The sequence below is a fragment of the Papaver somniferum genome, unplaced genomic scaffold (genome assembly GCF_003573695.1).
Source record: "Papaver somniferum cultivar HN1 unplaced genomic scaffold, ASM357369v1 unplaced-scaffold_117, whole genome shotgun sequence".
Lineage (NCBI taxonomy): Eukaryota > Viridiplantae > Streptophyta > Magnoliopsida > Ranunculales > Papaveraceae > Papaver > Papaver somniferum.
The window spans coordinates 10,669,077-10,802,901 of record NW_020620714.1 but is presented as its reverse complement, the minus strand read 5'-3'; the positions used below and the strand labels follow the sequence as shown (position 1 = coordinate 10,802,901).

The window sequence follows — 133,825 nt, the reverse complement described above, 5'->3', positions numbered from 1 at the left end:
TCAATCAACAACCAAAGGTTGGATCTACCAATTGATCGATTCAACGCACAACCTGTGATACTTCAGTTATATAACAAAATATAATGTGGAAAATAAATAACACAGACACCAAAAGTTTTGTTAACGAGGAAACCGCAAATGCAGAAAAACCCCGGGACCTAGTCCAGATTGAACACAGACTGTATTAGGACGCTACAGACACTATCCTACTACAAACTAACTTTGGTCTGGACTGTAGTTGAACCCCAATCAATCATACACTGATCTAAGGTACAGTTTCGCTCCTTTCTTCTCTGATCCCAGCATGATACTATGCACTTGATCCCTTAGCTGATCTCACCCACAACTAAGAGTTGCTAAGACCCAAAGTCGAAGACTTTATAAACAAATCTGTATCACATAGAAAAGTCTACAAGAATAGATAAATCTGTCTCCCACAGAAATACATACGAGTTTTGTTCCGTCTTTTGATAAATCAAGGTGAACATGAACCAATTGATAACACGAACTTATATTCCCGAAGAACAGACTAGAATTATCAATCACCTCACAATAATCTTAATCGACTAGCGAAACAAGATATTATGGAATCACAAACGATGATACGAAGGTGTTTGTGACTACTTTTCTATCTTGCCTATCGGAGAAATTAATCTCAAGCCAATCTTACGATTGTACTCAAATACGATAGAAACAACAAGATCAGATCACGCAACTATATAGAAGATAGTTGGGTCTGGCTTCACAATCCCAATGAAGTCTTCAAGTTGTTAACCTACAGGGTCTCGATAGAAACGTAAGGTTAAAGGAGAATCAACTCTAGCTTATACAACTAGTATCACACAAGAGGTGTGAGGATTAGGTTTCCCAGTTGCCAGAGTTTTCCTTTATATAGTCTTCCAAATCAGGGTTTGTAATCTAAGTTACCTTGGTAACAAAGCATTCAATATTCACCGTTAGATGAAAACCTGATTAGATGCAAGCTAATATCTTTCAACCGTTAGATCGAACTTAGCATGTTATACACAAATGAAATGCACGTTCATTTAGGTTTGTGTAACTGTATCTAAACGTGTACACCTAGTCGGTTCAAGAGTAGTTAACCAAATGGTTAGCCATATGCGCACTTTCATATCAACCATATTCACCTTCACTATAACTAGCTCAAACGACTCAAAAGAACTAGTTAGAGCGTTGTTCAATTGCTTAGATCTCATAGAAGTATACAAGACACAATCGAAACAAAAACAATTTTGATTCACTCGGATCGATTCATGAACTTTATAGCCACGGTTTGCAAATATGCCTTCCTTAGTTTATATAAGTTTAAGTTCACGAATAAAACGTTTTTACAAAATAACCCACTCAAGTATGCATACCGGTACGCATACTTAAGTACCAGGATTAAGTTTGTTTTCAGTTCACAAACTCCAAGAGAAATTCACGGGACGTGAACTTCCGATAGTATGCGTACAGGTATCGGGACTTTAATTCTGGTTATCCTGAGCAGCAAAGTACGCATACTTTGTTCAAGGATTTTGGACTTACACAAGTCACCACGATAAAACAAGGTTTTCTCAGTGAAAAATAATGTCATAAGTATTTGATTTTGCGTCGCAAATATATTTTTGTGACATTTATTATCTGTCGGTCAATGCGTTACAAAAATACCTGGATAAATTGGGGCCTATGCCACTTAATTGGGGCCTATGGATTTTTTCATCCACCCCATAAAGAATGATAAGGGGTGTCTAAGTTTGATGAAACTACAATTTTACCCTCTATCAAATATTAATACTACTAATTTGTTCCCATCAAATCCTAATCATAAAATTAAAAACTAAAATCAAAATCATAAAACTAAAATCATAAAATTTAAAAACTAAAATCAAAATCAAAATCATAAAACTAAATCATGAAATTAAAAACTAAAATTAAATTCATTTCATCTCCACTTCAACTGATTCTTCTTATTTTCTTCTCAACTCAATCCTATAAACTAGGTTTTAGTAACATAAAATTGCTCAAAAATTGAAAATTTTGAAATCAAATATTTCCTGGTTTATTAGAATCGATTAACGTTAATGTATACGTGATCCAATTGCAAATAGAAACGGTTTATGTTCATGCCCACAAAGACCGATTGTCCTTGATATGTTTTCTGGTTCGAGAAATTTGAACCGGAATCGGATTACATTAGCACTTATAAAAACCGATTGTTGATGTATAATGTTAGAATCGTATTTTATATGTGTGTTGAGTAAAACGATAGTTGTTTTCAATTTTTTTGTATCTTTTTTTTGTTAGAATAGGATTACATGAGCATTCTTATAAACCGGTTCCTGTTGTGCAATGTCAGGAATCGGTTTTTACATATGTATCGTGTAAACCGATTCTGGTTAACCCATTTTTTTTTCCAGTTAATACTCGATCATAAAATAAGTATGAAATCATACTCGATTTCATTTCGATTAAAAATGAAAATGAAAATAGTTCTATATGCTTTTACCCAATTTGAAAAGTATAACTTTATACTCGAATTGAAAACGAGTGTAACTTTATACTCGAATTGAAAACGAGTACAACTTCTTAACCGATTTGAAACTGAGTATGAAGTTATACTCATTCTTAACTCGGGTATAAAATGAATTTTAATTTTATTTGATGTTTAAAAACACATAATTCACAGATAAAAAAGAAAAAAAATTACCCACAATCGGTTTATGTTCATGCTCATATAAACCGATTCTGGATAATCGGTTGATTTTCATGTCCATATAAACCGATTTTGGGTAGAAGCAAGTTTCAGAAAATCTCTATATGTTTTTGAGGTTACAATCGGTTGATACCAGTGGCAACATATACCGATTCTGAATTGGTGTTCTTCAAAAAATTTCAATATTTCAAATTTTTTCATGTTCAGATGATTCATTACACAACTTAATTTCACATCTAACACGATATTTTACCACTAATCACCCGAATTAACACTAATTAATCAGGGGTAAATTAGTCATTAAAAATAGTTGGTTAAGGGGCTTTTCATTTTACTTCAAAATGTCTCTTTTTTGTCACGTAATGATTGGCCCAAATTAATCTTTATAGGCCCCAATTTAGCCGGGCAAAAATAGATGTTGCGAATAATCCGAGCAATGCTAAAAACGTCACTTATATGGAGGAGCTTTTGTAGCATAATTTTATATCATAACTATTATTTTTTTCCGTCACAAATAATTTACGTCTTAAAAAAGTTTTTTTTTCAATTTAATAATAAATTATTCATTTATTTTTCGAATTATTAAGTAATTATATGATTCTGAATAAAAAAAATTTATTAATTTGCTGCTCTTGCGAAAATAATCAAAAAATTTGCAATACTGATTTTTATGAAAAAAAAAGTTACTTCAATAATTATAAAGGTCATGACACTATATGTTAATCAATAAAAGAGATCATTTAATTTCCAGTAAAAGAAATATAATTTAAACATTACAACAAAGCAATAGACTTTGTATAATCATCAGGAAAACAAAAATTGTACAACGAATACCCAATACATCAATATGTTCTTGAACTAAACATTCATACATTGGATCCAATGATTTCTTAATAATTAAAGAGTATTGTTAGCTTTGGCCAAGCAAATTTTTGAATTCAATCCTCATACTAGTTGTTATTGCTGCGAATCTGGAATTGGTTCTTCAGGTTTAAATTGTGTCCAATGAGACTCAAAATAAATTCTTGTTTCTCTTGAAAGAAGATTAGTACCCTTGCTCACCGGTAAAAGAAATTGTACCTACATACAGTAAACGAAAATAAAATTCCAAATAAGTAATGATTTTCATAATTTTAAAAAGAACACCTATTTGAAAATCAATTAGATCTTGAAATTCTTACCCACGAGGGTACTTTTATGTTTAATCTCCTTGTTTATTTCTTAGATAAAAAAAAACAAAAAACAAAAAAAAACAAAAAAAAAAGACTAAAAAAATCCCAAAATCTAAAGACTCAGGTAAGAGCAGGTCTTATGGTGGAATCCATCATATTCCAAGTGTGGAAAAATCATGGAATGTCATGTTTAGTGGCTTCCAAATTGGTGTTTTCCATGAAAAATCCAAGCAGTGTTCCATGGTTTCGTGTAATGGTCCGTGGAATCCATGGTAGTGCTAATCAAATTAGCGTAAAACGCTATTCTGAATAGCGCACTAGAAGACGAAAAACGCTAATCAGAATAGCACAAAACGCTATTCTAAAATAGCACAAAGATCTATTCAGAATAGCTTTTATTTTATCCATAGATTTAAAACGAGCTATTGGAAATCCAATGGCTGATAAAAAGGCGCTAATCTTAATAGCGCTTTGTGCTATTCTGAATAGTGTCTTTTTAGCGCTATTCTGATTAGCGGTCAACGTTATTAAGATTAGCGTTTTTGTTGGCCCACCACTACACTTGCGCTTCCATCCAAATTTCAAATGCTGAGGTGGCGTGGAAGATGGAATATGAAACTCTTCCACCAAAAGACTTTCTCTAACAGAGAAACTGATATCAAAAAAAAAAAACATAATATCTCTAACTTACCGTGTTAGATAAGTGATTTTTCTAGTTTCTCCATCGAAATATTTTTCTTTTACAACAAGAATAAGAAAATCTATACAATCCGTGGTATTAAACACTGTTTGGTGGAGCTTATAGTGGCGACCTATGAGGTTTAAAAGAAGGAAAAACAGAAGGAAGGTAAAAAAGAAGAAGACGATGAGCCAGTTTTAGGGTTATTCTGCATATACGAAAATCTAAAATCTTTTCTTAAACAAAAATATATGAAAACAACTTTTGGGGGATGGATTTTCGTTGACCAAAAATTAAATACGGGACTCTGAAAAGAAAAGTACGTGTAACTTATCAATTCACCAAGTTCCATCGGTTACACGTTGTTGTTTTTTTTTTGGTTAATCAACAAATTTCAGTTCATTCAAATCAAAACAGTGATTACATGTTCGCTTACAAGATTAACAAAAGCATCAAAATACATAAATAATATCAAGATAATCAAAAGCCCAATACAAATAAGGATATCAACTACAAGTAGATCGCGAAGAAAAAGAGCAATAAACCGCAGAGATACCCAATTTTTGATTATGTATAGGGGAGAGATGATGGGATATTCCGGAAATAATTCGGACCATTTGATTTGATTGTATTCTTCCATGAAAAGAGATGCTCCTGAAAGGAACGAGTATTTTGCCCATAAACTTATAGATCGAATAGTTGATGTTTTTGAATCAAGAGTAGAAAGCCACGAACCAGCCATCAAAGATCGAAGAACTCGTCCCACAACGACGAAGAAAAATCGCTCCAAAACGGCGAAGAAATATGTCAAAAGACACAAAAAATGATGTAGAAACATCTAATTCAACAAACTATTACCTAAAACTAGAAAAGAAAAATAAATCCTTGCTCAGATCTGGTCCAAAAGGACCAAATCAGAGCAAGAAAGATAAAAAGACTTAAGAGTTTTTTAGAAGGGAAGAGGAAAAAAAAAGTCTCCATCGGTTACACGTTGGTGAGTAGTTAGCGGATTTTAAGAAAATATATCTTACTCGGGGAATTAAAAGGTTACACGTTAACCTTGTGGTTAGATGAGACGGTTATAATAAACAATAATAATTCAGTTATAGCTTAATATTGTTTAACATTATTTTTTCGAAAGATAAAACCGTTGCAAAAAAAAAAACTATTGATTTTTAAAAATCCTCAATTTTTAATTATGAGCTAACACAAGTATCGCAAATTGATATGTTAACATTGTTGGTGTACCCAACTGACACTACATATGTGTGACGCATAAAATGTCACAAATGCATAGTATTAACAACAGATTTTTAAGTGTTAAAAATATAATGTCACGAATGATGCTCTTTGTTTTAGTGAGTATGAGTTCACGTACAATGTTTATATCCATTCAAGGTTATATATTCTAAACTCTCATTTCAATCATTGAAACATTCTTAGAGGATGTTCAATAGAGGTTACTCACACATTGTTCTTCATCAAAGAGATTTTCAAGATATTGAAATAACCAACATGACTTTTGTCACTTGTAAAGATGAACTTGGCCAAAGCGAAAGCTTACCAACACATATTTCGATAAATAGATAAGCGAGATAAACTCGGCTCGAAATAGCAAGTGTGTATAATCGAAGTCTATATAGCAATACGAATTTTTTCTCAAGATAGGAGATAGAGTAGATAGACTTTTGAGTGATAGATAAGTTCAAGTCTCCACATACCTTTTAGTCGATGAAGTTCCACCAGTTCCTTGAGTAGTTCTTCGTCTTTGCATGATGAACGTCGTGGAGTCTAAATCTCAATTACACTTTCTATCTTAGTCCGAGACTTAGCTATAAGTATATTAGAAATCGACTTATAGTTTTGGAAACTAAACTTGACAAACAAGCTTGAGATAGCTACGCTTGCGAGTTCGACCGAGCAGTGCTCTAACAATCTCCCGCTTTGTCAATTTTAGTGACAAAAATATCAATACATATGGAATACAAAATAAATAAACTTTGCAGCTTCTCTTCCACATGCATGATCTCCTTGGTTCTTCAACATTACTCGAAATCTTCATCACTTCCAATTACTCCAATGATTCCAAAGGTTGTAAGTTCAGCATCATCGTTGTTGAAAATCCGTAGCCATAACAATGAGAAACCAAAATATCTCAATCATTGTTACACAGAGTCATAGTATTATTACACAATATCAAAGTTCAATTGTATCACAACTTCTACAACAATACTATGGTGATATGTATCACTACACCTTAGTCAATACTCCATCTCACATGGAAACCACTCCCCCTTACATAATGATCCGTAAACCATATGTATTTGTAGTGTGAACTACACATTAATTCTCCCCCTTTTTGTCAATAAAATTAGCAAAGGTACGAACTAGTGGAATCCTAATGAAATTTCCATAGAGACACTCCATCACCAAAAGAAAGCACATATCAAATTTTTTAGATGCAATCATATATTCGAAACTAAATGCATTCATCAAGGAGTTTATAAAGATACAAGATAGCCCCTATAATATTCCACAACCGCACTCCCCAGAAAGATTTGGAAATTAAGCACAAGTTCAATTAAGAACTCTCCCTCATAAAATGTCATTCCCGAAAGAACAACAAGAGCGACCTTACTTTCACAAGAAAAGAAGGATTTCTTTGGACAATAAAAATCACATAAGAATATGAATTTGTATCCAAAATACTCAATTAAATTAACCACAAGAGAACCCATGATTAATTTAATAGGAAATGCTCAACATAAGAAAACTTACGGAGCCGCACAGTATATACATAAAAAAAATATGGATCAGGGAAGATCAATACTGCGGAATAGACAAAGATCCATTCTATTTCTCGTCACCATTTGCATAATGACATAGACATAATCTTTTTAAACAAAAGTTTTATCCTTTCTTCCATCAAATAATAACATAAAAGGCTTTAACTTTTGTGAGTCAAAAGTTCATTCTATCTATTTTCAATACTTTCACACCGACATAATAGAGATAGATTTTGACCATGTATAAGACAATCATAGTTCACAGATGCAAACACACATATCACATAACAAATTGCAATATATAAAACCATAAAGATTAATACTGCAAAATCATCTTCCAAACAACTTTTAGAATTTAAGTAAATAAATCTAAAAACAATGAAGATGAAAACGTTGGACATAGCTATGTGTAATCACAATAATGGCTATTCCAAACTCTAGTTATTCTTCCTAAAAACACAAGAATAAAATTCTCATAAGAATATTTCCTAGACATAATCAAAACAACTCTTAGAGAATATGATCCGAAAAAAGAAACATTAAACATACCCAGCAACCAGAGATTGAACATGGACGAGCTCATCAGTTGCTTTTGTCAGTTCGTTTTTCAGAAATTCAAGATTCCTTGTTGCAATTCTAAGTTGTTCACATACGACCTCAAAATCTCTAAGAAGAATTCCTACCAGTTGTGATGACATCTGAACTGGTAGTTTGTTTTCGTGATTAACAACATGATAGCATGTTATGAAAACAGGGTTTTCGTGAAACTCGATAGTCTTTTCCTTCTCAACATTGTCTTCCTTGTTGCATCCATCCATTGTGCGCACACAGAAATCAGGTCAACCTTTTGACATTACGGAATTTGTATGTACCAAAACGGAGCATGATACATACATATATATATATATATATATATATATATATATATATATATATATGAGTGTTTTATAGGAAACCCTAGAGATACTCGTATACATTCCGTGTGGGTCAGGTGTACGTACACTTATGGTTACAACCTTGGTACGAGACCAAGAGAATAATGGAGCTAAATTTAGAAAAAGTCTTGAAAAACTCAATAATCATTCTAAACAAAGGATGACATCCTTAGTTCAAAGGAACATAAGATAATTGTTGGGAATCAAGGTAATCACCAAAGAATTATTCTCAAGAGTAAAAAAAAACATTACATCATGTAAGGTACTGGAGCAAGGCTCAACAGTTTTATGATCATCGTTTCGTAGAGAAAAAATGAAATATAACAACAACTACTTTCTCAAGACACGAAGGATTCTTGAGAATTATGAGCATTCTTCCACATTACAAGAAGGATGCTACATTGAGTAGTCATGTTGTATTTTGATGATATTTTTGCTCATCAAAAATATTGACTTCTTCTCTGTTTCCTTCTTGAAGATTTTCAGAAGAATCACTAGGATTAGTTGAAAGAGATTTAACCAGAGGGGAACAAGGAATACCTGAACCTGCTTCTTTCCTTGCCTTTTTGATGCTCCGTTTGAGTCTGTTTATGCTGATCTTGAGATCCGAGACTCGATTATTGATATGAATGAAATCTGGAGCAGACACCTCGGGTTCACTGCCTTCTTTAGAAGGAGATAAGGAATTTGGCTTTTCTTTCTTTCTCATATGCCTTTTTCTCTTCTCATAATAGTTTAACGGGTCAGTTGTCCACCTGACATTCTTCCTTCTACAATTGTAGACATTTTTTTGTCTCAAAATCATCTAGAAATGACTCATCACAACATTTCTCTTGATTGCATACACTGCCTTTTACTCCAGCAATATGAGAAACAGGTTTAATTACTTCTTTAGACATCCATGCAAGAATGTTGTAAAGTTTCTCATTCCTCAGTCGAAAACGACATCTTTGTTCAAGATGTCCTTTATTTCCGCAATAATTTGAGTTCAAGGATTTGTTCTTGACTGTTCTCATGCAAGTTAAATTTGAAGGAATACAATCCTTGTTCCTAAGACCGTCGGCTGCTGGAAAAGTTTTTTTACATGAAGAGTTGTCATTAACTTGAAAAAAAAATCAGTACTTGGAACGTCTATTCCCTTATAGCCCACTCCACATGTATCACGATGTTCTTTACATGATCCAAGCATAGAAGATAATTTTGTAGAGCTATAATTGAATCTTTTCAGATTCTCCTCCAGTGATTTTACCTTATTAAGGGAAACAGCGAGATCGGTCTCCAAAGATTTTTCTCTAGCGAGGAGACTGAGTTCTCTGTCATTAAAATATTTTTGTTGAGAGTCATATCTTGCTTCAGATTCTGCAAGTCTTTCTTTCAACACAAAGAGATTTCGAAGGAGATTATCACAGTCAGACCTTTTTGAGCGTAAATCTTCTTCTCGATCTTTAACGGTAGATTATAAAAGTTTATATCTACAATCATAACCTTTAAAGAGTTTTCTCATATTTCTGTTTTCTTGACAGAAAGGTGCCAAATATTTTTTCAAGCAATTTGTTGGCTTCTTTTCTAAGGCATGGTCAAAGATCTTGATATATTGAGAGACTTCCTCATCAATAGTTTGTCCTTCTTCTGAATCACTCTCATCTGAAAGATCATCCAACAATTCATCAAGACACTTTTTCCAGTTGAAGGAGGATTCAGACACATAGGCAGGTACAAAAGGCTTCTTAGATGTCTCAGAATTTTGAAACATCTTAGAGGAACTCTGATCTGGTGTTGCGTTATCATAGATATTACTATCGTCCATATAGTAAGATCGCTACAAACACAGACTTATGAGGTCCTTAAATGTGTTTGAGTGCTCTGATACCAATTGAAATGGCGGGGGTCTAACAACCACACCCAATATTTCGCTTAGCAATTTGTATGGACAAAATCCAATATACTTTTAATAGAATCAACTAGACAATCAGACTCAATCTTAATAAAAAGTGTATCAAGGATTTATATCTCAATTTCTCAATTCAATAATTACTCAAGCAAATAGAAATCTGCGAGTCTAATTGAATACAAGAGAAATTAATTTGAACGGTACCAAAGACCAATGTTCAAGTATCAATCAATTTCAATCAATAACCAAAGGTTGGGTTTACCAATTGATCGATTCAACGCACAACCTGTGATATTTAAATTATATAGCAAAATATAACACAGACACCAGAAGTTTTGTTAACGAGGAAACCGCAAATACAGAAAAACCTCGTGACCTAGTCCAGATTGAACACACACTATATTAATCCGCTACAGACACTAGCCTACTACAAACTAACTTCGGTCTATACTGTAGTTGAACCCCAATTAATCTCACACCGATCCAAAGTACATTTGCGCTCCTTACGTCTCTGATCCCAGTAGGATACTACGCACTTGATTCCCTTAGCTGATCTCACCCACAACTAAGAGTTGCTACGACCCAAAGTCGAAGACTTTAATAAACAAATTTGTATCATATGTACAGAAAACTCTACAGGAACAGATAAATCTGTCTCCCACAAAAATACCTACGGGTTTTGTTCCTTCTTTTGATAAATCAAAGTGAACAGGAACCCATTGATAACCCGGACTTATATTCCCGAAGAACAACCTAGAATTATCAATCACCTCACAATAATCTTACTCGACTAGCGAAACAAGATATTGTGGAATAACAAACGATGAGACGAAGGTGTTTGTGACTACTTTTCTATCTTGCCTATCAGAGAAATTAATCTCAAGACAATATTACGATTATACTCAAATACGATGGAAACGGCAAGATCAGATCACGCAACTATATAGAAGATAGTTGGGTATGGCTTCACAATCTCAATGAAGTCTTCAAGTCGTTAACCTACAGGGTCTCGGTAGAAACCTAAGGATAAAGGAGAGTCGACTCTAGCTTATACAACTAGTATCACACAGGAGGTGTGGAAATTAGGTTTTCCAGTTGCTAGAGTTCTCCTTTATATATTCTTCCAAATCAGGGTTTGCAATCTAAGTTACCTTGGTAATAAAGCATTCAATATTCACCGTTAGATAAAAACCTGATTAGATTCAATATAATATCTTTTAACTGTTAGATCGAACTTAGCTTGTTATACACAAATGAAATGCACGTTCATTTAGGTTTGTGTAACCGTACCTAAACGTGTACACCTAGTTGGTTCAACAGTAGTTAACCAAATGGTTAGCCATATGCGCACTTTCATATCAACCATATTAATCTTCACCATAACTAGTTCAAATGACTCAAAAGAACTAGTTAGAGAGTTGTTCAATTGCTTAGATCTCATAGAAGTATACAAGACATAATCGAAGAAAAAATGATTTTGATTCACTTAAATCGTTTCATGAACTTTATAGCCACGGTTTGCAAATATGCATTCCTTAGTTTATATAAGTTTAAGTTCACGAATAAACCGTTTTTAGAAAATAACCCACTCAAGTATGCATACCGGTACGCATACTTAAGTACCCGGATTAAGTTTGTTTTCAGTTCACAAACTCCAGCGGGACGTGAACTTCCAACAGTACGCGTACTTTAGTTCCGGTTATCATGAGCAGCAAAGTACGCATACTTTGGTTCAAGGATTTTGGACTTACACAAGTATGAGTTCACATACAATGTTTATATCCATTCAAGATTATATATTCTAAACTCTCATTTCAATCACTGAAACATTCTTAGAGGATGTTCAATAGAGGTTACTCACACATTTTTCTTCATCAAAGAGATTTTCAAGATATTGAAATAACCAACATGACTTTCGTCACTTGTAAAGATGAACTTGGCCAAAGCGAAAGCTTACCAACACATATTTCTAGAAATAGATAAGCGAGATAAACTCGGCTCGAAATACCAAGTGTGTATAATCGAAGTCTATGTAGCAATACGACTTTTGTCTCAAGATAGGAGATAAAGTAGATAGAGTTTTGAGTGATAGATAAGTTCAAGTCTCCACATACCTTTTAGTCGATGAAGTTCCACCAGTTCCTTGAGTAGTTCTTCTTCTTTATATGATGAACGTCGTGGAGTCTAGAGCTCAACTACACTTTCTATCCTAGTCCGAGACGTAGCTATAAGTATACTAGAAATCGACTTATAGTTTTGGCAACTAAACTTGACAAACAAGCTTGAGGTAGCAACGCTTGCGAGTTCGACCGAGCAGCGCTCTAACACAATTCCACTAGCAATACTATACTATCACACATGGAAAAGGATATACTATCCATACCATCTCCATAGTTGTGTGTCTTATTCCTTTAGTATTGAAAGGCGCATTGTTGATCGACTTGGAAGTTCATTACTGCCTAAGAAAATAGATGCGTTGATTTAAACACAAAGCTGGTTACTAACGTTGATTGATCTTGATCATTCAACATTTGTTAGTAGAATCTGTTCACAATTGTAACATTCTAAATTGTTATTTACTTTACTGATTGTTCGTCACTTAATGATTTATTCTTACAAGCTTTTTAGATTCATTTGTTAAGTCTCTGTTCACCCATGTTGACTAGATTGAGATAGTTTTGCGTGAGGTAAATTAGTCCACCTTACTTTCTCTATTTCTACCACTGTTTAGCAAATTCCTACAAGAAGTACCCTGAAGTTTAAATACTTTTAATGAAGCTGATACTAGTATGTTTATCTTTAATTAGTTGGAGTTACTTACCTTTGGTGTGTATGATCAGACATAAATTGATAGTCCAGATCCTGATGCTTCGTGACGTTTTCAAACTGCGATAACTTGTGCCTGGTGGTGGTATGATTTACAATTCTATGACTTAGCCAAAGGAACACTCAATTAAACGTTCAGAACCAGCATCTTCAAATCTCGATATGTACCTCAGAACCAGGATTTGGTAAATATCCTTGATAAAATTCAGAGATTTGAATAAAGTGGTTCTTATCAATAACCCAGTGGTGGATAAGGAACTTGTTCATGAGCGTGTCCATAAGGATACATCATATTGATTAAGAGAATAAAATAGCGTTATTGCACCACCACCAAATACCATACATCCACCAAACCTTCAAAGGTGAAATCCAAGGCATTTCATCACCATCATCCTTGATTAACACTAGCGTTAGGATATGTGATTCAATAAATCACCTCTTCCCTCAATAAGGTGGTAGATCCACAAAACAAATATTGACACCTACCATCTTCGAGATATAATCAAAATAAGAAAGAAAATAAACATCATCACCATAAGTTATACAAATCTGATTTTGATCTTCTTTCTGATTTAATTGGATCGATCATTTTTTATTTGGATCGTTTCACAGAGTTTCTTCTTTGTTATTTGTCGGAATCTTGAATCTTGTATCGTCATAATAAGAGTCATGCTGTCACGCGCGCGTTCGCGTGACAGCTGAAATGAACTCGCACTTCCCTGCCATACGATCTGCATCTTTCTTCATCGATATATGCATTAAAAATTCTTTATTATTTTTATAGATTTCATTATTCAAACGCCCCCAGAGTTAACGATTTTCCTAAAATTAGTCTTATTAGTGGTCAACAAATTTAATATTGATAAATTTAAGGATCACTAAAAAAACTGCAGTGCTATACTCCTCCCTCATGACGTGTCCCCTTACGTGGCAGTAAATCTCACCAAAACCTTAAACCACGTCATTTACACTTTCAAGATTTGTTCTTCCCTGTTTTTCATTCTCATCTCTTTAACCTTTTCATTTATTCACAGACTAGTGGCACGGGGCTGTTGTAAATGCACGTATTTATCCCTAAACTTCAGACTCTCATGGGTCATTATAGAAGTGGTCATTGTTGTAAGCAATCCAACTCCCATCAAATCTAGCCGTGAGTGTCTCACACAGATTGGTTTAGTGATTGTTGTACGCAGTTTGGTTTAGTTAGTGTTCGATTTGTGGGAGAACAGAACGGAGGTTTTAAAAAATATTAAGATATGTGTGAATTGGTTTGAGAAAATCAATCACTACAAACTGACATGACTCGGTTCTAACATTCTGTTCTCTTTCCCCAGGTCGTAGTAAGTCACAACACACAGCAAGGGCAATTTCATAAGACAAAACCTTAGACAGATAGTGGATAACCCAGTCATTTGACGGGTGTGGTGGAGGTAGTGGCGGGGCTATGTGCTTCCGCCTGAAAAATTCGAGAAAAAAATATGCGCCACATTAATTTCCCATATGATTCAAAAGCTATGCTATAGTCTACTTTCTACGGTCACGGAGACAATTTAGTTCCCCAGACACGTGTGTATGTTTGGGACACGTGGTCATTGGTAGTTCATTTTGTAAACTGTAATTTCAGAAGTAAAAGAAAACCCAAGTCCTCCATTTTTCGTAGAGCAGCCGCACATTACCATCATCTATCTATCTCTATTCCACCACGGTCCACGACCACCGTTAACTCATTACTCATCTCCCACTATCACCTGCATTTTGTTCCGTGCAATTTCTGTTTTTCTCAGAACCCTGCACGACCCCCTTATCACCACCACCACCATCACAGAGTGTATTAGCGATTGACCTTAATTCATTTTAATTTGGTATAGGCATAAGCCGCATAACCATCTATTAGTAGCGTAGAAGGAAGAGAATGAAGTTGAATCTGAAGATGAAATTGAAATCGGAAGATTAGTTTCGGTTGAAATCGAGATTTGTAATTGAAATCTATGAAAATTAGATGATGAAATCAACATTACGGTAGTGGTGGTGACAGTGATGAAATCGAATGAAGGATTTGAGTGTGTTAAAAAACTGGGGGAAGCGGTGATGGTGGTGGTGGTGGTTTGTGTAGGAGAAGATGAAACTGAATGAGGGGTGGTCTGTAACGGTGGCTGTGTACACATATATCTCACTATCAGACACGTGTATATAAAGAGGTACGTGGAAAGCATGCAGGCCAAAAACATCAAAACATGATGGGTCACGAAACACCAAATAAAGTTCGAGGAGTTACTTTATCTCATCCCCAAAAGAGAAGCCAAGATCAACGGTGGAGAGAAAGTTAGCTGACACGGACTGACAGGAGCAGAAGACACTTGTCTGACACGAGCAGACCCCTCAACTACCCACATTAAACACTCCGAGCAGTGTACGTGTCGACCAACCTGTGGAACGAGCGAGGATGCCTCTGCGGGATCAAGGGGGAAACGCAGACCTCCGCGCGATGGACGCAAGGACACAAGAAGATAAGGTTCCAACGGTCTTCAGAGATGGGTCCCACGTTCTAACCTTATAAATACCCAATCTCCACCAAGAGGAAAGGGGATCGAAAACATCAGGAAGGGAAGGAGAGAGAGAGAGAGAAATAGCAAAGGTAAGTTAATCCCTGAGAGGAGAGAAACATGTAAACCCCAAAAATCATTCAACTATTCGTGTAACCGTGAAGAACATAGTAGAACAACAAATCCCGTGGATGTAGGCCTTAGTGCTGAACCATGGTCTTATTTACATTTCAGCACTTTACATTCATTTAGCTCCGCACGTGATTGCTTATATGTTTTGTTTTCCTTAATACTTATATCCCATGCACAAACGCCACGCCTGGAGTGGTTGGATGAGGCCATGATAAACCCGAAGGTTTTGAGCCAATGAATCAACACCAGGGTACCATCATCATAATCTCCCTAGATGTTAAAGATTGATTGTGAGCGTTCGGACACGCGCGTGGTTCGTGTGCCCACAATTTGGCGCTAGAAACAGGGACTTCGTCCCGGTAAAAGATTTATCTTGTCCTGTGATTTCATTTTAATTTGGCATATGATTGCTCTGATTTTATCAGCTCGGACCGTATAGATCATTCGTCAACTGTATTATGTTCAAAAACCCACCTTTGGTCTTCGATAAGAGTTATTGTTCTAAGCGGGTTATTGTTCTAATCCATCGGATTTACAATTTTCGTAGTTTTTATACTAAGGATCGCTTTTAATAAAACTCTAACCCGTAGTTTATAGCCTGCGGGTATTAATTCCCTCTTGAAAAATTGTATTTCGCCAACTAACCCGCTTCACGCGGATATTCCCGTTTCTGTTGTTTGAAATAACTTATGCAGAGAGAACGTGTTGTGAGTAAAGAAGGCAAGTTTACGCGAGATTTCAGTATCAACAAAAGGGCACGTGATGGAAAAGACGCAGGAAGCAGGAAAATCCAAAGCTTTGTCAAAAGAAACCCCAGGACAACCCCGATCATCACCCGAAGCAAGCAGAAAGGAGATAAAGCTAAATGACCAATCGAAGGCAAGATACTGCAGAAATCACTTCACCCATGAACGCTAATTCAGTTGCAGCGGCGGCTCTCAGAGCAGCAACGATAAAGTACGGGGAGGCTGCGGTAGTCCGAAGGCTGCGGAGGCTAGCAATACCTTCGCCATGAGTCAACTTAATCAACCAAGAGAAAGGGTGGATGAATCCAGAACATTCCAACCCGCGCACCTGCTAACCTTTGGAATGCCACTAACAAATAATCAGAATCAAACCATACCGGCGGCTCTGGCACCGCAGAGGGGGCTCACTCCAATTTGGAAACACCAGCAACCGAAGCTGAACCCCTGCCACCTTTAGTACAGACCATGGAGGAGGGCGGCACCACGGCTGTAGCGGCACGCGCTGGGACTCCCAATCAGGGGTCCAACCAATCACACCGACTAATGGCTGAGCTGAGGAACTGAGGAGGAACCAGCAGGTTTACGCAGAAGCTGTAGCTCTGTTGGCCAGAGAAAATCAAGATTTAAAGGAGCGGATTGCTCTAAGCACGAAGACCAGCCAACAACTTGATGAAGCAAGCTCCAAAGCACCAGAGCCAAACCAAGACTGTAGAGTCGTCCTAGCGGCTAATGAAGACGCGACAAGGAGACGTAGCGTATCCGACCCGGATTATGACGATGGAGAGTCAGACGGTGATGAGCTGAAGAATTTAGAGCACCAACGCGCAATGGAGGAACTACGAGATGAGATGATGGCAGAGATCAGGCAATTAAAAAATAAACAAGGTGGGGGAAGGTTAGAGAGGTCATGAGAGAAGCTAACTCCACGCCCCTAACGCATCGCTTGGCCAACACCCCTATTCCACTGAAATGCCCTGTCCCGACGTTCGAATGCTATGATGGATCCAGCGACCCTGCTGCACATGTTCGGTACTACAACCGTGTCTTAGCTAGATGGGGTCAGAACGACGCCGTACTCTGTAGATACTTCCCGTCAAGCTTGAAGGGATCGGCGTTATCATGGTTTGATAATCTGCCACCAAACTCCATCCACTCATACGACCAACTCGCAGAGAAATTCTTAAGAACATACATGTACAACAAGACTGTAAACACCGGGATGGATAAGCTCTTTTCACTAGCAATTGGCTACAAGGAAACCACGGGGAGATGGCAAGATCTGCCAAGCCATAGGGAGCGTGGACCCAGTGGTAAGCATCAACTGCTATAAATGGGGCTTAGACCGAATGAGTCCCCTATTTGTTGAAATTCACGGGAGCGTGCCCAAGACAGAAGGAGATCTCCGAATAATTATCGAGAAAGCACGCTCGACTTGAAGAAATTCAACGGGAAAACCCGAGGGCATATCCGCAGAGGTCTCACCGCACCAATTCAGCGGAACAAACCAATGGGGCCAAAAGGGGTTGCTCAGAGAGACCTCACGAAGATAGGAAGGAACGGAGGGATGAACGAAGAACAGGCGACCGAAAATTCGAAGATCAAGTTTACACGAAACTCAACGCTAGCTATGCTCGTATCCTACGAGAGATCAAAGGGAGGGAAAACTTAGAGTGGCCATGGTCTAAGGGAAAGCAGCCCCCGAGATCCGAGAAGTCTAAAGATTACTGTGAGTATCACTGTTTCAACGGACACCAGACCGAAAAATGCAAGAACCTTAAAATAATGATCCAAAAATTAATTGATGCGGGAGAGCTCAAACATTACATACGAAAGGAGGTTACCGAGGACAGATCCAACGAACCAAACAGTCCAACTTCCGGAAGAAAACCGAACAATCAACACCATCTCGTGTTCCGAAGCCACAGGACCCTCACTCACAGCGCAGATTGGAAAAAGGTTACGGAAGCAATTCGAAGACCGCTGCGAGTTATATAAGGTCGATGGGATAGCGGTGGACGAACACGAAGAATGGATGGAATCTCCTATCATCTTCGATGCCGAGGATATCGAAGAAGATATGGAAGACCATAACGATCCCTTGGTCCTAACATTACCAGTAGCTGGATGTAACCTCAAAAAGATCCTCATAGACGGGGGAAGCTCTGTAAATGTCCTATTCTATGATGCATTCAAACGGATGAAGCTCCATGATGAACAGTTGATGACCTCTTATCACACCATCTACGGATTCAATGGAGCAGCCACGAAGCCCTTGGGAGACATCGTGTTACAGGTTAACGCAGGGCCCATGAAACTGGATACCCGATTCAGTGTGGTGGACACCCCTTCCCCCTACAACGCCATTATTGGACGACAATGGGTACAAGCTCAAAGGAGTTGCGGCAACATACCACCAATATCTCAGATTTCCAACACCTGAGGGAGTAATGGAATCAAGGGAGATCGGATCTACGCGAGAGTGCCAGGCCACTCAGGATCATATCAACAACGAGCAAGAAGAGCAGCGAAAAATCCGAAGAGTAAAAATCAAGAAACCGCGAAAGAGAAGGCCATAGACCTGTTCCTTAAGGAAACTACAGGAAGGCTTGACGAAAGATGTAATGTCCTAAGCACAGAAACAAGTACTCAACAACCAGCGAAGAACAGAAACACGCTAAATAGCAATTAAAGACGTCCCAGTCCTCGGAAACCCGAAGCCTGTGTTCACACCAGTGGAGCCCGTAAAGGAAATCAACATAGGAACGGAAGAAAACCCGAAGATGATCAAAATCGGGACCATAATGGACGAAGGAAGGAACATTCCTTAACCAAATTACTTAAGGAATATGCGGATGTGTTCGCCTGGAAGTTAGGAGATATGCCGGGGATTGACCCAAAAGTAATCCAACATGAACTACGCATCAAACCGGGCCCCCCGTTCAGGCAGAAAATACGAAAAGTGGCTCCAGAATATCATGAGGCGGTAGAAACAGAACTTCGGAAGCTACTAGATGCAGGATTTATCAAGGAAGTCAAGTACCCTACCTGGATCTCCAACATGGTCATTGTTCCTAAGAAAAATGGAGGGGTTAGAATATGCATCGACTTTACTAATCTCAACAAGGCATGTCCAAAGGACAGCTATCCCCTGCCGAGCATAGATCAACTGGTTGAAGCAGTTGAAGGGTACGAAGAGCTGTCATTCATGGACGGATATTCTGGTTACAACCAAGTAGCCCTGGCAGAAGAAGATCAGCCACACACAGCGTTCTATACCCCACATGGCCTTTATTGCTATACCAGAATGCCTTTCGGGCTCGAAACGCAGGGGCAACATACCAAAGGATGGTCGATGCTATCTTCAAGCCATGGATTGGAGGAACCCTAGAAGTCTACGTGGACGACATGCTCGTCAAAAGCAAGCTGCGTAAAATCACCACCAGGACCTGAGGAATATCTTCGAAGCAATGAGACAGCATCACATGAAAGTGAATCCGGAAAAATTACTTTCGGTGTCACCTCGGGAAGTTCCTGGGTATTGGTGACGAAAAAGGGGCATCGAGGTAGACCAAGCTAAGATCAAGCCATAGTAGATATGCCTGTCCCCAAAGAATATGCTGAAGTGCAGAAGCTCAATGGTCCATAGCCGTTGGGAAGATTTATTGCCGGTCTCGGACAAATGCAAACATTCTTCAATATTCTTTAAAAAAGGGAGCAGGTTTCGAATGGACCGATGAATGCGAGGAAGCCTTCAAAAAATCAAAGAACATCTAGCTTCAATCCCGATCCTGCAGAACCAGACCCTGATGAAGTTTTGGCACTGTACATAGCAGCAACAGAGGACGCAGTCAGCGCGGTATTAGTCAAAACCAATACAAAGGTAGAACACCTATCTATTACGTCAGCAAGACACTCAATTCCGCGGAAAGAAATTATACTAAGATTGAACAACTCATCCTCGCACTGGTATGGGCTACCCAAAAACTGAGAACCTACTTCCTAACTCACCTCGTCAGGGTACCATGCAAAGCACCATTGGAAGCAGTCCTCAAAAGCACGGGAAAAGTGGGCCGAATAGCCAAATGGAACACCCATCTGGACCAATTCAACATCATTCATGAAATTCAACATTCTCAGAAGTCCCAAGTGCTGGCAGATTTCTTAGCAGACCTCCCCCTGACAACGACGAAGAGATTAAGGGAATACCAGAAGCCGAGGAAGAAATCAAGGATCCAATGGATATCCTCGAACCTGCGAGTCATAGACAATGGGAAGTCTTGTCGACGGATCTAAAAATAAGGAAGGAGCAGGAATAGGTATTGTCATTATCACCCCAACTGGAGAAAGGATTATACAGGCACTTAGATTGGAATTCAAAGAGCATACCAATAACATTGTTGAATACGAAGCTGTCGTACATGCCCTACGTATAATAATAGAGATGGGGGTAACCGATGTAAGGCTGACAAGTGATTCGCAGCTTGTCATACGGCAAATGGGCTCGAGTATAATGTGTACGATGACACTCTTTCAGCTTACATGGCCTTGGTCCAAACATTGGCATCACAAATCCCGAACATTAAGTTCCGGCACTTATGCAGAAGGGACCTCAGGCACGCGGATGCCCTAGCATATATCATCCATGCTGAGGGATAAAAATGCCGAAGTATTAAAATAGCAAGGGTATACGAGCCTTCGATTGCATCTCAATTCTCCTTCGCTACCAATCAAGATGTGATGGAAGAAAATATCGAAGACCAGGTAGGAGAAGACATCCATAATGACTTTGATGAGAAGACATCCTGTCAAGAGCAAATCAAGACGAAGACTTCAGCAACGAAGATGACTGGAGGGTGACAATACATGCCTTTCTCGAAAAAGGAAGCTTACCTGCGGATCGGAAAAAGCTAGGAAGATGCTCTCCAAAGTGGGAAGATATGATCTTCGGGAGGGGGTCCTGTATAGAAATCCTTCCTTGGACCATTACTACGCTGCTTGTCCCGGAAAGAGGGGCATCGAATTCTAAATGATATCCATTATGGTGACGCGGGGAATCATAGCGGCATGAGATCACTAGCTGACAAGCAAAAACGCAAGGATATTACTGGCCGACATGATACAAGATGCGCGAGGATGTCCCGACGATGTGAAGAATGTCAGCGCTTCGCGAAAAAAATCCACGCGCCGGCAACAATGTTAAACTCTGTCGATAGCCCGTGGCCATTTGCAAAATGGGGCGTAGACATCGTCGGGCCTTTCATCGAAGGATCAGGGAAGAGACGATTTTTGATAGTAGCCACGGACTACTTCAGTAAATGGGTGGAGGCTAAGGCCTTGGCCAGGATCAGAGACGCGGATGTGTTCACTTTCATATTCCAGAACATCATTTGCAGATTTGGTATACCTGCTGAAATTGTATCTGATAACGGCAAGCAATTACAGGGAAAAAATATAGACATGCTCTTCGACACTTTCAAAATAAGAAAGAACAAGTCCACCCCCTTATACCCTCAAAGCAACGGACAAGCGGAAGCTACCAACAAGACCCTCGCCCTTATACTCAAAAAACAATTAGACGAGCATAAGGGAAGATGGTGCGAACAACTGCACAATGTCTTATGGGCATACAGGACAACACGAAGATCCGCACCGGGGAATCCCCGTTTCTTCTAACTTATGGAGCTGAAGCAGTCATACCTACGGAAATCCTCATGCCAACCACGAAGACCGAAGCTTGGGAGAAAAACCTCACAACAGATATGATGTTAGAAAGGTTGGACGACTTGGAAGGAAGAAGGGAAGTAGCATTGCAAAAGATGGAAAATTATCAACGAAGACTAGCAAGGGAGTACAACAAAAAGGTAAAGCTACGGAATTTTGTAGAGGGACAGTATGTGTTGAGAACAATCCCACGGTATCAGCAAGAAAAGAAATGGGGAAAGTTAGCACCTACATGGGGAGGACCTTTTATGATCCACGACATTGCGGGTAACGGTTCCTACTACCTTCGTAATCTAAAAGGCGAGGTCCTCCGGCATCCTTGGAATGCTAAATGGCTCAAACCATACTTCCCATAGAAGCAACGCAGATTTGAATCTGCTTGGAGTGTACCAGAAGAAGAAGGGAGCCTGACCGCTCCACATGTTTCTATCTCTGGAAGAGGAATTGCAGACCTCAACTTATCAATCAAACAAGCTTTCAAATTATCAAGTCAGTGGAATCTACCTACAATATTGGGGAAAGTAGTTAATCTACAATCTCTCAGGGCCCCCATCAGTGTCCATAAGTGTAGGACCAGGGGGAAGGCACCCAGCAGAAAGAGATACCCAACCAATCTTAAGGCAACGGGTCGACGGAATGGGTGCGTAAATATTTTAATCCCATATCCTAGAACGTTCCCCGGCCCCCACCGTCTGGGAATCCTCTGGCCCAGGATTCGCCAGCGGGGTGACAGGTCTCAAGACGATCACGAAGGTACCTTCCTTCAGTATCGCACTCAAAAACACTTAAAAACTTTTGTTTTGATTTTTCACAAACTTAAAATAAAAACAAAACAACATTGTAGGTATATCAAGAAGAGGATTCATTTCATAAAGGGTGATTACAAGAAGTGAAAGGCCAAAGTCAAGGATACACAATCAAAAAATATTCCTTTTACAGGATCATCAGCAAAAAATATCCTTGTTACATGATTACAAAAAGTATAATGATGCCGCGGATCCTACAAAACGCTGCGATCTCTACCTAAGTGGCGGCCCCATCGGCAGGATTATTCCGAAGACTTGATGGGACGCTCCCACCAGAAGAGGGCCCGAGGAGCTGGGCAAGGCAGAAGGAACGGGACGACGAGGATAGTTCTTCACGAGACCATGTTCATTCCTTAGGCCAAGTTCTATCCTCTCCAGCATCTTGTTCGTCTCCTCAGCCAATTGACAACGAGCCTTGTGTTTAATAACTGTTGTCCGCTGTTGGGCTTGGGATAATAACGAAGATAGCCGATTCACTTCTCTAGAAGCAGCACCAACGGCCTCCTCGCGGGTTGCTGCTAAATTCTTGAAGTGATTGGTCTGTTCTTCCTGCTGCGCTAAGGAAGATTGAGCCTTTTCAAGTTTTTCATTTGTGACGCGAAGGCGTCCCTCGAGCTCTGAAAAAGACAACACCACGGAGTTAGCGTAGAAAAAAACAAGGTCACACTCGATGAAATGGGATTATACCTTCGACACAAGCCGAAGCCTCTTCATACTCATTAACAACCGCATCTCGCGCTTCATCAAGATGATCATATTCCGCGGATAATTTCTTATAGTCTAGTTGAAGGTTGGTGAGAGTAAATTGACAGGCATCTAATTCTACCTGCTTCATCGAGTCCATATGACGAAGGTGGTCGACCTCTTTATTTATCTCTGAGACCCCTTTGCTGAGTCTGTACATGCACACTTCGAGATTCCTCTCAGACTCAGCATGACGAGCTACGTCGGCACGAGACGCGGAAAGAGCATTGCTGAGAGCGTAGACTTCAGCACGAGCATCATCTCTTTCTTGGCAAACAGAGCATATTATCCTGGACCCCTGAAAGAGGAATGGATCGAGCCGTCTGTAATTCTTCTTCCAACGCTGAATCCTAGATTCCAACAAGGAAGTACGCTCACGGGCTTCCCGCAGATTATCACGGGTCCACAGCAGTGTGCCATTAAATAAAGCACGATCATGGTTGTACAGATTTTGCATGTCGACCATCTGAACATGCCGCGCGCGCCATACCTCAGCCCGAGCATCCCATTTCTTAGCTTCACTCTTAATTTTCTCAACCAAATCTCTAATACGAGATTTTTGCCGAACTCTTTCGTTTCGAAGCCATATCAGCTCGGGGACGCCACCCACTGGAGATAGGGTGGGGAGACTCAGACAGAACAACTAGAGATAAAAGAATGACGACATACGGCGAGGGAAAAGAACCAAACCTGTGAAAGTGGAAACTTGGCTACGAGTTTGCTCTAACTCAGCGCGCACTGCAACAAGTTCTGAACGAAGATCAGCCTCTGCTTCACCCAGCTTTTCTTTCCTTAAGGCTTTTCTTCAGCTCTTCATTTCCACCTCAGCCGCAGATAATTCCTTTTCTCGATGTGACGAAGCTTAGCCTCGAGCTTCAGAGATTTCGCTTTGAAGAACTGATACAGCACGTGGTTACAATGCTCGCTCCTCATCATCTACACATCAAGATGACAAAACATTATTTCACCGAAGCGTCTGATCGTCACGTAGAAGTATGTACGAAAATTTACCTCCAAGCACACGCTGCTGCGGAAAGCCATATTGATACCCGTCGGCGATGCCATCATATCGGCAACGGAAGTAGGAGGCTCCGGCACGAGGGTAGCTTCGGGAACAGTCAACCTTTTTCCCCAGGCTTCAGACACCTGCGCCTTGAAGACATCTCCATCATGCGACGGGTATACGCGGTTGATTCCTTTTCCCCAGCAACCACAGGAGCGGGATGAGAGACAAACAGAAGATTCTTTTCCTTAAACCAATCCATGATGGCGTCCTCACCCTCAGACGTCGGCGACTGGGGAAGACTATCGGCGGGCGCGTCAACGACAGATTTTCCTTCTCTGACTCGACCCCCTCAGCATGCTCCTCCGCGCCCATGCACAGCAGGCTCCTCCGCACCAACATCTTCTACAGTAGCATCCCCATTACCATCACCACCAAGAACATCCCAATCATCATTGGGGGAAAGTAAAGAGAAGTCCTCGGGAAAATCGAGGGCTTCGTCAAAGAACTCCCCCGTGGAATACATCCGATCAAAAGAAAATTCTTGAGAAGTGGGAAGGGTATCCGCGACATCACCAGCAGGGACGGAAACATCCCCGATGACAACGTCATCAGCCACACACACTTTGTTCCTTCCTTCATCACCAGCGTGACCAGCGAAGACCTCTTCTTCGACATTGATAGGGGAGGTACCAGTACGTTCCTCCCCATCTGTAATCTCGTCCTCAGCAAACTCTTCGTTCACTGGACTAGTAACTTCTTCTTGGGCCTCAACCTCGCCCATCACCGTAGTAGAAGACTGCTTCGGCCTAATCTTTTTCTTCTTCAATACCTGAAACCAACACCACAAAAAGAATTATTTTTCCCGTCTGATGGAAGTTCTAAAAAAGAAGCGCAGCTAGAATCTGCGTACCTGAGCAGCTGAGATATTCTTCGGTGGGAGTATAGCACCGGAACCATCCTCCTCGTCTCCCTCTACGACGTCCAGGGCATAAGGAAAATTCATGCCCGCAAAGTTCAGACGCCAGGGGCAGAAATCTCCATAGCGAACAGGAGGAGATTCGCGCGGCTTACTATTCTCGGTAGGCCGCCAACCGCGGGGACCAGGAATCCAACCGTAAGCCCACGGACCAACTATCTCGATAACGGTGGCGTGCCACTCGTAGTCATGATCGCGCTTGATCCTCTCTCGCGCGGGGAAGAGTTTCCGACGACTGGACGCCTCCGTGCCAGGAACATACTTCAGCTTGGCATCGCTGACCTCATTTAACAGACGAATCTCGCCTCGAGGAGCAGGGAGATTCCGAAGGCTGACACTCCACGGCTTGCGATTCCTACTATTGACGTAATCCCGAAGGAGTTATTGAAATTCTCAGGTATACCATTCCTTCTCCATGGGATTGGGACGTAACAAGTCATCGACGTTTCCCCCTTACTCCGCAGATAGCATTCCTTCAGGGCGCGGAGATAATTCCCCGATAGTTGGGATACGGAACGGCTATGAGTATTGGTGGAAGAACCCTCACGACTAGCGAGCACGTCGTAGTAGAAGGAATCACCGATTTGTACAACGAGCATCAGACCAGCCTCGAATGCCCCAACCGTCGTTAACAAATGAAACATCGAATTCGTACTTGGAGATAAGCTCATACGTAATATCATCCTCAGGGGCATAGAAACGAACCCCGAAGGCTTGAAGCTCATGCTTTTCCTTGAATATTTCAAGATCGATATGCTTGAAGGTTACTTTTTTCCTGCTAACAGAGACACTGCGTATCAAGGGAGCAGCCTCATCCTCCTCGGCGGGGCCGGATGAACTAACGAACGCTTCCGAAGCTTTTCTCTTCACGGGGGGATTCTTTGAAGATTCAACCCTAGGAGCTACGCCCTTCGTATTCTTCCCTTTAAAAGTTGGAGAAGACCGTAGATGATGCTCGGGCACTAACGAACGTAGAGGAGGAATGTCAAAAGCAACAGCGCGGGGCGGAGCCTGCGTACTCCTAGTATCATCACGAGGACGAGCCACTGAGCGATCAAAGACTCTTCGAACCAGACGGAATTATCGGGGAATATCTTCCCTAGAGGACGAGGCTTTCGCTCCAGAAGAAACTCGACTCCGACGAACATCATCTTGAGACTCTCGACGCGGAGGATCTCGATAACCCAGAATCAGGAGTCTGATAAGTAGGCCGCGGACGGTCAGACATGGCTGCGGAAAGAATAAAATCAAGAACAAGTTACACACAAAATCAAAAACACATCCATAGCAATACAACCACGATAACGTAGCAACCCTAAAATTAGTATACATGCTCAATATTTCACCCTCGAAGTAATGGCTTCCTTAATTTAAGATGAAGAACAGGGGCAAACTAGTATGCAAGCATCAGAAGAAGTTCTTCATCACAAACAAGGAACAACAGTAGCAGAAAATTCACAAATCAACACAGCATAAAACGGTGGAAATAAAGAAAAGAAAACTTACCGGCAAAAACAGCAGTAGAAGAAACAAACAGGAGAAGCGGGCGTGGTTAATGCTAAGGTGGAGAGAATTTAAGATCACAGGTGCAATGAAGACTGACAGAAAATTTAAGATCACAGTGCAATGAAGACTGACAGAGAATTTAAGGTCACAGGTTCAATGAAGACAGACAGAAAATTTAAAGGAAGAATGAAAACTGAGAGAGTGTTTAGGAAGAATGAAATTAAATTTTCTTTCTATCCTTAAAATACCCGAAAGAAAGAGAAGGAAATTAAGGGAGGAATGGGAAACGTGCCCGTTACATAAGCAGTTAATGCACGAATAAAAGACGTGCCCAAGTATCTAGGAGAAGTTATTAGGAGTGAGAAGAATATGCGACGATAGTTTTTCTTCAAGGCACCCATTAGTCATTCAAGCCCGAAGAAAAGGGGCAAATTGTGTACACATATATCTCACTATCAGACACGTGTATATAAAGAGGTACGTGGAAAGCATGCAGGCCAAAAACATCAAAACATGATGGGTCACGAAACACCAAATAAAGTCCGAGGAGTTACTTTATCTCATCCCCAAAAGAGAAGTCAAGATCAACGGTGGAGAGAAAGTTAGCTGACACGGACTGACAGGGGCAGAAGACACTTGTCTGACACGAGCAGACCCCTCAACTACCCACATTAAACACTCCGAGCAGTGTACGTGTCGACCAAACTGTGGAACGAGCGAGGATGCCTCTGCGGGATCAAGGGGGAAACGCAGACCTCCGCGCGATGGACGCAAGGACACAAGAAGATAAGGTTCCAACGGTCTTCAGAGATGGGTCCCACGTTCTAACCTTATAAATACCCAATCTCCACCAAGAGGAAAGGGGATCGAAAACATCAGGAAGGGAAGGAGAGAGAGAGAGAGAAATAGCAAAGGTAAGTTAATCCCTGAGAGGAGAGAAACATGTAAACCCCAAAAATCATTCAACTATTCGTGTAACCGTGAAGAACATAGTAGAACAACAAATCCCGTGGATGTAGGCCTTAGTGCTGAACCATGGTCTTATTTACATTTCAGCACTTTACATTCATTTAGCTCCGCACGTGATTGCTTATATGTTTTGTTTTCCTTAATACTTATATCCCATGCACAAACGCCACGCCTGGAGTGGTTGGATGAGGCCATGATAAACCCGAAGGTTTTGAGCCAATGAATCAACACCAGGGTACCATCATCATAATCTCCCTAGATGTTAAAGATTGATTGTGAGCGTTCGGACACGCGCGTGGTTCGTGTGCCCACAGTGGCTTCGCTGGTTATTTACGGTAGTCGAGGATTCTGTTTTGAGAAATTTGGAGAAAACGGGGAATAGCTATTTGCCCTTCGAGTTCAAAAAATATACCAAAATCTTATGGATAGGCAGGCAGAAGAGAGAAAACACGGAGGGGCAATCTTGCCCAGTTAAAAAGTAACCAAAAATTCACGGGGTTTTCCTTTATATTATAGATTAAGAGCAAGTTTTATGGTGGAATCCATCCATCTTTCATCTTCCACGCCACCTCAGCATTTGGAATAGTGTAATGGTGGAATAGTAGAAACGTTATTCTTCATGGAGCTAAAAAAACGCAATTATGAATGAAGCCAAAAAAACGCAATTAAGAATGGAGCTTTTTTTCGGCCGTTAGATTTCAACAACTCATTTTAAATCTACGGATAAAAAAAACGCAATTAAGAATGGAGCTAAAAAAACGCAATTAAGAATTGAGCTTTTTTTTCAGCCGTTAGATTTCAACAACTCATTTTAAATATACGGATAAAAAAAAGCAATTAAGAATGGAGCTAAAAAAACACAATTAAGAATTGAGGTTTTTTTTCAACCGTTAGATTTCAACAACTCATTTTAAATATACGGATAAAAAAAAAACGCAATTCTTAATTGCGTTTTTTTAGCTTCATTCTTAATTGCGTTTGACGCTATTCTTATTGGCGTTTAGATGGATTTCACGGACCCTTCCACCAAACCATGGAACCTTGCTTGGATTTTCTGTGGAAACCCCAACTTGGAAGCCACTAGACTTGACATTCCATGAATTTTCCACACTTGAAATAGGTTGGATTCCACCATAAAACTTGCTCTAACAATGGATAAATTAACAAATTGGTGTTGCTATCATACCTTAAGTTTTCAGGCTAGATGAAATTAATTGTACGTGGAATTAAATGATTCAAAAAATAAAAAATAATTAGGGAAATCAGTAATCATGCCATTTATGATTCTCTACATAAGATGATGTTACCTAATATTTCTCCATTAATGATTCTGTTTCCATACAGGGTGAATGAAATGTGATATCAATTGAAAAATCATCACAGATGACAAATCAATTGAAAGTGTGAATGAATTTCAAGCTAATTCTCATTTCGATAATCATCTACACTAAGGAGATCGAGAACATCCCTGCTGCCCATCAAAGGATTCAAACCACCACCAATACTATTTTTGTTTTTAATTCCAAATAAATAAAATTTCTTACATGATAATATGTATTATCGATTCAAAGATTGCTCCTTAATTTTTACTTCAAAATAATTTATTGACAATAAACAACCAAGTATTAGAACCATCTCCAACAAAACCGTAAACACCATCAGTATTCAAACCTAATCGTTTTCTGAAAAATGGGTTGCAAAAAATGTTCGTCAATTTTAATTTTTTCCTTCTATATTGCTTGGGGAAGAACCCTAGGATGCAGAGAGAGTATAGAGGAAAAGAAAGATAGAGATGCAAGACTTCGATGAAATGATGATGAGGTGGATTTAAAGTTTTCGTACAACTCGTCTGCCACATCAGACAGGGAGGAGAGTAGGGAAGTGAAGGTGGAGGAGAATAGCATTTCCAAAAAAATATTTATAACTTTTCACTGAACCCATGATCATTCTCTCGAACTCTATCAATTTCTTCCGCTGATCAATTGATCATCACATTATCATGGTAGATCACCATGAACAGATTTTCTCGTTCTTTAAATAAGTACCTTACTTTTCATTGTTTTCAAAGTAAACCCATCCTTGATCTTGCCCTTTTCCCTATCAATCAAATCAAAATCCATGATTTTATTGGTTTCACCATTAATCTTTATCGATTTCACTATTAAAATCTTATAGATCTTTTGTTCTTTTAAGTATCATCTAAAAAAGATGATGATTTTTTATTCAGTAGAATTTCTTGCCTTTCTAAACATATGAATAATAAATAATATTTTCCATTTTTGTTTGACCTTTGTAACTTGGGTTCACTCTGGATCAGATAATGAATCAAACATTAAAGATATTTTATTCTTCTTTAATTGCATCATAACTTTGTATATCAACAATGAAAAAGTACAATCTATTTTTTTAAAGCAAATTAGGTTCGTAAACTAGTTCCAGATCTATTATAATGAACAAGTTATTATCTTTTTTTCAGTGCTTATAAACATCTATACGGCCTATTCATATGCGCATGCCAAAACATGAAATTTGGTATATATGCACCCATTATGGGTATGCCAAAATACCAAACTCGTATGGTTGTATGCCACTGGCATACAACCATACACGACAGAGATTCCATCGCTCGATGGTCTTCCCGTCTCTCGTTGGTCAGTCAATCGCCAGTAGTGTTAGTCAATCTGTCGCTCGTTTCTATGATTATCGCTGATTAATTCATCATCCAACGGCTGCAGTTTTTCACGATTATAATATATGATAATATTATGATAATTCATCATCCAACGCTCGAACCCGAGTTCAATTCACAATTTAAGAAAATATTTTTGTAATTCGATGTTGGGTTTCAGTTGCAAGGGATATAGATTTGAGATAGATATAGATTTGAGATATTATGGTGAAATGTAAAACTAGTTTTTAATTAAAAGGTAGTTTTCATTAATTAAAATAAAAAGATTACATTTGAAATATTTAAACTAAATTATGCAAATAAACTACTGATTTCCTTGACTGTTTCCTTGACCGTTTCTTCCTTGACCAAAGACCCAATTACCCACATTTTCTGGATTAAGGGTACTGTTCAACATTTCAGTTATCGATCCTTGTTCGGTTTGAGACTGACTTGGTGGTTGAGTCTCATCAGAATCAACAAAACCTTGGAAATTAATAGGATGCAAGGGAACACGATACAAATCTTGAAATGGGTGTTCTTGATATGGTGGAGGAGTTTGATGATATAACTGAAATGCTGAAGAGCTTGAGGCAATTGGGGGGTTGAGGCAATTGGGTTAAACAAATTAGATTGCCTAATAAATTCTAAGTTCACACCACCTCCCGGAGTCATTATGTCCATCTGTCCAAGCGGACGTGCCGGAGTTGTATTCATGCCAACGTTTTCATCAGCTCCACGTTCTACTTGAGTATCTAACACTATGTTTGGAGTAGAACTTTCTGGTACCTCCTGCATATGACGTCTCAATCTTATTTCACTTCCACGACTTTGGAGACTTCCAGTTGGACTCATTCCTCCACCACTGGGACTCAAATGAGTCATTCCCCTACCACCTCTACCACTGGGACTCATTCCTCTACCACTGGGAATCATTCCCCTACTACTACCTGAACCATCATAACCCTCAAATTATTTTGACTCATGTCAAACATCATGCTGTCCCTTTGTTTTTGCAACTCCTCCAAGTGGAATCTCTGAAATCCCTGAAGTAGAGCTTCATAATTGTTACACATAGTCTGAAAATCCACCGGTGTGGCATTAACCCCCCAGTATAGATAACTTCGATAGGGTGCACTGGAAGTAATTGGATAAGTAACAACCTCTCCATATGTGGCGGATATAGTCTGTACCTCCCAAGAAAATGGTGGCATAACTGACGATGAACTTTGAGAAGGATATGCAAATGCGTCGTCCTTCTCTGGTGGAGGTTGGGAAGGAAGATAGTCATCAACAAGTGGCATCCTACCTATAGATGGGAAATCAACTCGACCCAAACTTTGCGGTTGCATAGCAATATTGGGCTTGAAAATAGTGTCAAACCAAAACAGGTAATTATTTCTATCTGTTGGCTCCCGGATCAATTGATCATCTTCTTGCCAATGATGACCTTCCCTTAACAATTTGAAGTAGTCATCTTCAGAAACCTCAGAACTTTGATAGGGGTTGACGGATATAACCGATCTTCTTTGCAACTGAAGAAGTTGTCTTTCACCATAATACTAAACACCCTTTTGAGAAATAGGGTTGTATAACACGATCCTTGTAAGGATTATCTATAACATTCTCTGATGTTGTTGTTCTTCGAACTCGGGTATACCTTCATACGGCTGGGAGATAAAGTTATGGCTTGTTCTACTCAACTGCTTAATCTTATGAACAATAGCAGTATGTTGACCATCTTCAATTTGTAGAGGTTGCCAATTCTCGGAATCGTACTTCCTTATGATCGGAAAAATATTGGTATGATTTTTAAGAGAAGGTTCCGCAACACGGAACCATGTATACCACTAATACTGCAAATAATAACATTATTGGTTATTAAATTTTCCATGTGAAAATAAAAAACAAATACTTGGAAAAATATTGGTTCTTACCTCCAGAATGCCCCAAAAAGCATTTAAAACTATGTTTCACACATGTCGAGTTATCACCAAGTGCCATGGAAATCTCTGATAAAATAGCAGACCCCCAATCATATTTTGGTGCTTCCTCTAAATCTTCTAATGCTTCGAGAAAACCAATTAAGACCATTGATCTAGCATTTGGAAATAGACATTGGCCTAGTGTCCACAAGATAAACACCCTTTCGAGCTCCGCATAATGGTTAGGGAACAAATATTGATTACAAACATTCATGTTCTCCTCCATATTCCTAGCATAACGTTGTAAAAAAAATTTCAACAGAGACACTTTTAACCCATTCGCTTTAATTCGTCTATGTGATGGATTTCCTTTTAATTCACTAGAGTATAAAGGAAGTCTTTGTTTCTATTTGTCTTCTGCCAACCAATTTAGTGTGTTAAATGGAAGTAAGGTTCCCTCACATGGAATTCCAGTTAACATGTACAAATGTAGCGGGGAAACTCCTATTAAAAATAATTATTCATAATTAGCGTTTGTTGATTTTTATAAAACAAAATACATAATTTAAAAAAGAAATTACTGGAAAAAACTAACTTACCCCATTCAAAGTCCTTGAAAAAGAATGTGTTTGTAGTCTTCCACCATCTTCTAACTCTCTCTTGAACAACTGGGGGAAGTAACTCATAAATCGTTTTTAACCCAGTCCATCCACCTCTTAGATTTACTGAATTAACTCGCTCCTCATGGTCAGATAGTGATTAGAGAAGATACCTTTACCGACTACTTGTCTAACATTATTCAACTCATAATTTGTATCCACAACAAAACTTATTCCACTGGCTGGGGCACTAGTACATCCTTTGGCTTTTCTGTTTCTTTTTTTTCTCTCCATTTTTGTTTAAGAAGTGATTGTGTTTGAGAAGGGAAAAGAAGAGTTGAGAAGGAATTGTGAAGATAGGAACGGTGTAGGTGCGATATTTATAGGCGTTAGAATATGAACCGCTGGCGATATTGATTATAACGCCAGCGACCTAATTAACATCGAGCGATATTAACTATATCGCTGGCGTTATAGTTAATATCGCTTTTTAGAAACTCTAACGCTAATCGGTTTTCCCATAGTGGCGCAATTGGTTTTTCATGCCACCTGGTATGCCAAACACCATTTTTTTGGCATGTGCATAGGAGTAGTCCTAATCAGAGAAGAAGAAACTTCAGAGAATAAACATATTACATGAGATGAACACTCTCCAGTCTTACCGACCCTCTCAATATATTACATGGAGGGTTCATTTAGAAAATAAATTCAATGTGTTGGGGTGCTTAACGAAAGAATAATAAATGCTATCTTTAATACATATATCGATGAAGAAAGATGTGGATCCTACCGTAGGGAAGTGCGAGTTCATTTCAGCTATCATGTGAACGCTCGTTTGACAGCATGACTCTCATAAGAATGTTACTTTAGTTTTATTTTGATTCTTAATGTACTTGACATCCATGTAATTCTAATTTTATATTAATGAATGTATCTAAGGTTGCACATGGGCCGATACGGTTCGGGTTTCCTAGGAACCCGGTACCTGTACCTTATGTTGATTGGTTTTCTATTATGAGTACATGTACCGATCCCTGTACCTGTCCCGGTAACACAAATCCGGTTCTATTCCGGTACCGGGTTTTACTCACGAACTCAAGAACAACAAAAAAAAAAGACCATATAACTTCAGCAAACCCGATCTATTCTATTTCTTCTCCCAACTGTAGGTTATGTTGATCTTATTCCCTATTCATACACATCACAATATCCCTGTAAATCCATTATTAATTCCAACCCATTGTTTCCATATAAGATAACAACTCAAAACCATCTTTTATTTAATCATTCATCAATAGCAAGCCAGAAACGTCATCAAATCCGTCTTCTCATAATAATCAAGATCATCTCGAATTCCATTTTCCAAGTTTAATTCCTTGTTGTACAGAACCAAATTCATCATAACCAATCTTCGATTCAACAACAGTATCTTAAATTTTCTTCACTTAATTCTTCTCGGAGATCCTCACAGCAAAAACTTATCAGATTTAATCTTTTTCTTCTTATCTCATTACAACATCCTCATCTCATCTTCTTCTCAAAGTTCTTAGCACACCCGTATCTCGGCCATTTCCATTAAACTCTTATTAATTTTGTCATCAATTTCCGCTTCTCAGATCTAATTTTTGTTGCAGCGGCACTCAGGTGAAAGAGGGGAGGAATAAGAAAATTTATTCTCTGATTTCGACCTAATTAAATCTATTTAGATCAAATTCAAATATTCCTATGTCTTCTATCCCCTCCTAGTCCTCTCCTCCTTCGCCGATGGTGGTGGTGGTGGCTCACTGAGATGGTGAAGAAGAAGTATGAAGAAGAAGAAAAAGAAGGATTAGAGATTTGATCAAGAGTAAAACTGAAGTAAATCCCTAACCTCAGCAACAATGACAAGGATTCACAGGAAATCAAAGGTTAATATTAAACAGGTACTTTGATCTGGTACATTCCGGGAATCTCAGTAGAACTGGTACATGTACTCCTATGCAACCGGTTCTAAAATCCATTCACGTTCCCTGTACCTCTTTTTCCGGTTCCGGTTTGGTTCTTGTGCAGCCTTAAATGTATCGGCATAAGCATTTATACAGAAAGCTTCTTAAGTTTCGATGGGTTAGATCTGGAAGTTCCAGTGTGATAACAATTGGGCCATTCTGACCGGAATAGTTTGAATAGGGGCACGGGTCTAGCTCTCATAAATACATCTTTATTTTACTGTCAAACCTTGTCAGCGACACTGGCATAAGACGAAAACTCGTTATCTACTAACATATGTTCCAAAAACTAGAAAGTGTTCACCTCATATTCTATATATGTCATGCATTGTATCAGTTTACAACGGGTTTTGTTATCTTGTGCACCAATGCACAAGATAAGAACCGATTATTGACATGAAAAATTGAAAAAATAAATAAAATATAAGAGAAATAATGTTTCTTTGCATTGGAGAATGTATTTACCGAAAAAAGTTTAAAAATTCATGGATATTTGTAGCGCAAACCTATTTATTCACTAAACAGGGCCGTATGAATCATAATCTATAACTTCGTATCCGAAAACTTTATGCAGTGAATCTTTGATTAATGAAATCATAAATTGTGTAGCTTCAAACCTTTGTGGCTTGTGGGAACCACATGGCAATAAGTACACTGTATTAATATTCTCGTATGTTCAATCCACATAAAGACAACTCAAGTACACCTGCTACCTACTTCTGCTTTTTCTTTCCAGATTTTTTCTCCATAACGTGTCCCACATCTAAATCCCGGATTCAGAAAGAGTGATGTTAGATTGACCGGATTTTATCCCGTGGGATGTACTGAGAGGGTTCCCATGGTGAATTTTGTTGAGATTTTAGCATTGAGAAGGGTGAGTGTTGGAGTGAATCCCACTCTCTCTCCCACAGAACACCACTCGTGATAAATACCCTAGACTTTGTTCCATAGAATTCTTGAGACAAAATAATGACAAGCAGGGAATTGTAAGTTTGTATTGTAGAATACTAGCACTCGTAACAGCAGCTTGTGCTGACATAGGCAAGGAACCCAAACTTATTCTTGGGCCTGTAACTTTGATTAGGCCCTCGGACGCAGCGGGCCTAACAGAGGCCCAGAGAACGGTGACGTGTGCCAGTAACCAAACTGCAAAATGCTCTTAATTGTTGTTCCCTCGGCTATACTGGGATGGGGAAATTAGGGGGAGATCCAAAAAAAATAATATTATCATTGTCAGACCCGCAATTAATTTTGGGTTCCGTGACACCCATAATTATTTCTTTGACACTCATAATTATATGAAATTATTAAGAATCAATACATAACTCGTTATGCATACTATTTTTTCAGGCATAACTCGTTATGCAGCCTAATTTTTCAGGGGTATAATTGGAAGCGCAACTTGGACATAACATATCTAAAAATCCGCGCCTTGGAATTTTAAAATTTTTATATCGTTGGAAATCTTTTTAAGAGAGCTACAGAACGAGTACAAACAACAATATCAAATTTTTGTTTTCACGAAAAAAATCGGAATTGATCATCATTTTAGGCAAAATTTTCGAAAACTTGATACATAACCATTATGCAGCCACCAAAAAAGATGCATAACACATTATGCAGACGCATAACGAATTATGCAACCATTTTCTCGACTGCCTAACAAAGTTATGCATTTATAACAAGTTATGTTGCCATTGTTTTGGTTGATTTTAGTGCGTACATAAAAATTGATGCATAATGCATTACGCAGCCATATTTTCTAATGCATAACAGGTTATGCATCAATTTTCTCGATGTATAATGCATTATGCAGCCATATTTTCAAATGCATAACAGGTTATGCATCGATTTTCACAACTGCATAACATGTTATGCAGATATTATTATTGGTGCATGACAAGTTATGCGGTCTTTGTTTTTGTTGGTTCCGATAGTGACAAAAAAGTTGTTGCATAACATGCTATGCAACCGTTTTCTGGACTGCATAACAAGTTATTCAAAAAGAAAACAAAAGAAAAAAACTGCAGATAGTGTTATGCAACCAATTTCGAGAACGCATAACAAGTTATGCAACAAATTTGTAGATGCATAACCTGTCATGCATCACTATTCACACCTCCATTTTCTTTTAAATTCACGTCACACGCATGCCAAACCCATCATCCGTTTCCACCACATTACCGAAACCAGTACATCGTCGCCTACGCTTGACCAAAAGTTTGGTCGGAAAGGCATCAAATTCACAGAGACTGGCAGCATTCCGACTGTTGAGCTTACCACTAGAAATGGCATCTCACTGTCCCTACTAAAATAAATAGAACAATTTTTTTTTGAGTGTAAACGACATAAAAAAACTAGTGCATAAGCACTCATTTACAGCCAAAACATATCCACTAGATGTTCATTCATCCACCAACATCTCTGTAATTCAAGTTCATTATCATCCACTATACTAACACAAGAGTATTTCAACCCACATCATTCCAGTTGCAACAACCCATTTCTATTATGTAACGCCCAATCAGTTCATGCCTTTACACAACCAAAATCATCACTCACTCACATAATAACAAGCATGAACAGGCTCAAACTTCCTTCCTATGTAATTAAAAAACCACCAATCATCTATTTCAAATCTAACTAAAACCCATCCAAATTCTATAATCACAAAACAATTTCGCAATACAATCTTAAAATCAATCAAGAGAAAACTCTCAAATTGAAATCCATATTACCTTTATGTTCTGAATTTGTATCACCTCCTGAAGCGACAACATCACCATGATTTTCCTACCAACCCTTGTTTTCTAAAATCCCCTTCAATTTCAGATCCACCACCAACCCTTGTTTTCTCCTCTACATCAGTTCTAATCATTGAACTCAAGAACAAACCCTTCTTCATCGTAACGGCCAAAGCCCATCTCTAATTCGAATCAATACCATCTTCATCTTCTCAATCTTCTCCATACCCTAACTGTAGTTTCAGAACACCACTCTCCACATCTCAACCCCCATCTTCTAAATCTTGATACATCCACAATATCTTCTGGATTGCAACACAGATTCAGATTAGAATCGAAATTCCTTGCTGCTGTAATTTTTTTTCCTGTTCATCTGCAACCCTAAACATCACAAAAAACCATCAATTCATCATATCAATCTTCATAGCAGCAACAGACTCAAAACCCCCATCGATCTCATAACATATTCATTACCAGCAACAACAAAATATTCTCTTCAATCATCACCATATTCGACAGCATCTTCAACTATCTTTCTGCAACAACACAACCGTAGCTCCATCGACCTCAAATAATCGCTCTTCTCGATCTGATTCAAGTGTTGATGAAGATCTGCAGTTGGGAGGAAGAAGAAAAACGAATTGAAGAAGTAGTTTCCTTTTCAAAAGAGTAAAACAGAATTTTATAAATTATGGGTTTTAGAATAATTTTTTTCCCAAAAATGGGGGCGCGCCTGAAGTTTTCTGTCCATGGGTTTCTCAGTGGAAAAATCTGAGAGAATGGGTCTCACTGTAGTTTTCACTACTGGGATTAATATGGTAGCTCAATGTTTCATCTGCATGTTCCAAAACCAGAACGTGGTGCCCATCTATTACTAGTTATTCCATGTATATTTTCAGCACTAAGAATTTGAGATGGGTAGCTCATGTGCATGTTCCAAAACCAGAAAGTGCCCAACTATTACTCCCTATGCTAGGACAAATCTGGCACTATGATGGTAACACAGCTGCATCTTCCAAAACCAGAAGGCACCCAATTACCCCCGTGTTAAATCAAATTCAGATCCCTTTTCTTGGTGATATTTTTTTTTCTTTTTCTTTTTCTTTTGAAGCATGCATTTTATTAAGTTAAATTGACATTACACATGTGAATGTTATGCCCATAGAATCTGTTACTATAATAGAGCTTATAGGTGGGGGAATTACATTGTCCCACACTGTTGTTGAGAGTTTTACTATAGAGCAATCATCTATCATTCGATTTACCTGACCGTATGTGTGAGATTCTGGATGGAATCTCGAAATGAATTTCCAAGTAATTTTTCCAATATGCATTCATATCTCGGCGAGTTGGACCGAGTCAGACCTTCTTGTTAAAATATTGCCGAAATTGTGTGGATCGTCTCGTTTAGATTCTAAGACCGAGAATTCCAGCAAGATCACGGTCGAGACTGCTGAAATTCACTATATTGACCGGCGCTCAATAGAGATCTCTTTAATAAAGCGACAACATTCCTGGTCAATCATTATTTTGACTTAAATCAACCAAAAAATCAACAGAAGCTCATCAGTTTATATTCCTACTAGCCGGATCAACAATAAAAAAAGAAAGTAATTGTGATACCAACATAGTGAATCTCGGGTTGTGGTCTTGTCTCAGTGGGCACCGAGACACAGAGACAAGTCTTTAGTTATAAACTTTACGCACATAATATTTATGCCAAGCATTTTGCACACATTACATAAAAAACAATATAGTGAAATATGAGAGAGAGTGTTTTTTGCATTGGAGAAGGTAAAGTTTGCACTTATATAGAGAAAGATTCAAAACATCCATGAACATCTACCTTCTCCAATGCGAAAAACACTCTCTCTCATATTTGTTTATTGTTTTTTATCATTTCCAATGCACAAGATAACAAAACCCTACACATATTAAGTTTATATAAATACAAACAAATAGTACTAATGTTTCTAAACTTTTTTTTTTCAGATTATGAAAAAAAAATATTTTAAGAATGGGATTTTAGGGTTGAATTTTTATTACTGAATTTCATGTCTCGGTCACATCTCAATGAAATCTCGATTATGTCCGTGCGTTTTTCTGCTAAGTCTCGTCTCGCCGAAAGTTAGAAACTTATATATGCCCCAAAGGCCCAAACAAAAACTGAAAATCTCGACCGCGATCAACCACATTGATCGAGACTCGAAATTGAGAATAGATAGCGTTGTTCCTATTTAAGGTCACAATATTACATTATCTTTCCTTTTTTCTTTCTTTTTCTTTTTGATTACCTCAATCCCTTCCTAGTTAGCAATTCGGGGCAAATGTACGGAACGACAAACTTACAAGTATTTTTCGGATTTATAAAATTCCAGTTCGGTCAAAAATCCGATCAACGATTCGTGATTCGCCAGTAATTCGGAACGACATACATACACATATAATTCAATTTACTTAATTATGTCAGGTCGGCACTGTAAATTTCGGTGCATATTAACTTATGAAAATATATTTATTAAACATAATTCTGACTTTGGGTGCCATGATTTCATGTTTTAAAATGTACTATTAAAGAAATATGCACCAAATAACAGCAAATGGCTCATGGTTCGGTGGTTGCTTCATTTGCCAAGAACCATGTGGTCTCATGTTCGATCCCTACCATATCGACTGGTACGGGTAAAGTATGGATATAGAACTATTCGTATAATATACAAAATCAACTTTACTAGGCTCCCCTTGTAGAAATTGTTTTGAAAGTTTCTAACTAGGCTCCTCTGAATTCCCCATCAGTGCCTAAAGTCGAAAATCAGGTAACCCTAATAACTTCTGAACTATTGCTGCTTTGTTCTTAATTTCTGCTCCCTTGATTTTTTGATACATTATTGATGTTTTAATACTGCAATATATTACATGCTTTCTTTTATTTTGACACAAGTATAAATTTTTTTCTCTAATTTCTTCCATAGCATATTAGGTAGATTACACAAATCTTAGAGTCACCTAGTGTAAAACTCCCGACTTTCTAGAATTTAATTCTTTTCCCTGTCTGCATTATTAAAATCATTGCTTGGAATGTTCAAGGGTGTGGTAATGTCTGAAACAAAATCTAAAAGACACCTAGTCAAAAGAATTCTTAATGAATTCCCTAACACCCATATAGTTGATCCGGTTGGGTTAGCCGGAGGTTTAGCAATAGTATGGGTAGATGGCTTCTCTTTTGAAATAGTCAAATGGAACCTTAATATGATAAACATTCTAGTTCAAACTAATTCTGATTCTTCCCCTTGGCTTCTGACTTGCTTTTATGGTAGTCCTTATCCCTCTAATAGAAATGTTGTTTGGGACTTCCTCTCAAACATAGCCATCCAAGTTAATAGAACCTCAATGCCTTGGGTTTTGCTTGGAGACCTTAATATGATTTTTAGTCAGGATGATAAATTAGGAGGTTTACCTTTAAAGAAGACCAATAGTGATTACTATCAAAATATTCTAGACAAGGAAGGCCTCAGTGACATAGGTTTCAAAGGTTATGACTTTACCTGGAATAACCATAGAGAGCTGACAGATAACATTCAAGAGAGGCTTGATAGAGCTGTAGCCAATATAGAATGGAGTGTTAAATTTTATAATATTGAATTATCACATCTTGTGGTTGTAGGTTCTGATCATTTCCCTGTAGCTTTGAACCTAGATACTACCTTTACCAAAACAACCTCTACTTTTAAATTTTATGATACCTGGCAAAAGGATAGTACTTGTGTTCAAACTATCAGAGAATCATGGATCCATATCATAAATGAGAATCCTACAAACTCTATGATCTTGAATCTCAAGACTGTTCAAATTAACTTAGATTACTGGAGAAAGCATATCTTTGGCCTTCCTTCAAAGCAAATAAAACAGTTGCTAGTACAAATAGCCAATTTAAACAAGTCTAATTTTGTCTACCAATAGGAAACCAAAATCAAAGAAAAACTTTCTACATCTTCCATTGTTGTTTTACTCAATGGAAGTCCAGGAGATTATTTCAAACCTTCTAGGGGACTCAGGCAAGGTGACCCTTTATCTCCATATTTATTCATCATTTGTATGGAGATCTTCTCCAAAATGCTTTTAGCAGGAGAGGAAGAAAAGTTAATAAATGGTGTAAAAATTACCCCTAAGAATAGTCCTATTTCATATCTATTTTTTGCTGATGACTGCTTGTTATTCATTAGAGAAGACTCAAAGGAATGTCACAACATTCTGACTCTAATTGACTCCTTTGGCGAAGCATCATGGCAACTAATAAATTTTGAGAAATCTGGGATATTCTTTAGTGAAAAAATACAACCTAAACACCAAAGAATGATAAGTAAACTCCTAAAAATAAAAAAGATTAACCCCCTAGACCCATACTTAGGAACCCCTCTTTTCATTACTAAGGCAAAAACAAAACTGTTTGAGGATTTAGTTTCTAAGATGGAAAATAAAATAAAAATTTGGATGGGAAAAATGCTTGCTCAAACAAGCAAACTTGTCCTAAACAAAGCAACCTTAGCTAGTATGGCTAGCTATCAAATGAGCTGCTTTATACTACCTAAGAAAATTACAAATAAAATAGATGCATTACAGGGAGATTTTTGGTGGGGCAAAGAAACATACTATAAGGGATACTACCCTAGATCTTACTCTTGTCTCTGTAAACCAAAACACAAGGGAGGGTTAGGTCTAAGGAATTCCCATAAATTTAACCTAGCTATGATAGCTAAACTAGCTTGGAGACTCTTAACAGAACCAAAAGCACTTTGGGTTTCTCACTTAAAACCTAGATATTTTAGAAACACTTTACCTTTCAAGGAAAAAAAGCCAACAACTAGCTCTTGGATTTGGAAATGCATTTATAAAGGTATACAATTAGTAGAACAGAATAGCATTTGGGAAATAGGGGATGGTAACAATACTAGTATTTGGGATGACAACTGGATCCATGACTTAGAAAATAACCTTAGTAATTGGAAAACAATCATTAACAATCATTTAACACTTGTGAAAGATCTTACTGATCCAATCACAGAGAAGTGGAATTCTACTTTAATTCTGGAAATGTTCCCTAGTCATATAGCTGAAAAAATTATTAATACTAGGATAGCAAAAGGCAAATCTGATACTTTAAGATGGCTTCTTACTAAGTATGGAATTTTTTTCTGTTAAATCCATGTACAATAAACTGAATGAGAAAACTGTGAATCATTATAACCTAGGACAACCTGATTCTTTCTGGAAAAAACTTTGGAGTCTAGATATTTCTGATAGAATAAAGATCTTCGCATGGAAATGCTTACAAAATGCCCTGTCAACAAATTTGAAATTATCCAAATTTATGGAAGATGTTCATCCTTACTGTTCTTTTGGATGCTCTGAAGAGGAATCCATAGAGCATATTCTGATTTTCTGTCCTTATGCTAAAGTTGTTTGGGCTTCTGAGCCAAATCCTGTAGCACAATGCTTTCATAGTTCTATAACCCTCATAGACATCTGTAAACAATGGATGGGAAAATTAAACCCAACTATCTCTATAGAGCTCATTTTAACAAAAGCTTGGTTTATATGGAAGGAGAGATGCAATAGGGTCTTTGAAAAAACTAAACAATCTAGTGGTCAGTTAAGTTTAGAAATCCAAAGATACTTAGACTTTTGGAGTAATCATTCTAATACTCAGGTGAAAAATAAGGATTTGATTTCTAGTACTTGGTCACCTCCAAGGAAAAATCAATTGAAGATCAATGTTGATGCAACCTCGAATTCTAAGAGTTTGCCTGCAGGTTTTTCTTTAATTCTCCGTAATGATGGAGGTGAATTTGAGCAAAGCAGAGCAGGACCAACCTCAGCTTCTACCGATGAAGAAGCGGAAGCAATAGGTATGAGACAAGGAGCGAAATGGGAAGTTGAACATGGACTGGCCAACTTTTTGGTGGAAGGAGACTGCAAAAATCTCATTGACTATCTGAATGGAAAAGAATCAGGAATTGAATGGCAGAATCAAGCCATAATGGAGGAAGTCAAGAGGGAATTTAATCTTTGTCAAAAAAAATTAGGTTTTTTTTATGTCCCTAGAGCTGCAAATAATGCAGCAAATATCTTAGCCAAGGAGGCTAAGTACTTTAGACAGAATTTGAATTGGAGTAAATCTCCTCCCTCTTGTATTAAAAATGCTCTTGAAGTAGATAAATCTAATATTAAGATGGATATCTCTAATCCTATATTGGATGGCTCTACTTACCATGATGTAAGGATTACTAACTCCCTAAGTTAGTTCTTTTGAATGCACTTAATTTACAAAAAAAAAAAAAAAAAGCTCCCCTTATAGTATACAAAATCAACTTTACTTTAGTTTCACATAATAATCCGGTGAACCGTGAATTAGACCACTTATTTAACCACCAAACCTTGCCACCGACAGTGACCCCATATGGTAATTCACTGTCTACACTACAAATACGTTCCAAAACCAAGAGTGCACACCTCATCCCAATAAATGCTAATAACGCACTAGGATACCAGAAACACTTCTCCGAATATAGAAATCAAGATTAATTTTCCACTTCTAGAAATTATTTTGAAATTTTATGCTTCTACCTTTTTGATGTCTAAAAATCACTGTAATGCCCGTCCAAACGCGCTTTCAAGTCTTTGTACTAGTCTACAATCAATCAATGAATTATATTCAATTTTGTCATGTGCCACTTAATACTCATGGTCTAAGATGGCAACTCGTGTAACCAAAACAGAAAGTGCACAACCACTCTTCCCTTAACAGAATAAGGTCATATGAATCATAATATCATATTTTATTGCAGTGAAAATCTTCAATGAATGAAATCATCAATTTCTTGTGGCGTGTGGCAACCACATGGCCTTAAGACAGTGTATCTCAAAAGTTGATGCTGGAGTCGGATATTGACACCCAAGTAAAAACAACTTCAAGTACCCCCCGCCCAAGGGTACTTGTGTCAGTCTGTCACCATCTGTCAGGTCTACATATACACCCAAAAAAACCCTACTGCAATCCCACTCAGAACTCAGAACAACTCCTGTGGAAGTTTGTTAGTGTCTGCATCTCTATCCATCGTTACAATCCAAATTCCTTTCTCTGCAACACATGTGATTTGGTTGTAATCACACATAAGTGAATCAGTGATCAATCCCCTGGAAAGGGTTTTCTTAGATTTTATCCAAAAGGGTTTTGCTAGCATCATTATCTTCTTTAGATCGTATTTAAATTCCTATCAATGGCGGAAACAACTAAAGAGAAGTTATTGGATAACCATACCGAGAAACATTTTACTGCGGGTGCAATTGTGAGAGATGTGATCATTGGGGTTTCTGATGGTCTCACCGTTCCGTTTGCTCTTGCTGCTGGTCTTTCCGGTGCTAATGTTGGTTCTTCTATTATTGTCACCGCTGGTCTGGCTGAAGTTGCTGCTGGTGCCATATCCATGGGTCTTGGAGGGTAAAAATAATCTTGATTCCCTTAACAATTGTATATTTTTCATTATTTCTCTGTAAATCTGGTTTTTACTTTCTGCGGTTTGTGGAATTATCAAAATCTTCTGATTTTACCGCCATTGATATGTTTTGGAGATTTGATGAATTTTATCCAATTTGCAATCAATGGGTGTGGGATTTTAATGGGTATTGTGTTATTTATGCACACAGCTATCTTGCGGCAAAAAGCGAAGAGGATCATTACCATAGGGAGCTGAAGAGAGAACAGGAGGAGATCATCAATGTCCCTGATACAGGTCCTTGAACTCAATTCTCTGTTTTTTTTTGTTTATTTTAATTGTAATTTCAATTATGGAATTTGGAATTTAAATTGGACAATTGTGGTACGAAACCCAGCTTTGGTCACAAATCTGGGGACCAAAAGCACATGACTCAAGAAGTAATGTTGCAAACTGTCGCTTGGTTACATTTTTAACGCATTACGCAAACAGTCTAGAGTGAGACCCGTGAGAGGAAACCAAATGAAATGTTTTTGTCCGTTTTGCATTTTGAAGTATAATACAGTTGGTTTGTAGCCCTCGATGCCCTTTCGAGCCTCAGTTTGGCTCTAGCTGCACCTCATTTCAAAGATGAAATCTGTGGTGAATTACCCAACCAACATAATGGTCCAAACTTTTCATAGTTGAGTCATTTCGGTTTTTATTGTTTGGCGAACTTGTTCAATTACAAGGGTAAATGCAGCTCTTAAGTTGATCTTTCTGCTTCTTATGGTGTTAATGTCCTATATGCTTTTGTCTGTGGCAACTGGGTGAATACTCTGCTAATGTCATCTATCTTTAGCTTCATAAATGTTTTGCTAGTAAATTCTTTCGAGCAACATTATTTCAGAAATCTTGTGTTTTGAATTCCAGAGGCTGCTGAGATTGAGGAGATTCTAGCAGAGTACGACCTACAGCCACATGAATATGCACCCCTGGTTAATGCTCTCCGGAAGAAACCCCAGGCATGGCTGGATTTTATGATGAAGTAAGTTTATATTATCTTTCAGCATTGTATGGCATGTGATAGTATGAATTTCATGGTTTTTATGAACCAATTTGAACAGACTACAGACAGTAGTCTTAAAGTGACTTTTACTGCTCACAAGTGCCCTAGAGTAGTAAACAATTGCAAGATATATCACTCTTCTAGAGAAACCGGTGGAATATAGTATACATTTACCAGAGGGCAGAACCTTACTAAACATTAAACTCATTTGAATTTTGAATTTTGAAATTATTAATAAAAATTTATTTTGTAGCACTATCTGTGAGCTATATCAATATTTTTGATGAAACATAGTACATCTCTTCGTAATTGGTTGTAAATTAGAATTGCCAACTTTCCCTGACAGGTTTGAACTGGGATTAGAGAAGCCTGATCCAAGAAGAGCATTAGAGAGTGCATTTACGATTGCGTTTGCTTACGTTTTAGGTGGATTGGTACCCCTCCTTCCTTACATGTTCATCCCGGACGCTGTTAAAGCCATGCTAACCTCAGTGGCCGTTACTTTGATAGCACTGCTTTTCTTTGGCTTTGTTAAGGGTCACTTCACCGGAAACCGACCTTTCAGAAGTGCTTTTGAGACAGCTCTAATTGGGACAATCGCCTCTGCTGCAGCTTATGGAATAGCTAAGCTTGTACAAGCAAAATGAGCTAAAGAGAGGATCCAAACCGCCAAATTCCATATGATCTTATCTATCTATATATATATATATATAGTGAAGCCAGCTTAGTTGATGTATCTCTAGTAGATGGGCATGCAAGATATGCCTGCAAAGACCATCAGATGGATGGATTTCTGGTTTTCTTAATTACTAAATGGATCTGATCTGAAACCATCTATTTTATTACCGCCAGTCTTTTTCACCGATGGACTAAGATGGCAACACCATGTGCAATTTTTGATTCCAAAACAAAAAGTGTCACACCTAATATTCCGTATGTTGTTGTACATAGTCAATACGAACCATCATTACAATGTAATAAATAATGACTCTTAGTAATAATTAATGAGAATCATGTATTTTCATTATGGTGGTGGTCTAAGATGGCAACTCGTGGCCCTAAAGACAAAAAAAATTCACAACCACTAATCCGCATATGTCCATATATTTTTAACCTCTCCTTCTGCATATTCCTAAACCAGAAAGTGCCCAACTAATATTCCCTGTTCCAAACCAAATTCGGCATTTCCTTCCATGGCCGGTACTGTAAAAAAGCTATATTGGGATTTGCTATCATTCCTAATTAGATCCCTGTCTATCTGTAATAAACCATATTCTAATACTATAATTATCAGATCTGATCTATAATCATCATATTTATTTAATCACCAATCTTTTTCACCCATGGACTAAGATGGCAACATCATTTACATATGTTCCAAAAAATCCACGCCTAATATTCCATATTTTTTGTACCTCGTGGCTTCCACACTTGGTCAATTTATGCAATAATGATCTATAATAATTAATGAGATCATCTATTTTGTTGCGGCAGTCTGGACGGTGGTCTTAACACCGCAACGCATGGCCCCAAAAACAAAAACTTCACAACTACTGCTCATTGATGGGGCCATACGTTTATAAATTTTTCATATATTGTGGCCATGGACAAGAAGATGAACTACTTGCCAACACCAAGATTTTCGAATATCTGACCTCAATTATGCCAATCAATCAATTTGGCTAACCCATTCCTAATATGTTATTGACGTGAACCACACAAAATGAATTACGTGCATGTACGCAAAAAAAAATTGAATTTCTGACCTCAAATATGAGAATCATTTAATTTGGTTAACCCATATTTGGTTAGTGTAACTGTGCATATGAATCTTTTCTACATAAGGCAACCTTATGAAAAGGGGCTGGAGCCAGCGCCAAAGATCGAATGACATCCTCTTTTTTTTTTTTTTGTTACCTAATTCAAAGTTGCGCCATAAAAACTGTGGGACCATTATGGTCAAGATCAGGATGATGAAGGATTTTGGTTACGCCACTGCTTATGATTAACATTTGATCATGGGTCGACATATCATACAGTATATTTAATCACAAAATCAATCAATTTGGCTAACTCATTGCTACAGTATTGTTGGCATGGAACCATGAGAGTCAATTTGGCTAACCCATTCATGTACTAAGATTTGAATCTCCGACATCAACTACGAGAATATGTACAGCTAGTCACAATTTAGTTAGGGAAACCATACGTCAGAATCTTTTCTCCTTTATGATCAACATTTAATCATGTGTCCCACCCAATGACGGTATCGCCTTACACATCCTCGAGTAACAAAAAGTGCAGTACAGTTAATATTCCATGCCTTCATAAGGTCACATATTGGCACCCACGTACAAACAATTCCGATGAGGACATTATGTTACCATCAGTGTATGTTATTTAAAATTATTTTACAGATTTTAAGATAGGTTTTTATAAAGAGGGGATTCATGGACACTCTTAGATAGACAAAATTAGATAAGATTTGTGCCATTTTTTTCGTAAAACCCAAACGACAAATATAAGTATAATATTTTGATGATATGTTCTTGTTATAAGAATTTGAGTGCGATTATGTTGACATTCCCACGTACAAACAATTTGAGTGCCCCAGAGCTTCAAAGGGTATTGGTGTCACGTCAAACACAAACACCCAAAAGCAGAAAAACAAAAACCCTACTGCTCTCCCACTCACAATTACTCAGAACAGAGACGAAGACAACGAAACGACTGCGAGAGCTTGTTACTCCATTTTCATCATCAATACTCTGCAATCACATGTGATTGGGTTATAAATTGATTGACAGACAGTGATCAGTCCATCAAAAGTGTGTTCGGATTGAGTGATATATATATTATATACAGAAAGAGTTTAGCATTCATATCTCAATTCCTTCCAATCAATGGCGGAAACAACTAAAGAGAAGTTACTAAATAACCATACAGAGAAACATTTTACTGCAGGAGCAATTGTGAGAGATGTGATTATTGGTGTTTCAGATGGTCTTACTGTTCCATTTGCTCTTGCTGCTGGTCTCTCCGGTGCTAATGTCGGTTCTTCCATTATTGTTACTGCTGGTCTTGCTGAAGTTGCTGCAGGGGCTATATCCATGGGTCTTGGAGGGTAATCATGATTTTGATTCTATTTATATCAAAATTGAAATTTTCAAATTTTTACCATTTGAGTGACATCTGCATTTTCTTTATGTAATTACCCCATGAATGTTATCCAATTTCCAATCAATAGCTGCTGAATTCTAATGGGTATCATATTATTTATGAACACAGGTATCTTGCAGCGAAAAGCGAAGAGGATCATTACTATAGGGAGCTAAAGAGAGAACAAGAGGAGATCATCAATGTCCCTGATACAGGTCCTTGAACTTTTGTTAAATTGACTCATTGTTGTTTGGATCACTTCGGATTTGCATGGAAAGCATCGAATTTGTATTTTTTTTGAAACTTGTTTGGGATTCAAATCGGACAAAATGGGGTTCAACACCCAACTTTGTAATGTTGCAAGATGCCACTTACTTACATTTTTAACGCATTAGGCGTTGGTTTGGGAAGAATTCAAAAATAAACTAGATAGAAATGATGTCTGTTTTTTTGCATTTCAAGATTTGTGGTGGTCATAGGCCCTGGATGCAGCCTGGAGCCTCATTACGGTTCTAGCTGCACCTCATTCATCCAACTTAATGGTTGAATCTTTTCGTGGTCTTGGTCTTTTCAGTTTATATGGTTTAGCAAACACGTTCAATTAGAAGAGTAAATTTGCAGCTTTTAAGTTGTTTTTTCTACTTCCGGTGTTACTTCAGTCCAGATGGTTATACGGACAGTAGAAATTCACTGCTATGTTATTGATTCATCATGTCACATTTCAGTGGAAACTATGTTGAAATAACACTCATTGATTTCACTACGTAAAACAATCATTTGTTCCGAATTTCAGAGGCTGCTGAGTGTGAAGAAATTCTAGCAGAGTACGACCTACAGCCACATGAATATGCACCCCTGATTAGTGCTCTTCGGCAGAAACCCCAGGCATGGCTGGAATTTATGATGAAGTAAGTTTGTTATCTCTCAGCATGGTATGATATGTGATAGTCTTTAAGGTGACTTTTTTACTGCTGATTTACCTGACAGTAATTTTTGACGGGACAAAATACTTGTGTTTACTAGCATTACTTACCCTTTGGGCTATGTTTATACACTTCCCGCGGTTTAAGTTTTTTGACTTATTTTGACAGGTTTGAACTCGGGCTAGAGAAGCCAGATCCAAGAAGAGCATTAGAGAGTGCATTTACGATTGCATTCGCTTACATCCTAGGTGGATTAGTACCCCTCTCTCCATACATGTTCATCCCAGACGCTATGAAAGCTATGCTAACCTCAGTGGGCGTCACATTAATAGCATTACTGTTTTTTGGCTATGTTAAGGGTCGCTTCACCGGAAATCGACCTATCAGAAGTGCTTTGGAGACGGCTCTGATTGGAACTATTGCCTCAGCTGCAGCTTATGGAATAGCTAAGCTTGTACAAGCAAAATAAGCTAAAAAGAAGATCCAAACCGCCAAACCAGAATGGCACTAATCGTTTTTCTTTTTCTCTCTATCGGACAGAGTTTATCAGTTTCATTCTCATAATTTCGTTATCTGCTATCAATTGTCTAATGTAATCCCATATTCCACTTTAAATGGAATCGTCTTGTGTCCTCTGCTTGATATAAATCAGCTCGAGCACTTTAGTCTGTAAGAGTATTATCATCCCCCAGAAAAGCAGTGGTGCAGGGAGAATATCCGCGCACCAAGTGCAAAGTTATGTTGCCATAAAACAGGTGAGAAAATCAAACAACTTGGTTTTCAGAACAGCATCTTTAGCTGAGATGGGCACGCCCACGCGTGATATCTTCTTTATGCAATATTTTTTGTTCTCATGTTCTTGTTTTGACATCAAAAAGTTGTTCTTTTGCTACATTTTTACTATAGAAATGTACTCTTCTTCAAAAGGAAACCATAAACGTCATCCTCACCTTGTATGTGGTGGTGGGCAGACCTGCTCTGTACGCCCTAGACAGTAAAAGCTGGTCCAGTCTCTCAACCGCTGGGTCACTGAATTCAAGATTAGATGCTTAAAATTCCCTTGGTGGTGGAGTTTGTTAAAAAAGTGGCAATAAAGTTTGCCAAAAGTGTTTGAAAATTGGTCCATAACTTTGTTCATTGATTATATCGGTCCTATAAACAAGCAAAAATTCATGAGTTCCGAGTAAACAGTAAATAGGTCTGGGATGCTGATGTTATTGGAATTTGGACCTTCTATTGGCGGGATCCCTCTACGATTATAAAGACAGAAATAGCTTTGGCAATCTAAAAATCGGAAATATCATTCGTTAAGCACAAAGTCAAAGTCGTTAATGGCAGATAAGCTCAAAACTGACACTTTGTGTGTACATTTCGGTACTCCAGTGTGACCCACAAAAAACGAATACACTAACTAGTTGGTCTGGATTCCCGAGTGCCGCAAGTGTATTTGAGGTTCATAGTTGTTTGGGCAAGATCTATGTAGTTCCTAAAAATCTAACAACTACACCCGTTTTGAATCCAACACTTAAGATGAAGATCTACTAACAGGTAAATGAAGAAGTGCCTCAAAGTAAATATTAACATAAAGTTTTTTACGTGGTTCGGTTATTAATGAAGCCTACATTCAGGGGGTTTCACCATGCTCGGAGTGTTACATGAAGATCCATTAATGGAGGTCCTCAAGGGACTTGAAACTCCATTAATAGAAGAAGTGTTACATACAAACTCATGAGCTCTCGGGTTGTTGGCCGAAGAAGAAGGATCCCTACAAACATCTCTCTCTTTCTCTTATAAAGAGTAGGGATACACATCAAGTTACAATACCGCCCTTAGAACTGACTAGATAGAATAAGATCTAGCAAAGAGGTATCAGTTCCTATACATGGATGTATCCAACTAAGTTACTCGCGCTCTAATCTTTGGACACATGTTCCTTAGCTATTTTGCTCCTAAAATCTAAAAGGACTGATTCAGGTAGGCTGAAAAAAATATTCAAGCATGGGCTAGAGGCTTTGATCAAGTCCAATAACTAGGAAACTTTCTTTTAGAACGATTTTTTGAGGACCACTCCCCAAATTTTTACCAGGTTCATGAAGTTAAAATGAAAACCCGTTATTTATAAATTTATGGTAATGGTTGAAATGCCCTTATTTTTATTTTTATTTTTTCATTTTCATTTTATTTATTATTCACCTTTTTTCATTATTTATGTATTTTTTTAAAAAAGGATTTTATTAATCCATTAGGGGTTCGTACAAAGTTTTGGTCGGTAGCCTAACAACAAGCTGCGACCAACACCCTTAGGATTTTTGTTGGGCTGCGAGCTGTCTGAATATTATGGGCTTACAAGTAGCATCCCCCCCCCCCCGACTAGGCGTTTCACTGTTTTCGGTCCCGATCTTGTTGTACTTCTCGATTAGTTCGTAAGTTTTAACTGCACTGGATGTCGTGTTCTTATTTCCTCTTTACTCGGCTCTGGATTTTCTCGATATTGTAGACGAGTTCAAATCGTGATGTTATAGATGATCAACTCGGAGTCAAGTGTATCTTCTTGTAAGAATTATCCACTTTGGGTTGATTTGAAATTCTTGGGTTAAGCTTGCATATCATCTTGCAGCAGTTCTCTTCGGGACAGCTGCTTTAACACTTGTTCAAGATGGTGTATGGAATGTCTCTATGAATTGAATTCGATACAACTGAATACAGAGGGTCCATGATTCAAAGAGAATATACAATTATGTCTAACTTTGGTGATAAACTCTTTTGGTGTTGCTGACTATCGCTTCAATGTTGCATTCTTGTTGGGAAATTCTGATGTTAGGTCGCTCTTCTCGGTTTTAATTGGCTTCCTTTTCTGATACAAATCTGGTGGTCTGTTGTGGGTCCTTTGTTTGGGCAAGTTGATAACTTCGAGTCTTCGACTTAGTGATGCATCGGATGAACGTTGTCGTGGGATTCATGGCTTTACATTGTTGTTGAAGGAACTGAGCAGAAGAATACAAACTGCGTGTAGAGTATGCATACTTTCCCCTATTCTTATGAGAAGTTTCAAATCTATTCTCGAAAGGTTGGTGATTGTTGTCGTCCTGTCGTGGCATTCCTTGTGACTTTGCTTCTATCGGGTTGTACAGGCTAGTATTGGCCAATAGTTTTGAACTGGACCGTGACCTCTGCCCCGAACTATCAGTCTCCCTTGGTAATCGTTGCTCGCTTCGAGTTGGATTGCTAGTCTTTTGCGTGAAGTATATGTGAAGCATTCCCGAACTGACTAGGCTCTTGACAATCTGGTCATGCAATCGTCGTGTTCGAAGTTGTTGCGATCACGCCTGGTGGTCGATGCTCAAACTTTGCCTGGTTCAGTTGGCCTCATTTCTCGATGAATCGCCGTTGAATCTCTCTAGACGAATATGGGTACCTGCTGCTCATGGAGAGAAGTGGTAGTTGCAGGGGTTCTCACAAATATTTCAGATTCAAATACAAGAATCTACCATGTCTTGTGAGCTTAAACATTTCAGAGATTACATGGTGCCCATGTAAGGATGTTAAAAATAGCCTTAGGTCCGTCACTTAATCTGAGTATCGCCCGAATAATTTAGCATGCTTCCACAAAGACAAAGCAAGAGAATAATATACTTAATGTTCACAGTATTGAAAAGAGATGTAATTTTAGCGCCATATTAGGAGCTTGCTGGTTTCTATTATTTTGTATGGAATTTATGTCATGCCCCAAGAGGTTTACTATACGACTCTAATAATGTAAAAAGTTGTTCCCGTACTCGCGATGTTGTTCGCTAAGCATGCTCATGGTATAAATTAGCAAAACATTTTTCGTCTATAGTGAAAAGACACATATAAAAGCTACTCAAGTTAACTACATGGCATGTCAAGTTTCCAAATATCCGAGTTCTCCTTAGTCATTGTGATTACGCAAGTGAATAACCACTAAAATACACACAATAAATAGTTTCTCGAGATAGATTATACTTAGATATCTTGTGAACCAGCTGACTATCTTGGTGTCCTCGATTTACTTCAACTGATGAGGGTTTTCTCGCGTCGCTCCTCCAAATCATTTTTCTTGCAGTGTTGTGACTTTCCAATCGTTGTTGAAGGGACTGCGCAAAGGAATATCATATGCACCTTCCTAGTACGTGTACTTGCCCCTATTCGTTTGTGGAGTCTCGAGACAACGATTGTGCCCCAGACTAGCTCTTTTCCTTAGCTCCCACGGCTTTATTCTCACCTGAAGATATGCGTCCATATCTGTACACAAAATACTTAAGCTCCGACAAAGTCATAGGGCTTGTTACAATTGTATCCAATAGCAAAATATCATCATGTTTGTACAAACGATATCTAATGTGTTTTCAAAGTTGTTGTAATGATAAGATTCGTTCAAGACTTGTGAAAGCAGATTTTAGACTTAATTTTAAATAAAAAATATAGGAAACTTAAATAAAAGTGATATGAAAAATATGGAGAAGACTGGGGCTATGGATTCCACTAATTACCAATATCAAAGTGATTTATATTCTCTAATTATAATTATGCAAATACTTCATTCAAATTGATTCTTGATATTGCAAAAGTTGATTTTTTAGAAATAACAATTGTAAATCGAAAGTATGGGACATCAAAACCCTAGGCTAGCATGATCCATCAATTGAAATGACAATTGTTTAACAAAAACAATTTTATCTATTTATTTATCAAGGCAAATAGTCATATAATAATAGCATAAATTAAATAAAATAGAGATTACCACATTTCATTGGCGAAATAAAATAGCTTCCTCCGTCGCCCAAGAGGATGGGTTTAGCTCATCATTGTGTAAACTTGCTCAAAATATTGATTCATGCTCTAAATTTGTTTACAAAGATGAAATGGAGAGAAAATAATGAAAACAGGGTGTTTGCAACGTTTATAATTGTTGCAAAACACTGTTATAAAGAACGATAGAAAAGAACTGTTGTTGTTGTATCTCTGCGACCCTCGTGTGGCTGTCGTTGTCACTGTTGATAAACGACTGCCTCTGGTGGTCTTTTGTTCTTCGTGTTCTTGGTGCAGCAGCAGAAACAGAGTTCTGAAAACTCTTGATTCACGCCTCCTGAGCTCTCCTCTCGACCCCAAGCTATCCGTTCCCATTCTATGTGATCCTAGGAACCTATTTATACCCAATAGCACCAAGAAATCTCACTATAACTCAAGATAATTCTCTCTTAACTCGGCCTTGATGAAAAATATTATGGGAATATTTTCTTCCCCGATTTAGCTTCTCACACTGTTTCCCCACGCCAAATTACTCTCAACGCATCCAGTCATTGTCTAGAAGTGTTCCAACATGCAGCAGCCACGCGAAAATCTCTTGGTCACTCAATCAGGACTCGGAATGGAAAACCAACCCTTGATGCTCTGATTTCATATCTTGGGTTATCTAGAGAAATTTGATCGAAACAAACACCCATAACAGCTTTGTTCTAACAATCACATCTACCCATGAAGTTTCAGCGATTGAATCGCACAAAAACTCCTCCAAAATCCGATCGAAAAATCTGCATGTGAATGGAAATGTTTTCCCGCCAAAATATTTTTTTGAAATGTTGAAGATGAAGTGCCCCTATCCTTTTCTGGGGTGCGAATAGCGGATGGGTGCTGAGGACAAATTTGGATGGTGAGGATGAATTTGGGCTACGCATAACCTTGGGGGTCCCTTAGCCAAATCTGGGGTCCGTATAGCAAATGTCCTCCAGGGGTCCAAATAGCACTTTTTAAGCAACTTTTTCCGCACAAGTGTATTTCTCCAAAAACACCTACACAAACATAAAAACACCATAATAAGTACAAAATCAAGCACTAGCAATAGAGACACTGAGGACAATTCAGACACAAAAATGTGTCTATCAATACCACATCCGTAATTCATAATAAAGCATGTGATAGGGGTCTTCCATATGAGTTACCAAGCAGACATGCTTGTTTTAACACTATTCGAACGAGTAATCAGTTGAGATTGTATAGTGGACGATAATGAACTGAAATGTATGGGTGACATGTCCCCTTTAGCTAAAACAACTTGTAGCCTTTGAGATAAGCGATCCTTAGCTCGTTTTTTCAATGATAGATTTTAGTTTTTCTGCTGACAATGAAGTCTATAAGTTCCTTTTTTCGACCTGGCAAGTCCAGACACTCGGGCGCATTGTTCCGCTGCACTTTGCAATGGTGTGAAAAGGCTAAGCTATACTCCTGGCTTGCCTCGCGACTGCATTACACTTGTTTGTGACTCTTAGCGATGTTGATACAGCATGGTTCGTTGCTGCGACCCTCAGTGTGATTAAGAAACTCGGGAAACTCCGTAATCTCATTGCATCCTTCATCTCATTTCAGCCTTCATTTGGTTGTGAGCCGATTGGTGTGAATTGCTTTTGCATTTGATTTTTTCCATCATGTAGCTTCCGTGCCCCAGAATATATCCTCCTCAGTCCGTGTTATCCTGACTTAGTTTTGATTTCCATCGACCATTCCTGTTAATACTTGCAAGTTTTCAAATAAAAATACATTATCATTCACACGTTGTTCCGGATTCCTAATATTAATTGCAACCGTTGTGCTTTCCCATAAGTCTCAATGGTAAATATCAATAGGAAATGTCTAAAGTTGAAAACATAAGGGTAAGAAAGCTTCCTTGTTGCAGCTGTTATTCACGAGCCGAACGATGTGTCTCGGTACGGTATATAATTCCGAAGGACTTGCGTAGCTCATGTGTGCCCCTGTAGCTGACATACATCACGTCCCTATGTGAGTGATCCCACTAGTGTTGTTTCCAAATGAATCCTTCAAGTACTTGACAAGGGTTCGTTCCCCTTGATCGGTGCCAGAATTTAGTTTCTAAAAATCTCACAACCACACCCACTTTGAATCCAACACTTAAGATGAAGATTTACTAACAAGTAAGAGAAGAAGTGCATCAAAGTAAACATGAACACAAGGTTTTTTTTACGTGGTTCGGTTATTAATGAAGCCTACATCCACGGGATTTCACTATGCTCGGAGTGTTACATGAAGATCCATTAATGGAGGTCCTCAAGGGACTTGAAACTCCATTAATGGAAGAAGTATTACATACAAACTCCTGAGCTCTCGGGTTGTTGGCCGAAGAAGAAGGATCCCTACAAACATCTCTCTCTTTCCCTTATAAAGGGTAGAGATACACATCAAGTTACAATACCTCCCTTAGGGATGACTAGATAAGATAAGATCTAGCAAAGAGGTATCAGTTCCTATACATGGATGTATCCAACTAAGTTACTCCCGCTCTAATCTTTGGACACGTGTTCCTTAGATATTTTTCTCCTAAAATCTAAAAGGACTGATTCAGGTAGGCTGAAAAAAATATTCAAGCATGGGCTAGAGGCTTTGATCAAGTCCAACAACTAGGAAAATTTCTTTTAGAACGATTTTTTGAGGACCACTCCCCAAATTTTTACCAGGTTTATGAAGTAAAAATGAAAACCCGTTACCTATAAATTTATGGTAATGGTTGAAATGCCCTTATTTTTATTTTCATTTTTAATTTTCATTTTATTTATTATTCACCTTTTTCATTATTTATTTATTTTTTTAAAAAAAAAGATTTTATTAATCCATTAGAGGTTCGTACAAAGTTTTGGTCGGTAGCCTAACAACAAGCTGCGACCAACACCCTTTTGAATAACAACTCCTAATCTGTAAAAGAGAAACCTATCTACACCACTACTAGCACCATTACTAACTAAACAATTCTTCAATCTCCTAAAAAAACATAAAGTATAATCGCTAAGCTCACCCAAAGTACAGAAAGCTAGAACACCCAAACCATAACCGTGTGAGACATATTTTTCCAAATATTTAGTACGTTTATGCAACACAACATTTGAAACATCCTGGCTCGGAATAAAAGCATGGATGCCTTCCCCTGTGAAGGGTGAGACTACCGTGATATCCATACAATCATCTTCACCATTTTCCCAATTATGAACAAGAATATCTCTGAGGCGCAAATTTTTATTATCATCTGACAAAATCCCAAGGTCCACTTCTTTACGAGTAGGTACAACAACTTTGTAACAGATGTCAACAACTACATTACGTACAAGGTAAATTCGAAACTTGAGCCCGACATTTTTAGCACAATGGAGTGCGTGATCACCAAGAATATCCACAGGTCTATTGCAATTTGAACATAAGCTACCTTCGAAGAACACGAGAATACCAAGGTGGTATCAAAATACGTCTCTAAATTGTCTCGACCCAAGTCATTGATTCATCCCACTAGTTTGGGTACAGCCAAAAGATAATCTTGTGCATGCTTAACTCAATTGCATTCCCACATAATGGAATCTCTTGCGGACATAGAAAATTGGATGGTGATATTCTTCTTGACTGCGTCAAAATAAGTAACTGCTAGGGAGTGCATAGAAGGGGGGGCAGTATCATCAACGCAATAAATAGAAGGTAGTCTACATACCTGAATGAAATTCTAAAGATCCAACTGATAAGTAGATCCTTTAACTGATAAGAATAAGCTATCGAGTATCACCTTTTGGACAAAAACGGTCATGACTTTGGGAGGCAAGATAACAGTAAGTGCGAGTTTCTGTCATAATATATATGCCGGACCTCCCTTCTTGAGAGGTAGTATAACTAATTGTTGTTGCAAAGTCCCAAAATCAGCACCATCTCCTGTGACCATAAGTCTCAAATACTGAAATAAATAACCATCAAAAAGTTCAGTGGATGGTTGAAATGTTGTTGGGTTGGTAGTTCGCACTGCAAATATAATCTGGACACACTGGTGCAATTGCGAAGTAATAACATTGCATTTTGGGGGTCTTTGAGTTTCCTGATGGAAGACGTTAGATGGATGGTCTTGTGTACCCTGCTCAGCACCATATCACCAATAAAATTCATGTTCAGACTCACTAGTCACCAATAAAAATAAAACTAATAAAATTGTAATAATTATTTTTTCAATTAAAAGTAAGTTGAGTTGAATACGAAGGATTAAAATATCTTAGAAGATTTTCATTTGTTTCAGACTACAATATTTACTTTTTATTTATTTATACGGTCTTTTTCTTTGAAGCATTTTCATACTGGCTTAAATGCTTAACCATAACTTATCTTCTAATTTATCTGGCTCTTTTATTTTATTTTTTATTTTACAAAGATAAATGAACAATACACATTATCCCTACATGCTTGATATCTGGATGACGGCACTATTATTGGTGATATTGCAGAAGTAGCAAAAATACTTGTTGTTGTTCGGACGGATGGGCATGGGCTAGGGCTTATATTGAATATCAGGAAAACAGAAATTTTTTGTCCCTCTTGTGATGGACGGAGGATAAAGGATGGGATGTGTCCTTCCGAGATTTCGAGACCAAACAATGGAATCAAATTATTAGGTGGTGCCGTCAGTCTTGATAGCCGGTTTGTGAAGGGACTCACCATTAAGAGAGCAGAGAAAGCTGTGGAGTTGATGCAGGTCCTATCCAAGCTTCGTGATCCTCGGAGTGAATTGTTGCTCTTACGTGCATGTATGGGTATCTCCAACCTTCTCTTTGGGCTTCGTATTTGTTGTCCAGAGTATACTTTGGAGGCGGTTGATATATTTTATAGAGGCCTGAGAGAGGTGGTAGAGGGCATTGTGGTTTGTGGAGGTCCATTCTTTGGGGAGTTACAGTGGAGGCTATCTACCCTGCCTATTCGATATGGAGGACTTGATCTATAACGGCTAAGGAGGCATCTCAATATGCCTTTCTGGCATCACGTGTGCAAACTTGGGGCTTGCAGGATCACATACTCAGGGATACTGGAGATAGTGGAGTGGAAAGTATGTATGATATTTTTTATACGGCCTTGAAGACATTACAAGCAACTCTTCCCGATCAAGACCTTAACAGCTTTACCAATAAAGACACCGCCCCCTAAAGCACAAAGTAACCTGGCGAGTGCTCTTTTTGGTGGTTAAAGATATGGATAGGGTTTATGAGTTATCAGTAAGGCAGAAGGCAGTTTTGGGTTGCTTGCAAGCAACGCACGCTCAAGATTTTCTTCTTGCTATTCCGATTGAGGGTCTTGGGCTGAAGATGTCACCTGTAGAGTATAGGTCTATTCTTAAGTACAGGTTAATGATTCCTCTATACCCTTCTGATTCGCGTTTCCTTTCCTGCATTACAGGGTGTTTAGACGCATACGAGGAACACGCAGTCCACTACAAGGTAGATCCTGGGTTCAAATATAGACACGATCATGTGCGAGATACCTTATATGATGTCTTATGGAGGGCTGGTATTTCAGCAAAGAAAGAAGCCGCTGTCAATTTTTTGACGGACCCACTTGAGGGGAGATCGACACTCAGGCCGGCGGATGTTCTTATTTTTGGGTGGGCTAATGGGAAACACGCGTGTGTTGACCTTACTGGGATTTCACCGTTAGTAGGAATTGGACAGGGTTCTCTCACGGTGGGACAAGCAGCTTTGAAGGAAGCCTCAGGTAAGATAGACATGCTTTTATCCTTTTTGCTTTTGATATTTTCGGGTATTTGGTTCCAGAGGCGGTTGGACTTCTTATGAGGGTTCAGAAAATCATGCACAGTAATGTCATGACCCCCGGCTCGAGAGAGTTTGTTTTTAAAAGAATAGGTTTTGCCATTCAAAAAGGGCTTGCGGCGCAGCTTGTTGCTCGCTTGCCTGCTATGTAATTTTTACTTTAATTACTTTATTTGTAATAATAGATTTTTACATAAAAATAAAGTAGAATCTTACAAAGCCTTGGTGGGCAAGCTAGCAACAAGCTGGGCTCTAACACCTTTTTGAATAACAGTATCTAGTCTATGAAAAATAAAACAACCAAAACCCCTACTAACATCATTACTAACTAGACAATTTTTCAAACACTTAAAAAAACACAAAATATCTTCACCTATTATTATTTTTTTTTATTTTTTTTCTGTTGACATTTAATTTTCAGACGGAAGTAAACAGAAGTGTCGCAAAATATTAACATTTTGGAAAGATTTTCTTTCAAGCTTTTTATGAAATGTTTTACCATGATATGTTTTACTTCAAAGTTTTATCAAAGCCAATTTCACATTCCAAATCTAACAACATAGACTTGATTATAGAAACCATTAGAAAAAACTCCATTATGGAAATTTGAAATATCTTTAGAATTTCCTATAAATCCAAATCCACCAACCCCTGTTAGAGACACCGTTGATTTTAATAAGCGGGATAGTATTAACAGCCTACGGTTTGGGTGGTTGTTTGTAAGGTTTTCCGGCGGGATCAATAACAATTTGTGGGCGATTCTTCTTCAAGGGATTTCCAGAAAGTGTTTAAGTAATCTTCTTATGCCAGTGATTCATCTAAATAATGTCGAGCATAATTAATCTGCATCTGAGGAGAAATATGCGAAATAAGGCCTAAGCACAATGCCCACAAACTGTTTGTTATAATTCCTCCGGGGGGAAAGTACCGGTTTATTTATATACTGGGACGAGATGAATGGAAGGGTTAATAAAAAGAAGAAGAGCAGCGTTAATCGTAAAGCTGCTGCCAATGCTGTTATAGATGAGGAAAATGTAGTAAGTAATATACTTAGCAGACTCCCTGTGAAATCACTTTTGCGGTTCAAGTGCGTAGCGAAACATTGGTATTCCTTGATCAAAGATCCTTATTTTATTGATTTACATCTTAACCGATCAAAACCACGTCAACATCTTTTTGTTATCAAACCACCACAGAGATATAGCAATGGAAACTCGCAGACAGACATCAATTTTAAAGGACGGGCTATGAGTTTCTTGATAGCTGATGTATTTCTTGATGGAAGAGGGAAGGTAGCATCAACAGTAAAGCACATTACAAGGAACACAACTCCATTTTGTTATACTCAAATTCTTGGAGCTGTAAAAGGTTTGGTCTGTTTCATTAACGATTCTATACATGCTGCTTGTATGTATAATGTAGGTACGAGAGAAGTTACACCATGGATAAAATCAACATTATTGATGGAAGAAACACAAAAGTCTAGCCGCAATTGCGTAGGTGATACTAGTTCTTATAGTTTTGGATATGCTCCGGAAAGTAAGGAACACAAACTGATTTGCAAGTGGGTGATATACGATGGTGATAAAGCTTTCCAAATTTGGGAGATTTTGACTTTAGGACACAATGCATGGAAAAGAATTGATCAAGTCCCAAATTGTCATTTCAGACAGGATGCACCTTCTGTGTATGTGAATGGCTCTATTTACTGGTATCCTCTTAACTTTGCAAGTGGTGATTGTGGTGGTGCTAGTGTAAGATTTTTATTGGCATTTGATGTTGAAAGTGAGAAGTTCAGAACAATCCAAATCCCTGATTTCAGTCAGTTACAGTGTGTTACTTTATTAGATGTGCAAAGCCGCGTCGCTATATTACATAGAACTAGTGCTTACACTGCCAGGATGTCGATATACGAAGACAATGACAAGTGTAGAGGTAAAGATATAGCTTCAGATATTGGTGTCAACAATTGGACGCCTGAAAAGATTATCATGTTGCCTGTTTGTTGGGATGAAAGTCGAAGTCTCTTTTTTCATGCCGCTGCTGGAGCCGACCGGATATTCTTAGAAAGCCATCAACAGAATGCCAGTGGAACTACAATTGCCGTATCTATTTATTCTTACTGTTTGAAGAATAATACCTTCACACAGATAGAAATCAGAGGGATACCCTCTTCAGCTCCTGCTTGGAACTGTACTAGACTATATACATCTTTTTGCGAAAGCCTTGTCCTTTAAGGAAGCAGATAAGATGTATCTTAACCGGAAGTTGATTAGAGGATTTCTATACAAACTGCAATCTTTCTTTCGGGCAAGTGAATCGCCAAGGAAACAACTAATTTGGTCATCACGGAGTTTGATAAGGTGCATTTCAAACCATGGATCTATTGCTTTTTTTTTTTTGATAGGGATGGATCTATTGCTTTCTGCGAACTTATTCGTACTTACTTAGCAGATTATTTGGGTCGCTAGTTTATTTGTAGACTGTCAATTTTTTCGATTGATTCTGGACGCGCTTAATTCAGGTTCAATTACATCCTAATGCATTCATGTTTTGACTGGAATTACCTTTGTTAATTTTCCTAATTACTCTGTTTATATGTTGCATAACAAAATTCTATAACATTTTTGTGAGAATGAGCTTTATATTCTGCTTTTAAACCAGGAATATAATCAAAATCTTAGAACTTGAAGTTGCAGCAACACCTAGGAGTTAGGAACACTACGATTCTAGTCTTGTTTTTTCCCTGTTTTTTAATTTTCGCCCTATCTTTAGTCATTACTGTAATTATATGATAAACTTAGTTATAGATACATTAGTATCTCCCTTCAATGATAATTATCTAGAGCTGCGATTGAGTGGCCCATCTTACTGCCTTCATGTTACGTTACCTTGAACCTTCTGTCCCACTTGAGCCCTTGTTGATATCATCTTTATCGACTTGAAATCACCATTTGAACCACAAAGGATTAGTCCTATACCATCTGTGCATATGTGAATTAGCTGTTCCTTATAGGATGGTTTTTACATGGCTGAATCTATCCTTTTAGATGCTTGATTGGTTTGGTTTTTACGATGAATATGAATCAAGATATATCTGACTTGGAAGGCTGCCTGCTTTTGGGTTTGTTCGGCATTACTAATACCTTTATGATGATTGACTGGACTAGCGGTTGAGTTACTTTGCCTTTTACCCCTTCTCATTACACACCGCTGAAGTTGAAACTGAAATGCACCTGCTAAGATACTAGAAAATGATGCAGTTTTCTTGTGTTTTTTTTTTGATTTCATATATGACATGAAGGACTGATCAATAGAAAATAACAATTTGATTATAAATGCTGTCTGCTTTGAAGCTTTGTTAGGCATTGCCACCTTCTGAAAACAAGGCACCAAGTGCCACATCTGGCATCTCTGGGCCGTCTGTAAATCCGTTCTTTCAGTGACTGTTGGAGTATTGATATTGGAAGCTATTAAATGGTCATATAAACAGAATACTCGTATGTAAACTCAAAGAAGAGATATTTCGAAGTTTCATTTGTGTTTCAGACGAGCTGCAAATGCTAGGAATATTCTGAAGAAGAGTACCGTATTAGACAGTTTAAACAGACATGCGCTACAACCCAAAGTAATACACCCCGGCAAGGCTTACAACTGGAGAGTAACATAAAAGGAACCACATCTGGGGGCACCCTCTTTTAATCTGGGAGCCATCAAATTAGGGTCACAGTGAAAGAAAGGGAGGTATTTTTAGATTTTTGATGGGACGAAATTTTTCTTCTGATTTTTTTAGCTAAGAACTCGAAAAACGTCTAAAAAAATAACCTGTCTGAAAAACGGAAAGAACCGCACTGAGAAGATCAATGAACCTATACTTCCCCTCAAACAGCCTCTAAATTTTTGTCTAACAGCAAAGATTATGACAATTTCTATGACATCACCGCATACGCCCCCAAAAGATTCTAGGAAAGTGTCAGCTTTTGATGTCTCATCTTGAACATGATATTTCTCATATTTTAGCGCTTCAAATCTTTTGAAGTATCATTGTCATCCATTTCTTCTTTTTCATTTTACCCAAAACTGCAACAGACATGTAAATTACTTGATCTGTTTGTTTGTACATTTACGTACGCAGTGATGTCATCAAATTGCTATATGCATGTTTTTTTTTCTGACGTACTGCATGTCAATGTCTGATCTGGGTCACAACAGCAAGGCGTGAGTGCAAACAAAAGGTTGGCATCCAAACTATCTTCGAAAGGGAGTGCTGGCTAGTGATGGACATAACTGCAGTGGAACCATGTCACTAGTGACCTCACATGATATTAATCCACTGGCCACATACGTATACAAACCACACATTTCATTGAATAATTCAGTTCACGCAACAAGTGGAGTGTACCAAAATTTATGTATGGCTAGAATCCAAGCATTTATGTGATCTAAATTATTGAGCATGCATCAAGTATAAATGAACGTACACACATACTGAAAGAACTAGAGAGTTCACCTGAAACTTCAAATAAGCAGTGAGAAAGCATGGGTCAAGAAGAGGTAAACGCAGCTGCTTCAAAATCAGGCCATGTTTTAGTTCTTCCGTTACCTGTTCAAGGTCATATAAACCCGATTCTTCAATTCTCTAAGCGTTTAGTCTCCAAAGGAATCAAAATTACGTTGTTTACCAGTGTTTTCGCCTCTAAATCGGTGAAGACCGGAGCTGGTTCGGTCTCTGTGGTGTCATTTTCGGATGGCTTTGATGAGACCGGACTTACAAAGTTGTCTGGAGATAATTATATGGAAAAATTCAAAGCTGCTGTTCAGAAACACTTGCCGGAATTAATTGAGAAGCAAGAAAGATTAGGGTGTCCTATCAGGTGGCTGGTGTATGATTCTGTAATTCCATGGGTTTTACCGTTAGCAAAAGAGCTAGGTTTGCTCGGAGCTGTGTTTTATACTCAGTCTAGCTCTGTCAATGCTGTTTACTACCAAGTGTCTAAAGGATTGATTCCGTTACCCGTAGAAGGGCCGACATCATCGGTTCCTGGATTGCCTTTGCTTGAACCTCATGAATTACCATCTTTTGTTTACAAACCCGACTCATATCCTGCCATACTTGCCGCAGTTTTGGATCAATTCTCGAATGTTGATGAAGCAGATTGGTTACTATTCAACACCTATGATAAGCTGGAGGAAGAGGTAAAGCTTATTGCATTTTGAGTTTCATGTTTTAATATGTAAACCCTTTGCACTCCTACTGGTTTCCTAATACTAATTTCCTGCAGGCGGTGAACTGGATGACAAAGCAATCACACACGAGAATGAGCACGATAGGACCAACACTGCCGTCATTTTATCTAGACAAAAGACTGGAGGATAACGATTACGGGCTTCATCTCTTTACACCGAATTCTGACACTTGCATGAAATGGTTGAACACAAAGGAAGTAGCATCAGTTGTTTACATATCGTTTGGGAGTTTGGCTGCTCTAGAAGAAGAACAAATGGAAGAAATAGCATCGGGAATTCGGAACTCCAACTACCATTTTCTATGGGTAGTAAGAGCTTCGGAGGAAGATAAACTCCCGAAAAACTTTTTGGAAGAGACGTCTGAAAAAGGTTTGGTGACTACATGGTGCCGGCAACTGGAGGTTTTAGCACATAAAGCAGTCGGATGTTTTGTGACACATTGTGGATGGAACTCGACACTTGAGGCATTAAGCTTAGGTATTCCGATGGTAGCCATGCCGCAATGGTCAGATCAAACGACTGACGCCAAATGTATTGAGGATGTGTGGAGGGTCGGCGTTAGAGCAAAAATAGATGACAATGGGATGGTTAATAGACAGAGCTTAGAGGAATCTATTAAAGAAGTAATGGACGGAGAGAGGAGGGAGGTGATAAAGAAAAATGCTATTAGATTGCAAGAGCTGGCTATTGAGGCAGTCGATGAAGGTGGAAGCTCTGACAAGAACATTGAGGAATTTGCATCTAAAATCTTATGCACTTGAGGACTGTTTACAGTTATGAACAATTGAACGTAAAAAAAAAAACTGCCGTCCAGTCATTTTACGTCCGGATTTTTATTTTTATCAGTTAAGAATTTGGTACTTTTGAGATTCCAACTCATGTCAGTGATATCATTACCAAGTGACTTTATCGGTATATCACAGTGACATCTTCTAATTAAGTCGGAATCTTTAGAACTTTATCTTTTCTTTTGCTAATGAATTAAGAAAATAAATTGAAAAGTTGGCATTTTCTTTCTCCAGCCTTTCATCTCCTATTGTGTCTCCTGAATAGAGTTTTGGATAGGGTTCTAGGCTCTAGCACACCAAGTGAGACTATTTGTACCAAGTGGTGAAATGCGTTAAAGACTTTTCGACTACAAAATGGCAAAGTTCATCACAAGACAAAGCCATCAAGCTTAATCAGTTCATAATCTTATGGATTCATTTTCTTTTTCTTCTCTAATTCAATTTCTTGTTCTCCTTTTCTGCTTCTTACTCTTTGTCTCCAACGCTCATGCTTCTTCTTACTCTTACACCCCATTGGTGATTAACCCAAAACACAGTGATGAATATTTCATTATTGAGCATTAATAAGAATAATGGAAGAGTCAGCACACTAGTTCCTAGCACCACTATGGAGACGTCAATCTACAAGGCCTTTGTTAGTGCTTATATTAAGAAAGCTGAAGCCATGAATATCTCGAGGGTTGCGACGTATGATGCTTGTTTTAATGCATCGACATTTGTGGTTATGCGAGGAGGACTGCTATTGCCGACTGTCAGTCTTGGCTTGCCGGATTCTTGATCAACGGAATATCGTGAGAAATGTTGTGTTTAGATTTTATGGATGGAGGTTTGAATTCGAGTAACGTCGATTGTTATTGGTCAGGGTACGTTTCTTTTGACTCTTTTACTCCTTTACCAAAAAAAATAAAAAATAAAAAAAAGGCAAAGCAAGTCCTATTTGGTAAAATCAAGATTATTGAGCAAATTTTAATTTCAAGATTCTAGTAATTTTGAAGAGATCAAATTATTGTCATAGCATTACATGTGTAGAGGTGTTCATGCATCTTGACACTTGGGTGGCCGATCATGCCACCAATAACATTCCTTCCTGCAACACTCATGGAAAGCAGCCAGCAGGGCTATTATCGACCATTTGGTACATAAAAAATGCAATGCCTAGAGATTAGGGTTTCGATATGACATCCACTATCACAGTATCAGCATCTCTATTTGAATCCTAATCTTCCTTCAGTGCATCTGATTTCAGCTACTCCGCTTGAAAAACGGCTACTTAACCTTGCCGCTTTATTATGGGTGATGTAGATCTGACAAAATCAGGCCATGTTTTGGTTCTTCCATTACCAGTTCAAGGTCATATAAACCCAATACTTCAATTCTCTAAACGTTTAGTCTCCAAAGGAATCAAAGTCACGCTGTTCACCACCATCCTCGCCTCCAAATCGGTTCAACCCGGTGTTGGCTCCATCTCGATTGAAACATTTTCAGATGGAGAGAGTTTTGAGAGTTCCTCAGGAGATGATTTTATGAAGAAAATCGAAATTGCTGTTTGCAAAAACTTGCCGGAATTCGTTCGGAAGCAAGAAAGATTAGGGTGTCCTGTCAAATGTGTTGTTTATGATTCTATTATGCCGTGGGCGTTGCCGTTAGCGAAGGAGTTAGGATTGATTGGAGCTTCATTTTATACACAGTCTAGTGCTGTTAGTGCAATTTATTACCAGGTGAATAAAGGATTGATTGGGATGCCAGTAGATGGACCGACGACATTGCTACCTGGATTGCCGTTACCGTCTTTCTTTCGTTCACAAACCTGATGTGTATCCTGCTGTTCTTCCGTTGGTGTTGAGTGGATTTTCGAATGTTGATGAAGCAGATTGGTTGCTTTTTAACACCTATGATAAGCTGGAGGAACAGGTATAGCTGATTGCCCTGTTAGTCCCATCTTTATTGTTAAATTTAATTTTGTTTGTCGATTATATCAAGACTTATTGACCCCCTCCAAGTATAGCCGAAAGCCAAACTGGTGGGGTTCTCTAAAACATTGAGTTGTTGTTTTTGGTAGCCCACCTAGCCAAGGCATGGACACCTCCATTACAAATCTTAGGAACAAATGTAAACTTACAATAAGAGAATAAAGTAGCAAAATATTTAATATCCTTCAATCTTGCTTCTGTCATTGAGTTTCCTATAAATTCTCCATGCTGCAGTTGAGTCATTAGATCTTCATTATTACTCTGAATTACCAAATGAGTTCTATAGCCTTCCTCAAGCAAAACCAGATAGCAAATACTTTTCCTTCTTCTGCTGAAAAAATAGGAGTAGAATTTGCCGCTGCATAGAGACACTTCCCCGGATTGTTGATTGTTCTGATCTATAAGACAATGGCAGAGACTAGTGTTGGAGATTATAACTCTGTTACTGACATGTTAGAATTGTAGAGAGTATTTTTAGTTTCATCTTTTTTTATCAAACTTTGGTTCGCTAGTTATATGAGCTTGTTAGGATTTTGACAGTAGATGTAGATCATAGAGTTGTTGGAAGCGGAGCCAATTTGTCATCAACTGGCTTTCAAACTGTGGTGGAGCCAGGATTGAAGGTAGGAGGAGGCAAAATAATATTCTATGTAGGACTATATAATGAATAAAGTTATACAATTCGGAGGTTTTGTGAAAATACAAGGATTAGGAGCATGAGCAGGGGCGGAGCCAGTGATGGGCAAACGGGGAAAAATCTATTTATGCCTCCACTTACCCATATATGGCTCTGTCCCTGTTCCTGCTCCCGAAGTCTGTTTTATGTTTTATGTATTGTAAGCCCTCCTAAAGTTTCTTTTATTCATTGTTTGGCCACACAAAATAATTTTTTACTTTTTTGCCCTCTCCTATCTTGAATTCTGGCTCTGCCATAATTTGGGAATTGTTAAGCTTTGGACAATGTCAAAGAGTATTCTTGGGGATTGTGGGAGTCCAAGTTCAAGAAGGTTTTTAATATGTATGAATTCTCTGTACTTCAGGCAGTACTTGCATTCCTTTTACTAAGAACACAATTATGGTGTCCTTTAAAGTGTCTGGTGTATGATTCTATTATTCCAGCGAAAGAATTAAGATTAATTGGAGCTTCCTTTTTTACTCAGTCAAGTGCTCTTAGTGCAGTTTATTACGAAGTGAATAAAGGATTGATTGGTATACCTATAGATGGACTGGCGACGTTGGTTTCTGGACTGCCATTACTTGAACCGAATGAATTGCCATCTTTCATTTACAAACCTCATGTGTATTCTGCAATTCTTCCGGTAGTGTCAAGTCGATTTGCATTATGGAACAGGTAAAGCTTATTGCTTTATTAGTTTTATCTTTTTAGATAACTTCGCATTATGCTAGTTATATCAGCTAGTTTGGATTAAGAAGCAGATGAGGATTATAGGGAGCTTGTTATGATTTTGACAGTAGATGTAGGTCATTAGTTGTTAGGAATTTATTAAGAAGCAAGAAAGATTAAGGTGTCCTGTCAAATGTGTTGTGTATGATTCTATTATGCCGTGGGCATTGCTGTGGAAGGAGCTAGGATTGATTGGAGCTTCATTTTATACACAGTCTAGTGCTGTTAGTGCGAGTGAATAAAGGATTGATTGGGATGCCTGTAGATTGACTGACGAGATTGGTACCTGGATTGCCGTTACTTGAACCGGATGAGTAACCGTCTTTCGTTCACAAACCGGATCTGCATCCTGCTATTCTTCCGTTAGTTTTGAGCTGGGTTTTAAATGTTGATGAAGCAGATTGGTTACTTTTCAACACCTATGGTAAGCTGGAGGAACAGGTAAGTAAACCTTATTGTTCTTTTAGTTCCATCTTTTTAGTTAAATTTGCATTTTGCTAGTTGTATGAGGTTGTTAAGGAATTTGACAGTAGATGTAGATCATTGGGAGCTCGTTAGGATTTTAACAGTAGATGTAGATCATAGGGTTATTGGTGGCAGAGCCAATTTGTTGCCAACTGACACTCAAATTATGGCGGAAACAGGATTGAAGGTAGGAGGGGCAAAAACATATCTTGTGTAGGAATATACAGTGAATGAAATGATACAATTAAGTGGGTTTTGTGAAAATATACAAGAATTTGGAGCAGGGGCGGAGCCAGGTATGGGCAAGTGGAGAAAAGCCTAATTTTATGCCTCCATTTACCCTAATGTGGCTCCGTCCCTGTTCCTGCTCCCAAAGTCTGTTTTATACATTGTAAAGCCTACTAAATTTTATCATTGATTCATTGTTTGGCCACACAATGGGATTTTTCTTTTGCCCTGGCTGCACCCCAATTTGATAATTGTGATCTTTTGGAAAATGTTAGATAGTATTGTTGGGGGTTGTTGGAGTCCAAGTTCTATGTAGTTTTGAATATGTTTGAATTCTCTGTACTTCTGGTTGTACTTGCATTCCCTTACCTGTAGATGGACCGACGAAATTAATACTTGGATTGCCGTTACTTGGACCGTATGAGTTACCGTCTTTCATTTACAAACCTGACGTGTATCCTGCAGTTCTCTCGTTAGTGTCGGTTTTCTAATGTTGATGAAGCAGATTGGTTACTTTTTAAGGTAAACCTTATTATTGCCGTATTAGTTTTATCTTTAGAGTTAAATTTAATTTTGTATGTGGATCATAGGCCAGGTTGTTGATTGTTTTATGATCTATGAGACCACGTCAGAGAGTAGTGTTGGCCATTGCTAAGACTGTAAGTTTAATCACTCTGTTATTGACATGTTAGAGTTTGATAGTAGAGAGTACTTCTTCTTGGTAAAATTTCGGTTTGCTAGTCATATGAGAGAGTATTATTTGTTACTTGTTTTTAGTCATATAAGCTTGTTAGGATTTGATAGTAGATGTAGATCATAAGGTTGTTGGTGACGGAGCCAGTTTGTTGCCAACTGACTCTCAAACTGTGGTGTAGCCAGGATTAAAGGCAAAAAAGATCTCGTGTAGTAGTATTCAATGAATAAAGTGACACAATTAGGGGTTTTATGAATCATTTTTAACTTGTTTCATAAGGAAATCGATATCCACCAAAAAGAGGAGTTTAGATTTTGTTTTTTAGCGACAAAGAAACCAATCTAAAATGGGTGTTCATACTTTGTGTTTGAGTGAGAATATATCTGTTTTTGAGCATTAGGTTATAAACTTCTACACTCAGTTATCAACAGAAGTATTCTCACTCAAACACAAAATATGAACGCCCATACTGGTAGTTTTATCTTGGGAATTGTTAGAGATTTGGAGTCTGGGTTCGATATGGTTTTTTGAATTCTCTGTACTTCTGGTAGTTCTTACGATCCTTTTACTAAGAACGCAACTAGGAGTTCTTTATGAATATATACTAGGTTTTGGGAGCAGTGACGGAGCCAAATGTGAACAAGTGGGAGAAAACCTGTTTACCTATAGATGGATTGACGACATTGGTTCCTGGGTTGCCGTTACTTGAACCGAATGACTTGCTGTCTTTCGTTTACAAACCGGATGCGTATCCTGCAATTCTTCCTTCAGTGTTCAGTCGGTTTTCAAATGTTGATGAAGCAGATTGGTTGCTTTTTAATACCTGTGATAAGCTGGAGGAACATGTAAAGCTTATTATTACTTTATTAGTTTTATTTTCTTGAGCTTAATTTAATTTTATGCGGATCATAGGCCAGATTGTTGATTGTTTTGTAATATGTAAGACCATGTTAGAGAATAGTTTAAGTTTGATAACTTTGTTATTGTCAATCAATCAAATTTAGGTTTGATAGTTATATGAGCCTGTTAGGATTTGATGATAGATGCCAATTTGTTGCCGACTGACTCTCAAACTGTGGTGGAGCCAGGATTGAAGGTATGATGGGGAAAAATAATATCCAGTATAGGAGTATACAATGAATCTTGTATAGGAGTATACAATGAATGAAATGACATAGTGTGGGGATTTTTGTGAAAATATACAAGGATTGGGAGCAGGGGCGGAGCCAGGTATGGGCAAGTGGGGAAAAGCCTATTTTTGCCTCCAATTACCAACATACGGCTCCATTCCTGTTCCTGGTTCCAATGTCTGTTTTATGAATTGTGAATCTCCTAAATTTTATCATTTATTCATTTTTTGGGCACACAAAATGGGATTTTTTTTTTTGCCCTAGCGTGCTCATATTCCTGGCTCCACCACAATTTGATAATCGTAATCTTTTGGAAAATGTCAGAGAGTATTCTTGGGGATTGTTGTGGTCCAACTTCTCTCTACTTCTGGTTGTACTTGCATTCCGTTACTTGTTGATGGACCGACGACATTGGTACCTGGATTGCCGTTACCTGAACCGAATGAGTTACGTCTTTCGTTTATAGACAGGATGTGTATCCCGCAATTCTTCTGTTAGTGTTGAGTTGATTTTCAAATGTTGATGAAGCAGAATGGTTGCTTTTTTAGTACCTATGATAAGCTGGCGGAACAGGTAAACCTTATTATTGCTTTATTAGTTCCATTTATGGAGTTTATTTTAATTTTGTATGAGGATCACAGGCCTGGTTGCTGATTGTCAAATTTAGGTTTGCTAGTTTTATGAGCTTGTCAGGATTTGATGGTAGATGTAGATCATACAGTTGTTGGTGGCAGAGCTAATTTGCCAATATACTCACAAATTGTGGCAGAGTCAGGATTGAAGGTAGGAGGGGGCAAAAGAATATCTTGTGTAATAATATACAATGAACGAAACGACCTGTGTTCCAATGATACGGATACGGTATCGGATACAAGATACCAACACGCTACTATGATACACCACCTTGAAAAACTAAAATACGGCGATACAGCATACTCAATATTTATCAAAAGTTTAACATAAATATATTATATATAAGATAGAAATTTAACAAAATACATACATGGGTTTGCATGATCAAAATATAGTTATGTATTTTAAAGTCTGTTTTATGCATTGTAAAGCCTCCTAAATTTTATCATTTATTCATTGTTTGGCCACACAAAATGAGATTTTTTTTATGCCCTGGCTGCACCACAATTTAATAATTGTGATCTATTGGAAAATGTCAGACAGTATTGTTGGGCATTGTTGGAGTCTAAGTTCTATGATGTTTTGAATATGTATGAATTCGCTGTACTTCTTTTGGTTGTACTTGCATTCCGTTACTTGTAGATGGACCGACGAAATTGGTACCTGGATTTCCGTTACTTGAACCGAATGAGTTACCCTCTTTCATTTACAAACCCGACGTGTACCCTGCAATTCTTCTGTTAATGTTGTGTCGGTTTTCTAATGTTGATGAAGCAGATTGGTTACTTTTTAATACCTATGAGGAGCTTGAGGAACAGGTAAATTTTATATTGCCTTATTACTAATTAGTTTTATCTTTAGAGTTAGATTTTATTTTGTATGTGGATCATAGGCCAGGTTGTTGATTGTTTTGTGATCTATAAGACCATGTCAGAGAGTAGTGTTGGCCATTGCTAAGAGTGTAATTTTGATAACTCTGTTATTGTCATGTTGGAGTTTAGTAGTCATATGAGAGAGTAATATTAGTTAGGATTTTAAGGTGGTGACGGAGCCAATTTGTTAGGATTTTATAGTGGTGACGGAGCCAATTTTTTAGTCATATGAGCTTGTTAGGATTTTATAGGATATGTAGATCATAGGGTTGTTGGTGACGGAGCCAATTTGTTGTCAACTGACTATCAAACTGTGGCGAAGCCAGGATTGAAGGGAAAAAAGATCTCGTATAGGAGTATTCAATGAACAAAATGACACAAGTAAGGGTTTTATGAATTTTTATTAACGTGGTTTAGAAGAAAACCGATATCCAACAAACTTCGTTGTAACTTCTACACTCAATTATCAAAGAAATTTGGCGGATATCGATTTCCTTCCGAACCACGTTAAAAAAGATTCTTAAGACTTTGGCCAAGTAGTTTGCTTGCTCTTGCATCTTCCTGGGCAAGTCACACATCCTGAATGAAACTTTGGCCATGTCGCCCCCAGTTACGACATTTGTGATGCTAGGACGGAAAGGGTTCGAGTTTCAATTAAGACTTTTGAAGTAGGGGCGGAGCCAGGTATGGGCAAGTGGGGTAAAAGCTTATTTGTGCCTCCACTTACCTACATATGGTTCCGTTCCTTTTCCTGGTCACAAAATCTGTTTTAAATTTTATCATTTATTCATTGTTTGGCCACACAATATGGGATTTTCTTTGCCCTGGCTGCACCACAATTGATAATTGTGATCTTTTGGAAAATGTCAGAGAGTATTCTTGGAGATTGCTGGAGTCTAAGTTCTGTATAGTGTTGACTATGTATGAATTCTGTCCTTCTGGTCGTGCTTGCATTCCATTACCTGTAGATGGACCGAGGATAGTGGTACCTGGACTGCCGTTACTTGAACCGAATGAGTTACTGTCTTTCGTTTATAAACCTGATGTGTATCCTGCAATTCTTTTGTTAGTGTTGTGTCGAAATTCTAATGTTGATGAAGTAGATTGGTTACTTTTTAATACTTACCATAAGCTGGAGCAACAGGTAAACCTTATTATTGCCTTATTAGTTTATCTTTAGAGTTAAAATTAATTTTGCATGTAGATCATAGGCCAGGTTATTGATTGTTTTGTGATCTATAAGACTGTGTCAGAGAGTAGTGTTGGCCATTTCTAAAAGTGTAAGTTTTATAACTCTGTTATTGTCATGTTAGGATTTGTTAGTAGAAATTATTTTTGGTTGTCTTTTTAATCAAATTTCGGTTTGCTAGTTATATGATTTTGACAGTAGATGTAGATCATAGGGTTGTTGGTGGCTTGGTCAATTTGTTGCCAACTGACTCTCAAATCCTGGCGGAGCCAGGATCGAAGGTAGGAGGAGACAGAAAAATATCATGTGTAGGAGCAGACAATGAATAAAACGGCACAATTAGGGGTTTTTATGTGAAAGGATTAGGGAGCAAGGGCGGAGCCAGGTATGGGCAAGTGGGAATTTGCATATTTATGCTTCCACTTGTCCCTACGTAGCTCTGCTCTTGCTCCCGAAGTCTCTTTTGTACATTATAAGCTCTCCTGAATTTTATCTTTCATTCATTGTTCGGCCACACGCAATGAGATCTTTTTTTTTTGCCCTCTCTTATCTTCAATCCTGGCTCTGCCACGTTTGATTGTTGTGATCTTTAGCACAATGCCGAAGAGTATTCTTGGGAATTGTTAGAAACTTGGAGTTTGAGTTCGATGTGGTTTTTTGAATTATCTGTACTTCTGGTAGTTCTTACAATCACTGAGAACGGCAACTAGGAGTTATTTGTGAAAATATACTAGGTTTTGGGAGCAGTGACGGAGCCAAGTGCGAGCAAGTGGGGAAAGCCTATTTATGTCTTCACTTATCCACATATAGCTCTTCTACTGTTCCTGCCCCCGAAGTCCATTTTATTCATTGCTGCCCCTCCTAAATACACTCTGTTGTTCATTGTTTGGCCACACACAGTGGGAATTGTTTCTATCTTCAATGTTGGCTCTGCCACATTTGATGATTGTGATCTTTTGGACAATGACAGAGTATTCTTTGGATTGTTGGAGTCTTGAGTTCTATGTGGTTTTGAATATATATGAATTCTTTCTACTTCTGGTAGTACTTGCATTCCTAATACTAATATCACATACAGGTGGTGAACTGGATGGCAAAGCAATCACAAACAAGAATGATCACAATAGGACCAACAATGCCGTCATTTTACCTAGACAAGAGACTGGAGGATAACGCCTACGGGCTTCATCTCTTTACACCGGATTCTGACACTTGCACGAAGTGGTTAGACACGAAAGAAGCCACATCAGTTGTCTACATGTCTTTCGGGAGTTTGGCTAATTTAGGAGAGGAACAAATGGAGGAAATAGCTTGGGGAATTCGGAATACCAACTACAATTTCATTTGGGTAGTTAGAGCTACTGAAGAATCTAAACTCCCAAAAAACTTTGTACAAGAGACTTCTGGTAAAGGTTTGGTGACAGGATGGTGTCAGCAACTGGAGGTGTTGGCACACAAAGCAGTGGGATGTTTCGTAACACATTGCGGATGGAACTCAATACTTGAGGCATTAAGTTTGGGTGTCCCTATGGTAGCAACGCCACAGTGGACTGATCAACCCACTAATGCAAAATTCGTCGAGGATATATGGAAGGTTGGTGTTCGAGCCAAAACTGATGAGAAGGGGATGGTTACGAGAGACGAATTAGAGGAATCAATAAAATTAGTAATGGAAGGAGAGAGGAGGGAAGAGATAAATAAGAATGCTATCAGACTGAAAGAGTTGGCTCTGGAGGCTGTTGATGAAGGTGGAAGCTCTGACAAGAACATCCATGAATTTGTATCTAAAATCTTATGTAACAATTACAGGGCTGCATTGTGTTAAATAAGACGATCGCCCTTCTCTTGCTACCAAAGAGAGCTGTAGGAATCTTGTACTACTAAATTACATTATTGAATAATACTGTACAATTTACAAATTTCTTTGCTGAGAAGCCATGTTTCACTTTAATTGCACTTGGAATTTTCTGACATGATTTTGCACGAACTCAGGAGGAGAAATGCTCTGAGATTTGATTGTGCCTAGTTTCCCTGGCAGACTTGAATCACCAAGTACTTCATATTTTCTGTTTGTTTGAGCTTGTAAAGTGAATCTTTTTGGGCTCTTTTGCCTTATTCTGTCTGTAAAGTGAAAGTTGGTTTTTAATTAATTTTGTCTGGAAAATGCGGTATTGCATGTGAAAGCACCAAAGTTTAGAGTGTCCTCAGACTCCATACCACGAGATGCATGTGGGCTGTCCAGATATAAAGATAGAAAAAAGAAGAAGAAGAAAGAACTTCCAAGCAGCTTAGTGAGAGAAATGGGTGAGAAAGAGACTCCAGTTCCATCGAGATCACTGCATGTTTTGGTTCTTCCGTTCCCTGCACAAGGCCATATAAATCCTATGCTTCAATTCTCAAACCGTTTAGTATCCAAACGAGTTAAAGTTACACTGTTCACAACTCTCCACGCCTCCAGATCGATTCGAACCGGAGCTAGCTCCGTCTCAGTAGTGCCATTTTCTGATGGAAGCCATGATGGTTTAGAAGACTTCAATAGCAGCAATTTCATGCAACAATTCAAAGACACTGTTGCAGAGAGCTTACCAAAGTTTATTCAAAAGCATGAAATATCAGAGTATCCTGTTAAGTGTGTAGCATATGATTCTCTAATTCCGTGGGTTTTACCGTTGGCGAAAGAACTAGGATTGATTGGAGCTTGTTTTTATACTCAATCTGGTTCAGCCAGTGCCATCTATTACCAAGTGTATAAAGGCTTGCTTCCTACACCTGTACAAGGACCAACAGCATTGGTTCCTGGTTCAGTTACACTTGAACCGCATGATTTACCATCTTTTGTTTATAAAATCGACTCCTATCCAGATTTCCTGACTCTAGTTCTGGAGCAGTTTTCAAATGTGGATGAAGCAGATTGGTTGCTCTTTAACACCTACGACAAGTTGGAGGAACAGGTAATCTTCTTAAGTCTAATTGAAGCAAATATAGTGTCTGATGAATTCTACTAATGGTGATTCTTGCAACAGGTAGTGATTTGGATGCAACAACAATCACCAACAAGAATGGTCACCATAGGGCCATCCGTACCATCATTTTACCTAGACAAACGGCTGAAGGATAACAATGACTATGGTCTTCATCTCTTTACACCGGATACTGATACCTGCATGAAATGGTTAGACAAGAAAGAAGTCGCTTCGGTTGTCTACGTATCGTTCGGGAGTCTGAATGATTTAAAACAAGAACAAATGAACGAACTAGCGTGGGGACTTGGGAATTGTAACTACCATTTTCTATGGGTTGTCAAGCTATCAGGGGAAGACAAACTTCCTAGAAACTTCGTGGAGGAGACGGCGGAAAAAGGTTTGGTTGTTGAATGGTGCCAGCAATTGGAGGTGATGGCGCACAAAGCCATTGGATGTTTCATAACACATTGTGGATGGAACTCGACGATTGAGGCTTTGAGTTTAGGGGTGCCAATGGTGGCAATGCCGCTCTGGACGGATCAACCGACTAATGCAAAGTTCATTTCAGATGTATGGAGAGTTGGTGTCAGAGCGGCAGCAGATGAGAATGGGTTGGTTAACAGAGAGAAAGTAGAGGAATCTATAAAAGTAGTAATGGAGGGTGACAGACAGGAAGAGATAAAGAAGAATGCTGTCAGATGGAAGGAGTTGGCTAAGCAGGCTGTCGATGAAGGCGGAAGCTCTGACAAGAACGTTGATGAATTTGTATCCAAAATCTTATGCAGTTAAGCCTGCAGACTGTGCACATTTTCCGCAAACAGTCCCTATTCCAACACTTCAAGCGACGAATCTAACCTGTTGTTCAACTAATTTCTGTTCTTTTATGCTGCACATCAGAATTTTCAGTTTTTTCCAATTGGGCACTGAAACGAAACTTAAGCAAATCAAAGAGAATGTCGAGGGAAAGCAGAAGCAAAACTAATATAAAAGGAGAACAGAAGAAAGTATCTAAACAGAAGTAATCTCACACATTATACATACAAAAGAACTTTTATATTTCCTTCGGAAACAAAAGTGAAAAAGGCTGATTATAACTTTATCTTATGCCCTTTTTATTTGTTCACATGATATTTCGTTCTCGATTCAAGACAGTAAAAGAAAATATTATAACAACAACAAATTTTCCCAAAACCTGAGTATGATTATGGAAGTTCACCCGCCCACTTGAAACGTTTTGGTTTTGTTCCATTCTTCGTATCAATTTAGGACTTCCTTTCTCATTTCCTGCGGACAAATAAAATACATTAATGTTTGAAACGTGACAAAGATCGTGATGATAAGCATGCATTTCTGATTCTGGGTCATATTTACTTGTGTTTCAATTACAATGCTCATGGTCTTGGAGTCATGGATATGGTAAAGTTTCTATATTAAGAATCAGAGGTGGGAAAAAAGAGATGAATTACCAGGGAAGCTTAAAGGTGTCTTTCCACCATCCATGCTTGGAGCAGTTTGCAACTATTCTGTCCAGCCGCACAATAATCTCAGAAAAAGTTGGCCTCACCACAGATTCTGCATCCCAACATTCTTCAATCAACCTGGAAAAATGAAGCATAGATCTCAATAACCTCGACTCATTCAAAATTGTGTTTATTACAACTTCGTTAGTGCTTCACAAACTTAACCGGAAATAAGAAGTGATATTCGATAATCAAAAGAAAACAATTCTATTCAGCTAAACAAAATCAAGTTCTGATGTGAAACAAAATCAACACTTACTCTTTTAGGTCCGGGGGGTACGTTCTTGACTTGGTCTTTAATGGTGGTCTCATTCCCTCCAAACATATCAGTCTTGCAACTTCATCTACTGGTTTGGGATGAAGAGGCGGTGTTCCTTCAATCATCTGATAAAGTGAACAAAGACATTAGAAAATAAATATACTTCAATTAAAACAAAAAGTACGAATGAAAGCATACCTCATGAAGAATGAGACCAAATGAGAACGCGTCAACACTTCTATCAAATATTTCATCCTTATAAATTTCAGGTGCCCTGTATGAACCTAAAAGAATCATATTAGCCGGTGAAATTCAAGACTTTTTCCATTGATTTTAGAAAAAAGAAGAAATTTTACTTCGAATCAACTTAATTTGATGATTGCACTTTGAATAAAGGTTTCATTTACATTAGCAAGACGAGATGGCAACGTTATTCTATTCAAAATTTCAAAAGATTTCATGCATAGATAAAAAAACTGCACATAACTAGAAAGTTTTACGGCATGTATGAAATCTCGCGCATAGTTAATAATACTGCACATAACTAGACGGTTTTACAGCATCTATAAAGTCTTACTTGGACCATCAAAGGCATCTGCATGTGCTAGTTTTGCTTTGTCAGGTGATATTTTTGATAACTTTATCAAACCAAATCCTGCCACCTTGAGCTGACCCGCACTATCCAGCAAAATATTTCTGGCACCTTACCAAAAACTTCAAATAGTAAAGAACAGTACATCACCCACTTTGAGTACAGAATAAAATTTCAAACTGAAAGTGAACTCAACCTAAAACAATGAATTTTTAAAGAGTTTCTTATTGAACCTAACAGCCTGCATTTCAGTCACTTACTTTGGCTTTAAATCGCAATGAATGATGGGATCTGGTTTGCATTCATGGAGATAATTCATTCCCCTGCCCATGAAGAAAAATGCATATTATAATTAACAGCAAATGATAGGATTTCTGGCAACTCGAAATCCCAGGAATACTTCTGCAAGAAAATATTGAAATACCTTGCAATGTCGAGAGAAAATCTTAAAGCTTTTGAAGGTGACAAACGTCCTTTCTTTTGTAGATAGCTTCCAAGATCACCCTGTTAATCAGTGGTAGTATAATGAGTAAACATACTGCAGAATCTCAAGAGTGAAGAGATGGTAAAATTTCAGCAGAATACTTCAAGGAAAATAATTCTAATCTACACTGATACCCCCGCACAGATGGTAAAAAATCTGCATATTTCAAAGTCAAACCCAAGATAGTACATCTGCATTTTTTGCATCAAATTGGTATGCAAGCATATCTTACTGGGCACCCTAACGACCCATCAACATTCCAACTACTTATCCCTTAACAATGCAGCCTCTGCCAAGTCAAGCATATATGACAATGAGGTCCTAGACAACAGATGTAGCTTGCATGCCTCTACTCTCGCAAACAAAAGTTGTAAGTTGCAACTGTCCTAAAGAGTGATGCTTAAATTGGTCAAATTTTAAAACTTGTGTGGTATAAGGCATCCATAATTAAGGATACTTACTTTTGGATGGTACTCTGAAACAATCATCATGGGCATGTTTTGAGTAACAGCTCCAACAAACTGAACCACATTTGGATGACGCACCCTCTCTAACAGTGTCAACTCCAGTTTGAAGGCATTTCTGTTCCAAAGATGAGAAAGATTATAAGACAACGCCATATAATAGAAAAGATGGTAACTATAAAATAAAAATTGTCGTATAGCGAGACCATCCCCATAAAGTTGATGTCAATATATTGATCGGAAAATAGTACGTCACCACAGGGTAGAAACATAAGGTAAGTTAATTGCATGATTTTGCTCACAAAACAATACACTTTTTATGATCTGCTTAGCAATATTCTGTTGTCCTAATAAGGTTTGCGCACAGAAGAGATCATGCCATTGTTAACATGACAGGAACATACCAAAATAAGAATTTGAGCCGTCACAGAAAGAATACGTATAACTATGATACACCGGAAAAATTATAAAAAGCAAAAGAAGAAGCCACTCTTTTGAGATGAAACTCACAAAAAATCAAGATAAGAAAGAAAGAATATAGAGGGTAACATACATTACATCAGGATCAGTATAACCGTCCTTATCGAGTATTTTGACAGCAACCTTTGTCCCGTTCCATTTAGCCACTTGATAGGTGCCCTGTAAAGGAAATTTATGTCTACAATCAATGTAACTTCAAAAGTACCAAATGTTACTTACTGAATTTGAAATATTTTCCCTTTTGAGAATATGAAAAGGAAACACCAACAACATAAATGGAAAAAGAACGGAATTTAATAATTAAGAAACAGGTATGGATAAGGCTGAAATGGAGCTTTATCATGGCGTACAGTGAAGGAAATAAATCATACCTTTGAAATACCATCTCCCTTCCGTATCTGCAGCTCTAATGGATTCAGCTCGTACTCTGGAACTTCCCGAGGGTTTGATACTGCCATTGGTGTTTTCCTGATTTTCTGCAACGCATATCAAAAAGAACATTTAACAAAGACCAGTGGTATGAAGGGAAGGTAGATTTCTCGCTTTCACTCGAATACAAATGTTAGAAAAAGTTAATAATTACCGGAACTTTGGCTCCTCGAGCCCTCAAGATATTGTAAATCTCTGTATTGCCGTAATACTTGGCATCAGCAGCGGCCTATCACCAGGAAATTTTTTATCAGAAAAGTACGACATATAAAAAAGGATATCTATTCCATGATTAAATGAATAACACTAATTTGTACTCCAAATAGCATAAAAATGAAAAGCCGAACTGTAACTACTTTATATAAATCTGTAGGGTCGTATACAGGAGCTGAACGAGGTAGTGAGACTGATGTCAATAGCAGAAGTTTGCAAGATGGAGAAAATGTACTATTTCCTTAACCGGAGAAGCATTAAATGTAAAATATTACATATATTAAAGACTTGAGAAAAGTAGAAATAAAATTATGATGTACTACTGATTTACTACCCTCCTAGTTAGAATTTTTCATACAGGATTGTGGACCGTGGTCTCTAAAGCTCCATCAAGGCGCATTTATGACTGGTTCGGTGAGGATGAATAATTTATCAAGTTGTCGGTCAGAACATAGCATCATGTGAGACTATTAACCATTTCAGTTAAATCCACAACTGGTGATTAGTGCCCAAACTTGCAAACCTACTTTCAATTCAGTTGCAGGGTAGGGCCAAAACAAGACATTTAAGGATGCCAGGTTAGGGCCTCAGAGTACAAGCTCACATGATCACTGCACATACTTCACCGACACAAGACATTTGGTGTCCCACAGGTAAGCGGTAACATCGTTTTTGTCAAGTAGAACCCCTCTTAACCAAGCCGAAAACCATGAAAACTACCACGATACAACTAAGGACCAATAATATCAAACGTAAATTGGTAATGATCAAAAACACCAAACCACCAAGTCCAAAATCCCAACATAAACTTAATTGCATCCAAATTGAAATTTTAAAGCATGACATCTATTCAAAGGCATTTTACACCCACAAACATTTTCCATTCTTTGTATTTTATTTTTTTTGTTTGGTAGGCGTAATGTCTTCATCAAAAGTATTATGGACCACAACTCTACAAAATTATATCATCGTAAAAGCCTAATCATGCCGTAAAACATTCAATTCACCGCAGTTTCAACCGAATTTCTAAAACATCTATTGCAAAGATTTTCAACACGAATTATCAATATTCACAAACATAGGCATAGGCTTCAAATTCAAGAAATGCAACAAAAAAAAGCACGAGATAACGAAAACTAACCGTACTCCCCCACCGATCACGAGCATCAATATTAGCTTTCCGACTCAACAACAGCTTAACAACATCCACATGCCCTTCACAAGCAGCAATATGCAGCGCAGTCCTTCCATCCAAATCAATACTATTAACATCCGTCCCTTCCTTCAACAATTCCTCAACACCTTTGACATCTCCCTGACAAGCCAAAAACAACAATTGCATCGTCGAGTCAAGATTCTCAGGAACAGTGAGTTCATCAGGAAATGAATTCCTCCGATTCGGATCCAAACTCGATTGTCTCCCGAAACTGAACCGTAATGTATTAATTCTCGGGTTTAACGACGATTGTCTCTTAAAACTGAACTTCCCACTTTTCCTCATCGATCCGGTGGAGAATTGCCGGGATATTCCCCGTTTTAATTGCGCTGCCAGCTCCATCTCTTCTTCTTCGTCCGTCGGCGGCGGAGATACTAAATTATTTGGTTCCTCTGAATTCATTTATTATTATATCTCCTCTTCGTCATCATCCACCAAAAAAAATAAAAAAAAAATCAATCCTCTCCCACTAAAAAATGATTAATTTCTCGTCTTCTTTACATTATCTTTTGCGGAAATCGGAGAAGTTAAAGAGATAATAGCAGCTTAAACTGTGATCAAAATCAGGGTTCAAGAAATTTGTATTTGAGAAAGGAGCTCGATCGAGAGCTCTGGTGAAGCCCTACGACGAGCTGGGGATGATGATAATCAAGAAAATCTTGTCATTGAAAAAAATCAGAGATGGGAGAAAAAAGCTAGAGAAATTGGGATTAGAAAAATTGATTTTGTTATTTTTGACGAAAATTTGTTTGATCCAGAGAGATTAGGGGCTGGAAAAAAGAAATGGATGACGATGAAGAAGAAGAAAATTTTCGATTTATCTAATAGCCGTTGAAGAAAAATAAATTTCGATGCGCTGGTTTTGCTAACTTGAGCTGGATTTAGGTGGTGCGTATTACGCGCGCCCAATGACGAAGATATAATTGCACCCCACTAATTTATGAGTGTTTTTGAAGTGATGTGCTTGGGGTGGGAAATAATAAATTAGGAGTGAATTTGAGCTGTTGATTTTCGGTGATTGGATAAATCTAGACTCTTCATTTTGGTGAAGTACTTTTTATAGTCAAACAGTTGCTTTGTCGGGATGTGTGGACCTTAACTTTTGCAAAGACATTTAATGCTTCTTAAAAATGGGTCATGCAAGTTGTGATTTGACAACTGTTGATGTTTATATGGGTCAACATCTGACATGTCGGTAATGGGTATGGTCAAATGATTCTTACAAGACGAGCTAATCATGTTCATACCATATAAAGAGCATCTCCAACAAATTTTCCTAAAACTAAGAGCAGTTGCTATGGCAATGTCCCGACTCAAAATTTTGGTGGGCCACGTGATGGTCCCATTAGTATTCCTTTTTAGGATAAAATGAATAGATTTAATTTTGTAGAGTCCCATTAGTATTCCTTTTTAATATAAAATATTTTATAAAATAAAAATAAAAAATATAATATAATATTTAAATGAGATAAAATAAGATTAAAAAATAGTAAAATAATCAGGAATTGTATTTAGCATTAAATCAAGAGACGCGGGTGTCAATGAGAAAATCACTGGCATTTTTGGCATGATCGCACGTTGGTTCTTGCAAAGGCAGCGTTCGTAGCAAGATCGCCCGTCGTTATCACAGACGCGCGCTGGGCTGTCCATCTCGATGTTCAAAGCATCAGATTTGTTGATTTGAACATCCAATTTTCATGTTTGTTCATTCCATAGTGGGAGCAAAATGAACAAACTCCAAATTTGTTCATTCCATAGGAATTGCCCTAACACTCCACAGTTGTAATAGCGTGTTTGGATATAATTCTGGTTCTCCAGAAACAGAAGTCAGAAGTCTAGATATTTTGCTTAACAAAAGGTCGACTTTTCTGCTTCTAGAAATCGTTTGGAAATTCCACACCCAAACTGATTTCTTGCTTTTTAACTTCTAATTATTTCTGGATCTGTATCCAAACGCCCTGTAATTAAATGATTCAAGAGCAAAAGGTTGGAGAAATTCTATCTTCTAATTTCAAGAGATCATGAGTCAATTCATTAACATCAACTAGATGGGGGTGGACCGTGGATGTTAAAATATCTCGAGGACATGCCTTTTTGACTCGAGCCACTGATATTTTTTTAGATATTTTGGCAACTTGTAAAACGTTACGTAGTAGTTAGTGGAAATTGTAAGAAAAATAGTTAAGAAATAAACAGTTCAATATCCGTGATATATACCGTAACTGTAGTTGAAGGAAATCCTACAATCACATGCACACCGAACATACTCTATCAGAATTCTGATGCCATCACCGCTCAGCTGTAAGATTGCACACGAAAATCTCGCATCCGAAAGAATTTTATAAAATAAAGGAATTTGAGTGTCGTAAAGAGAAAAAAATTTATAAAATAAAGGAATTTGAGGGTCGTAAATAGGAATAGGAAGACCGACGAGAATTTGTCCAACTGAAACGATGATCTTCTGGTCACTCCATTGATCGAGCGAAAACCACATGGGGTTAAGATTAGAAGTGGGATCTGATCTGGGAGGAGAAGATAATGTAAAACCTCTATCTTCAAATTCTTTTTGGATCTTTTCAAAGTCCCTCTGAACATTCCATCCTGCCTTGAGGACCATTTTATTCAAAAGAATAAGAATGAGAAGAAAATGAAAAGAGGATAATAACGATCAGGATAATCAGAGATGATCAATATGATCAAGATAATAGTGACGACGACCAGGATGATATGGGAAATCACAATGTAAAACAAGAAGGAAAACGAAGGATGAATAATATGATTAGAAACACAAAGAAGAAGAGGGAGGAAAGAGAAGTAGCAGTAAAAGATGAAAAAGTTGTCGAAAGTAGAAAAGAGTAAAAAAGGAAGAAGGGAGAGTGTGTGAGAGTATACAAAGGATTTTGTTTTCTTCTCTCAAAATCGCCTTCTACGGATGCATTAATGGGAGGAAAGATGTGAAGAGACGGTTGTCATTGACGTGTCAAACAAAAAGCCGTGAAAAGCAACACGTGGAGTAATAAAGAATGGGATTTCGAAATATTTGTCCATTAAAGAATACGAAAAGATGGGAGTGTGCACCAAAACAACTTGTTAAGATTTCTCTTGCCGCTCTTTCTTTCGTAAAGAACGCCAAGAGAAGAGGTAAAATGTAGGAGTAAAATATCGCACATTTGGTTATTAAGCGAGATAGTCTCTTCATTGTCATGTAGATGTGATCGCACTCAACATAGCTCAGATGACGTCACCAAGTTACGAGTAAAGTGTGAAGAACCATGCGGTGTTGGAGAGTACGTGCGAGAAGAGTCAATGTAAGTGTGCGTTAATGACGCACGCCAGATCCGAAAATATGGGCTTTATTAGTTGTCATCCACGGCGTAAACTCCTATATATAGGACCAACCACCATTGTATCGAGAGATATCTTTTTGAGAGTTTAGACAAGATATTTAGGAGAGAGAAAGATTATTTGCTTCCCAAGTTAGGGTTTTCTCATAACTTTATATCTTGATTGAAGATTTTAATAAAAATTCTTATGATTCTTATGATGATTTCTTAAATTGTTTCATAAATTTTACTAAGGGTGTGGTTGTAGGATTTCCTGTAACGATTGATGATTGAAAGATGCAATGCTGGGGTAAAATAGAACAGGAGTCCCAAACCAGCCTATGCGCTCAATAGGTCAGGATCGTATACCTAATATGTTTCTTGGTGCATGAATTATTTCTCATCGACAAATAATCTGGCAAGTCTGTTAGATATATGAAGACAGTTGTGACTCAGATGGAAAATATAATTGATCCCTGGACCTCTACGCTTTATTCCTCCTCGACAAATAACCTCTCTACGCATGCATAAATGGCAAGAATCATAAAAGAAAAGAGAAAAGAGAGGGATAGAATGCGTCCCATTATTATTGTTGTGAATTTTATTTCATGAACCATTCACTTTGCATTGATCACACGATTTTCATGATCCAGTAACGCACAAGAGATGTACTCGTTCTTAGTGTATAACCCTATATGAAGAGATCAGTTAGCCCTAGGACGATGAAAATCATGTTGGCTACCACAGTGGCACAGTCATCGATAATAAGTATCGAGATTATCAATGGGATATTGGAGGAAACTGAACTTGTGTTCATTAATGACGTTTAACTAGTAACAGCCAAATTCCTATCCTTCTGGAAATGTGAATCATTAGAGTAAGAGAGAAGATGAAAATTGTATTGAAATAAGCTGTAAACTTCACAACAATTAAGACTATTAATAACGTATTTGGATATAATTCTGCTTTTAATTTTTGCTTCTCCAGAAGTCAAAGTCAGAACCAAAAGTCAAAAACAAAACTATTTTACTTCACAAAAAATTAATTTTTCGACTTCTAAAAATCGTTTTAAAATCTGACAACCAGACTAACTTCTGACTTTTCGAAAAGCTACTTCTGATGTGCTATCTAGAAATCATGTAAGACTATTCCGACAGTATTAATAAGATTATCACATTAACTTAGTCAAACCAAATTTGGTTTGACCCGACTAACTTGACTTATTACAATTCATATCACCCTCCCTCAAGTTTATATAGGCAGGTACAATATAGAACTTGAAAAAAGAAACGACAGCTTAAAGAATACAAATTCACAATCAAGTAACACTTACGGAATTAAAATCAAATCCTGAAGCAGTATGAAATTGTACGACTGCATTATTAGATGATAACTCTCCGTCAGCAGCAACAAGAGAGTAGTCTGACAATGCTCAGTGACAGCAACACCTTCAAAACTAGCAGTAGTAGTTCCTAGCAGTTGGTGAAACAGAAGAAGCAACTCTCCATGCTATGTGATTCTCAGTAGACACCAGATTGCTAGTGAAACTCATTGTTGTCTAGACTGTTTTTTTGTTGTTGTTTATTAATGGTTAGGCTGTCTATGCAGGATTGCTAAGATGCTTCTCACCCCATTTTCCTCCCCCACTTTCTCCCACACTCACATACCAATATTAGTAGTCTCCAGTTTACCCCAAGTGTGGGACACAAACTAAAATCTAAGGTAAGGATACTTGGCGCCTTTGGCCAGTGGCAGACTAACTCTGGCTCTACCCCACCCAAGATAAGGATTCTTGGCACCTCTATGCATCTTATGTCGACTCTAAAGGTTATTAATGCAAGTAACTCATTCTCTTAATGATTTAAGAGCAGAAGGATGGAGAAATTTTATGGAAAGGTATCTTTTAATTTCAAGCGATATGAGTTGATGCATTAACATTAGGCGCTGCTAATACATATCAAGGACATGCCTTCTGACTCGATGCATTCCCTTGTGATATTCTTTCTTAGAAATTTAAGCAACTGATAGAGAATTTAAAAGATGCAATGCCGTGGGAAAAATAGAACAAGAATACCCAACCTATGCATGAATTAGGACAATTGGATTATATACCTTATATGTTTCTTGGTGCATGAATTACTTTTGGTCGACAAATAGTCAGGCCAACTAATGGGGATTCAAGCAACCCCATGTCAACTCGGTGTATTGAGAGTTGTGACTCGATCGGGACGTAAATAAGCTTTACAGCCCCATAACAAAATGTAAGTTTCGCCTCGAAAAATAAAAGGTAACTTTCCCCGTAGTGTATAGCAGGGCATAAGTAAATGGTCAGAAATGTGAAAATGACTCTGTAGCAAAAAATAAAAAATAAATACAGTGCAAAATAAGTGTTTTATATTTTATTTCATAAAATAATGACACGCCATTGGATTTGCATTGATCTCGCGATTTATCCGGTAATGCACAAGAAAATATGATCCAGGAGATGTACTCCTTAATAGTTAATAATACTATATAACTTTCTATATTTACGAAAAGACCAGTAAGCTTTGGGACTATTAGAGCAGAAGACTAGAAGTTTTTCCAACGGTTATTGTGTGTGTTTACTCTTTGGCAACACAAACAAAACACTCTCGATCTATTTTTTCTTAAAATTAGGGAAAAAAATCATCTCCAACAAAATTCCATGTAACGTCTTCTTTTAATTAGTATAAATTTTATTTTCCATAATTAAAATTTTATTACAGCTAAAAATCGGTAGTTAGAGCTTTTCCAATGGTCGTGTTTCCTATGTGGCAACACAAATAAGACATCCTCAATAAATTTTTCCTTAGAATTAGGAAGACAAACAAATCCATCTCCAACCGTATTGCATGTAACCTCTGCTTTTAATTAGTATAAATTTTATTTTCCATAATTAAAATTTTATTAGAGCTAAAAATGGTTAGAGCTTCTCCAATGATGATGTGGATGTTTCATATGGGGCATCACTTTTAAGACATCCTTTGAATATAAAATCCTAAATATTAGGAAAAATAAAATTTTATCTCCAACCTATAAAATTTTCTATTATTTTTTTACTTATTTGTAGGCATATAATTGGTTAAAATCCTTTCCATTTTTATTTTTGAATGATTTTTATTAATAAATGTGTGACTAGGATGGGAAGACATCCTCTAAGTGAATGTCTAAAACTAGAGGTTCACCTAGAGGATGTCTAAGTTTTTTTTTTTGCCACATCACCTTCACATCAAGCGGTTGGAGATGGTTTTTTATAAATATGGTTGTGGATCCTACGTGGATTAGGACTTTTTTCTTCACACACACTCCATTGGAGAGGCTCTTAGTTAATATATTACAGTCAATTCGATTAAGTAAAAGCTGATGGTAGACAAAGTCAAGGGGAATGTCTAAAACTAGACATTCACCTTGACAATGTCTATCGAAAGCCATCTACATATTGGTTTAAGACATTAGGGTTGGAGAACGATTTTAGAGAAAATGGATGTGTATCATATGTGGATTTTGACATTTATCTTCACAAACGTGTCATTGGAGAAGCTCTTAATATGTTAAAGTCAATTCAATTAAGTAAAAGCCGATTAGGATGGTAGAGAATGTCAAGGGGAATGTCATAAACCAGACATTCACCTTGACAATGTCTACCAAAATCATCTATACATTGATTTAAAAATCAGAATTGGAGAATGATTTTAGAAAAAATGGATGTGTATCCTAAATGGATTTTGACATTTATTTCCACACACAAGCCGTTGGAGAAGCTCTAAGAGCATCTCCGATGGATTGATTATGTAACTAATTGATTTCTTGGTGCATGAATTATTTCTCATCGACAAATAGTTCGGAGACTCGGGCCAATCTAATGGACGTATGAACCACAAGCAACCCCATTTTTCAACTAGGAGATGTCGGCAGTTGTGACTCAAATGAAACATATATTATTGATGGACACCTCTCTAAGTGTGCATAAATGGCAAGAAATGTGTAAATGTCGCATGCATAAGTTCCCATGCCTAGTATGTTGTTAATTTGTAGAGAAAATGTCTCATTAAGAATCACAAAAGAAAAGAGAAAAGGGAGATATATAGAATGCGTTCCGATCATACGAATTATTGTTGTGAATTTTCATTTCATGAACTGATGGTGCACCATTCACTTTGCACTGATCATATCATTTTCATGATTCAGTATGCACAAGTGTACTCGTTCTTAGTATATAACCCTATATGAAGAGATCAGTTATCTTTGGGACGATAAAGATCAAGCAGATAAAAAAATATATTATAATTTACTTATGATGTTGGCTACCACAGTTATCGAAAATAAATATCGAGATTTTTACAATGAGATACCGGAGGAAACTGAGATTGTGTTCATCATTGATGTTTAACTTGTAACACAAAAGTTCTTATTCTTTTGAAAGTGCTCTTTTGGCCACTCGGGATGGATTGAAGCTCGATAAGGCGCATTGTATTGAAATGACAGAGGTGATTGCAGACTTTGTTCCAAAACAAGTTAATTTGGGCAGCCACAGTGGAGAATACGTCGAAGAGATGAAATCAAGAACGACAAATTTTCAGTTAGGAGTGAAATTAAACTTCTTATAACCAAGCTCTTTAAGATCGTCTTTGACTTTGTATTATAATTTATTAATCCTAATTTTCGGTGAGATGACGTTGGGATGCAAACGGAAATTTTTTTGAGATGCCCAAAGCTAAAAGTAACCAGTATTGAAGTACGGCTGGATTTCAAACTCGTAAATATGATTACATCTTCCCCGAGGGCCGTGACAAAATAAACTCTCTCATTGAACGAATCGAAGTGGATAGCTCCATTCGACTCATAGATCATGGAACAAATAGGGTGGGTAAGTCCCACATATAGGACATATGAGTTTTTAAAGAGCCTTTAGGGCCAAAGATGTGAAACCCCCTCGTTACCGTACGTGCGACTCTCACCGCATACGGCTAGTACAAAGACTCCTAAATCCATCCCGGATGAAACTCTCTTTCCCTATTGGTCGAGATAGACCTTTTCTAATGTAGAAGCTATGGTGAAGACACTTGGCATAACTTTTTTGGTTGGAATATTAAAACCTGGGTTACACTTTGTTTATATCAAGTACTTAATGGTTAGTTAGTAATGTTGATACATGATAGTAATTACCACTTAACAAGGCCAGGGAGCCCCTAAAAGGAGGATAGACTCAGTATAAGACATATGAGACTAGGGGACTAAAGCCCAAGTCCAATAAGACATGTCCATAGAATAGAAAAGATATGGAAGATTTATGGAGAAGTTGGAAGTTATATTCCAAAGAACGACAATAGTTGTAAATAAGGGAACTTTTATGACATGTGGCATGATGTCCTGAGAAGAAGGGTTTTGGGAAAAGATTATAAATGGAAGGACATAGTGTTGGTACCATAAGTAAAAATGCCACATAATGGGCCATATTGATACTTGAATCATCTTTTGATCCTCATCCAAGCCCGCTAACCAGTCAACCGAAGCATCCCACCAGCCTGCCCAGTATTACATAAATTCAATGACCGGTCAATGTTCAAAGTCAACGCCCGGTCAATGGTCAAAGTCACCGCCCGGTCAATGGTCAAGGTCTACAACCGGTCAACGGTCATAGTCAACCATCAGTCAATGTCAAGGCCGTGTTGCCGATGGTGCTGCCATGCAGTTTCCATCCATGTTGCCAATGGTGCTGCCATGCAGCTTCCACTCATGCTGCCAATGGTGCTGCCATGCAGTTTCTACTCATGTTGCCAGCGGTGTTACCAACCAATTCCCAGCTAAGTACTCTATCGCACTGCCAGCCAGTCTCTACCCGTGTTGTCAGCTATGCTGCTAGCCAGCTTCCATCCATGCTGCCAGCCATTATGCATGTCAGTCAGTCAATCCAGTCTGCCAGCCAACATCCATCCATACTGCCAGCCATTATGCCTGTCAACCATCAATCCAGTCTGCCAGCATGCAGAATTAATTCATGAAGCATGCAAAAGCAGTTTCATGCAGAATTAAACATGGAGGCATGAATGAGCAGTTTCATGCGAATTAATTCAGGAGGCATGAATGAGCAGTTTCATGCATAATTAAACATGGAAACATGAATGAGCAGTTTTATGCAGAATTAATGCAAGGGAAGTAAATACCATTTATAATCAGGATTGTATAAATAGAGGGAAGGTAATTCTGAAAAAAGAAAAGGGGATGAAAAAGCGGGGGTCTAACACCACTACCCAATATTTCGCTTAGCAATCTGTATAGACTAACTCCAATATACTTTGCTAGAGAATCAACTAGACAGTCAGGCTCAATCTAGCTTAAAGTATATCAAGGATTTAATATCTCTCCCTTGTTTTGATTTACTCGAGCTAATAGAAATCAGCGAGTCTTTAATCAAACGTACAAGGAATAACTTGGATGGTACCAAAGACCAATATCCAAGGATCAATCAATGACAATCAACAACCAAAGGTTGGATTACTCTAATTGATGATCTAGCGCACAACCTATATTATTTCAATTATAAAGATAAAACAATATAATGCGGAAATTGAAATAACACAGACATCAGAAATTTTATTAACGAGGAAACCGCAAATACAGAAAAACCCTGGGACCTAGTCCAGATTGAATGCACACTGTATTAAGCCGCTACAAACACTAGCCTACTCTAAGCTAACTTCGGACTGGACTGTAGTTGAAACCTAATCAATCTCCCACTGATCCAAGGTACTTTTGTACTCCCTACGCCTCTGATCCCAGCAGGATACTGCGCACTTGATTCCCTTAGCTGATCTCTCCCACAACTAAGAATTGCTACGACCCAAAATCGCAGACTTTGACAATAAACAAATTTTCCTCACACAGACAAGTCTATCAAAGGATCAATTTGTATCACACAGATAAACCCTAAAGGTTTGGTTCCGTCTTTTGATAATAATCAAGGTGAACAGGAACCAATTGATAATCCTGTCTTATATTCCCGAAGAACAGTCTAGAGTTATCAATCACCTCACAACAATCTTAATCGTATGGTAGCGAAACAAGATGTTGAGGAATCACAAACAATGAGACGAAGATGTTTATGATTGCTTTTTATATCTTGCCTATCGGAGATATCAATCTCAATCCAATCAATCTGATTGTACTCGAACGATAGAAGATGCAAGATCAGATCACACAACTACGATAAAAGTAGTATCGATCTCGATTCACAATCCCAATGAAGTCTTTATGTCGTTAACCTGGTTTTAGAAGAAGAAGACCAAAGGTTAAAGGAGAATCGACTCTAGCACGCAAACTAGTATCACACATAAGGTGTGGGGATTAGTTTTGCACAATACTAGATGTCTCCTTTATATAGTCTTTCAAATTAGGGTTTGCAATCAATGTTAGCTTAGTAACAAAGCATTTAATATTCACCGTTATATGAAAACCTGATTTAAATTCAAGCTAATATTTCTCAACTGTTAGATCGAAAACTTAGCTTGTTACACACACTTGACAATGCACGCTTCTAGGTTTGTTAACCGTACCCAAATGCATGCGCTTGTTGGTTCAACAATAGTTAACAAAAAGGTTAGCCATATGAGCATTTCATATCAACCATGTTCTTGTTCACTATAACTAGTTCAAATGACTTCAAATGAACTAGTTAGATTTCAGGTTGACTTCACTATAACCGTACACAATCATCTCTTAAGTTACCGGGAAGAGTTTACAAACTCCAGCAGAAATTCTCGGGTATGAGAACTTCGTCGGTTCGCGGACTGAGTTCGCGGACTTAGCTTCACGCAAGTAGTTTGTCAACTCAAGCATAAATTCTCGGGTTTGAGAACTTCGGAAGTTCACGGACTTGGCTCACGTCATTCTTCCGGTTCTCTTGATCAAAAAAGTTCGCAAACTTTGGTTCAAGGAATAGGACTTATACATAAATGTGTTTCCACAACAATGCTTATGTCCACCATTGGTTATGTAATCTAAACTCTCATTTCAATCATTGAAACATTCTTAGAGGACGTTATACAGTTGTTACACCATTTCTCGTCAAAGCAATTTTAAAGATGATTGAAACATGTCATGACTTTCGTCACATGGTAAAGATAAACTTGATCGAGAAGAAAAGCTTACGAACAAATATTTCGAGATATAGATAGGCTAGGTATACTCGGATCGAAATACCAAATGTATATAATCCAAGTCTATATATATAGCATACGACTTCTTGTCTCAAAGAGTAGGAGATAGAGTAGATAGACTTTTGAGTGATAGATTAGTTCAAGTCTTCACATACCTTTTTGTAGAGAAGTTCCACCGGTTCCTTGAGTAGTTCTTCTACTTGTATGATGAATCTCCATGAAGTCCTTGAGCTCAACTACACTTTCTATCCTAGTCTGAGACTTATATATAATAGACTATAAATCAATACTTATAGTTTTGATCACTAACATTGACAAACATGCTTGAGATAGCAACGCATGCGAGTTCGACCGAGCAATGCTCTAACAGGGGAGAGAGAGGTAGCTAATAGAGAAAAAGATACACTGTAATACAAATATCAATAAAATATTACTCCCCGAGGGTATTCCTCTGTGGACGTAGGCAAACCATGACGAACCACGTTAAATCCGTGTGTCTGTCATTTCTGATTATTTCTTGTTAGTAGCCCTATTTTTATCAACAACACCAAAATCATCGTGTTTAGTGCCTGGAAATATTTCTGGGTGCAAACATTGGCGCCAACTAAGGGGATTACGAGAAGAAGAATCGTGTTTTCCCGTTGAGAAAAGTAGTACAGAAAGCTTCAAAATCCTGTCCGTGAGAAAGCAGTTTGGACGCCGTCAGAAACCACAGCTGCAGTCCAGTTGATCGTAACTGCTGCAGTCTAGTTTGATCGGAGTTGTTGCAGTCAGCAAATCGCAGTTGCGGTATACCAGATAATCACAGTTGTTGCAGTCCAGTTGATCGTAACTGTTGCAGTCCAGTTTTGATTTTAATCGATGAAGTCCAGCTGATCGAAGCTGCTGCAGTCCAGTTAATCGCAGCTACCGCAGTCCAGTTGATCACAACTACTGCTGTCTAGCTTCACAGTCGGAAGCCACCAAAAATGACTCACTACAAAGATCGCTAAAATTGTTGGCGGGATGTTTGATCCACAACATGTTCAAAGTTCGAAGAAATTTCTTCCAAGAACGAATCATCAACATGCTCAACAAAATCACTATTGTCATGTTCGCGAGTTTGTCTAGTTGCTCGCATCTCTAGGCGCTTGCAAACCCTATGGAGAACTTCCAGAAAAGTATCACAAAATATTCCTGAAAAGGACCACAAAGGCTTCTCAAATAACCGTTGCAGAAATACCAAGAAGAAAAGACAACAGTTCCCCAAACTGTTGCAAAAAGCTTCAAGGAGAAAAGACAACATTTCCCTAAATTGTTACACCAACCGTTGCAAGAAAAATTGCTACAAATTGTTCAAGAGGAAAGATCACAGTTCGTGAAAACCGCGACAAAAAGTTTAAAAAAAAGGGGGCAACGGCCTAGTCCGGCGACAAGATCCGTTCACCAACTTCAGGGTTTCATTCACCCCCCTTAAGAAACCGTCACCCACGTTATGGTATCCATCACACACTTCAATGTCAGTGTACTATGATGTGAGCATGACATCAGCAATAGCGGCTTCAACATGACGTCAACGAGACAAGGGATGGCCAACCCGCTACTGCCACATTAGCATCCGGGTCGATATGCCACGTCATCAAGCATGCTGATGTGGTAGGAGCCTCGTCAACCAAATGTACGACGAATATTACACGTCATCAAAAAACCACGTCACCATTGCCACGTCAGCAGCATTGTCCAATCATAGGTTGCCACATCAACAAAGATGCCCGGTCAGCAGCGAAGTTCTAAATGACGTCATCAGTTACTAACAGCATCCGCAAATTCCGTCAAGAAAGAATATCCCGTTATGTTTGGTGAAGCCGTTAGGATATGCTCAGAAAATTCTGCTAACTGTAACAGCGTCGGTTAACGCCGTCAACTGCATCATCATGACGTCCCCCATCGACGTCAGCACGACGTCATCATCAGCAGACTTTCCGGCATCTTCATATTCTCTGGCAACGATGTCGGAAATGCAGCAGCAGGTTGCCACCGTCAAAAGTCGGCGGCCTTATGGTGGGTTTTATAAACAACCTACAAATTGACCTGCAAGTATACAGGGTCAATTGTAGCTAGAATGGGAAGAAAGGGAAAGTCCACAGGGACAAGGGGGAGCAAATGTTGTTTTCTAGCTTCTCTAGATGCTTCCTAAGCTAACATGGAGCTGAATGGAGGCAGTAAACAGTAGCATGCAAGGGCCTTTGAATCCACTTCTTGATCCTAAGCTAAGGCAGTACCTAATCAAATCATTGTTCTTGTTTCATTTCAGGGAAGATCATAATGGATGATTTTCTTGACTAATCTTTACTCACTTGCCCCTAGCATCAGCTGTCTTCTTACAGCACAGCTGATCACAGGCTTGTTGTTCAAGAAGCTATCTATCACCCTAAGACAGTTAAACACAGTCCTTCAAATGGACTGAATTCTTAGCTACCATCATTCTTTCACCCCTAGAATCAGTTGTCTTCTTACAGCACAACTGATCACAGATGCATTCACTCAAGTAGATATTATCAGTCCTATTAAATTTAAGCACTACAAGAACAGTTAACATGATCATGGATTATCCTAGCATACAATTCAAGAGTATCATCTAACCCCTAGCATATGAAGTTAGAACATATTGAAACTAATTAACAACTGGAATTGAAGTTGAACTAAAACATTGAACTGAAATTAAAATTGGAATTAAACTGAAATTAACCCAATTAGGGGGTATCTCGGCTAACCAAGAACACCATAAAACATTCTACATCAGTTTCTATTTATAGCTTACATCAAATCCCTAATTTTTAAACCCTAGAATTTGGGGATTTTCAATTTCTCTCACCCATTTGCGAATTCAGCTCGACCCATGCTTTATCTTCTCTTCCTCCTGCTCCTGCTACGTTTCTAGCTTGATTTGTGTCATCAACTGCACACTCTAGGGTTCAGAGAGGAAGAGTGTGAGATTGATGGAACAACTCGGCTAGGAGGATAGGGGGCTAGGTGGTAATGATGGTTTGGGGTATGGTGAGATAGGATGGTTGTGGCAGGGGAAGTGGTTGCGCCAGAGGAGACAGTGGAGGTGGTGGCGATGGCAGGGTATGGGGGTGAAGCAGTTGCAGAGAAATGAGGAGATGGGGGAGAAGTCGATGGAAATGGGATTAGGGTTCGTTTGGTTGAGGGTATAGGTTTCTGATGCTAGGGTGTGAAGCAGGTTCAGCGGAGTTTGATGAACAACGAGTGGAAGGCGTTGGATGATCCCATATAGATTGAATCGAACGGCTACGATGGAGAGGTATGTGGCGACCGTTGGATTGTGAGATACAACAAAATTGACGACACCAGATGGAGTTAGGTGTTGTAGTGTTAAGCAGGAGCTTCAGACTTTGATGTACTGGTGATGCTGCAACCATAGGATGCTGAGATGATCCAATCTGACGGCTAGAAAGGGAAACGGGTATGGATATAGGAAATGGATTTGGGTGAGGGTTTTGGGCTTTGGGTATGCCAAGCCCATATCTTCTTTAAGAACAATTCTTCCTCCTCAAGCCCACCTCTAGCCTTTTGGTCTTGTGCACAGCATTCTTCGCGGCTTCCTTGCGTAACTCCTCCCGGCTTTTCACTACTTTTCTGCTCTTTTCGTTCCGCAATCCATCCAAACTTTATTTATTACCTAAAAATGCAAAATTAATTAAGAAAAATATTTATTCTTGAAAACAATGAAAATACAGAATATGGGATAAAATGTAGAATTACTGCACAAAAGATGAGTTAAATGCCAACAAAAAGGGATAAATATATACAATATTTGGCACTCATCAAATACCCCCAAACCTGAATTTTACTTGTCCTCAAGTAAAACAAAACTAAGGAAGTCCTAACTATACCACTGTCGCTGGTCTCTCGAATGCATTTAGCGTATGCACTAAGCCTTTTAAACCACTAAGTGTCCCTAGTGGACGAGTTGAAGTCTCGTGAAGGTTTGCTTAGAACGTACCTACAAAGTTCTAGGTCAAAATATAAGCTCAGATTCCATCAAATGTGACATGTGCAAAACAGTTTAAGCTCACAGCAAAATGGAGATGTCAATCTAGCTATCAAAGGCACAATCCTAGCACTGATAACAAAAAAAAGACATGTGATAAGAGTGTAAAGTGTATCTACACATGTGTAAAGAAAGATCTGAAGTTATGACTACTAATCACCAAGAGATAGTTTCTCAGGATAAGAACCAAGGTCGAAATCTAGCTAGCTGTCCGGACTTTACGAGAATTGTGAATGAGTTGGAGGAGTTTCACAATTACTCGCGTTGTACATAAATGGCATACACCCTTCCTTACTTATTACAATGAAACAACAAAATGACTATTTACATGACTCTTATTTACATCGACTACTCTCTTTTTATTTTTGGAACAAGAGATGATGGAATTGATAAATACTTGATTTTTTTGTATTTTTCTGATATTTTTTTTCTCTTTTTTTTTTTTTAATTGAAACATTTTTGATACATATACAAAAGGAAACAAAAGATTACATGACACTTTGCAAGAGGTAGCCCTTTTTGATGCACCCAGTTAAATTCGATGGTTGTCTTTCTTAATGTAACCTCCACCTTCTATCCCAACCAACCAAAGAACAAGCTAGTCAAGTTTCGTTCAGTATTCTAAAGTGATTGGCAATCGTAACTTCCTATCAAACACCTTGAAGATCGAGGCCATACATGTATTGATAGATCGTGCGCGTGTAAATTTCTTATCACTATGTGAATTGTGCTAGAATCAGGGTGCCTAAATATCTAGACTAAGACTCCTAAAAATACATATTTGCACAAGAGTCAACATTTCAAGGTAAATGAGCTCCATTTTTATGATTTTTTTCAATTTTTTTAATTTTTTTGAATTTTGATTTTTCAATTTTTTTTTGGAATTTTTCAATTTTTTTTCAAAAAGAAGAAGGAGTTCGTTTTCAATTATGGCAAATTATCATGGTATCTACTCTATACCCCCAAACCTAAACTAAATATTGTCCTCAATGTTTCAAAATATGGAAAGAATTAAAATGCAACATATGGAAAGGGACATGCTGAGTAGAGTAAAAGGAGAGAGAATACCCGATTTCGGCGAAAGCAGAATTAAAACTCCGTTATTCAAGGCAAAAATCCAACATATTTCAGCCGAGATCATATTGGATTAGCAAAATATATACAAAAGGAACAAAAGGGTTTTTAAGAAATTTTAGCTACTGGATTATATACAAAAAATTCACCATACACCAAAAGTCTAAAGAGTTGAGGATCAACCCAAAACACAAAGTGTAAAGGTTTCAACAGCTTCACACATGAAAGAAAAGCACGAGAAGCTGTGAAACCAAATGAGCTACCCCCAAACCTGGATTTTACAGAAGATATAATTTTGAAAACAAAATCGCGCAGTTTCGGGGGTTCATCATGCAAAAGGTCTAGCTCAAAGTGAACTGTGCTAGGGACGGGCAAACATGCAATTTCCAACTGTGGTTCCTCAAAGATATTATACTTGGAAGCGAAATAGTCCAAGAGGACTTGGGAAGCATACAGTTCCAATCCTAGATTAGGAATTTTCAGAAAAATTGGTTTTACAATATTGGTACAAACCAAATCTAGGTTGGGTGGAAGGCCAACAGATTGTGACTCATGTAGGAGAATAGGTGCGTCATTATTAATCAAATCAAAATCTCCTAAATCATCTACACATGTCACATCATGCTCACAATCATCAATCAGTTTAGCAAGTTCACACTCAGAATCATCAACATCATCAACAAATTTATTCTCATGCATCGGCAAATCAGGAGAAATATCACAATGTGACCTAGGTAGAGAATCAGACACATCAAATATATTTTCATGCATATTAGTGTCTACAGAAGATTCAACTATTCCTATGTCATGCTCATCTTCACAGAATAATTGTACGAATCCCATGTCAATATCAAAATCATATGAATTACAATGAGTATTAGAAAAAACAACATTCATGAAGGTCGAGGGCGAGAAGCCATATGTTATTGAACCAACAGGTTCCACAATATTTTCATGTTCTTCTAACATATCATCATAATCATCATCATGGTAGCATGAATATTGGTCCTCATTAACAGTGGTGGTGTCATTAGTCGATTCATGTTCCTCTAAATTAGGTTCATATTCAACATTATTTACATGAATGGGACTAGACACTTCATTAGGGACAACATACATTTCCTCATGAATTTCCTCCTTTTGTCGGTGAAGCAAAATCTGATCTAAATGTGCATGAATTCGTGCTGTAGATCTATCATAGTCTTGCTTACAGAGTCTTAAAGCTTCTGTGGTGGAGTCTAAATTCATGGGGGTACAAAATTCTTCATGTTCAAATTGTGGTGAATGGTACATGTGTGCATGGTCATTAGGGTTTACAAAATATTGATCGCAACCCTCAAAGGATTGATTATGGTCCCAATGACTACCATTCTCACAATTTATGGGCATTTCATACATTGGATTTTCTCTAGATTGCCTAAAATTATGCAAAATATGACAATTCTCAACAGGGTGGTCTAAACTACCACATGCGGGACATGCATAGATTTCAGGTTGCCTAAGAAAATTAGATGTGAAAGATTCCTCATGTGATTGCATTTCTAAAGCTGCGATTCGAGCGTCTAATTGATCCATAAGAGATGATTGTGTGAGTGAGGCACTAGCAAAATGTTCGTTTTCACGTTGTGGCAAACGATGCATGTGCGAATAGTCAGTAGGGTTCATGTATTGAAGCTCGGGACTTTGAAAATGTCCATAATAATTCCTATAACTATTGACATCATGGTCTGTGGGAGGTTCATAACGTGAAGTTTGTCCATACGCAAGTTCTCTAAGGGATTCGTTGTATTCCCCAACTGTAGAAAAAGATCTAGACATGATTGGGCTCAAAGGCTAAGTAAAGAGTTTACAAAGCTCAAAATTTGGTTTTTAAGGGATTGGACTTTTTGGAAAAATTTGGTTTTGTTGGGAAAAATTTGGTTTTGGCGGGAGACATTTGGTTTTGATGGGAAAAAGAAAAATTTTGGTTTTTAGGGAAAGATTTGGAAAACTTTTTGGTTTTTATGGGAGAATTTTGGTTTTGTCGGGATAAGGAGGAAGAAGAAAAATTTGGTTGTTAAATGGGAGCAAAATAAAATTTGGTTTTAGAATTTGGGAGCAAGTAAAGTATTTTTTTTTTTTTTTTGAAATTATCCTATCATAAATTAGCACAACCCATAAAAGAAAATAAAAACAACAATAATAATTACAAACCCATAAAAGAAAGAAAAAGAAGAAAAAGAAAAATTATTACAAGCCCAAAAAAAAATAAAAAAAAACAAAAATTATTACAAGCCCACAAATTAAAAATGGAAGCCCACAGGTTGGGTTCTCTTAATGGGTTTAGGCTTACCTTTGAAGCACAACCCAGCTGTTCAGTTTGGTTGCAAAAGCCCAGTTGGGCTTTGGATCATCCTAAGCTTTTGTCTTTGTTGAGGCCCAGTTGGGCTTGGTTCAACTTGTTAAGCTTGGCAGCAACTTCAGCAGGCCCAGTTGGGCTTGTGATTTTCTCCTCAGCAGCACAGTCCTGTTGGGCTTGGTCTTCAGCAGGCTCACCAGCTCAGGGCTTTGCAGCAGGAGCAGATCAACAGCAACAGGTGCAGAAGGCAGCAGCAGGCAGCAACAGGGAGAGTAACAGCCTCAGTTCCACCAGTTCACCAGCAACATCAGAGGCAGTGCAAATGGGCTAAGCAGTTCACAGCAGTGCACTAAAGCAACAGGCAAGAAGATGCTCTGATGTTGTGCAAGAACAACAAGCCAACAACTAGATGAAGATGTAAACAACAAGAGATGCAAGTGCAGCTGCAAGTTAAAAGCAGCAGCAAGCAAATGAGCAAGGAAAGAAAAACAACTTATGCGCCGCAACCGAGTCCCCGGCAGCGGCGCCAAAAACTTGGTGGGTTTTATAAACAACCTACAAATTCACCTGCAAGTATACAGGGTCAATTGTAGCTAGAATGGGAAGAAAGGGAAAGTCCACAGGGACAAGGGGGAGCAAATGTTGTTTTCTAGCTTCTCTAGATGCTTCCTAAGCTAACATGGAGCTGAATGGAGGCAGTAAACAGTAGCATGCAAGGGCCTTTGAATCCACTTCTTGATCCTAATCTAAGGCAGTACCTAATCAAATCATTGTTCTTGTTTCATTTCAGGGAAGATCATAATGGATGATTTTCTTGACTAATCTTTACTCACTTGCCCCTAGCATCAGCTGTCTTCTTACAGCACAGCTGATCACAGGCTTGTTGTTCAAGAAGCTATCTATCACCCTAAGACAGTTAAACACAGTCCTTCAAATGGACTGAATTCTTAGCTACCATCATTCTTTCACCCCTAGAATCAGTTGTCTTCTTACAGCACAACTGATCACAGATGCATTCACTCAAGTAGATATTATCAGTCCTATTAAATTTAAGCACTACAAGAACAGTTAACATGATCATGGATTATCCTAGCATACAATTCAAGAGTATCATCTAACCCCTAGCATATGAAGTTAGAACATATTGAAACTAATTAACAACTGGAATTGAAGTTGAACTAAAACATTGAACTGAAATTAAAATTGGAATTAAACTGAAATTAACCCAATTAGGGGGTATCTCGGCTAACCAAGAACACCATAAAACATTCTACATCAGTTTCTATTTATAGCTTACATCAAATCCCTAATTTTTAAACCCTAGAATTTGGGGATTTTCAATTTCTCTCACCCATTTGCGAATTCAGCTCGACCCATGCTTTATCTTCTCTTCCTCCTGCTCCTGCTACGTTTCTAGCTTGATTTGTGTCATCAACTGCACACTCTAGGGTTCAGAGAGGAAGAGTGTGAGATTGATGGAACAACTCGGCTAGGAGGATAGGGGGCTAGGTGGTAATGATGGTTTGGGGTATGGTGAGATAGGATGGTTGTGGCAGGGGAAGTGGTTGCGCCAGAGGAGAAAGTGGAGGTGGTGGCGATGGCAGGGTATGGGGGTGGAGCAGTTGCAGAGAAATGAGGAGATGGGGGAGAAGTCGATGGAAATGGGATTAGGGTTCGTTTGGTTGAGGGTATAGGTTTCTGATGCTAGGGTGTGAAGCAGGTTCAGCGGAGTTTGATGAACAACGAGTGGAAGGCGTTGGATGATCCCATATAGATTGAATCGAACGGCTACGATGGAGAGGTATGTGGCGACCGTTGGATTGTGAGATACAACAAAATTGACGACACCAGATGGAGTTAGGTGTTGTAGTGTTAAGCAGGAGCTTCAGACTTTGATGTACTGGCGATGCTGCGACCATATGATGCTGAGATGATCCAATCTGACGGCTAGAAAGGGAAACGGGTATGGATATAGGAAATGGATTTGGGTGAGGGTTTTGGGCTTTGGGTATGCCAAGCCCATATCTTCTTTAAGAACAATTCTTCCTCCTCAAGCCCACCTCTAGCCTTTTGGTCTTGTGCACAGCATTCTTCGCGGCTTCCTTGCGTAACTCCTCCCGGCTTTTCACTACTTTTCTGCTCTTTTCGTTCCGCAATCCATCCAAACTTTATTTATTACCTAAAAATGCAAAATTAATTAAGAAAAATATTTATTCTTGAAAACAATGAAAATACAGAATATGGGATAAAATGTAGAATTACTGCACAAAAGATGAGTTAAATGTCAACAAAAAGGGATAAATATATACAATATTTGGCACTCATCACCTTAGCCGGCGGCTACTAATCCCGTGCAACAACAGTCGTACAGCCGCATCATAGATATGATATGGTACAACTCGATGTAACTTAATTCCATAGAACTTTTTAGGTGTAGCACGACTTAACTTAATAGCGTAACCCCGATTCAGTGCAGCGCGGCGTAATTTAGCTACATAACCCCGGATTTTTACACCCTATACATAGTGAGCTGCAAGATTATTCCATCCACCGAGCCTAGCCGAGTGGGCTCAGCCAACTAAGTCACCGGCCGAGCCGAGCTGTTAGCTTGGAGGATTAATCAGCCCCATTAGTTTTGTTTTAAGGATATTCTCACCCCATTTCGTGGGCTTAGCCAATTACATTATCTTTTTGGGCTTGACCTTCAAATTTGTTTCTTTGATATCTCCTTCATATGAGGTCCGAATGGGATGATTCTTGGCTCGTTGCGGTCGTATTTCGATATCCTACATCATGGAGGTAAAATTTCTACATTTGGAGAAGAATATTTTTGGAGCAATTACATCATCAACATTTTTGGAGCAAGACGCTCACCGAGAAAAATCAATCACGTCATCAACATATTAATATCGCATTGTCAACAAGGTGCCAACTAACTTCTTGCCATACAAGTTTGCACATTAGAAACTTTCCATCATATCAGTAGAAGTTGCGCCACATCAGCTCCTCCTGCTCCAACAACAATCTATTTCTCGACTTACTCCACATGCAAATTTGTTTGTTCGATAACTTCTTCATCGTACGTCCGAATTGAGCGATTTTTGCATTGTTGCGATCGCATATCAATTACCAAAAACATGAGGGCACAATTTCAACATTTAAAGAAAAAATATTTTTTGAGATTGGAGTGGCGACATCGAAGAGTGGCGCATTTTAAACCACCATATGAAGGCAAAACGAAATCCTCAAAGATTGATGTTGTGTCGATTTAAGTCCAAAACATGAAATGTTCATGCTAGTTGTGTAGATTTTCAAATCTCAAGACACTTATGTTCGGTGATCATCATAACTGCTACAGTACAGTTAATCGAGCTGTTGTAGTCCAGTTTCTCAGCAAATACTGCAGTCTATTGAATCGAACTGCTGTAGTCCTTTTTCGCGTAATTACTACAGTCCAGTTGATTGATCCATTGTAGTCCAGTTCCGCAGCAAATACTGCAGTCCAGTTGATCGAACTGTTGTAGTCCTTTTTCGCATAATTACTACAGTCCAGTTCATCGAGCTGTTGTAGTCCAGTTCCTCAGCAAATACTGCAATCCAGTTGATCGAACTGCCGCAGTCATTTTTCGTATAATTACTACAGTCCAGTGATCGAAATATTGTAGTCCGGTTTTCCTCAATACTGTTTCAGTACATTTATCCTCACAACTGCTTCAGTCCAATATAATCGAACTTATGTAGTTCCATGGAAACTGTCTTCAATCTAGTTTTGATTCAACTGGTGCTTTCCAGTCCTGCAGACAGATCTAGTTGCCAAGTCAAGCTGAGACGCTAAGGCAGCAACACTAGTCATCGTCGTTGGAAAACATCAACATAGCCAGTGGTCATCCTAATCACCTCATAAACGAAGTCGCAATAAAAATTTTAATATGGTACGTATACAATTTACATATTTTCATATAATCATTCATAATTTTATTCAATGGGACACCTACAATGTGGCGAGTATTTTCTCACGAGGAGATGCACACATTTCAATTATGCGCGCATCTGGAATAGTGGGATTGGCCCCCCGCGCGAATTCCAGATAACAGACAGCTTCAAAATTTTATGCGCGAGAAAAATGCAGCAAGGCAGTGCACCCTTGTGAAAGCATTGAGCAGCATGAAAATAACTATCTTCTGGGGGCATGTTGCATATCACTTCAATGTGAATGACCATCACTTGGGGAAGAGATATGTAACACCTCATGGTCTAAAATAACTCTCTTGGGGTGAGCTGCGTAACATTTCATACGCTTGGGGGCGAGTTACATAGCACCTAAATGCAATGCGGAATTCATCTTCTGAAAATCGAAACAAAAGGTAACCCAAACTTTTTAATCCTCCAACGAGTTACAGGATTAAGAGGGGGCGAGCATACACCCTAATATTTTGACGCCATTATTGCAATCAGTAATGTTAAACTGCTACAGCTAAGTTGATCGAACTGCTGTAATCCAGTTCCTAAACAACTGCTGCACTCAGTTGGACGCAACTTATGCAGTCCAGTTTTGCTCATCCATTCCGTACTCAGTTAGACACACTGATTTAGTCTGGTTTTTTTATAACTGTTACACTCAGGTTTATCGAACTGTTTAAAGTCTAATCCCTCAGCAGCTACTGCAGTCCATCTGATCGAAGCTGCTGCAGTCCAGCTTATCGCAGCTGCTGTAGTGCAGCGTTGCTCACTCCTCCTACAGTCCAGCTGACCGCAGATGCTGCAGTGCAGTCTTGCTCGTCGCTGCTGCAGTTCAGCTGATCGAAGCTACTGCAGTCCAGCTATGTTCGAAGTTCCTACAGTCCAGCTGACCGCAGCTACTGCAGTGCAAGTCTTGATCGTCGCTGATGCATTCCAGTTGATCGCAGCTGCTGCAGTCCAGCTATGTTCGCAGTTCCTGCAGTCCATCTGACCGCAGCTGCTGCAACGCAGTCTTGATCGTCGCTGCTGCAGTTCAGTTGATCGAAGCAACTGCAGTCCAGCTATATTCGCAGTTCCTACAGTCCAGCTGACCGCAGCTGCTGCAGTGTAGTATTGCTCGTCGCTGCTGCAGTTCAGCTGGTCGAAGCTACAACACTCCAGCTATGTTCGCAGTTACTGCAGTTTAGCTGATCGCAGCTGCTGTAGTGCAATCGCTGTTGCATTCCAGCTGATCGCAACTGCTGCAGTCCAGCTATGTTCGCAGCTCCTGCAGTCTAGCTGATCGCAGCTGCTGCAGTACAACTTTGTTCGTTGCTGTTGCTGTCCAGCTGATCGAAGCTACTGAAATCCATCTTTGTTCGCAGCCCCTGCAGTCCAGCTGATCGCAACTGCTGCAGACCAGCTTTTCTTAAAGATGTTACTACCCAGGTTTGCTCAGGACAGTTTTTTGTGTCTTTCGCAGTCAAGTTTACCGCAATCACTACAATCCAGCTCCGTGGAAACTATTGTGATCTATTCAACATCGTTGTTGCTATCCTGATTCATACAACTATCAAAGACATATAAATATCGATGTCACGTCCAGTAGCACATCCAAGATCATTGGAGGTCCAACAACACACAAATTCTGTTACCTTCTCAACTACTAAAGGATCAAACCCTCTCGCTCGCAACTACCACAGTCTAGTTTTACATCAACAGTTACAACTCACTTTCAACACCACTCCGCTCCAGCATCACGCTTCCGTTGAAGTCTAGTTCAGCCTTCAGTCCATATTTTTGCATACAACAACGATTCATGCCCAACTGTTGCCCGCCGATCTCCCAGTCGCAATATCCTTACTTGGTGGCGTCTTGATTATGATTTTCGAAAACAACAAGGGAAGTTTGCCAATCGCCTCAGCATGAATAATCCACACTTGGGGGCGAGTTTTGTCATTGATTAAGGAAAACAAAAATTTCTTAACCCCCAACAAGTTGGAGGTTAAGAGGGGGCGATGTTTGTACCATAAATAAAAAGGCCACATAATGGGCCAAATTGGTACTTGAATCATCTTTTGGCCCTCATCCAAGCCCGCTAACCAGTCAACCGAAGCATCCCACCAGCCTTCCTAGTATTACATAAATTCAATGACCAGTCAATGGTCAAAGTCAACGCCCGATCAATGGTCAAAGTCAACGTCCGATCAATGGTCAAGGTCAACAACTGTTCAGCGTTAAAAGTCAACCATTAGTCAATGTAAAGGCCGTGCTGCCGATGGTGCTGCCATGCATTTTCCATCTATGCTGCCAATGGTGTTGCCATGCAGTTTCCATCTAGGATGCCAATGGTGCTGCCATGCAGTTTCCACTCATGTTGCCAGCGGTGCTGCCAACCAATTCTCAGCTAAGTACTCTATCGCACTGCCAGCCAGCCTCTACCCATGTTGTCAGTTGTGCTGCCAGCCAGTCTCCATCCATGCTGCCAGCCATTATGCATGTCAGCCAGTCAATCTAGTCTGCCAGCCAACATCCATCCATACTGCCAGCCATTATGCCTGTCAACCATCAATCCAGTCTGCCAGCATGCAGAGTTAATTCAGGAAGCATGCAAAAGCAGTTTCATGCAGAATTAAACATGGAGGCATGAATGAGCAGTTTCATGTGAATTAATTCAGGAGGCATGAATGAGCAGTTTCATGCTGAACTAATGCAAGGCAAGTAAATACCATTTATATTCAGGATTGTATAAATAGAGGGAAGGTAATTCTGAAAAGAGAATAGGGTAGAGAGAGGTAGCTAATAGAGAAAAAGATACACTGTAATACAAATATCAATAAAATATTACTCCCCGAGGGGATTCGTCCGTGGACGTAGGCAAACCATGCCGAACCACGTTAAATCCGTGTGTCTGTCGTTTCTGATTATTTCCTATTATTAGCCCTGTTTTTATCAACAACACCAAAAATCATCGTGTTTGGTGCCTGGAAATATTTCTGGGTGCAAACACATAGTATAATGGAAGGCAAGTTCTCTCTCATTTCATTCTAGGAAAAGGTTTTGTCATTGTAGTGACTAAGACGTGTAGGACCAAACCCATATTCACCCCTCAACATTTGGCAATCACACCCGGAGACTCGTCTCTAGTCCACCATGACGCACCCAACAAATGTTGGCACACGTGCATTGGGAATCCAGTTGATTGAGCGACCAGTTAATCTTGATGAAGTAACGATAAAAGACGAGCACAACGACAACGAGGAAGAAGTACCAACATAGGGCGCGGCCCTAAATCCAACCATACGGGGACGCCAACCAGAAAAGACAAAGGAGGCACAGGGAAAAGGCAACCAACATGCCACTAACAGTACTCGCTCAATATCGCTGACTCTATGAGATATGCAGAAAGAGTTAGAAAGCAACATCCAAAGAAAACAAGATCTAAGAAAACTGATGGAACAAACAACAACAACAACAGAGCAAAAACACTGGCAGAGAAATATAAAAGGACGATATGAACGGCGAGAACGTGCTCACATCAGTAATACAAGAGGCACTAGCAAGGTACTTGGAGACGAACTACCGCATGGAAAAACAGGATAATTACGACTTCATGAACAGCCCGTATAACCACGAGATCACCAGAGGACTACATATCCCCAAAATTCAAAGTACACAATGGGCAAGGAAACGCGCGTGAACATCTCAGCCGATTCATGGAAACTATGAACGACCACGTCTTTGATGGTAGTTTATCCTTGAGAGAATTCCCCAAATCGCTTACGGACACATCATTCACATGGTACGACAACATGAAGCCAGGAAACATATATTCGTGGGCAACCATGTCTGTCTTGTTCCTCAGAAAATTTTATTCATCAAAGAGGAAGGTCAGATCGATAGACTTGAGTAGATGCACCCAACGGTAGGGGAAGAAATAGGAGTATACATCACTCGATTACGCTACTTCACGTTGGATTGAACGCGAGGATACATCACTCGATCAATTTTTAAAGTTTTTAAGAAAAATAATAATTTATTGTTTTCTTTTGTGACTGAAACTTTTTATCTCCACATATGGGAGTTCGATCTTCTTAAGTTGTGTTATTCCATTATATAAATAAATTTCTCTACTTTATAAATGAGGTTTCTCTATATTTTAGAGAGACCCCAAAAGGAAAATATTTTATATTGTTTTCGTAAGCATTCACAATTTTCTTTAAGAACTTTTTCGGAGTTACCAAGCTTAAGTTGAGCATCTAATACATATGCTAGCAGTAGTAGGTATAGTAGGGTGTTTTGTCCTAGAAATATCTGTCCTGTGAGGGTAACAGCATGTTGAACATGTGATTCACTCTGCTTTTCAAAAGTTTTGCCTTGTTTCCGTTGCGGAGATTTGGAAAGCTCGTCTGTTTCGTCAAATCAATCACTTCATTTACAAAGGAGCCAAAAAACAATAACTTTTGCTTATTTGATTTTTTTCTTGTTTTTTATTATTACACCCAATATTATCTACCTAGCTAATACGAAACAAACCTATCTTTTTCAAACACGAAAAAATATTTTTCTTGGTTCATGAATTGTGTCAATGAACAGTCTAACGAACAGTTGTGACAAAGGACGGAAAATAAAATTGATAGACCCACCCCTTTATAGGTCCTGTGAAATACCACGCAAGTGGTCTCCCAACGGCAGTCCCACAAATTAACAGCAAACAAGCATTGCCACCATGGCACAGTGGCAAGATGAAGTTTCTAGAAGAGTATAGCAGGAAAACTAAGAGCGGACCAAATGTGGTGTACCAATTGGGATCCATCAAAATCTAGCCATTGGATATTGTTCTAGTGTCTAACTCGGATGTTAGAAACCCCGTCTACCCCTAGCACCGTCTTGTGCATACTTGGAAATGTGAGAAAAAAAAACTTGTTCTAAAGTTACGAAAACAAATTATTGCTATGAATTTTTTTTCATAAAACCATTCGATTTGCATTAATCACACGTTTTATGATCCGGTAAAGCACAAGAAAGTATGATCCAGAATGAAATGTATTACCTATAATATAACCTACGATCATATGAAGAGACCAGTTAGCTTTGAGAAAGAAAAAAATAGCAAAAAATATTTGGGTGATTGACCCAATTTCTCAAAAAATAATATATTGCAAAAAATAAGTATCGAGATCATTGATATTGGAGAAAACTGTGATTGTATTCCTTTTTGATGTCTAATCGCATCTGCCAAGTTCTTGTCCTTTTGAAAATGGGTACATGGACTCAGAAGATGGACTGAAGTTAAACAAACTAAAAAATATTTAAAAATAAGCATATAATACAAGAGTGATTCTTAATAAACCGCTAAAAAAAACCATATCGCTGTTTTGGGGATTAGTAGGGATCACTTTTGGACCCCACTATCTGGGGATGATAAGCGGGAGGTTTTAGCTGGTTTTTGGAACGGTCTGTTAGGAATTTCTGCTAAAACAATTGAATCAAGATCAAAAACAGTATTGAATGACGGAGCATAGATTACATATGCAAAACAAAATAATATTATTACAAATCTTTTAATTAGAGTGTAAACCTTTCGGTCTTGAAGACAAACTATTTAGATAGTCTTTTGTACTATAGCAATTGAGGTATTGTTGGATTTTATATTCATAAATAATAATACATGTATAGGAACTCCATAACTTACAAATATATTCAATTTGTTTAGAGTTTTCACGTGAGAATGTTTTTTAAGAAGGGCGTGCAACATATGTCGACTCTAAAGGTTAATGCAAGAAACTCATTCACATGCTTTTTGAACTAATGATTCAGGAGCGAAAGGATGGAGAACTTCTATTAAAAGGCATCTTACATTAACATCAACTAGTTTGGTGATGGCTGCTAAAATATCTTGAGGACAAGCCTTTAGACTCAATACATACATTGTGATATTTTTAAGCATCTTGACAACGTGTATAATGGTAGTTATATAATTAAGTTTTAGGATGAATAGCTAAAAGATGCACAGTACACTACCGTGATTTACACCGATAATTTTTGATGCAATGCAGTGGGTAAAATAGGACAAGAACCCAGTCTATGATCAATAGGTCAGGATTATTGCTCTAATCTGTTTCTTGGTGCTTGAATATAACCAGTGATTTTGGACCAACCGTATGGGTGAACCACACCAAAACCGTCTAGACATATCAATTACAGGGCCCATCACTTGGGGAAAAACAAGGGTCTCCTTTTTGGTGTTTGATGTGTTTGGACGGTTTTGGTTTGGTTCTTCCACACAGTTTGTCAAGAATTTTTAGAATATAATTGATATGTTTCTGTGCTTTATCACTCTTAGGCAATATCATGCAAGTTGCCTCCGAACGGCAGTCCGGACACAAACAGCAAACAGGTACCTATTCCAAGGAATTATTGATGTGAATTTTATTTCACAAACTAACGATGCACCATGGGCAGGGACAGTAGAGAAAGCGTCCAAGTAAACATGACAAGTTTTTCGGTTATGTGTGGAAACATCTCAAACAAGCTCTTTAGATCATCTTTCTATTACCGTCTATAGATATACGAGATTATCTCTGTTGACATTGGGATGACAAGGCAAAAAATTCTTTAAATGTGTTGAGCTGCAAGGACAATAAAAATAAAAATTCGTAGTACCTAAAAGTATAAGTAATTAGTAACTGAAGTATTGTTGGAACTTGTTAATCCATAAGGATGTTCAATTTCTAACGTAGAATTTATCAACGGAGTAAGTAGCTTCTAGCTAAGTTCAGTAAGTTCCATATAAACCTACAGCTTCTATCTGATCACATTCATACTCCATATATATAGGAGGGTATATCACAACTTGGTGGGTATGGCATTGGCAATGTTTGAATACGAAAAAATCATACTCCTGTTTTAACTTTCACGGTCATGCATTTTTTTTAATATAGCGATTAGCCACAAGAAACCAATGATGAATGTTTTTCGTTCTTTTTGTTAGTTTCATTTTTATTTAGTTGTTATAATCGTCTTCCCATCGTCCCTATCATATTGATTTGCATATAGTATTAAATATTTGAAGATGTTTTTATCCAAAATAAATTGGTCGGATAAAAGTTGAAAATGATAGAGCATGGTACACAACGTGTTGTCAACTGCTAATCATGTTCAAATTCGGTAATGGGAATGGTCAAATGATTCCAACAAGACGACCTAATCATGTTCATACCATATAAGGTACTGTATGAGGATGCAATTCGGTGTATACGAGTGATGAGAATCGTGAGATGAGATCAAACTGTTTAATCCACAATTACGATACTTCAACATGCTAGATTGCTGGTGAACTCGCCATCATCGAGATGATTTTGTTTTTAAAGGTGATTAAGTTGTCCATATAGGAATGTGTTCTAACTAAGGCGTGCACCTTATGTCGACTATTAAATCTTAAGTTTAATGCAGGCAACCCATTCACATTCACATTCTTTTTGCGCTATTCAAGTGTTAAGCAAGGAGAAATTTTATCAAGCCTTGATTTTTTGTTTTTTTGAAGCAATCATGAGTTGATGCATTAACATCAACCAGTTAGGTGGTGGCTGCTAAAATATCTGTAGGACATGCCATTTGACTCAAAACATTGTGATATTTTTTCAGATATTTTGGCAACTTGTAAAATGGTAGTCATGTAAGTTATAGACAACAGCTAAAAAATGCACAGTACACTAGCGGTGATTGATATAGCGTAAGTATAGATAATCGAAAGGTGCAATGCTGTGGGTAAAATAAGACACGACTACCCAACCTATGCTCAATAGGTCTGGATTATTATGCACATGATATTATTGCTGTGAACTTCATTTCATAAACTAATAATGATGCATCATTCGATCTGCATTGATCACGCGATTTATGAAAATATGATCCAGCAGGGGGTGTATTCTTGCTTAATATATAGCCTTCTATGAAGAGACCAGTTAGCTTTAAGATGATAACTATCGACCAAAGAAATAATATATTGTGAATTTACCTATGATGTTGGTTTTGGCTACGTTGTAGTCATCGAAAACAAGTATGGATAGATTATTGCACTGTGATATTGGAGGAAACTGTGGTTATGTTCTTCTTTAATGCTTAACTAGTATCTGTCAAGTTCTTATCCTTTGGAAAGTGCGTACATGGGCTCAGAGGATTTATTGAAACTAGGCATACGGCATTTAGAATTAGGCATCTAATACAAGTTGTCTAAAAAAAATAGACAGAATTAAGTGGCAGAATGCATAATACATACGCCCATTTGATGAAATAAAATAGTATAATATTTAATGTCTTTGAATTAGGTTGAAAACTGTTAGTGACGACTATTTAGATAGTCTTTTGTACTATAATCTGGAAGGGGTAAAATTCGGTGAAATTATCCCCGCTAACATCTAGTGCCTTGAGAATTCAGGGACTAATTAGAATGAAGAATTGTTAGTGTTTGATGGTAAAATTAAGTATTTGAGGTATAGGTTGATTTCATATGGTTATTCATAAATATGAATGAATACATCATAATTTTATAAAGATACTCAATCAATCTGTTCAGAGTTTTGAAGTGAGAATGTGCTTTCAGAAGGGCGTGCACCATATGTCGACTCTAAAGGTTAATGCAAGCAACTCGTTCACATGCCTTTGAACTAATGATTCTAGAGCAGAAGGATGAAGAAATTCCATTAAAGGCATCTTCTAATTTCAAGCGATCATGAGTAGATGCATTAACAACAACTGGTTAGGTGATGGCTGCTAAAATATCTCGAGGACATGCCTTTTGACTCAATACATTATGATATTTTTAGGCATCTTGACAACGTGTATAAATAATGGTAATCGTGATTGATACTGTACCGATAGATGATTGAAAGATGCAATGCTGTGGGTAAAATAGGACAAGTTCCCAACCCATCTCAATTGGTCAAGTCAGGATAATGTACCTTAATATGTTTCTTAGAAAAAAAAATAAATAAATATGTTTCTTGGTGCATGAATTATCTCTCACCGACAAAAAGTCGGGCCAATCTAATGAACATATGAACCACAAGCAACCCTATTTTTCAACTGGGAAACATCGTGCCTAAATTGCACACCTCTCTAAGCGTGCATAGATTGATGGAAGAGAAATTGGATTAATTGCCCAAATTTTTTTGAAACATGGTTCTAATGGAAGAGTAAAAATTAGTATGGGTGAAATAAACACAAAAAAAATAGCAAGAGCAAATTTGGATTCATCCTGGCTAAAACTTTAAAAATAGCGAGGGTGAAACTGGATGCATCCTGATGTAAATTAAAAATAAGAAAAAATATTTGAAAATGTGTCGGATGAAACTGTTTAAATCCTGACTGACTATTTTTATATTCTCGTCCATTTAAACAGTATCAAATTTTACATGTTTTTTTCACCCCGGAATTGTCGTTATTGGGTTAATTGACCAATTTAAACAATATCAAATATTATCGATGGACACCTCTCAAAGCGTGCAAAAATTCCAAGAAATGCGAAAATGTCGCATGCATAAGTTGCCAGTATATGTTGTTAATTTGTAGAGAAAGTATCTCACTAAGAATTACAAAAGAAAAGACAAAAAGGAAATACATAATAACGCGCAATTGGGGATACTTAAATTAATTGGGGGATAGAGGAAAATGACAAAATCTGGATCCAAATATCAAATCAGGGTCACCCATTATCTAAGTATTTTACCTAATACATAATCTATCCCTCACTAATCAGGTTTAGTGCTTAATTATCATTAGTAAATTCATAAGATTATTTGATAAATGATTAGTGTGTATTTTTATTTGTATTTGGGTGAGTGAGGTGAGAGTAGAAGGAGGGGAAAAAATTGAGAGGGAACTTTTTTTGGTGAAAATGAAGGATGATTGTGAAGAGAGAATTGTTGCTGAATCTTTAGCTCAACTACAACAAGAAACATATCTTCAATCTTCTGCTAATGACAACAACTCACAAATGCAAGTATTTCTGGAACCGACACCCTTAGATGCTGATTTTTATGAGCATTGAGAGTTTCTTGAATAACCAACCCAAGAGAGTAAACTAGTTCAGCATACAAGCACTCCCAATACTAAGGTAAAGGTACCAATGTGTTGAAAATTTGATTTTTTTTTCTTTGAATCCACCATTGTTGCAGCTGAAATAGCTTGGTGCCGACATGGACGTAGTATGAATACAATGCCGGCAGCACCATTACCAGAAAGATCCTTCGTACTAGTTTCCTCTTGTACTTTATTGTAGACTTCCTCCGTTAGACATCTACGGACCACGGCTACACACTTGCGATCAAGAGTTTTCCATTCATCGTCTTTGCGTGCTCCCTTTTTCGCAACTCCACCCAATGGATCAACAAGGTCTTTCTCATATAGGTAGTCTTCCATCTGAGACTTCCAAAACGTAAAGTTCTTTCCATTAAAAAATTTAACCCTAGCTACCGTACTTTCGTTATTATCACCCATAACTCCCACTCCAATCGTACTACGATAAACCCTAAAGCTATAACCCGAGATCTGATACCAGTTGTCAGGATTTTCTTATGGAATCACTGACAACCGCGGAATAAGGGATCTTGAGATGTTATGATGAATAATAAGTAAACCAAGCACAAGCAACTATAATAATACGAGAAAGATAAATCAACTCACAAGACACAAGATTTATAGTGGTTCGACCAATACATGCAACTTGTATATATTGTCTACGTCCACTTTGATCCGCACCAACTCAAATCCACTATAAAGAAAAAACGATTACAACGTCGTGTGAATCCCAGCAAACCCCTGGTTACACCGCCACAATTACCCGAGACGATAACCTTGTCTCTTGTTCCTCACCAATATGCTATCACAACGAAACCCTAGCTTTTTACCTAAAAGCTATACAAGAAAGAACTCTCTTTTCTCTCTACAATTGTATTCGCTCACAATTTCTCCACACAATTCTACAAGGCCTAATTACCTATTTATATAGGTTACAAACTTGGCTACCAAGAATTCTAGCCGTTTTAGGAAACCCCTTTCCCAAAACAGTCACGGCTAACTTAGGAAATAATTAGTCTTCAATTAACTAACAACCACAATGGAGAATACATTCAAGAGATTTAAGAAAATAAAACATGTCTTTCTAGTTAGGAGCGAAAAAATTATTAAAGTCGCCTTTGTATTACAATCTAGAAATCATATATTTACAAGACACTCTGGGATGATAGATGAGTTCAGAATTTACATAAATATGAATTAGATCAAATATGGTAGTAAGAAATGTAAAAGTGATTAGTATTTGAAGGATTGTTGGATTTCAAACTTGTAAAATGTGATTACAAGTTCAATTTGATATTATCTAAGATGTTCAATATGATTACGCGATTTTTACAACTTGAAAACTGAGGAGCAAAAGGATATTCAGATTACTTATGTCAGTTTCAAAGATGCAATTGTGCATAGGGCTCAAATATGTAAGGAGAGCTTAATTTCTGTTTGTACTAGCTAGCGAATGATCTAACATTGTCATTTGGTTTAGCTTAAGTTTAGTATAATTTTGAATCGTTCGGCTGATTGCTCTAATGTTATTATATGCGAAAAGGATTACAGTTTTTGTAATTTGTATTGGCTTTGCACTGATCACATAGTTTTCATGATTTAGTGATGCACAAGAAAATTATTATCCCACGGGATATGTATTCGTACATTGCATGAATAGACGGTTAGGTTTGAGAAGATAAAAGCCGAGCAAAAACTAGTATATTTTGCATTTACCTATGAGGTGTCTACTACTATCGTCAAAAGTAAGTATCCAGATATTATTGCATTGTGATATTGGAGGAAACTATGGATGTGTTCATCATTTATGTTTTACTAGTAACAATCAAGTCCTTATCCTTTTGAAAGGGAAAACATGAATGTCCAAAATGAATTGAAGCTCGGTGAGGACAACAGTTTTCATATATAAGATTCAAATACAAACTAATCTCCTGGAGTTCACTTCGTTAATCCCATAATTAAGCTGCTTGTAGTTCGGAAGAGTAGAGTATTCAGTTGGAGGTGAATATTCGATTGAAGATTGAAATACAAAAAAAAAAACAATTCAAAAAAGAAAGAAATAAATAAAGAAAGAAAGAAAGAAAGAAGAGAAAAAAAAACAGTGTTGGGTGGTCGCAATGGAGAATACATTCAAGAGACGAGGCACTGATTACTGATGTAGTTTCGTCTATTCTCAAAAGTAGTTGGAAATTGTGGAAATAAAAGTAGTTTAGTACCAATACTCTAGAATATTTCATATCCCATCCATTTAATTACGCTTGATAGTGGTCCATCTGTCAAGACAACCATATAAATGTCCAAATGCGGCACTACCTCAATCATATTACCCCAAATTATGAAAATTATCCAACAATACTAACCATCCTTTTTTTACCCTTGTCGTGGTGTTTCCTATCAAAAATCTACCTATACACCACAATAAAAACATTCTAGTCAATTCTTCACAAACTTTTTTATTATTGGATAAACAGTATTACATTAACTAGTTGGAAGCCTAACAAGCTAAACTCCAATGACATATTACTACATTAATTGAACAGGTTTTCGTGCAAACCTACTGGCGAGCAGCATGGGTAACCTAGCCAAGGAAGCCGAAGCGGATGGGTGGGGGGGGGGGGGGGTGCTCGAACCTGTGATATTACACCATTGGGGGCTCGAACCTGGGACCTCCTGGAGCGCATGAAACTTTGGGGAACGGGGATGACCAGCTGAGCTAGGTGCCCGATTTTTTTTTACATACACCCTGGTTGTTTCGGTTTCCTATACTCTGAAGGTAGTTTCCAAGAAAACCCAATGGCATGGAGTATGTTGTATATTCCCATACACTTACGGTATCATGTGGAAGACCTTGTAAAACCAATTGCTCTGCAACGGCTGTTCTTTCGTCACGGTTTTCCTTTACACCAGAAAGGTATGTGTTATCATATCCTAAATAATCATTCTTCCTCAAACCAGCAGTTATGTTTGGCATCGCACGACCACCACCTATTGGAATACCGTTAGCCTTTCAAAATCTAAAGGTGTTATTCCCAAAACAAACTCAGGGAAATGAAATTCCCTAGTTTTCTTCCACCATCTAGTGTAGAACTAAGAAGGTGAATGCAATGCGGAGACTGCAGGAGATACGAAGAGTTTAAAAAGGGATACTAAAACAGAGATTGAAGTTTAAAAGATGATGAAAAGAATATTGCAGGAAGAAGTTCTTCAAAGTTTAATGATAATAATAATAATTCAGTGTTTCAACTTGAAACAAGACTACTTAAATAAGATTTACATAGCCGACTCGACAACTAAACTAGGAAGGAAAAGAGTTTAGCTAACTTAGGAAACAAGAGTTTAACTAATAATGGAACTCTAGAAAACAATATTAGGAAACAAAGAGAAACTAAGCTTGAACTGTAAGGTCTTGTGTATGTTGTACGTCATCAGTCCCCCCCTTCTTGAATAGAGATCGTCCTCGGGATATCTTGAAGTAATAAAACTTCATTGTCTCCATGAAAAGTGAAAACTTCTTGAACATTGAACACATTGGATATGTTCCAATCAGCTGGAAGATCTATGACATATGCGTTGTCATTGATGCGTTTCAAGATTTTAAATGAACCATATTTCTTCATTTTGGTCCTATTGTAAGTACCAACTGGAAATCTCTCTTTTCGCAAGTGAATCATGACTAATTCTCCTTCTTTAAAAACCTTAAATGTTTGTATTGGTCTGCAGCTGCCTTATACTTAGCATTTGACTCTTCAAGTTTTCTTTTAACCTCATGATGAAGTTGTGAAGATATTTCAATCATTGAATCGACTTTTGTATTTGAGTTGTTTAACTTAGGTAGCACCATAAGGTCTAACATGATTAGGAACTTTAGAATACACAATCTCAAAAGGAGTCTAAATAGTAGAGCGGTTCACTGAGGTATTAAAATCAAATTCCATGTGTGGTAGTAGAACATCCCATTGCTTGTTGTTATCCATACACTTGTCTCGAATTAAATTTCCCACAGATCGATTAACTACTTGTGTCTGACCATCTGTTTGTGGATGAGAAGTAGTACTAAACTGTAATGTAGTTCCAAGTCGCATCCATAAAGATTTCCAAAAGTAACTCAAAATATTTGTATCACGATCAGATTTAGGTACTCCATGAAGACTAACAACCTCCTTAAAGAATAAATTAGCTATATTAGATGCATCTGTAGACTTCTTACATGCAATAAAATGTGCCATCTTGGAATAACGATCAACAACCACCATAAATGAATCATTACCCTTAGCAGTACGCGACAATCCAAAATAAAATCCATACTTACATCTACCCAAGGTGCATCTGGAACTGGTAATGGAGTATATAAACCAGTATTTTGAATAGTACCTTTATCTTGTTGGCACACCATGCATTTCAAAACATATTTCTGAACATCACACTTTAGAGAAGGCCAAAAGAAACGTTCCTCCACAAGAGCAATAGTCTTGTCACGTCCAAAATGTCCACCAAGTCGACTCCCATGAAGTTCTCTAATAAGATGAAGACGTAAGAAACCACGATGTATGCACAAACGATTACCCTTGAATAAAAAACCGTCCTGAATCAGGAAGTCATCTACACTATTAGTTGTAGAGCCACATTTTTCCCATATGGACTTAAAATCGTCATCCTCTGAATACATGTCTTTAATATAATCAAAAGAAAAGCTCTCATTATGAATGGATACAAGTAAATGAGCTCTCCTACTTGATGCATCAACAACTTGATTAGTTTTTCCACTTTTGTGCTTCACAGAAAAAGTATATTTGTTGATTGTAGACAACCAACGATCATGCATCCTGTTAATCTTGGCAGATGTTTGTAAAAACTTCAGAGCATGGTTATCAGTATTGACAACAAACTCACTATGAATTAAATAAGTATGCCATTGTTTCAAGGCTTGAACCAAAGCAATCAATTCAAGTTCATAAGTAGACCACGTCTTCTGAGTATCTGAATTCTTCTTACTGTGAAAAGCAACAGGGTGTCCTTCTTGAGATAATACTGCGCCAATGCCAATGATTGAAGCATCACAATCAATATCAAAAGGTTTAGAAAAGTCAGGCAAAGCTAAGACCAGAGTTGTACATAACTTTTGTTTAAGAACATAAAAACTCTTATCAGCTTCTTCAATCCAAACAAATTTTTCTTGTTTGAGACATTCAATAATGGGTGCTGCAATAGTACTGAAATTTCTAATAAATATTTTGTAGAATGAAGCCAGGCCATGAAAACTTCGAATATCTTTAACTGAAGTAAGATTAGGCCTATCTTGAATGGATTTAATTTTAGAAGGATCAACATGAAGTAGGATTAGGCCTATCAGATACTACATATCCCAAAAATGTAACCTCAGAAGATAGAAAAGTACACTTCTTAAGATTCACAAACAAGGTATTATCTTGTAACACCTTAAATACTTGAGAAAGATGAAAAGATGTTCTTTTTCACTACGACTGAAAATTAAAATGTCATCGAAATAAATAATAACAAATTGACCAAGGAAAGGTTGCAGAACCTGATTCATAAGGCACATGAAAGTACTTGGAGAATTTGATAATCCTAAAGGCATAACAAACCACTCATACAACCCCTCTCTCTTTTTGAAAGCTGTTTTCCATTCATCTCCGTCACGAATACGAATTTGATGATAACCACTTCTTAAATCAAGTTTTGAAAATATAATAGAACCAACTAACAAATAAAGCATATCATCAATACGAGGAATAGGGAATCTATAAGGAATAATGATTCTATTCAAACCTCTGGAATCAATACACATTCGCCAACTATTATCCTTTTTGGGTACCAAAAACGCATGACAAGCACAAGGACTGTTGCTTGGTCGTATCAACCCTTTTGCCAACAAGTCATTAACTTTCCCTTGTAAGATCTCATGTTCACTTGGGCTTAAACGATAATGTACTTGATTAGGAAGTGATGCACCGGGAATCAAATCAATAGAATGTTGTATATTCCGTAAAGGAGGTAAAGAAATAGGTAACTCATCAGGAAATAAAGAATTAAATCGAGATAATAATGGTTTTACCTTTTCAAGAATCTCAATCATTGGTTTAGCCACTTTATGAGAACTCAAAGTGTGAGAAGTATGTAAAGAACGAGCAATAATAGTCACCAAAGCGCCAGTTTTTCCATCACTATGTTCACAAATAACAGACGAAGATTTTGATGGACATAATTTCTTTAACTTCCCTTGATGAGTGAAAGTATAAGTATTTTCAAAGCAATTGTGTACTGCTTTAATGTCATATTGCCAGGGTCTTCCAAGTAAAAGATGAGAAGCAAACATATCAATAACATCACACAACATAGAGTTCATATCGGGGGAAAGAGAAGTCAACAACACATTGGTGTGAAATTTGTTGAGTAGAAGAACCATTAACCCAACCAACTGAGTAAGGTTGTGGATGTGGAGTGACTGATAAACCAAGTTTTTAACCATATGAGCAGCGGCATAATTCTCCACACTTCCACTATCAATGATCATATCACAGACTTTGCCACCAATAGTACACTTAGCTCGAAAAATACCATGTCTTTGAGAAAGACAAGGTTGATTGAGTAAAACTGGACGAATAATACCCACCAAATGTTCACCATAAGCATCATGAATTTATATAGCTTCACCAGTATCTAATTCATTATCCCAATCCTCATTATCCTGGGAGTCATCATTATGCTTAGTATCTCCAATAAATCCATTAAATTTAAGGCAGTCAGCAGAAGTATGTCCTGTTTGTTGACATCTATTACACTTTTCTCCGCGAAATTTGGAATAAATATTGGTTGGTTTGGAAAGAGGAGGAAACTGTTGTGGATGTCGATTTGAAAAACGAATAGGTGTAGACTTGGGTGGAGTTTTTTGAAAAGAAGAATTCTCAATAGGATTTTTCCGGATAGGTGAAGAATATGCAGGTAAAGGTGTTTGAGAGTATGAGAAATTAACTGGAGATTGATGTTGCAGTTGATGTTGAGATGGAGAATTACTCTTTTCATAATAACTATAACTTGGAGCAGAAGAAAAATAATTATCATGATAGGTTGTACCTGAAAACTATTGTGCCTTATAGTTGGAACCATAACGAGGCTGACGAGGTTGAGGAAGTTTAGAAGTACGCAAAAGACGTTTCTCAATCTTGATGGCTTGTTGAATTGATTCTACCATAGTGAACACAGATTGGGTCATGCTGTTTTGAATCAACCTATGTAAACCTTCAATGAAACGTGCCACTAACTGCTCCTCAGTTTCTTGAATTTCATTACGAGCAATTAAATTTTAAAACTCAGCAACATATTCCTCTACAGGTCGAGTTCCTTGATGACAATTCTGAAGTTTTACAAAGAGCTGTTGTTTGTAATCTAGAGGCAAATGTTTTTCTCGAATAAACTTACGCATGCGTGTCCAAGTACGTACTGTAGGTTTATTGTATTTGACTCTATCTTCACAAATTTTTTCCCACCATGCAGCAACGCCACCTTTAAGCTTGTAAGCAACAATTTTAACTTTCGATTCTTCAGGGACATCCATAAATTGAAAAAAGGCCTCAACTTCATAAAACCAATCCAAGAGTTCTTAAATTCTGAAACTTTCATTGAAGGGTGGAATATCAGCCTTCAACTTATATTCTGCCAAAGAACCATAAGGGTTTGGTCCAGTTCTAAGGCGTCGTTCTTCAGTCCATTGATGAGTGCCAAATATTGTATATATTTATCCCTTTTTGTTGGCATTTTAACTCATCTTTTATGCGTTAATTCTACATTTTATCCCATATTCTGTATTTTCATTGTTTTCATGAATAAATATTTTTATTAATTAATTTTGCATTTTTAGGTAGTAAATAAAGTTCGGATGAGTCGCGGAGCGAAAAGAGCAGAAAAGTAGTGAAAAGCCGGGAGAAATTACGCAAGGAAGCCGCGAAGAATGGTGCGCACAACCTCATTTTCTACACACAAAAGCGCCTCCGTTCTCAGCCGTCAGATCAGTTCCCAGACGCATCCGATGGTCGCTCCTTCATAGAGCATCAAAATCTGAAGTCTCTGCCACGCACCACAGCGCCGAAATTCCAAGCCTTCAGATTAGATAGTAGTTGAATCCAACGATCGCTCCCTTGCTGTGCATCGAAGTTTGATATCTCCGCCTTACACTACAGTACCTAACTCCATCAAGTACCGTTCATTTTGTTGTATCATATAATCTGACGGTCGCTCCAAGCTTCACTCCACATCACCGTCCGATCTACCTACCAGCTTCGCATCCAATGACTCAGCGTCACAGAACATCAAAACTAGATACACCCGCCTCACACCCTAGTGACCGAACCCATACCACCTACCCAAACAACCCCCTTCTCCCAAACAATCGAGCCATCACCTACACCACCCCCTCTGCAGAGCCACCTCCTGCAACTGCCGCACCACCATCATCACCACCACTCCCTGACGCCACCAAACACCACCAGCTCTCCACAACAACCCTTACCCCCATCATTATTTCCACTCTCATCAATTCTATGTCCTCCTAATCACTCAATTTCACGCCTCTCCCATGTCAGGAACCCTAGAGGTGAAATTGACAAATTAGGTGGAATAGAGTTGAAATTGAAGGCATGGAGGGCATGAGAAGAATCAGAGGAAGAATGGATCGTCACACATGGGAGGAATTATGCCATAAAATTAGGTAATTGGCAAAACCTAATTTGACTGACTTTGGAAAAATTTGGGGAAAAAGCTAATTTGGTGTAATGAGTATAAATTGATGCTTTGGGAAGCATTAGGGAGACACTATTTTACCTCTCTGGACTAGCCAGTAGAGAATTGAACAAAATTTTATGAACTGAAAATTTCATTGCCTGAATGTTTGTATGTTGCAATTTGCTTATGTGCTGTAGTCATTTGTTTTGCTGCAATTTATGTTTAACTTATCTCATTTAGTGTATGCATGTTGTCACTTCATGATTAGCATGAGCTAATCATTTTCAGGCCAAGGCTCAGTGAAGCCTTGTGCACTGTCAAGTGTGAATGAACTAGAGAGTTACTTCCTGTTGCTGTGTTGTGAATGTGTATTTGAGAGAAGCCAATGCTCATAGAGCCTGTGATTGGCTGTACTGTCAAAAGACAGCCAATGCTAGGGGTAGACTAGTGAGCAAGTTGGTGTTCTTTCATTTCTAGTGTATGCTTAGGAATGAGCTTAACTTAGACCATTTCACTTGATTAGGATACAAGGTGGATCATCTGCTTTGGCTTGCCCACCACTTCTCTTTTAATCAATCTGAATTTCAGTCACTTTTCAAGTTCTGTGTTTTTGCATTTCAGCTATATTTTCATGCCTTTTATGTTCCTGCATCTTGTAGCTATTGTGCACTGAAGTCAGTGCACAATCCTGCCTCTTGCCCTTGGCTGCCAAGCCTTGGTAGTTTGTTGCTTTTTCTTAACTGCTTTATTGTCTTACCCTGCATTTTTGGTTCTTTGCTTATCTTTCCCTGCTATGGTTCTTAGCCTGTTTCTCTATTGCTTTATATTGTGTTCTTAGTTATATGCCTGAAATTTTGTTTGCCTTTAGCTCACTGCCATAGTGCATTGCTACTCTTTTTAGCCTAGGAAAACTTCTCATATGCTCCTCTCCCTGTGGACAAACCCCTATTCACTCTTTACTACAAATATTGACCTTGTATACTTGCAAGCATATTGTGTGCATCTTAGAATTCACACCAAGTTTTTGGCGCCGCTGCCGGGGAGCTGGCTGCCTTATCTGTGAAGTTTTCAAGGTCTGCTGTTGGTGTGCAAGTGTTGGTGACTCTGCTGTGAAGCTGCTGTTGCCAACTTTTTGCTGCTGCTGGTGCTGTTGCTGCCAAGCTGTTGCACTTGCCAAGCTTGCTGCCACACTTCAAAACTGCCGCTGTTGCCAACTGCTGCCAGGCCTGCTGCCAACCTCTGCTGCTGGGCTTGTGCAACTTCTTCTGAACTGGGCTTGTGCAAATTTCTCTGAGCTGGGCTTGTACCAACTGAGCTGGGCTCAGTAACCTCAACTTCTGCTGGGCTTGTGCAACTTCTGCTCTTGGGCTTGCAATTTCAGCTGGGCTCCGTTGCTGCTGCTGCTGGGCTCTGCTACACTTGTTGCTGCTGGGCTTGAACTGAGCTGCTAGGACGATCCTAAAGCCCAACTGGGCCTTGCAACTAAAAGGGGATTAAAAGCCTATTTTTGGGCTTCCCTCCAAAAACAAGTAAGCCTAACCCATGAGTTAACCCACTTGGGTCTCATTTAAATTCAAATTTGGGCTTGTAATAATTTGTTTAATTATTCATTTGGGATTGTAATAATTTTTATTTTCTTTTTCTTTTTTTATTTGGGATTGTAATAATTTTTTTATTTTCCTTTTTGTTTTTCTTTATTTTTCTTTTATTTTCCTTTTTCTTTTATGGGTGTGTTTAAATTATTATTATTGTTTTTATGAGTTGTGATAATTTATGATAGGTTTAGTTCAAAAATTTTCAAAAAAAAAAAAAAAAAAAAAAAAAAAAAACCAAAATTTTTAAACCAAAAACAAAACCCCTTCTTTAAACCAAAACCCATACAAAACCAAATCTTCATAACCCTTGGGCCGAATTGTTTCCGATTGCTCTGTCTGACCAACATGTTAGGTACCTACTAGGACATGATTGTGACCTACAGAGACCAGACAAACATACTTGTTAGAATTAACCCAGACGAACCTATCGAAATTCTAAGTTCTGAGGGAGACAGTCCAGATCAACCAGAAACAATGGGAGAACCACGTACCCTCAAGGATTATATGTACCCAACTAGAGCCAGTCAACCGTCCTGTATTTTGCTACCCGAGGCTAATGGCCATTATGAGCTGAAATCTAGCACAATACAGATGCTTCCTATTTTTAGAGGTGTTGAGAATGAAAACCCTTACCACCACGTGAGAGAATTCGAGGAAATTTGTGGAACTCTGCGTTTCACTCAAATGACCGACGAAACCCTGAAGTTAAGGCTTTTTCCTTTTTCCCTGAAAGATAAGGCAAAGGCCTGGCTCTATGCTTTACAGCCTCAATCCATCATGACATGGGATGACCTCACAAAGGAGTTTTTCAAAAAGTTTTTCCCGAACCACAAGACTGCGACAATTCGTCAAAGTCTGAATAGCTTTGTGCAATTAGAAGGTGAGACCTTAGCTAGATACCTGGAGAGATTCAATGAATTATTGCTCCAATGTCCCCATCATGGTTTTGAAAAATGGAGACTTGTGCAAATTTTGTATGAAGGTCTAGATGTGTCCACCCGAACAACGGTTGAGTCGATGTGTAATGGTCTATTCGTAGATAAAACTGCTGACGCGTCTTGGGACTTCTTGATTGAAGTAGCTGAAAAGACGCAACAGTGGGAATCCATCCGTGAAACCAGAAAGACTACATCTGAAGCAAAGGTTTTTAGGATTGAAGAGGATTTTGAGGGTAGAGCAAACATGGCATCAATAGTTAGGAGATTAGAAGAGTTAGAACTACATAAAAATTCAAAACCTTCCACCACTACTATCCGAGAACATGTCGCTTCATCTATTTGTGCTGCTTGTAACGACCCCAACCATCAATTCCAAAATTGTCCAGATTTGCTTGCGGTCCAGGAGTCTAGGCTTGAACAGGCACATGCCATGTTTCAGAAACCAGAGCATAACCCTTATTCACAGACCTACAATCCAGGATGGAGAAACCACCCTAACTTTTCATGGTCAAAGGGGCCCACTCAAGGAGGACCATCTCAGAACAATCAGGGATATCAGCACCCGAGAAACCCCCAACAACAATCAAACCCTCAACAACAATCATATCCTCAGCACAATACAGACAAGAGATTATCCACATTAGAGGAAATGTTTCAGAGTTTGATGCAAAGTCAGAAAAATCTAGATCAGAAGATGGATCAAATATGTGAGAGAGAAAAGGGTAAACTTCCGAGCCAACCCCAACAAAATCCAAAGAGGATATTTCAAACAGGCACAACATCCTGCACTGAAACCTCACCTGATCAAATCCATGCCATTACCACCCTCCGAAGTGGTAAAGTCATTGAGAACAACGTAGGCGAACCTAATGAGTCTGATACCAATTCCACGTTGTCTCCACAACCCAAGAAAACCAAAGAATCTGAGCAAGTTGGAAAATCTGACAATTCTATTGCTGTGAATGTCCTTTGCCAACTCATCTTCCTGTTGCTCCATTTCCTCAAGATTGATCTATCAACAGAAAAGTACCCATTACAATGAGATGTTAGATCTGTTCAAGAGAGTCAACATCAACATTCCTTTTCTTGAAGCAATCAAGCAAATCCCTGCTTATGCCAAATTCCTCAAAGACTTGTGTACTCAAAAGCGCAAGCTCAATGTGCAAAAACGTGCTTTCTTAGCTGAGCAGGTGAGTTCCATCATTCTGAACAAAACTCCACCCAAGTTTAGGGATCCAGGATGTCCAACAATTTCTTGCACTATAGGAGAACACACGGTCAATAAAGCGTTATTAGACCTAGGTGCAAGTGTTAACCTACTGCCATATTCTGTTTATGAGCAGTTAGGTCTTGGGGAGTTGAAACCAACATCTATCACTCTACAACTGGCAGACCGATCTGTCAAGATTCCTCGTGGAGTGGTCGAAGATGTTTTGATCAAGGTTGACAAATTCTATTTTCCCGTAGACTTCATTGTCTTAGACACTCAACCTGTACAAAACCCAGACTGTCACATTCCTGTCATCTTAGGACGTCCTTTCTTGGCTACGTCCAACGCGATCATCAACTGTCGGAATGGAGTGTTAAAACTGTCTTTTGGTAACATGACGGTAGAATTGAATGTGTTCGATATTAGTCAACAACCTGTGAATCTTGATGATGATGATGTGCATGAAGTTAATATGATTGAAGGATTAATGCAAGATTCGTTGACTAACATTCTATCCGTCGACCCCTTTCAAGCATGTATGGAGAACTTTAACCCTGATTCTATGATGATGCATACTGTAGTGACGTCCTATCTCTGCTCGAATCTGTACCTCAAATGGACGTCACTGAAAGGAAATATGAAGTGGAACACCCCTATTCTCTGATTCCAAGCTTCCATCCATTGTTGAGCCACCCAAGCTTGAATTGAAAACATTGCCTAGTACGTTGAAGTACGCATTCCTAGGTTCTTCTGATACTTTACCTGTCATTATTTCATCATGTTTAGACACGGAACAGGAAAGTAAGCTTTTAGAAGTACTTAAGGAACACAAAGAGGCCTTAGGATGGACCATCTCAGATCTCAAAGGAATTAGTCCCACCATTTGCATGCACCACATTAACCTTGAAGAGAATGCCAAACCATCGAGGGAAATGCAAAGGAGACTTAACCTAACATGAGAGATGTAGTCAAAGGAGAGATCCTGAAACTACTTGATGCGGGTATCATATACCCAATTCCCGATAGCAAATGGGTTAGTCCCATTCAAGTTGTGCCTAAGAAGTCAGGCATTACTGTTGTTCAGAACGACAAGAATGAATTAGTCCCTACTCGTACAACACAGGATGGCGAGTATGCATCGACTACAGGAAGTTGAACACAGTAACAAGGAAGGATCACTTCCCGCTCCCTTTCATTGACCAAATGCTAGAACGTGTGTCTGGACACAGTCACTACTGTTTTCTAGATGGCTTTTCCGGTTATAACCAAATTCACATTGCTCCGAAGATCAGGAAAAAACTACATTCACGTGTCCATTTGGGACGTTTGCTTATAGACGTATGCCCTTCGGGTTGTGTAATGCACCTGCTACTTTTCAGCGTTGCATGATGAGCATTTTTTCTGACATGATAGATAGTTTTCTCGAGATCTTTATGGATGATTTCTCTGTTTTTGGTTCCTCGTTTGACGAATGTTTGAAGCATCTTGCCCTCGTGATATCCAGATGTAAAGAAAAGAACCTTGTTCTAAATTGGGAAAAATGCCATTTTATGGTGAATTCAGGAATAGTTCTAGGACACATCATCTCAGAAAAGGAATTGAAGTGGATAAAGCTAAAGTTGACCTCATTCAACATCTACCACAACCTTGCTCTGTGAAGGAGATCAGATCATTTCTAGGTCATGCTGGTTTTTACCGGCGATTCATCAAAGATTTCAGCAAAATCTCCAGACCTCTGTGCAGTCTTCTCTCCAAAGATGTTGCCTTCAATTTCGATGCTGCTGTGTGAAGGCATGGGAGGAATTAAAAACCCTTCTCACCACCGCTCCTATAGTCCGACCACCCGATTGGAAGCTTCCGTTCGAACTTATGTGTGATGCCTCTGATTATGCTGTTGGTGCTGTTTTAGGACAGCGAGTTGATAGACTACCATATGTGATATACTATGCTAGCAAAACCCTTAATGATGCCCAACTCAATTATTCAACTACCGAGAAGGAATTGCTTGCCGTCGTTTTCGCATTAGACAAGTTTAGATCTTATCTGATAGGGTCTAAGATCATCATATACACAGACCATGCGGCTTTGAAGTATCTTCTTTCCAAGAAGGATGCTAAAGCTCGCCTTATTCGATGGATACTCTTATTACAGGAATTCGATCTCGAAATCCGTGATAAGAAAGGTTGTGAGAATGTGGTTGCTGATCATTTGTCTAGATTAACTTTAGAGTCTATTGATGAATTGTGAGCTGATTAGAGAATCATTCCCAGATGAACAGCTGATGTCTATCTCAGACCTTCCTTGGTTTGCTGATATTGTTAACTACCTCGCTACAGGTAGGATGCCCTCACGTTGGTCGAGACAAGACCGCTCTAAATTCCTGGCTGAAGTCAAACATTTCCTTTGGGATGACCCATATTTGTTTAAGTACTGTCCAGACCAAATCATTAGGAGATGTGTCCCCAACACTGAACAGAAAGATGTGATATCTTTCTGTCATGACCAAGCATGTGGAGGCCATTTCAGTGCCAAGAAAACCGCTGCAAAGATCTTGCAGTGTGGATTCTATTGGCCATCATTGTTCAAGGATTGCCATGATTATTGTGTTGCTTGTGAACGCTGTCAAAAGCTAGGAAGCATTTCGAGGAGAAACATGATGCCATTGAACCCCATTTTGATTGTGGAGATTTTTGATGTTTGGGGGATAGACTTCATGGGTCCATTTCCCATGTCTGACAGCAAGTTGTACATCCTAGTCGCAGTTGATTACGTTTCTAAGTGGGTAGAAGCCATAGCAACCAGAACAAATGACCACAAGGTGGTACTTTCATTTCTAAAGAGAACATATTTGCACGTTTTGGTACCCCTAGAGCTATCATCAGTGACGGCGGTTCACATTTTCGTAACAAGTACTTTGAGTCTTTAGTACGCAAGTATGGCATAACTCACAAGGTTGCTACTCCGTACCACCCTCAGACTAGTGGACAAGTGGAAGTGTCTAATAGGGAAATTAAGCACATTCTGGAGAAGACGGTCAACCCGTCCAGGAAAGATTGGTCATTGAGATTGAATGATGCTTTGTGGGCCTATAGAACAGCTTATAAGACACCAATTGGCATGTCCCCCTATCGTCTAGTGTATGGAAAGCCGTGCCATCTACCTGTGGAATTAGAACATCGTGCCTACTGGGCAATCAAAGAGCTGAACTTTTCTCTGGACGAAGCTGGAATTCAAAGGAAACTTCAACTCAACGAGTTGGAAGAATTGAGAAATGAGGCTTATGACAGTGCCAAGCTGTACAAGCAGAAGATGAAGATTTCATGACAAGCGTATTCTGCGCAAATCCTTCACTCCTGGTCAGAAAGTCTTGCTGTATGACTCCCGATTACATCTTTTTCCAGGAAAACTGCGTTCCAGATGGAAGGGTCCGTACCTAGTACGCACAGTTTTTCCTCATGGAGCTGTAGAGTTGGAGGATGTCTCCAACAAGAACGTTTTCAAAGTCAACGGGCAGAGATTAAAGCCATTCCTTGAGCCATTTCCACCCGACATTGAAACAACCGACCTGGAGGACCCAGTCTATGTGGACTAAACTGGTCCACTCTTTCCCTAAATAACCAAAAGTTTTCCAAATGTTTCCCTAAAAACCAAAATTTTTTTCATTTTCCCAACAAAACCAAATTTTCCAAAAAGTCCAATCCCATTAAAAACCAAATTTTCTTGTAGATAATGTGTTAGTTAAATTTCCTTTTGTGTATATTTTGTGCTCATCCATTGTGACTGCTAATATGATGGATTTTTGCCTTGAAATAACGGAGTTTTAATCGAGC

The 133,825-nt window shown here is 38.3% G+C and overlaps 8 protein-coding genes across 14 annotated transcripts; 7 read left to right on the top strand and 1 right to left on the bottom strand.

Annotated features, from left to right (window-relative positions):
* Window positions 1–43,254: 43,254 nt before the first annotated feature.
* LOC113329849 lies at window positions 43,255–44,376 on the top strand. Its single transcript, XM_026576673.1, has one exon. It carries the CDS (start codon window positions 43,255–43,257, stop codon window positions 44,374–44,376), a length of 1,122 nt encoding a protein of 373 aa, XP_026432458.1.
* Window positions 44,377–45,144: 768 nt separating this feature from the next.
* On the top strand, window positions 45,145–47,643 carry LOC113329485 (vacuolar iron transporter 1-like). The gene is made up of 4 exons (XM_026576358.1): window positions 45,145–45,573; window positions 45,780–45,865; window positions 46,481–46,595; window positions 46,963–47,643. The coding sequence occupies exons 1-4, from the start codon at window positions 45,353–45,355 to the stop codon at window positions 47,261–47,263; spliced, it is 723 nt and encodes a 240-aa protein (XP_026432143.1). The 5' UTR covers window positions 45,145–45,352; the 3' UTR covers window positions 47,264–47,643.
* Window positions 47,644–49,296: 1,653 nt separating this feature from the next.
* Window positions 49,297–51,538, top strand: LOC113329566 (vacuolar iron transporter 1-like). The gene is made up of 4 exons (XM_026576427.1): window positions 49,297–49,740; window positions 49,905–49,990; window positions 50,569–50,683; window positions 50,867–51,538. Exons 1-4 carry the CDS (start codon window positions 49,520–49,522, stop codon window positions 51,165–51,167), a joined length of 723 nt encoding a protein of 240 aa, XP_026432212.1. The 5' UTR covers window positions 49,297–49,519; the 3' UTR covers window positions 51,168–51,538.
* Window positions 51,539–62,243: 10,705 nt separating this feature from the next.
* LOC113329848 (putative F-box protein At5g62660) lies at window positions 62,244–63,527 on the top strand. The gene has a single exon (XM_026576672.1). The coding sequence runs from the start codon at window positions 62,244–62,246 to the stop codon at window positions 63,525–63,527; it is 1,284 nt and encodes a 427-aa protein (XP_026432457.1).
* A 2,175-nt stretch (window positions 63,528–65,702) lies between these two features.
* On the top strand, window positions 65,703–67,571 carry LOC113330217 (UDP-glycosyltransferase 74E1-like). Its single transcript, XM_026577072.1, has 2 exons — window positions 65,703–66,486; window positions 66,573–67,571. The coding sequence occupies exons 1-2, from the start codon at window positions 65,830–65,832 to the stop codon at window positions 67,296–67,298; spliced, it is 1,383 nt and encodes a 460-aa protein (XP_026432857.1). The 5' UTR covers window positions 65,703–65,829; the 3' UTR covers window positions 67,299–67,571.
* Window positions 67,572–68,912: 1,341 nt separating this feature from the next.
* Window positions 68,913–77,756, top strand: LOC113330219 (UDP-glycosyltransferase 74E2-like). 5 transcript variants are annotated; one of them, XM_026577077.1, is made up of 5 exons: window positions 70,492–70,646; window positions 70,966–71,141; window positions 73,542–73,790; window positions 74,628–74,668; window positions 76,990–77,756. In XM_026577077.1, the coding sequence occupies exon 5, from the start codon at window positions 77,002–77,004 to the stop codon at window positions 77,734–77,736; it is 735 nt and encodes a 244-aa protein (XP_026432862.1). In that variant the 5' UTR covers window positions 70,492–70,646; window positions 70,966–71,141; window positions 73,542–73,790; window positions 74,628–74,668; window positions 76,990–77,001; the 3' UTR covers window positions 77,737–77,756. The 5 variants fall into 5 exon arrangements, with proteins under 5 accessions (XP_026432859.1, XP_026432862.1, XP_026432861.1 ...); XM_026577076.1 differs by lacking the exon at window positions 74,628–74,668; XM_026577074.1 differs by lacking the exons at window positions 70,492–70,646; window positions 70,966–71,141; window positions 73,542–73,790; window positions 74,628–74,668 and adding an exon at window positions 68,913–69,236.
* A 383-nt stretch (window positions 77,757–78,139) lies between these two features.
* Window positions 78,140–79,997, top strand: LOC113330218 (UDP-glycosyltransferase 74E2-like). The gene is made up of 2 exons (XM_026577073.1): window positions 78,140–78,862; window positions 78,935–79,997. The coding sequence occupies exons 1-2, from the start codon at window positions 78,212–78,214 to the stop codon at window positions 79,661–79,663; spliced, it is 1,380 nt and encodes a 459-aa protein (XP_026432858.1). The 5' UTR covers window positions 78,140–78,211; the 3' UTR covers window positions 79,664–79,997.
* Window positions 79,880–85,320, bottom strand: LOC113330216 (integrin-linked protein kinase 1-like). 3 transcript variants are annotated; one of them, XM_026577069.1, is made up of 12 exons: window positions 84,457–85,319; window positions 83,257–83,331; window positions 83,045–83,149; window positions 82,747–82,832; window positions 82,191–82,311; window positions 81,670–81,749; window positions 81,506–81,568; window positions 81,231–81,349; window positions 80,852–80,937; window positions 80,654–80,778; window positions 80,341–80,472; window positions 79,880–80,158 (listed from the first exon to the last, which is right to left on the bottom strand). In XM_026577069.1, the coding sequence occupies exons 1-12, from the start codon at window positions 84,931–84,933 to the stop codon at window positions 80,152–80,154; spliced, it is 1,476 nt and encodes a 491-aa protein (XP_026432854.1). In that variant the 5' UTR covers window positions 84,934–85,319; the 3' UTR covers window positions 79,880–80,151. The 3 variants fall into 3 exon arrangements, 2 of the variants coding, with proteins under 2 accessions (XP_026432854.1, XP_026432855.1); XR_003350113.1 differs by having other exon boundaries at window positions 79,913–80,158; window positions 80,852–80,927; window positions 84,457–85,320; XM_026577070.1 differs by lacking the exon at window positions 79,880–80,158 and having other exon boundaries at window positions 80,337–80,472.
* Between the last annotated feature and the right edge of the window lie 48,505 nt (window positions 85,321–133,825).

Excerpts from the sequence above, each read along its gene's own strand:
- LOC113330218 (XM_026577073.1), top strand. The coding sequence starts at position 78,212 with ATGGGTGAGAAAGAGACTCCAGTTCCATCGAGATCACTGCATGTTTTG. Across the intron at positions 78,863-78,934 it reads ACGACAAGTTGGAGGAACAG|GTAGTGATTTGGATGCAACA; the intron begins GTAATCTTCTTA and ends TTCTTGCAACAG.
- LOC113330219 (XM_026577074.1), top strand. The coding sequence starts at position 69,075 with ATGGACCGACGACATTGCTACCTGGATTGCCGTTACCGTCTTTCTTTC. Across the intron at positions 69,237-76,989 it reads ATGATAAGCTGGAGGAACAG|GTGGTGAACTGGATGGCAAA; the intron begins GTATAGCTGATT and ends TATCACATACAG.
- LOC113330216 (XM_026577069.1), bottom strand. The coding sequence starts at position 84,933 with ATGAATTCAGAGGAACCAAATAATTTAGTATCTCCGCCGCCGACGGAC. Across the intron at positions 81,350-81,505 it reads CATTGCGATTTAAAGCCAAA|AAATATTTTGCTGGATAGTG; the intron begins GTAAGTGACTGA and ends GTAAGGTGCCAG. Across the intron at positions 80,938-81,230 it reads AGATGCCTTTGATGGTCCAA|GTTCATACAGGGCACCTGAA; the intron begins GTAAGACTTTAT and ends TGATTCTTTTAG.
- LOC113329848 (XM_026576672.1), top strand. The coding sequence starts at position 62,244 with ATGAATGGAAGGGTTAATAAAAAGAAGAAGAGCAGCGTTAATCGTAAA.
- LOC113329485 (XM_026576358.1), top strand. The coding sequence starts at position 45,353 with ATGGCGGAAACAACTAAAGAGAAGTTATTGGATAACCATACCGAGAAA. Across the intron at positions 45,574-45,779 it reads ATATCCATGGGTCTTGGAGG|CTATCTTGCGGCAAAAAGCG; the intron begins GTAAAAATAATC and ends TTATGCACACAG. Across the intron at positions 46,596-46,962 it reads TGGCTGGATTTTATGATGAA|GTTTGAACTGGGATTAGAGA; the intron begins GTAAGTTTATAT and ends TTTCCCTGACAG.
- LOC113330217 (XM_026577072.1), top strand. The coding sequence starts at position 65,830 with ATGGGTCAAGAAGAGGTAAACGCAGCTGCTTCAAAATCAGGCCATGTT. Across the intron at positions 66,487-66,572 it reads ATGATAAGCTGGAGGAAGAG|GCGGTGAACTGGATGACAAA; the intron begins GTAAAGCTTATT and ends AATTTCCTGCAG.
- LOC113329849 (XM_026576673.1), top strand. The coding sequence starts at position 43,255 with ATGGAATTTTTTTCTGTTAAATCCATGTACAATAAACTGAATGAGAAA.
- LOC113329566 (XM_026576427.1), top strand. The coding sequence starts at position 49,520 with ATGGCGGAAACAACTAAAGAGAAGTTACTAAATAACCATACAGAGAAA. Across the intron at positions 49,741-49,904 it reads ATATCCATGGGTCTTGGAGG|GTATCTTGCAGCGAAAAGCG; the intron begins GTAATCATGATT and ends TTATGAACACAG. Across the intron at positions 50,684-50,866 it reads TGGCTGGAATTTATGATGAA|GTTTGAACTCGGGCTAGAGA; the intron begins GTAAGTTTGTTA and ends TTATTTTGACAG.